Source organism: Paralichthys olivaceus, chromosome 2 (genome assembly GCF_024713975.1).
Source record: "Paralichthys olivaceus isolate ysfri-2021 chromosome 2, ASM2471397v2, whole genome shotgun sequence".
In the NCBI taxonomy this organism is placed as follows: domain Eukaryota; kingdom Metazoa; phylum Chordata; class Actinopteri; order Pleuronectiformes; family Paralichthyidae; genus Paralichthys; species Paralichthys olivaceus.
In genome coordinates this window covers 25,518,005-25,660,096 of record NC_091094.1, presented here as the reverse complement: position 1 = coordinate 25,660,096, position 142,092 = coordinate 25,518,005, and the positions used below count along the sequence as shown (strand labels likewise).

Genomic DNA, 142,092 nt, shown 5'->3' with positions numbered 1-142,092 from the left:
GTCACCCCCTTCGATTACAAAATTAAAAAACTTAATATATTGCTTCTTCATTCTTTATACTTCCCTTATCCCTCCCTTTAAGGACAAGTGCACCGCGCACAGTGTAGTGACATTTTGGTGAGGGCTGACTGCACCAGTCTCAGAGAGGAGGGAGGGAGGGATGCTGTCACAAGGTAAATTTCATTAAACCTATTTAAAGGGAAGGATAAAAGTGTAAAACTATATCTAGTTTTCCCGAAGCTAACGCAATAGGTACATCATTATAAGTAACTCCCACAAATAAAGAAACGTAGAGCAATGCAGACAGTCTGTGGTACTGTGAGCACATTGTTCCTTTGTTCAGGGTGGAGTTCAGCTCCAGTATCTGACAAAGGTTTATCATTCCCTCTGATGAGAATCTATATCTCGACAGATATAGGAGAATAAATAAAAAATATAAAAAGTAAATATATATACATATATATATATATATATATATATATATATATTGCACTTATATGTAGCACTTTGTAGTTTGGCACTGGTACTTACTTGATTCATGTTGTTCTGGGTTTGTTCCCTCATGGTTGAATACACTTATTGTCACTTGCTTTGGATAAAAGCATCAGCTAAATGAAATGTAATATAATGTAATAGCTTTCATAAACATACTCATCAGAATAGGTAAAATGATTTAGTCAGTCACTAAGACCCTTGTCCTCCTCAGAGACTGTAACATCCACACCCAGCTCCACAGGATCCTCTAAGAAAGGCGATGTTATGTTTCAAAGAAATTGATTGGTCGGTGGAGTGAGATTTTATATTGCTTGATCTCTTGTCTCCAACTTAACCTTAAAGAAGGTTAACCGTTCAGCGTGAGTTACCAAGGTGATTTACCCCTATACAAAGTGAATGACTTTCGTAGGACTGAAAACCCTGAAGTAAACCTAAAGTTACCCTGATAACCGCAAATCCTGCTTCATAGTTCAAGCCTGAGGAGCAGGAAAGACCTGAACACATAACCCACCAACGGTGAACATAACTATCAGGCCTCATTCTAGGTAAATAGCCTTAAAAGAAACAGAAATTACCACACAATGTGGAACTACCTATATTTCATGAAACAATCGTTATTATTGGTAGTGCTGGTACATTTAATTGGCTGACAAAATCTTCCCTGTTTTAGCGATGCACAGGAATTTTTCGGTGAACAGGACTGCTGCAACATTAGCATCTCTTCCACCTAACGTCTTGTAAGTACAGTTCTGTCAAAACCTGGGATTGAGCCAGGGATCAAACTGTGCTGTTTTGGCAGAATAAACTGCTGTTAAGGAGGTCATGTGGTGTGGATCACAGGAATATTTTGGTAAACATTTCAACATAATACGGCTGTTGCAATGTTACCATTTCCCGCATATGACTTCAAAGTCTTCTTGGCACAGGTCATTGGCTGCAGAAACCCTGCCCACTAGCTTTTTTCGGTTCAATAAACTTCTGTTAGGAGCCTACACAATGCAAAAGGAACTTTTTGGGAAACACAAATGGATGGCATAACTAATAATTTCTTCTCCCTACTGTCAAATTATGAGCTACCGGGATTGAACCAGGGACCTTAAGTATAACACTCTCCCATCTGAGCAATTTTGCAACAATCTTGTGTTCGGAAGGCTCTGTGTTGTGAAACAAAGTAAACTTTGGGAGACATCTTACAAACATAATTGAAGTGCTACACCATCTCTTACACATGACATTGAAGTGTTGTTGGTACAGGTCGTTGGCTGGAGAAGCTCTCCGAGCTGAGGTGTTTTGGCATAATAAACCTGCATCAGGGAGGCTGTGAAACACAGGAAATTTAGTGGAACAAAACATTATTTGAGTGCTGATATGTTAGTTTCTCTCACACCTGAAGTTGAAGCCTTTTTAGGAGAGAGCCCCAAACCTGCATTCAGGAGGCTACACGGTGCAAAATAGAGCAACTTTGTATAAAACACAACAGGACTTCATTAGAGTCTCTTCTGCCGAACGGGAAAGTCTTGTGATTAAAAATGATTAGAGGCCGAACCCCAAGATTGGACCAAAAATTATTAGATCTTCAGTCTAACACTCTGCCAACTGAGCTATTTCCACACAATAAAATTGTGTTAGGCTACACCATCTCTCACACATGATGTTAAAGTGTTGTTGGTACTGGTCCTCAGCAGGGAGAGTTTCTCCAGCCGAGGTATTTATTGTGTATTTCGACACAATAAACATGTATTAGGGAGGCTGCATGGTGGGAAACACTGGTCGTCTTCTAACCAGAAGGTTGGCGTTTCGACCCCAGTCTTCCCCGTCTGCATGTTGAAGTGAACTTGGGCAAGATACTGAACTGATACTGCCCCTCATAGAAAAAGCATGCTGCCCATAGATGTACTGTATGAACTTGTGTGCATGGGTGAATGGCAAAAAACTGTACTGTACAACATTACCATCTCCCGCACATGACCTTGAAGTCTTCTTGGCACAGGTCATTGGCTGCCAAAACCCATGATAAACTGCTGTTAGGGAGGCTACACGGTACGAAACACTATAACTTTTTGGGATACATAATAAGACTGCTTCATCATTAGGGTCTCTTGTTCCTAACATCGAAGTCTTGTGAGTATAAATTATTAGCGAAACCCGGGATTCAACCAGGGACCTTATGATCTTTAGTTTAATAATCTCCCAAGCTATTTCGGTGCAATACAATTGTGTTAAATGGGCTACGTGGTTCGAAACGCAAGACATTTTGACATTTTCCAAACATAATTGGAATTCCTGTTGAGGGAATTCAGCAGAATAAACCTGTATTTGGGAGGCTACACCGTGCAAAACACAGCAACTTTTTATTAAACACAACAGCACTGCTTGAACATTATGGTCTCTTCTTCCTAACGTCAAAGTCTTGTAATTACAACTTATGAGCTGCTGAAACACAGGAATGAACAAGGGACCATCACATCTTTAGTAAAACGCTTTCCCGATTGAGATATTTCAGCACAGTAAACCTGATGGGAGGCTTTATAATGAGAAACACAGGAAATTAAGGGGAACAACTCACAAAATGAAGCGAAATGTCTTTCGCCTGACATTGACCTCTTGTCGCACATTTAAGCTGAAAACCAGGATTGGACTAAAGGCCGTTAGATCTAAAGTCTAAAGATCTCCCAACTGTGCTATTTTAGCACAATAAACTACTGTTAAGAAGGTAATTTGGTGCAAAACACAGGACATTTTTGGCAAATATTTCAAGAAACATAATACTGTTTCCATCTCCCTCACATGATGTCAAAGTCTTCTTGGCACAGGTCTTACGCCAACAAAACCCTGCTAACTAAGCTATTTTAGCACAGTAAACATCTGATAATTAGGCTACATGGTGTGAAACACAGGAACTCTTTGGTAATTATAGGAATGCTGCAATGTTTGCATCCCTGCCGTCTGACATCCAAGTCTTGTTAGTGCAGGTCATTGTCTGCTGAAACCCTGCCACCTGAGCTATTTTGGCATAATAATCTGCTCTTAGGAAGGCTACACGGTGCAAAACACAGGAAGTTTATGGTAAACATTTCATAAAACATAATCATGGTTTGTGGATGAGAACATATTAAAGGGATACTCACCACTCTGCCGATGGAGGAGAGGGGGAGGTGTTTGAGTTTTTATTGTGTGCGCATGTGAACATGACTCCAGGCAGGCAGATAACGATGGACTTTTAGGCTAAAAACATGATGTAAATGATGCAGTTTCAAGTTGAATTTGAATGTCTGGGTTGATGGACACTTGGATGACACTAAACAAGTTTATTTTTTACCTTTGAAGAAGGAGTCACCTGTTACTTTAGTTGTATTGAATTTAGCTGCAACGCTGTTTACCCCTGAAAATCCAAAAGTGTTTTGTGGATTCAAACACTTCACCCACCCCCCCCATTTGCATAGTGGTGAGTAGATAATGAGTGAATTTTAATTTTTGGGTGAACTATCCCCCAGTGTCAAAACACCACAAACAGAATAGAGATCCACCTGCATCAGGTGGCTAGTGCACATAGATCTGACACTTCATTTGCCCACCACAAATGATCATTTATTAGCCTCGGATCTAAATGATGGGGTATTTGCTCATGCCATATACCTCTTCCTATACAAATTAGAAAATGCCAAATTGTATGTTGGTGAGATTTGCAGTCTTTTATTAAAACATTTAAAAATAGTGATTATGGCTCAAAGTACTGCATGTTTGTTGTTCAGATATAGGCCCATGTGTGTGATGGACAGCCAGTGGCCAGCCAATATGATCCTTGCCTTCTTAAGGCATCCTAGTTTTATGAAGGCCTAACAATAGCAACACTTGCACCCCCAGGATAATGAATTTTCTGCAGTCAGATCAATTGGTCAACAATGAGGATCTGCAACTACACAGTGCATACATCACATCTGAGATTGAAAATAGTGCAGATGAAGTGATGCACATGATATATACTGTGAAGTGCCATGTATTCATCTTTATGTTACTTCAGGAAATCGTGTTCAACCAATCAAACTAGCCTATCTGAAAATATAAGGTAATCCTGGGTCTGCGTATACATTTAATAAAGCCACGAGGACAGAAATCTTAGTTGATTCTTTTTCCATTTAGATTAGAGGGGATGTACTCTCATGTGATTCTCATTAGTCTTATGGTCAAGGAAGTTGGCAGAACTGTGTTGAGTGTATCTCTTAAAAGAAGTGCATAACCTTAATAACTGTTATATTCCAGGCTTTCCAGCTGTAATGCTCCCAGCCTGCATCTCATGCTGCAGTAGTATCCAGGTGAAACAGTAGAGGGCTGGTCTCAGTATCACAAACACCAGTCAGACCAATGAAATGCATGATGCTCTGTCATACATGCACAATGCATGTGCACGTTCTAACCAATAATTACAATGTGTCTCAGTGGGACCCTCACTGAATTGAATGTTTGCATCCAAACTGAGGCCCTCTTTTTGTTTTCTTAACAGTGCGGATTCAACCGAGCCTGCTGTCGGAGGCGGGCTACACTATGCTAAGAGTGCTCTAATAAGCACCCGACACATCCAATCCAAAAACAAGTCGTCGTTCAAATCGACCAATGGGAGCAGAGAGGCGCCGCGTTGCTCCTCTCAGGGCCCCGCGGGGGCGGTGCTTGCCGTTGAGGTCCCACCCCTCAAAGCCGCGCGTTTGGTTGCACACAGGCTGCAGTTTCAGTTTGTTTTATTCACCATTTTGTGTAGCTGAAGGTACAAAATTAAGAATATTTGCGTTTGGAGGACAAGCCGCTGTCGTCCTTTTTATTTTCAGGCGCTAGCTCGGACGGTGGAGTCGTGCGTCAGTCTCGCTCCCCTCGGTGTTTTGCAGAGCGGGAATCTATATTTCTTTCCCCCCCCTGTGCTTTTTTTCTTCTCCCCCCTTTCTTACATCCTTAACCTCTACAGTATTCCTGCAAAATGTCAAGACCCGTGAGGTAGGTGTGCTAAATGTGTCCTCTGCCTCTCCCGCACCTTAATATCGACACCGTGCTGCTGCACGCGTCGCAGTTAACGTGCACGCCTCGGCCGTGCTGTGTTTTATGAGCTGGGAATTTGTTTATTTCATGAAAAAATAATGGCACCGTGAGCGCGTGTGAGTGTGTGTGTGTGAGTGAGTGCGCTGCCGTGTGTGCAGCCTCCCTCTCTAACATGGATCCCAGTGGCGGGGACTGTTCGCCATGTCTCGTGGAGAAACGCGCCGTGTCGTGTCTCCAACGCAGTACATGGCTCCGGGATGTGCAGTGGTGGCTGCTGCGTAGGCCGAGCGGAAAATTAGTCGGTTTGATTTCAGCAGCTACGTTTTGCGGCTCCGCTTTAACCAGGCCTGCTGGTGGGGTTTCTCCCTCACACGGAGAATGAGAATATGGCCACCCCATTCATCCAGGGGGGAGCTCTGTAACGCTAGTGCTCCCCCACCTAAAGGGGAGAAAACCACCGGAGGGAGGTGGTGGTGGTGGTCGGCCTCGGGATTTGAGCGTGTTACCGCGCAGACTGGGCACGTCGTGCTCCAGCCTCCATTACGCCGCAGTTTAACCGTGTCTGTAGTTTTCTGGAGCGACGGAAATAAGAGAGGAGGAGAAGACGAGGGAGAGCGGATCTCGGTTTTCAGCAGTGAATTAACGCTGATGTCAGAGGAAGGCGGAGAACTACAAAAAAAGTCCCCCCCTCCGTGATTAAAACGCACGGGGCGTCTTCAGGCCATTTTAATCCAAATCAAAATGGCCTTTAACTTGATTAGAAGTGGATTTATACAGTCACATCTAACGTAAACGTGATCCTGGAAATCTCGCGATTGTTTGTGTCCGAAAGCCTCGTCCAAGTTGCAGGGCCCAGTTCTCCGTTCTTGAATTGAAATGCATTGTGTGGACTTGCATGTACATGGTGTGTGTAATATTACATACACGTGTTGTGTGTGTAATATTGTGAAATGAGATGTGAGTAATATATCAGAATTACAGTAAGGGTCACCAGCGTTACAGGAATGATGCGATTCTGAGTAAAAAATGATACCGCGATACCTACGTGCATGATGTGCAACAGTAATACCATGTTATCCTAACCTGTTACAGGGGAAGCCTGTTGAGTATTCATACTCTTTATTAAACTTTATTAATGTAAAAGTGCTCATTAACCTACGAATCCCACAAATGTTTGTATAGTTGCTTTCAAACATGCAATGAACTCCGCAGATCCACCATATTTTCTCCGGAGGACAATGCAAATGTCCAAGTAAGAGGCTTTGCAGTTTCTGCGGACCTTTTCCGCCTGGCCTCCAAGGATAAAGTCTGTAGAAATTTAAGAGATTTCGATTTGTGAACAGAGCAGGCGATGACACAGAAAGAGAACGAATATCTCCCCTTGCAAAGTGGTGTTATATGAAGAAGACACCGAAGAGAGTTTGTGGTGATGAGAGCTGATGCCGGAGTCTGTGTGTTGTTCATGTGATCTCCGGAGCAGACTTTATACGTCACTTCCTGCCTCTGTCTGCTGCACCCGGCTGCTCCCCCCTCTTGACTGAATAATGTGGAGGATTTGATGCATCTGTGCAGAGAACCTACTGCTGTGTTGTTCATGTGTGAAAGGAAAACTGTGGGTAAACTCCGTAGCCAGTTCTCAATTGCCGATTTCTTTGGCTGAACCTGTCCGAGCAGGAGAGAAAACTAACCGAGCCGGACCCAAACCCAACAGGCGTTCTACAGATTTTTTGCAGTTCTGAGTTTGTGTTTAGTAACACTGAGGGCAGAATATTATGTTTTAGAGAACTGTTTTGTATTTTGTGAAATTCCAAAGGAGATATGTAGAATTAAATGAATTTGATTTTATATCACAAATTTTACCTACGAATTTCACAAATGGAGGTTTTAACTCGCGCAATCATGAATTCAAGGAATCGCTGCAAAATTTAGGAATTTCTGCTGGTGAGTTTTAGGGTTTATCATTTACCTTGGGCTTTACAAGGTAGTATTCAGACAGACACTTGAAATGACACCTTCCCAAAGTTGTCTTAATTAGGGACACACTGATCGGACTTTTTTCCAGTACAGAATAGTACCTACAGTACCTAAAAGCTCTTGTCACATTCATTTCTTATTCAACAGCTTATATTGCACAGAAACTGATACATTTTAATCTAACCATTGTTATGTTATTCAGTCCCAACCAGGCTCTTCTAGAAATTTGAGGTCTATCTTTCGGCACAGTTTCAATGCTTATTTGTCAAATATGCCAACAATATAAATGTTTGCAGTACTTTCTGTAGTATACCCGTTTCAAAATAAAAGCACTCCAATGTTTCTGTTGACTGAATCCATTCATTCATTTGTTTGAATGGTTTTCTTGTGGAATGGCTTCATACTATATACTACTGGTATTTATTTGAGTACATAGGGCTACAACCGTGACGTGCAGCAGGTATGTGGCGCAACAGCAGCTGGTGTGGCTCGGGCGTTAGAGATCATTGCAGGTGATAGGTCAGTTTTGGTGGTGAGCTTTTAGTGTGTGTATGTACCTGGTGTATCTGGTGTGTGGAATTCACTCTGACAAAACTGGCCATACTAAACACCAGGGGTTGCTGTGACACTAAAAACTGAGTCTGCAAACCTTTTCTAACGGAATCAATGTAAAAGGGAGACAGTTAATTATGTTGTTAGATAAATAAAGTAACTTTTAATTTAGTTTGGTCCGGTTTGGCCTCTATCTGTATAGAAGAGAAGGTATCTGTGCCAATACTATGTTTAATGGATCCGATCGGGGTATCGCTTTATCATTTACTCCTGTGTCAACATTGTTTCCTCTAAATCACCTGAGTTCTGTATGAATGGCAGCGTATAGAAGAGCACTCTTCTCTTCTCACTTGGTCGACCATTTTGAACAAGTGCCACTGGTTTGGAACAGCTGTTTAAAGTTTTGAACCAGTCATGATGATTATCTCTACATGAACATGCACTTTGGTGCACAGTACAGCGAACCACCATCTAACGCCTCAACCGGCAGAGACATCTTGGCGCTTTGCTTCATGTCAGTGTGAGGGATGGTGTTTTCCAAACCAAACTTTCATTCTTATCAATCATTCTTTATACATTTTTGAACCATTATCTTTGGCATTTGAAGCATTCAAGAAACAAAATACATATAAATCTTTTTAAAATATCACAAAATTCACACTACCCAGTCTTTAACAAAAAGAAAAAAATGCAGGAGTTTCCACTGTAAAATTTTGCTATTAAAATTTTTAACCTGCTATTGCCTTGCTGTTCTGTACAATATAATAAGGAACAAGGGAACAGGACAATTGTAGGGGATTTATTTTGCAACACTTACTGTAAAAACATTTCAATTATTTCCTTATACAGCCGCTTTCAGACATGCACTGAACTCTGCAGATCCTCCGTATTTTCTCCGGAGGAGGTGCGTGTGAACGCGAACATCCTAGTGAGAGGCTCCATGCTTTCTGCTTTAGAAAGTGAGGAGAATTCCATGTGAGAACACAGCAGGGCATCCCCCCACTGGATTCCCCGTGAGGGGAGTGGGTGGACGGGTGTCTCTGCCTGCTGCACCCGACTGCTCCACCTCTCGTCTGATTAATGTGGATGATTTGTTACTCTTGTGAAAGCGTCTGTGCACAGAACCAGTACCGCTGCATTGTGCATGTGTGAAAGGCAAAGTGCAGGTAAAGTCCGGACCAGATTCTCTGGACTTTACCCGTAGGTCATGTCTGAAAATTGCCTAAAACTTTAGGTCAATATTTACATGATTAACAAGCCCGGCACGGTTGATTTTAGGGATGTCATTATTATTAATATTAGTATTATTATGTTGTTATTCGTCCTTGCCTGAGGACAACCTAAATAAAGAAGCAGTCCACATATTTTGGCCAGGATGGAAACACTAAATCAAGCACATCCTTCAAGGCACTGAGTGTGTAGGTTGTGTCCAACACTTCTATCACCTGATGCCAGTCACAGCCATAGACTTTAAATACAGATTGACTGCATATGTTCAATTCCTCCTACACAAAAATTAAGTTAAGATATCTTAAATACCAGTGCCACCATCTTGCGTATTTGACATCATTTGGAGTCATGCTTGACCAATCGTGGGTGGGTCTCAGTTGTCAATCATGATGTTTCACCCCATTTGTATTGCACTAAATTACTAATTAAAGCCAAACATATCAGAAACAAGAGCACTTGAACATAGATCAGTATGAAAGGAATTGCTAATATGACAGAAACCATCTTTAGACAAATGTTTTTAATATGTACTTTGACCCTGTAGTTTGGTCCATGTTTCATCCACTTACACGAACAAGGCAGGATTTATACTCCTACAGCAGCCAACCACTAGGGGATTGTGAAGAACATTTTGCCTTCACCTTTGTCTCTAAATATACAGTATATGGTCTAAACACATCAATTAACAGATGAACCCAGCTGCTCTGAACTTTTATCTTCATACCAAATAGATAGATATTGAATTGATCCTGAATGAGTCAAAATGAGTCAATGAGTACACTGTGAAATGTTGGGATCCCACATCCACAGAATTTTTTTTTTATTTTGAAATGGCATGTGAAACGATCAGCCCCCGTCCAGACAAGCTTTAGTTCCCTATCAGAAATAAGCTGTCACTACTAACATGCCTTAAAACGTTTCACGTGACCATTTGCATGTGCATGTAGCATTAGAAAGTGTAGAATTTATTTAACTGCACAAAAGCAGCAAGCAAACACAAGGTCAGCAACACAAATAATTCATTATCTATGTTGCCTTCATGAGTGGAAAGTTGAGAATGGCACCGTTTGTTTTCTTCTAGAAATGGGTTACGTGGTAGGAGTGTGACAAATCAGGGATGAAAACATCCTAACAGGAAGTGAACATGGATGTCTGACAAGAACAACTGGTCAATTAAGTGGCTCTGCATAACCTTTTGCTGCCCATGACCCATGATGAGACTCTGTGTCTTATATCGATCTCCCAAAGAATGATTTTACTGCCCACAGTCTGGTGACTCATTAAAATGGAAATGGTTGGAAAAATACTATCTTGCTCTCTCTGGTATTCTTGAAGTGTGAATGATGATGTGTGGAAAGCTTGGCATGCATGTCACTGGCTCGTGTTTGGGGCTTTTATTGCTGTGTGGGCCGGCTGTTGTAATCTAAGTATTTGTAAAGGTTTATGGCACTGTTGACCACTTCTTCTGTCCCTTTCCACCGCACACTGCACTGCTCCAGTGTGGTTTTTATCCACAGGTACTGTTTTCCATGCAGATCTTGCTGATGATTAGCAGTTGTTCAGTGTGAACACTGCACTGGATGCAATTGTGTTCAGAAGATGCATTTAAATTTATTTAACCCTCTGTTTACTTCGTAATCCTTATATGGTTTGTGTCTACAGGGTAATTTTCAAATACCTTCGACTTTCATTGAGAAGTAGGACATTTTTTTCACAGTGGATTTAACGTGAACAGTTGCTCAGGTCTGTGTCAGGTGCCAGGCAGATTTCTGTAGGTGTGTGTTACCTGAACTATAGTTGGCCATGTCATCTGAGGCTTCTCTCGTAACTTTGCCAAATTAGCTGTTGAAACGGAAGAAGGTGGATCAGTGTCCAGCTCAGTGCCCCAGCTGGAGGCTGTTTGTGGCCTCGCAAACCAAATAATACAAACCAAGCATTCAATATACAGCTGAAAAAATGCTCCCTGTTGAATTTACATCTTGGTAGCCTTTACCCCTGTCTTTTAGCATACATTAACGTGTCTAATAACAGACATGGTTAGTGAAGCTATTTTGTTAAAAATATAATCTAATGCACCATTTGTTCTTCTTCACAGGAACAGGAAAGTGGTGAACTACTCACAATTCAACGAGTCTGACGATGCAGGTAAGAGAGGTTTCATGTGTGTTGGTAATGTAGTGTGTGTATGCAGTAACTGCAGTGGGAACAACAGATAGAATCCTGATGATAATTAAATTCCTGGCAGAATAAAGCAATTAATCACTGTGAAAATCCTGTATCACTATACACTGGTCCTGATCATTGATTATCACCATTGCTGAATCCGTCCATAGATAATTAAGCTTTATCTCCAACAGTAGAAACAATACAGCAGAATCTCTTGGCAACTAAGACCTGCAACGTACTTGCTGTTTAAAGGGAAAGTTCACAGAGGAAAAAAAATCACCCATTATCTACTCACCACTATGGTGATGGAGGGGTGGGTGAAGCGTTTGAGTCCACAAAACCCTTTAGGATTTTCAGGGGTCAACAATGTTGCAGCCAAGGCGACCTCTTCAGATGTACTAAAACAATAAAAAAATTTAAAAAAACATTACATGCCTCCATACTGCTCGTTTGGTGTTATCCACGTGGCCGCAAGCCTCAACTTTTATGTTCAACGCTTTCTTAAACGAGTAAAATCTCTTTTCATAGCTATGCATTCATGACATAGCGGCTCTTGCTTACCAGAAACTAGTTGATGCCACTCTTGAACCAGTTTTTCTGGCCGAGAGCCAGTTCTTTGGCCGTAAAACACAAAAAACTGGTAGGACTGTGGAGGGAGCAAATCCAGAAAGGAGACTTTGACACAGTACAAACCCACCAGTGGCAGCGGCGGTAATCATTTTACTGTATTGGACCTGGGTGGAAACCCTGTATTCACACTTTTTGTTGGAACTTTTTTGAAACTAATTCGACAAACCTCCATGAATATTAAAGTATCTTATCTTAGCTTTATTGTCCATTTGTCTGTGTGAGAGTGTTACCTCCGCTCTCAGGCTGAAAGGGGGGAGATGAGAGAAGCTGCATGACATGGCAGATAAAAGGAACAGCTTTAGTAGTTCCTCAGATTTTTGGTTGCATGGGCTAGTCCAATAATGTATATGGAGAGGCAGTCTGAACAAGACCCAAGTCTCTAATCCAACCGGATTACTGGACAAATACTAATGCTTTTGAGGACCAGTAATGGGTCAAAACTTCACATTAGGCAAATAAAGTTTCACTGTGTCTTAGCATATCTATTGTGTCCAGTTTTATGCACGTCTCTGTAATGTAGTCGTCGTGTTGGTCACAGTTGTTCAACCACAATTCGTCACATAGACCCCCCCCCCTTTCAGTGACAATAGAGGACAATAGCGGATATCCCATAATCACCATTGCAAATCAAAGACATGTCTAGAGACTTGAACAAAAAACCATTTGTCTGTGAACTTGTCCTTGTTGGGTTCATGCGAGTGAAAGATGGAATCTTGTCCTTTCTCCATAGATGAGGAGTATGGTGATAATAAGCCGAAGAAGGTGCGCACAGCCCCTCGTGAGCCCAAGCACAAGCGCTCAAAGAACTCGCAGGATGACAGGTGAGTCCCTTATGGAGGCTGCTACAACTGTGTATAACAGTTTCATATAGTACATTTACTGCTGCGACACATTTGATAAATTGGCTGATTGTATACTTATGTTTTATTTACACACACACACACACACACACACAATCCATAGAACCCATTCACAAATGTTGCACAGATATAAATCAATCCTTTGCCATCTGTGGTCTAAGTATATCAACTCTTGTTGAGAGGAGCAGATGTGGCCGTGAGGATGCAGAGTACAGCAGCTCCTGTGTGAGCAGCCAGATGTCCTGAAACGTGTCGGACAGAGCGGGGCATGAAATGAGCTTCACTTTATTCATCATGGGTTCAACCTGTGATATACTACCTCTATAAAATCATTAACACTGGGTTGTGTGAATGCTAGAAACTGCTAGAAAGATGACATTATCTCCATTGGCATCTGGTAATGCTCATTGTACCAATAGTTACAGTCGCACTTCTCCATAGTTAATTCTCCATGAAAGAGGGGGGCTGCACTGACTCTTAACTTATGTGTTTGTAGTTTGTGTTTGCTCTTACTTTATTTTCTTTGGTTAAGTTATCCCAACTCTCTGACCCTAAAAATGTGGAGAATTGGCTAAGGAGTTGACCCACAGTTTTCCTTTCACACATGCATAACACAGCGGTTCTCTGCACAGATGCGTTCACAACAGCATCAAATGCGCTGCGTTATTAAAGCAACGGTGGAGCAGCCAGGTGCAGCAGACAGTGTAGATCACGTGATTTTCTTTACAACACACCACAAACTCTCTTGACATCTTCGTCTGTGTCTTCTATGTGTGTGACACCTCTTTTTCACCAGGAGATATTTGTTTTCTTGTTTGTTTGTTTTTTTTTTTTTATTGTGGTCTGTCGCACGTTCGAAGAATCATAACACAGTCACAATACACAGGAACTGCAGAGTTCAGTGCATGTCTGAAAGCAGCTATATTGTAGACAGTACAAAGTTGATCAATTTTACTCTCTTACTTTGACAACAACAAATGGACATGCCCGGAGTCAACTTGCCAATCTGTCTTCATATTATGCAGCATAAGTCCTCCCCATTATAAAGACTTCCTGAGTGATAATTGTGCGGTGTGTCGCACCTGACAGAACCAATATGAGGGAATTCATTTTGTTCAGTGTATTTGGGGAAAAAAACCCTGGGGGCACAAATCAACTATTGCATGTTATTGTTCCAGATAACTGCTGGTAAAATCTGTGCCTTGATCCTGGTCTCCAGGCTACACTTCCTCCAGTTACTAAGACTTTGATTTTGTCTATTCTTTGTTCCAGTGAGGAGTCTGATGAAAAGCTCTCTAAATCCAAAAATGATTCAGCAGGTAAGTGTGTTTGTTTTCTGATTTAGACGAGGAGGTTGGCTCAGGCACTCTGTGAAAACCACGGGGTTTTTATTAAGTGCTATACAAATACAGTTATTATTAATTGCAACTGATCAGCTCACTGACTTACCTGTTTCGCTGCTGCAGATGACTTTGGCAGCGAGGAAGAAGACAACGACTTTGGAGAGGAGGAGGATGAAGATGGAGGAAGCGACTATGAAGAAAAAAAAGGGAAAAAGGGAAAGAAAGCCAAGGTGGAGAAGCCCCCCAAGAGAGGGCCAAAGAGGAAACGGGCTACAGGTAACAATCCAGGTTATTCCTTCTACATAGTGACATGTTTTTTTTAAATTATGGATAAATTCTTTATTAAGAGAATTTGCGTTGATGCGCGTGCACATGCCCGGGTTATGGTTCATTGCAAATTTGCCGTCCATGCAGGTAGTCAGACCTCATAGTCTCAGCTGCAGTTGCAGCAGCAATGCAGTTCCTTCCCTCAAGCGAGAACTTATCTTTTACTCTTCAGTCTATGTGCCTTTCACTGGTAATCTATTGTGCGTCAGAGAAACTTTTGAGCACATCTATGTGCACCCCCGTTACCCCCATAAATTTAATAAGGAAAGGCTGCGAATCCAGATCCACCACAAGACACATCAATTTTCAAATTAAATCAAAACGAAATTTTTATTGCCCTGCAGGTGAAGAAATCGAATAATCTTTTGTCGATTAGACCTCCTTGTGATGTGATGATTTTTAGAGTGAGAGGCTGTGTGAAGTATAGGAATAAACACGCAGCCAGACACTGGTGGTGCTTGAATAGGATGAAGAGAATATAATGATGAGTGGCTCGACCAAGGCTCTGGATAGAAAGACTAGAGATGTATGGGATGGAGGAGAGTCGCAGTGAATCACTGACAGTGATAGAGAGAAGAATAGATTGAAAAATTGACAGTGGAAACATTGAAATTACAGCAGTTGCATTAAGTTCAATAACAACACATGATTAAAAGTCCACACTATCTTGACCATTTAAATGTTATAATTGAACTCCAGGCCAGAATTAGTTCAGATTTTAATAACATATACCTTTTAATGTCCATCTCTTTCAGCAACCTGCTTCAGGGGGTTTTAGTTTGATCAGCCTAAAGGGATGTAAAGTAGCTTTGAGTAGCACTGTTGATGTAGAGTAAAGTAAAAGTTGCATTGAATTCCGATTCGAGTCACATGGCTGTTCAAAGTGAGGATGCATTTAAAAAAAAAATCGTATCTCTATCTGATTTAGAGCCACATATGAAAGTGGCCACTTGGGCCCGTTGTGTGAACGTAGTGTTGGAGAAGCGTGTCCACAACCTGGTTGTCACACACAATTGACAACTATCAGAATACTTGTTAGAGTTCGGAATATTAAGCAATATCCTAAGTGTATGGATGGGGTATTGCAGCATTTTATCAAACCCAATTTATTTCAAATCCCTAAAGTGCAGTTCACACTACACAATTGTTTGCCTGATATACCAGTCGCAGACAAGTTTTGCAAGTGAACTACAAAATCCACTGATTGGCAATTGATTGGGAATCTTGACTTGCAATGTGTGAACTCCGATCAGATTTTCAACCTTGACAGAAAAATGAGGCCTGAGCTGCATTCTGTTCCTTACAACTGTTGTCCATTGAAGAGTTTCACCCCCTCCAGTTTGATGTATAATTCTGTGAGCGGGATGACACAGAAAGAGTTGGACGATTATTCAGACTCGCTCTGTCTTGTGTGTGTTTTTGTGATCTAAACGTAGTTTCGGGTCCCAGTGTTTCTCCTGGTGAAGGATTGTGTTGCGTGTGTGCGTTGTCAGTTGTGCAGAATGAACTCAAAACTACTGATCACGACACAGCAAGTCATTTAGTTTGAACTGCACAGCAATCAGACGACGTGTAGTGAGAACTTGGCTTAAGTGAATCTTTTTAAGTAGTTTGTTAGGTGGACAAAGATGTCAAATGTAAAGATGTACTGCATATACATTATACAGAGCTCATAAATGTTGATGGCATCTCATCTTTTGTGATTAATCTAGTGTCATTTTTCTGTCTGCACTCATCAGTGATAACAATTTAACACCCTTTTCTGAGTTTTTTTGTTATTTGGAGCATCAGAAAATTTTCTTGGATGCTTTTTAGGTGTTATCCCACCAAAGGCTCCTCCATCCTGTAATCACTACAGCCGCTTCCCTTCTCAGCTCTGGCAAACTTCCTGGTTGATGTAAAACACATTGCTGTTTTTGTGCAACACAGGAATGTCACCACAGACAGATAACCTGTGAAATACAGAGAGATTTACTAATATGTTCATTTATATGTACGAGTCACTATGGTCTGGCTCCTCTGGTAGTGATTAGAGTTAAGTCTAAGATGGCTTTCAGAAATGCACTGCACTCAAGAGATCCTCTGCAGCTTCTCCAGCAGAGTGCATTTGTGAATTTCTGCTGACTTTCTCTGCCTGTACCCTTGGTATAAAGTCTGCCGAAAGCCCTGGGGAGCCCTTTTGAGAACACAGCAGGGGTCCCACACAGGATTCATCATGAGTGAGTGGGGAGTTGGTGACGCTTCTAACACGCAACAGATGCCAAAACGAAAAAAAAACCTCAGGATGAAAGGCAGGACACTACACTTAGAAGACCCTGACAAAGATGTTAAGAGAGTTTGTGGCGATAAGAGCTGATGCCAGAGTCTGTGCTGTAAACAAAAATATGTGATCTCTGCAACAGAACTACGGCGTTACAGCCTGCTTCTGTCTATCCCACCACTCATCAATCGTGCGAAGGTTTTGTTGCTGTCGTTAACGTGTCTGAGTCGAAATTCTGTCAGAAGGAATTTCCATGAGTTACCTACAGACCTTCTCATGATGGTCCAAAAGAGAGAATTAAAGGAGTTGTAATGGAAAAATAACAACGGGGAACTTTTACAAAACAGTACAACATTGTGTGTGTTGTGCTTTGTAGATGACAGTGATGACGACAAGGAAGTGAGTCGAAAGCGCACAGTGCGCCAGGCGGCTTCCAAGGCAGTGTCCAAACAGAGGGAGATCCTGCTGGGGGACGGAGGCAGCGAGGATGAGGAGCATGAAGAACAAGAGGAACCTTACATGGACCGTATGTACTGCTGCAACAATTTATTCAAAAAGAATTGTACTTATAATTTAATACTTAATAAGGGTTACGTCAGGTATATAATTCCTGCTATTACAGGAACTTGTAATTAAATCAATTACCTCACTGTGTAGAAACTGATGGATATATGTCTCTGTGTGCAGCCGATGAGTCTGGCAGCGATGAGGACTTCATGGTGGAGGACGATGATGACAGTGACTATGGTCGCTCTAAGAAGAGAAGCAAGAAGGTGATTCGACGGGGACGGCCAGACAAGAAAGAGAAGAAAAGCCCCAAACCCCGACTAAAGGCCACAGGTGAGACTTCCAATAACAGCCAAAGAGAATCTATCTATGTATTTAGTTGGTCCTGGCTAAACTTCTTGACACAATCACACTTCAAGGCTCAGAGGTGCAGGATCGAATTGTTATCGTGTTAGTTTATTATTTTCTGGCAAATCTGCTCAAGTTGCCTTGAGCTTGGTCAAACTATAGGTCTGGTTGATACAAGTTTCAGTAGATCATCACCAGACCCACCTTGTTTTTACCCGTCTTAGATTTGAGGATATTCCTTTTAGCATCTCTTAAGATTTGAATCATGTTAAATGTGTCTAAAATTTGGACAGACCTAGGCTGTTTCCTCTTTTATGCTAATTACTCCCTCTGTAGAATAAAGACCTTGATCATCAATAGTGAGACTGGACACGATGTGATGATGACTAACTGTTCTGTGGTTCTTCCCTGCAGTGACACCCAGCCCAATCAAAGGAAAGGGGAAGGGGCGCCCCAGCGCCAAGGCCCTGGAGAAGAGCTCACCCAAAGAGGAGGAGGAGGAGGACCCCGAGAGTCCCCTGGAGGAGGAAGAGGAGGAGGTTGAGAAGAAAGAGACCTCCCCTGCCCCCAAAACGACAAAGGAGGCCGCAGGAGGAGAGGAGGAGGAGGAAGACGAAGAGGAGGAGGATGGCTCAGAAGAGGAGGCACCCTCTGGAGAAGACTAGAAGATGGTACCTGTTTGACGCCCATCCTCCACGTCTCTCTCTCCGTCTCTTTTTTGCTTTTTTCAGTTTTTTGTTGTTTTTTTCCTCCTGGTGGCCTGGCTCAATAGTTTGGACTTGGTGTGCTTTTTCTTGTTTGCCCCACCCCTACCCTGCACCCCAACTCAGAAATTGTGCTCATGTAATCATTTATTGACAGTCAGCCCCTCCCTCCCTCTGTGTTCATCAATTCTTTCCTGGGTTTTAGTTTTAAAAACTCAGTCTCTGAGTTTCTGCCTTTTGAAGAGCTCAGTGCTTGTGAGCATCCGTCCTGATTGTGAACTCACAAGTTCACCAGTGTTTCTTTTACCCCTCTTCTGGGATCATCTGTGACAACTGGCCACACTATATTTTCCCTGTTCACTTTACTGATATATCACTGGGAGTATTCAGAGTTCCCCAGTATCAGAAACTAGAGCGCTGTATTTAAAAAGTCCACACACACACACACACACACACACACACACACACACACACAGGGTTGAAGCCTTTACCCTCTCTGGTACTTGTGCTTTTAAACCAGGAGCATGTTTTAACAGGGCCACTTTAGTTAGTTCTTATTTTAAACCTTGAAAACTGTTCTCTCAGCATCTTTTAATTTTATTTTTAAAGAACCCAACCTCTTTCAGACTATATCCATGCCCTGACCTCTCGTGTGGCTGTGTGGAGAATGAAGCGCATTATTTTTAAAAGTATTTCTCTTGTAGCTACAGCTTCTTAGATCAAACAGATCGCAGCGTGTTAGTGGCAGAGTGATGGGTCACTGCTGAGTGTTTGCTACTAGACCATCTGACACTATAACACATTTCAAGCCAACATGTGTGTTTTTATGTACTTGTTTAACTTCGTATGCCTGTGGGGAACTTCCTGTACGAGGGTATGGCTTCTTTTGTTTCTCTTGGCCCATAGGCTTGTGTGAAACGGTTTCTGTTGTTACATGTTTGGCTTTCGAATGATGCTACTTGAAGCATCCCAGTCCCTTTTTCGAAACACATCATCCTCCCCTCCCCGCACGGCTGCAGCTTCTTCTCATTCAACCTGTTGTGCCAGGCACCCCTATATCTTTTTTGTTGTTTTTATTTTTAAGAAATGCAAGAAGAGATGTTTTTTTTGTTTTGTTTTTTTTTGTTCTTTGAGGGTTACAAAAATGAATGTTGTTTTTTCTCCTGTCGGTTCATTGTTCTAATTCTCTATTCAGATTTTTTTTGTAATGTTTGTTTTTTAAGAAAAGAAATAAAATGTATCTTGATTTTAAAGAAAAAAGTTGACCCTATCCAATCTGTTCTGCCTGATGGTTGGACCAGCCATCCTCCCTTTTCCACTCCTGTCCCTGCTCCTTTCTTTCTCCTGTGCCCTGCCTTACTGTTGGTATCCATGTCCATTTGTTTCCTAGAAGTTTTTGTTGCTCACGTTAGTGTTTCACATGCTGACATATTTCTAAAGAGTGGTACAGTACTGAGGCTCAGAAGGGTTGAAATGGTGAAGTGGGCAGTTCAGCATGTATCTGGCGTTCATTTGTCTATTAATGCCTTAATTTTCATTGAGTTGATTTTTTAGTAGTGGCTCTGATATCATCACTGGAGGCCTGAGAATGTAATCTGTCCTCGTGTTTTAGGTCTTTGCTACAAGCAGCAAATTAGGCTTAGAACAAGTCAACAATTTGTACGATCAGCATAACATCCAAAGCCATAAATGATCTCAAAACTAGTGAATCAGAGATCAGGTGCAGCACTTGTGAGATTGTCTTTTATTGCGAGTAGTGTTTGATGTCAAAGCAAAAAACAAAAAAAAAGAAAAAGTTACCTTAATGGTCTTGGGAACTAAACCTCATTTATTAGGCATTGGCCAGGAGTAATTGTGATTGGTCCCGAGGCTGCAACAGAAATCAGTCCTGGATGTGAACAGGACACACTCGAACCTAGTCCCTGGTTCAGAAGCACATTTGATTGTTTTATGACTGTCATTCAAAGGTTACTGTGTTTTTCTATATTCAGGTCCTAAATTGGCACCCAGTCCTTAATGTCATTTTAAGACAATTAGATACAAACAAGAAAATGCAAAAGTGGGAGAAAAAAACTTTGTTTATACCGATGTAAAGCTCGGAGAGCTCTGTTTGCAGTAGGATCAGACACTCTAGTTCACAGCAGTGAGGGCTTTGAGTGAGAGTCCTCGCCATCATCCCACTGGAGGCACATGGCATAAGGCTATGAATTTCTCCTTTCTCATCCATTCTACGACTTCTTCTGTTGTACTGTTTTTGATGTTTCTTTTCTATCTACCTTCCGTTGTACTGGCAATGTAAAAATGTACGCCAAGTTGTGATTCTTACAGAAGACCAAGTGGAGACGCTTTTTTTCAGTAGTGGATAAAGGAACGCTGAACTCTTGAATCTTTTGCATGTTGTGGAAAAAGTGGGAAGCGATGATGCAATGGCAATATTGTGGTCTTACAAAAAAAGTATTAACAACGATGATGTTTTGGTTTCCCAGCTTCTAATAAAGGCAACCTACTTTTTATACGGATTTAACTACTTGTTTTGTGACGTTGAGCTCTGTGTGCTGTACGGGTGGCGGCTGGGGAAGAACAATGAGCAAGAGGGTTTTGGTGTTAAATGATCTGCAGTACTCAGTGTCTGCCACTCAGTGGTGCTGCATGCACCAGCATGATGCAGTGTTTTTACATGCAGGATTCTGAGTTGATGAACAAACTGCAGACATACTGTTTATTTGCAAGACTTATTGCTAAGGAAAAAATATATAACAATCAGTGCTTCACATATGTCTGTGGCACCTTTCTGAAACTCTGAACCTCAACTTACAAATTTAAAAGGTTTAAGAAGAGAGAAAAAAACTGTATTTCATTGGTTAAACAAGAGGATGATGATCTGGGTCTTGAATTTTTCTTAATTTAAGTGCAACAAAATTACAATATTTACAACAATGATTAGAAGAAACAGTTTTTAGCAGAATGGAAAGGTGTGTCAATGTTTAATTTATTTATACAAATGAAAATGTCTGATGGAGATGAAAGGATTAGCAATGACAATTGAAATGGAGTTATTGCCAGTAGTAGAATATGTGAGTAGGCATATTGTATATCAAGCAGTCTCATATAGTCAATGATCCTCCACCACTATGATCCACCTCTATGATCACAATCCATCATCACTATCCATGATCAAGATCCACCATCAGCTGCCACCACCATCGCAATCCACCATCACGATCTCTGATTCGCCACCTAACCATGTGATGCTCCACATTCTCCACAACCCTCTATAATACACACCTTCCCAATTTGGCAGTCTATTCAAGTTGCAAATATTTCCCATCACTCCCTTTGCTTGCCCCGGTTGCATCAGTATTGGTGCTGGTTGGTTCAGCCCCCTCCACCACCCCAGCATCCAGCTGTAGGCTCAGACTGGGGGGTTACAAGTATTAGCTCATCACTCCCATTATATCTATGTAATCATATCTGGGGGAGGGATGAAGTTGGAGCCTGGAAGCCAAACACTTATTATGTTGTAGATATAGACATAAAGGCTGTAATAAAGATTTGTAACGTTGTACATCATAGTATAGTCTATACATCATGTAACAACACATCAATTCACATCAAAGTCTGTAGCACCAGCTCCAAGCTTGTCTGTAACCTCACTGTTTTTCACCAATAGGTCAAAAGTCAAAGTTCTGATATATTATTATACTTAGTATAATTGTTAACATCAGTGTGTTAGTTGTAGCTGGGTTAAGGTGGAGCTCTTTTTCATCCAGGTGAAGATTTTAGTTCAGTGTTTCCCAATAAGGCATCAGGTCCCTCCAAGGGTCATGTGATAAATCTGAAAAATGTTATTTGTATAACGCCATATCACAACATACATCATCTCAAGGCCACATGATAAGGTTGAGACCAATATTAAAGAAACAGTTGAAAAAAACTCCCTGGATGGAAATCGAGGGAGAACAGAGATGGAGTAAAGGGAGGAGAAGGGGAGTGAGGAGAGAGACCATGAGCATGTATGTAAGAATTGTCAGACTGGTTGTTATAATGACATTCAATAGAGAGAATACCTCTGCCAAGGCCAAACATTCCCACACATTACTGTTTAATTATTATAGTAGAAAAATAAAAGAAGAGATGAAGTGATCTGATAACCAAGATTTTTTTATTTGTCATGAAGTATAGTTGAAGAGAGTGAAAAAGAGTCCTGGCTCCATCCCTTAATCTGCATCCACAAACAAACTGAATGGTTTCTTCAGGCACCAGTTCTGCACCAAGTTTGTTTCTAATTGGTCCTGGAGATTTTGGGCAATGCTGCAAACAAACAGACCAGAGTTAATAATAATAGTGATACTTTTTGATGTGATAATTGTATATATTGATATATTATTATATATCAATACAAATATATTTGGGAACAGAACGCACATCGAATTAAAAATGTGGTGGGATAAACAAAATAGCAAAGAACGTTTGGAATTCTACAAAAATCTTCAAACCAAGCTTGTCAGGAATCCAGTGAAGTAGGAAAAGTGTAGGAAATAAAACAAATTCTCAAACTATCACAGGTTGGCTGTCACACCGCCATGAGATGGCATTTCCACCCACAGGTTCCACAGAAAACACGGTGGCTCACACACACACAAACACACGGCTGAGCTTTAGAGAGATGTTGTGATTTGACTGGGTGAGTTGCTGCTGGCACTTCTACCCCTCTGTTCCTCGAGGAGACACCAAAGAGCTTTTATGAGGCAAGTGAAGCAACTGAGTTGTGTATTAACATATTAATATGAAAAGTGTGTCTGAGAATGAATGTTATCATCTGACGAGTGACCAGTGTTGGTTATAATTACAGTCAGTTACGGAGTACACATTTTTTGGAAATGGCACGTTTTGGAATCAGTTATGTAATCCATTAAATGACAAAAAGTTTAATCTACTCTGAAAACTTCAGAATCACAAATTGAATATTTGGCATTTTACAAGCAAGCAATATTCCTGATTACATTAAGTGTGTTACCACTTCCTAATGTGTTTTATTTTTAATAAAAAAAAATTTACTTGGAAGTTCAAGATGATCTAATCACATGTTAAAGAAAAATAAAATAGATGTTTGATATACAAAATGTCAAAGGTCAACTTCACTGTGTATTCATAAGGTTCTGCAAAACATTTGAATGCAGTATGTAACACTTCTGCACATTGTTATCTTCTTCCAATGGGTTCTGTTTATTTTATGAATAAAAGGTGAATCTTTATTTTCCTCTCTCAGGCCTGAGACATTTACGGAACACCACCTGTTAGCGTTCACAGATCCAGGGCCGTGACTGCGGTTATGATGGTGGATCGGGAATCAGAGATTGCATCTGATCGTAGTGGTGGAACACGATTGAGGTGGCAGCTGATGGTGGATCCTGATGGCAGCAGTGGATCCTGATGATGGTGGATCCTGATCGTGGACTATGATTGCAACAACACTGCTTGATATACAATATGTCTACTCGGATACCATTACTGACAATAATTCCTCATTTCATTTACCTTCCATCCAACTGTTTACTGTAACCAGTGCTGCTCTTTTTTTCTGACATCCTCCATTACACACTGCATCTATTGCACTTCTGTCCGTCCTGGGAGAGGGATCCCTCACATGTGGCTCTCTCTGAGGTTTTTTTCCTCTGTTTAAAGGTTGTTTTTGGTAGTTTGTTCTTACTCTTGTTGAGGGTTACGGGCAGAGGATGTCACACCTTGTTAAGCCCTATGAAACAAATTGTGATTTGTGAATATGGGCTATACAAATAGAAATTTGATTTGATTTGATTTGTTGTGGAAGATTATACCAGTGAGCGTTTTGTCACGTACATCTTACCACTACATGTCTATGGTGCTTGGTAAGAAGACAAATTACTTTTAATTATTTGAACATCAAATGTAAAATAGTCTTAAAGATGCATTAGTATTATAATATATAATACATTCAGTCTGGAAAACAAAGTATGTCAGAACAAAATACTGCTGGGGTGTGTAAGTTCAATGTGCAAAACAACTGCTGTTAGTGAAATGGGACTCTGCTTTAAAATTCTTAACTTCAAATTCCTTTTTGTCTTACCACCTCTGAACCAAAGAAAATGAACATGTTTCCTCTTTCTGTCAGCTGTGGGTCCACTTGATCTGGATACCAATAACTGGTTTGGTCAGCGTTTCATGGCAATGCTGTTTTAGTCAAAGTTTTGCTTGGCCTGCAATCCTGCCACAGGCCTGGTGCCTGGCTGCACTGATGTGCCCCCAGAGCCTGGCTGCAAACTGTCCTCCAGACTGTGGCGGTGTGTCTGAGGGACATCAGTGGGCAGGTGAGTCAGCTGCTAGTGTACACCTTGGGAACGAGGTAAATCATTCACAGACGGAATGAGCTGCTGTCTCTATCAAAGACTTTGTTTGCTGTTAAATACTCAGCAAAGAATGGGGAGTGTAATGGCAAAATTGGCAATTCATGTGTGTCGTTTTTAAGGCAAGACATGTTTTTGTACATTTCAACATTAAAGCAATTCAAGTGCTCTACATAAAAAGATACAAAATGCATCTTGAGTTGTGTAACTATCACAGTGGCTGTGTGTTGGCTCCACAGGTCTGTCACACTGTGAGTGGCCCTGCTGTCAGACCTGTTCCCCAGCGAGGAGGAGAGCCGCCTTGCATTCTCCGCAAACTCCTCGATGATTAGGCTGGGAGGGTTTTTGGGGTGAGGCACATTTCAAGCTTTCTCCCTAACTGGTTCTGTCTCTCAGTTGTTTCACTTCATTCATTTTTGAATATGTATGTTCAAATGTTGAGCCATTGTGAGGAACATCCATTGTTGGATGGACGCCACTTGGCTTTGTCAGTTGACGAGCCTCAGAGGCTCTGTGGCGTGCAGCCTTGTGGCCTCTTGTCTTGACCTTGTTCTTGCTTCAGGACTGAGTGGTTCATTACTGAGTAGGTACAGCATTACTTTAAACACTGAGCACGGTGTGTAACTTTTCATTTTTAATAAGTCATTCTCATGGTGCAGTCATAACAAATATGAGGTACATTTTTCAGATTACATGCACAGTCAATGCAAAGACAGGAACGGGCTGAAAGACACAATAGTCCAAGTCATTTGCATGATGCGATGCGTCATAAAAGACAACCAGTGTTGAGAATGAAACTCATCAGAGACAGGTCTTGGGACCTATCTGAGCTACCAGGTCATCATACTGGTCCCTGGTCAGCCTCAGATAGCACTGGAAACAGCATTCATCCAAACACAGCTCCTGGAGAAGACCCTGAAATTCCTCTGGCCATCCGAAGGGTCCTGTGGATCCACATACGACTGCACTGGTTGAAAACACATCAATTGTAGTCTCCTCAACCAACAGTAGTGTTGTGACTCTTCACCAGAAAACAGGTGAATGTACGAGGTTGTGTTTACTCATGTTGCTCCCATGCTTACTGCGACTAAACAGAAAGGATCCCACGGCCAAACTGAAGTATGATACACGGATTTGTAGTTTACTTGTGTTAGCTAGCCAGAGGGGAAACCTGAGTAAACACAAAGAGGATACTGCAACTAACTTTCATTTTGGATCAATCTGTCAATGTTTTTTCCCCCATAAATCAATCTATTTGGTTGCAGATCACAGTAAATACGATAAAAGCTAAAATCATTTGATTTACTATCACAGGAAACAAAATTAACCATAAAATGTCCACATTTAAGAAGCAGGAACCTTTATGATAATGATAATATATTCCTATTTCTAAAATAATGTGTGTGGGACAGCTCGCAGTGATGAACCTAACGAGATGTATCACTTGAATCTGCAGCTCTCGTCAGCTTCATGGAGTGTTATAGTGCGTTACAGAACATTGTTCTGCTGCCCCACCCACAACTATGCTGTTTTGGTTCATTTTTACCTCCAGTAACAAAATCTCACGTGTGTTAGAAATGTCATCAACATTGCACTCGCTCACAGTGAATCCTCCAGAGGATCTCCTGCTTTGCTCTCACGTCGACTCGGTCGGACATTATCCAGAGTTTTTACCAGGGGGTTGGCCAGAGAAACTCCAGAGAAAGTCCAAAGGCTCTCACTATGACATTTGCATTCTCATATAAGTGGCTTTAAGATTACAGGTTGTGGATAAAGCAAAGCACAGAGACAATTTCTCAAGCTCAACTTTCTCCGTTCTCTGGCACAGACGTGAGCAAAATGAGAGCAATCGTTATAAATAAATCATGGATTTTTGAAGTAAGACATTTATAAAAGATGAAGAGGACTCTTTATTCATGGTCTTAAACTCTGCTTTCAGGTACTTGTCCCCTGCTGTGGACTGGAGGCAAGCACACACCTCTGTGCCTCTATCACTCAAACCAACAGGTAGGCTGCTTCAGCGCGATGATTACAACATCAGTCATTTATGTGCGAACAAACCTGAAGTCAGTTTTCTCACCAACAGTGTAGTTGCACCACGGCAGAGCAGCTGTTTACAAAACTGAAATCTGAGCGCTGAGTCATTCATTTTGATTCGTCTCTGTCACATCTGTCTGCATCTGTCAGTAGTTATGATGAAGAACAAATATATTGAACTTGTAGTTCACAAAAATCATGTTCCCTCTGTCTTGGACAGAGAAGTTTTGACATCTTTCCTTGACCTCATGATGTTTTCCATCAGGGTCAAGAAACAGTGGATAGCGGCTGACTTTTCGACTGCAGCCTTAGTCTTATGGAAGTCTGGAGAGACAGACCAGTTCCCCCTGCTTCTAGACTTCATGCTAAGCTCACTGCCTCCCAGATCATGTCTTTAGTATTTAATGTCCTCATCTAAATATCTCCATTTTACCAAGTCTCACTACTTACTAATCTTTCATTCTTCAAGGTGTTTCCACCTCATCCAATCCAACACTTTGTTTGCTCAGTGAAAGTGATGACCCAGAGTTTACTAAACCATCCTCCACTGTGATGTGGCCAGTCCTCATGCTGATGACCACACAGAGAAGCTGACTTCATCTGGGAGGAAGTAGGCTGTCCGTCCCAGAGATGTGTGTTTCAACGCAGCGATACTCTACAGTTCCCCAATCACTCAAATGACTGTGCTCTTTGGTTATTTACAGAAATAATGTGAAGACGATTCCAATATGTAAGCAAACCAAATATTTTGGTCCTTTTTAAAAGAAAACATGAATTCCTCTGCAGGGAGGATTAGCTTTTAAAAATGATTTTACTGCTGAATATATATACATTTATAGGCCTCACATTTCAAAAGAAGTCTAATCTGATCCCACGGTCTTTTGGAGTCATGGACAAAGTTCCTGTTGATCAGGTTTTAAGATTTACTAAAGGTTGAGCTCTTTGTAAGCCGTCAAATGCATTCACTTGACTGCTAAAATAACTTTAACAGCTAGAATCCAGGAAGTGTTGCCACGTTTGTAACTGTGCAGCTTTAAGCCAACAACAGCAGATATAAAATGTGTCTGTTGTATGCTTGAGGTTTTCCATTCAGTGCCAGTCACCTTTGGCAAAAAGTTCCGGAAAACAGTGTATAAGTAGTACAGCACTGACATGCTTTATCTGTGAGTATGTAGCTGCAGTTGTACTGTTTGAGGATCTGAGAAGACAGAAACAGACCATTCATTGTTGTGATTTATACCTCCAACAAGCAGAAACGTGAATCTGCTGCATGTCTGGAATCTAGTATCAACTACTTAATTCTCTCTCTCGTCTACATGCCATGCAACAATAAAGAAAAATAAATGGCAAGGTATTATTTGCTAAATATATGACTCAAAGACTCAAAGCATGCTATCACTTACAAAATAATCATTAGGCAACTAGGCATTTATATTCGATCATATTATTGGCCCAATTTCTACAAAGCTATATTCCCATTATTTCTTTGCAGACTTCTGTGTACTTTCCAGTATTTTATCCATGTACATTCCATAGAGTCCAAGCATGTTTTTGAATCTGGTCCATTTTGCTTTGGACCTTCCTTACTGAGTGAAACGACCTAGAGGTTATTTCAGCGGCCGCCATGATAAGACCGGTTCGAATTCTCTACATGATAAGGAAAGGGGCTTCAATGTTTACTAACTTATCTCCTTCATAGGAAACACTGGGAAGATCCAATCCCACAATTCACTGCAGCAGGAACATTTACAGCGACGCAAACTTGTAGTTGCACCTGGGCAGACCCACGGTCCAGTTGTCCCAGTGAACAATAAGCTAATTAAACATATACATGTAGTTCACAATGTCACAATGTTCACAACGACGTCATGTGTCCATCTTTATACACAGTCTATGTGAGACGATTCATCACATGATTATTGCAGCTGCACATGTTGTTGTAAGGCAACATTACGACTGATAAATCAGTATATTTCTCTTACGGCAGAGAAAAGTGTTCCCAGCAACAGCTTCCCTCTCCACTGGCAATATCATCAGGATATTTCTTGCTACTGATTGGTGCAGGGAAATCCAAATCATCACCAACCTGCCAGCCACCACACAAATCAATGTCTAACCCAATAAATGAATCAAAATGGGAATTCAGTGTGATCATCGGGGCAGAAGAATGCCTATAATGTTTTCTTCTGATCATTCGATCACCCATTTAAAATGCACGTTTTGTATCTCTTGGAGGTCCTGCTGGCAATATTCCTTGGCTCAGTGGTGCAGCTGGTGAACAGTGTGAGAGCGTGCATGGTCTCTGCTGCTTCAGCCTGCTGGAATCTCTCTGCTCCACCAGGGTCATCTACAGCCTCACTGACCTCCAGTCCCAACCATCTCTCCAGCAACCCTCAGAATATAAATCATATAACCTGTGATGTAGTGTGGAAGAAAAGCTTCCGAGGTGAACGAGACTGAGTCAGAGCTATTATTGCGGCATACATTGAATTTGACAACCCCCTGTGGATTAAGGATTAGGACTCCATGTGTAAGGCTAGTAATGAGATGCAAACGTTGTGCTTTTATCACTGTCAGAGTGATTTGCAGTCAAAACATGCAGAGAATCTATGTTCCTGTATAAAATGAGTTTGGTTTTCTGTACTCTCGTATAAGGAATGATAGGGAGTGATATCCTGCTGTGTACTGTTGCTAAGATACCACATCGGTGTCTTGACACTCCTCGTGTGCTGCATTATGCTGCAGTCTTCTCATCCATATGCTCTGTTTGGCTTCAGCAGGATCAGCTATAGTCAAGAGGCAAAAACTAAATAAGGCTTACAACCTAATAGACAAAGACAAATAAAATAAAACTTTGCAGCCAGTTGTTTACCTATGTGCTGGCTGTTTATCCATGATGTAGGTCAGTGATTAAGATATTGTAAAATTATCTCTCCACACCCTTTTCTCCTATTGTTCCACCTCTGGCACCGGATCGTGTCAATGTCCCAGAGACAATACCGACCTTTTATATCTCTCAGGTGAATGAATAGGCAGATTCAAGATTATCAAGCACATTCAAACATAAAGGTTGATCGGAAATACTGCAGTTGAGGGAAATGTGTGAAGTAACATTGGTGCTATTTTATACATTCACCTGATGGATGTAGCTCCCAGAGTGTGAGTGCTATTCTCCCAACACCTCCAACACCCTAACATGCAGAACTAGCACATGGGTTTGCTGCACTTCTTTACCTGATCTCCCACATTTTGTCTCATTGAGCAGATTTAACACTCAGTGCTTACTTGGCTCTGCTGAACCACCAGAGGGCCCCTTCCCACCACACACCATCAGCATCAAGACAAGGAGCTTTTTATGCTGTACAGGCTTCATCGTGGTTCTGGTAGTGAAGATAAAAAGTGTTCTCCATACGTACAAGATATTAGGATTGTTTGAATTCTGGTTTATTCTTCTTTCTCCAATGTTTAACATGGAGAGTGTCTTCTTTCTGTCTGATCTTAGCAGGAAGAACTTTCCACTGTGATATGGTTTAAACTTAAATGACAATTTTTTTAGCTGATGTGCCAATGAGCAATACAGTTCCTCCAGATGTGTACGCTCAGTGCTGGTGTGTGTGTGTATGTTTTTTTTTACAGATGGGTTTAAGCAGAGGTCAAATTTCCTGTGTGTAAAATATACTGGGACATCAAAGGATTCCCGTGTCCTGAGTTTGTTTCGGAGGAAATTAAAGAGAATTCTGGATGGAACCATCCGGAGGAGGTTTATGTGTGAACGCAAATGTTCGAGTGAGAGCCTCTGAAGTGTCTGCTGACTTTCTCCACCTGGGCCCCTAGTATGAAGTCAGCAGAATTTTCGGAGGAGCCGATGTGAGAAGGCAGCGAAGGCAGAGAAGAGGTCCTCTGCAGTATCCACTGCAAGTGAATGGGTGTGTTGATGACCTTTCCAACAAGCGACAGATGCAAAAATTAAAAAAAACGAAAAGAAAACAAATATCTGATGTGCTGTAAACAAAATTACAGGATCTTCACAGTGGAATCGATACGTTGCATCATGCGTCTGCCTGCTGCACCACCCCTCACCTGAACGCTAGGAGGTTTCTGTGTTGTGAACGTGCCTGTGTGGAGAATCTCCTGCTGCATTGTTAATGTGTGAAAGAAAGTCCAGACCTAATTCTCTGGATTTCCTCTGAGAAGACATGACCGAAAATGGCTTAAGTTACACTTGAACCTGAATGGAAACCATCCTTCTTCAATAACCATGTGTACTCCAAGAATAAACGTACATATGACCTGTAAACAGTGGAACAGGACCAGAAGAGATCTGGAGAAGATGATTACAATGCTTGAAACCTTTCGGCCATACATGTTCCATTTCATGCTGTTACCCTGACATCATTTGTCCCAGCACTAGTTTCCATATCAGAATGTTTTCCCTGTTGTCATTGGCAAGGGCAGAGTCTGTGATGGCCCTACATGCTCTTGTCTAACCTGAATGTCAGAAGCCAGGAACAAGGAATGTTTGTGTTGATAACTTTTCCACTGAGAGAAATACTTTCCATTGAAAGACTTAGCATTGAGAAGGGAATTTGCACAACTTAATATAATAAAGTTAAGAGGAGTAGTCTTCTTCCTACTAATTCCACAAGTGTCTGTCTCTCTGTATTTATATGCATATCCCTTGTGAAACGTTCATCTAATTGACTTTGCACTTAATACATCTAATGTAAATTGACTGAGGAAGTGCAGTGCTGAGTTTGGTGCGATGTGCATAAAACAATACATTTAATATGAATAAAAATTGAATAAACAGGCAAACAGCGCTCTGTAGCAGTCAGTGGGGGGCAGGGCTGTGTGATTTCAGTCTGTGGACTGAGTTTAACATTTCTTCTGCTTCCTCATCATGTGGTGGGCAACTGGATCAAACCGCAGGGCAAAATCAATGCCAGATCCTTTTGATAATATGATTATTTTTAATTCACCATATCAGACTGAGACACAAAAACACAGACGGACTGACCCTTGATGGTTGCTGATCTATAAAATGGCAACAACATTCATATAATCACTTCCTTTTTGGCAACTTTCTTTTTCTTCAGATTATAAGCACAACCTTCATGTTGTTTGAGTGGAATCGTAGAACTTTTATTTTGAAAAGTTGTGAGCTAGGGCTATGAAGATTGGTCGATAAACAGACTTCTGAAATAGTCAACATGCAATGTATGAAAAAATAACAGCAGTTAGGTAAATCAGTCAAACATCTACATACATCTAAGACACTCACATGAACAGTAATACAGCAAATTCAGTTTTCTTTTTACGAATAACATTTACCATAAAAAACTTCACTGCATATAAACCAGGTAGGATGAACACAGTCTGCACCATAGACAATTTATAAAAATCTCTCTAGAAAACATCCACACAAACAATAAAAGTGACAGCATATTGTACTGCTTGAGGAGGACTCACTATTGACAAGAAATAATTCTGAAGTAGCTCCAGAGCATCTACACAGACTGGAATGGAAATAGCAAAAAGTGGTTTGTTGTGTCTGCTCATGTCATGTGTGACCCTACCAACACCTTGCAGCCTGTTGCTTGTGGGTGTGTTTTTGCTCTCTCTCTCTCTCTCTCTCTCTCTCTCTCTCTCTCTCTCTCTCTCTCTCTCTCTCTCTCTCTGTCTCTGCACTCTGATTAGAGAGGTGGGGGCTGCAGAAGCAATGAAAAAGAGGGCACAGTTGCCTATGAGTAGGGGACACTGCTTAATTATCCGCTCCCAGCATGAATGAGGAGTGTTGGGGTTTGTTATTTTAGTTTTTTTTTTTAAGTTTTGAGCTGGAGATCTTCAATGATCCAGTTATCTGTTTCCTTTATTGTACAGTTAGACTTTTCTCTTAGGTAGTTCAGGGGCACAAGCTGGTCCAACCCACTTTGTTTCTTCTGTTACGTCTGAGTAGGATTTGTTTAAAAAATAAGACCTCATTATTTCTTATGGCACTTCCATTGTCTTGGTGTCCTCTGTAGTATGTTCCGGTCTCCAGTTGAGCCATTGTTTGTTTAGGGAGGCCGTAACAGTTCATTACAGAGGCTTTTGGGAAACTGTTGTCAGTCACAGCAGAGAAGACATCTGCAGCATGATCACTGATCTGAACTGTAACTGTAAAAGAATCAAGAGACACAGCTTCAATTAGTTAGTTTGTGTGAACTTCATCAATGCTTCATAAACTGACTTCAAATGCTCTTGGAATGTTGTAAAATTGAGTTTTAACTTAACAGAATATATAATAATAAATAAACTTGTAGTACATTGTACTTATTTAGCATTATACAAGTTGTATACAATTCCGCCTGTGAACATCTGTATGAGGAGGCCGCTGATTAAACTGATAATGAGTAATAATGTTTAAAAAATATATTTGAAATAACATAAAATATGGTTGTATAGGAGAAGTTCTAGATGTACATAAATACTGTACATGAATAAACATCATAGTGTGTTGCAAACTATTTTTTTTAATGTTTGTGTGATGTTTATGAATGTTGTGGGTCAGAGTTATGTTTTGGTTTGAAGTGTGTTATACTTGATACATTAACAGAGACTCTGGAAAAAACTGGTTTTGTAGTGACTGATTTACTTGATGATCATAAACACACACTAGAGCCTCTGTGTGTTGTTGTTGTGTTGTGTTCTGTTTTCACATGTAAAAAACATTTGCTGGCTGCAGTTGAGCGTCATTCACTTCATCATGGGACAATGACTGAGTCAACTTGAGGTGTGTTCCAGAGAGATCACATGATGTGAGCTGAACAAAACAGGTCTGATGAGTGATCTTTGAGGTTATTCAAATTATTGTGTAGATTTTACACATGGAGGAAGGAGGAAGCCTCCATGGGAATCAATCCTGTAAGTCTGAGTGGTTCTCTGCATGTGTGCTCAGCAGCAAACATCAGGCCTTGAGCAGCAGAAGTGCAGACTTCCTCCCCAGGCTCTCACATCTTTGAAGCCGTTCTGGTGGAGAGGCTGGGTGCTGCTTCGAATCACTTACTTGTTACATTAATAGGCGCCTCCATTATTTTGTCCACCCCCCGTGTGTACGCCATCAATAGGCCACATTGTATCCTGCACACTGTGATCCCCATAAACACATGGCACTCAGAATTTATCGAGCGGCAGCCAATCGGGGCGCGCCTATTAGGGCGAGCCTCCGCGGCGCACGGCCAATCAGACGCGCGGGACAGGACCCGTGCCTCCGAGTTGTGCAGCGATGCAGTCACGTGACGCTGGGAGAAGGAATGCCAACATGGACCCGTGGCAAGGACGGGATGTGTGAGCGTGCTACGACAATAACACGACGGAGGAGAAAGGAAAGGCCGAAATACAGCGAGCGATCGACGGCGCTGCGTTCCCCCGCCGAGCCGCGCACGGTAGGTCGAGCCAAATGTCCGGGATCCTCCTGCTCCGATCGTGCGGAGAGACGGCGGAGGAGTATAAATAGATCATGTTTTATGACCCAGCCGAACTTGAGGCTCGTGGATTCCTGTGCAGGCGCAGTTGCGTTCAGGCGCATCGCCTCGTTGTCGACCGCGCCTCCTTCACGGACGCGGTTTAGTGTGTTTCCACGGGCCGATGCGTTTCTCACGGGGACTTTTTCCCTCGCCGTATGTTTCTGGGCGCGTCAGTGCGGGGCCGCGGTTGTGCAGCGCCTGCTCCGAGCACTGTGTGGAGTGCGAGGCCCTGCTGCAACATGTGCCTGGCGGTCTGACAGCAGAAACAAACAGCCTTTACATAAGCTCGTGGAGATGATCTTACCAGTGGGAGCGGACTGTGTTTGGACTCTGGTGTCATATTCGGGGTCCGGGGACCCGGTAGAGGACGCAGAAACACCCACAGGGGTCTGCTAGCTATTTAAAGTTGAACTTCTAACTTTATCTGTATCTATCTGTCTATCTATCTATCTGTATATACAGTATATGTCTATCTGTCTATCTATCGTACCAAACATGCTAATAATTGGGGTGCTAAGATTAAAATTATATCAATATCTAAATTTAAGATCAGCTGTTTTAAGTTTAACTTTTTACATTCTGTATTTATAGTAGTAACAGACAAGTCTTAATAATTTGGGCCCTGAGATTAATCTGACCTTAGTACTAGTGGCCCATATCAATATCTAATTTAAGACATTTGTCATAATAGTTTGAGTTGTGTAAAACGGTGCATAATTCCATAATATGCCGTGTTTGAGCAAATCATCACAGACTTTTGTAAATTATTTCTGAGCATAAACAACCTGGAAGTGGCAGCGTGGCTCTGAAAGGGCCCAACACAGGTTAATATGTCGTGGCTGGTTGGTCATTAATCTCTGGTCTAGTTTGTCTAGAAGTGTCCCTGTTCAGAAAGTTCTCCTGATATGTTCATACAGGTGAATGAATTTAAGTGTATCACATATAAAGACACCGATTTATGATATGAGCATTAAAAGGTTGATGATGCTAAAGTACACAACTGAGGATATGTACCTGACATCCGCTGGTGGTTGGCAACTTGTCGTCAAACTTGTGCAGAAGACCCTCAAACATTTTCACCATTATGTGATATGTTTTCAAATGATTTTAAATAAATCATTTATTGTTAATGAACTTACAGCAGAGGCGTGTCATAATGGTATCAACATATTGTGTTATTGTTTAGTACTCAGCACTTTGAATGCAATATCTCCTCATACTTTCTGCTGGATAATAAAGTCCTGTCTTGATGTTGCCTGTGCAGGTTTTTGTGATTCTGCGTCTGGGTCAAGTTTCCTCAACATCCTCTCCTCTGTGTTTGGCCTGCATCAATGGTGTCTCTCAGCAGCAGAACGCTGAGTCTGGAGAATGACCTGTTCAGGGACAGCAGCAGCAGTAGCAGCAGCAGCCTGTTCTCCCTCGGCCTGGGAGACGGCGCCTGCAGCGAGGGAGCCAGCTTGGCTTCCTGTGACAGCCCCGAGGCAGGGGACTTGGGGGCCATGCACAGCCCCAGCCTTGGAGAGGACGAAGATGAGGAGGAGGAGGAAGATGACGATGATGGCACGCGCCTGCATATTTTTCTAGAGGCAGCAGAAGAAGAGGAACCTGCGAGTCAAGAGCCTAAGCTACCAGAATTCCCTTACAACCCCTCTTCCCCATTCTCCCCGACCCTGGAGGACATAGAAGAGTTCTTGAGGGAAAAGATGGAGGTGGTGAAAGAGGGGTTAATGGCCCCAAAAGAGGAGGCCTCCCCTCTCCCATGCAGCTCCAGTGACTCTCCATCTTCCACAACACCCCCGGCCTCCTCTTCAGACACTTGCAGTGACAGAGGGATAAGTGCCTCACCTCACAATGAGCGAAACAGCTCCAGCCCTGGCCCAGCTGACCCTTCCCCTTCTGCCCAAGTAGCCCCCTCACCATCCAACTTAACCCCCTCCATGCTCCTGGGTGCTCCACTGGTTCTCCAGCTCCAGCCCCTGCCTCTGGCCCAGCCTCAGACCCAAGCAGCCTCTCCCCCCGCAGCCCAAAACAGCATTTGGCTCACTCATCTCATCATGGGGCTCCAGGGTGCCACAGGACAAAATGTCACCCTGCTGGCCCCCCAGGTGCCCTCCACCCCCACCACTATTTTATCACTAAACAGTGGCGATACCAAGTCAGCTGACCAGAAGTATGTGAAGATCGCCCCTCTTCCCTTCACAATGAGGACTGTAGAGATTATGGGTGTGACTGGGGTTGGGGCCCAGGGCAGTGGCCTGTTGAAGGCCATGGCCCCTCGGGTGAGCAGAGTGCCGCCTACAGAGAGGGTCCATAAGTGCACCCACCCAGGCTGTGGGAAGATGTACACCAAGAGCAGCCACCTGAAGGCTCATTTCCGCCGGCACACAGGAGAGAAGCCCTACACGTGTAGCTGGCCCGAGTGTGGCTGGAGGTATGTGACATAATATGAACTCTATTGTTTAACAGTTAATACTAAGTTTAAGGTAAGACTTTTTGGCATCTAGGAGCATGCAGGAGAATCTATGATGGCCTTCAGGTAACATAAAAACAAGAAAGGTCCTCCAGAGCTAGTGTATGGTTTGACTATTCTGAGCCACTGTAGAAACACGATGGATGTACACATAAAGGTTTCATTCTAGGAAAACTAAAACTTGTTGATTTTAAGCTATGAAAAATAATAATGTTGATCATAATTTCTTTTCTGTTAATAAATCCACTGGAACGTTTAAGGAATATAATGAGTTATAGATTTTCCCAATGGTTGATGTAAGGGGCTGCATTTATGGGTTGTGTTGTTTCAGGTACCAGTGAAATTATGTTACCAAGAAATCAATTTTGAGTAACAGACAAGGATTTTCACAAAGATAAAACCCAGCTAGAGGGGAAAAGTAGTCCCACTAATGCCATTTTTCCATCATGTGGAGATGGCCTGCCCGATTGTAAACATGTAATTAATCATTCAGTGAAAATGCAGTTAATGGTTATTTTAAGGGAGGACATATATTATTCCCATGTCTTAGGCAGCCCATTGGTGCTGCTTTCAGACATGCACTGAACTCCAGAGAATCTCCAGATCCCGGAAAGGCAGCATGTGAGAATGCAAATGTCCGAGTGAGAGGCTCTGGACCTTCTCTGGAGTTCCCCCTGCCAGCCCCTAAGTTAAAACTCTGGAGAATGTCAGAATGAGCCGATGTAAGAACACAGGAGGAGATCCTGCCAGGACAGGCACAAAACAAAAAAAAACGGAATACATTTCTCAGGAAAATAGCTGTACCACACATGAAGACACTTGATAACTTTTTGGCCTCTAACCAGTACGTTGGCGGTCTGCTTACAGAGGTGTCCTTGGGCAAGAAGCTGAACTCTGAATGGCCCCCTCATAAAAAAGTGCTGCCCATAGATGCACTCTACTGTAAGCGCCATATAAATACAGACCATTTACCATTTGGTGATCAAGGCCGACACCGGTGCCGACGTCCTTCAAACTAAAACAAGTGATCTTCGCAGCAGAATTAATACATTACATCCTGCCTGCTGCACCCCCCCTCACCTGAACGCTCCAGAGATTTTATGTGAACGCATCTGAGTGGAGAATCTCCTGCTGCATTGTGCATGTGTGAAAGACAAACTCTGGAGAAAGTCCGGACCCAACTCTTTTGACATCCTTCGGAGTTCATGTCTTAAACGGCTTTACACAACTTACCTCATGGAAAATGACTGAATGACAGAATAGTCATAAATGCAAACCATGGATAAAATTCTGCATTACACTCACCTGGGATTAATATAGACTCAGTTCAGTTTAGCCAACGATCACTCAACATAAGCTCTGTTTAAAATCTCTGCAGCGTTCAGTTGCATTAAGTGGCTGTGATGAGTGGTGAATGGAGATTTCCAACCATCATTATGGATTTGCTGTCAGCTGGACCTTACTCATCCATCATTGCACCGTGAGACTCTTGTCTCATTCTGTTTCATATTGAGGGGCATTTGTCAGCCCTGTTTAGTGCATGAAAAATGAAACATGAAAGTAAATAGAAATAGAAATGGGTCACAACATGGTCATTCAGGGGATTTTCTAAAAACGATGGACGTCCTTTTGAAGTTTGATTATTTCTCGTATCCCCATCCACATCAAATGTTTTGCAGCTTAGGTTTCCTTTATAAGGGGTTACAACATTTATATGACCATATTTATGCAAACAATTTGACATATCTGTATAAAAGTAAGTACAAACTTATTTAAATGCTATAAAACCCTGAACATAAACAGCTTAACACAAACATATTAAAATAAATATAAGTTATGTATCATTTCCCCATAGACGTGAGTTGCAAGTCCAATAAATGTAAAGAGTGTCCATATTCCGTATAAAGTCTTAATAAGATGACCTCGAGCTGCAGTACAGCTCCTTGTTAGTTTCAATTCCATTGTTCATCTATTGCTTCCATTAGTCATGTCCACAGTTCTATAAACATTTCCCTCTTTAGCCTTAACGACAGTCATATATTATTATAAATATTTCTTAGATTTATTTACCACTCAGCATAGGTGGTGGACGTACTTTTCATTTTCTTTTGAGACTCTTTTCCTTACACCACCCATCTGCTCTTGTGTCGACAGGTTCTCCCGATCTGACGAACTCTCCCGTCACCGTCGCTCTCACTCCGGCATCAAGCCCTACGAGTGCTCGCTGTGTGAAAAAAAGTTTGCACGCAGCGACCACTTATCCAAACACACGAAGGTCCACCGCGGCTCCAGGCCCAGCAGGATTATCAGAGCCACCGTGTGATACCTTCAGCTGGCCGAAACCCTGCACCCTCCCACCCTGTCCGCCCAGGCTGGCTTATGACCATGGTGGGGTTCGGGTCTCCCTCAGGACTTTTGGTGCTTTACGAGCAGAACTTTTCAGAATAATCTCGAGAGCTGGTTGCTGTTTTCCCCCTCAATGTTTCGGCGTTTTCCTCTGCTCCCTGCTGTTTACTTTTCACTTGTTCTGTCTGAGCAGCTCATCTTATACTGAGCTAACAGCCACCTCAGGAAAAGTGGATTTCCTGGCCTTCCAACACACACACAGACACAAGATATAGCAGGAGGCCCCCTTTTGCAACCTCTGCTCGCACTACTGTTCCTGCTTCCAAACCACCAGGTGCTGTTGAGAGTAGGGTGGTGTTGTAACAGTAACAGGAGCGTCTGTAACTATATTATCTCCTTCCTGTGTTTGCATTCGCCCGTCAGTCTTGAAGCCAAACTTCAGGGTCCACACGGATGAAGCTTCCCAATATTTTTGTGTATTGTTAAAGTGAAACATCGTCTTAAGCATCAGATTCTGGCCTTGTTTGAATCATAAGGCCTCTGATAGACGCTATTAATGAGCGTGACAGTCATCCCTGTGGGGTGAAATTGTGACGAAAGCAGTAGAAGACTCTTCTAAGTATTAGATTTTCAGAGTTGCAGTTCACTCTGAATGAACAGTGTGACTCTTGATATTAAGAGTAAAAGCTGAGACATTGATTCAGTCATACTTAACTTGTGGCTGTGCTCACAGAAGAATTCCCCCTAAATTCTGAGTTTTTAAAAATCCAAACCTGGCCTTTACTCATCCAACCACAATGCTTCCTGTTTTGACCCTTTGTATGCCTTTGCTCAGTCCCAGTATGCCCTACTTTCTATCAATGCCTTTGTCCATATCTCAAAACCTCACCTGATCCTACTGTTTAAAATGTTACCATATGACTGCTCTTATTGAACTGTGATTCTGTGCTGAGGGTTGCCAAACCAGATATTCCAGTTGGGCCCTGTGAGAGCATGAATAATGACACCTTTGCTGCGTGACAGTTTATAAGCTGTTTGTTCTAAGAAAATTTCTTGGAAATCATTGTGCAGCCGACTTATGTGGCCTATGAGCTACTCAGCCTGTATGTTGAACTTTGGCTCCATGTATCAAAAGTGCTCGATGGTTCAAAAAGTGCTGCTCTTTCTTACTTACAGTAGCAGTTACTGTAAACACTTTTTTTTCTGTTGGTTATAGCAACAAGGAAAAACTAATGGTTTAAACAGCTTGAAAAGTTGCTAACATCTATCCAATCATGTGTATTAGCATATACTCAATATAATGTGTACTGAACATTAAGTACAATGTGTACAGCTTGTAGCCTTTATATTATATAGATGTTTTTTTTTATCAAAGATGATTTTCAATCAGTGCATTAAGCTATTCAGTGGTGTTTCTGGAGAGGTGTCTGGTCTGTTTTGTGAGTTTGATTGTAGCGTGATCAATCTGTAATCAATCTGATCCATCGACTTGTCAGACTGATTATGGTGTGGGATCTGGAGTCCCACTCTTCCCCATTCTCTAGCCATTAAGCCGAATCTGCTGGTCTCAAGTGCACTTGTGTTTGTGGAAATAGAGGAATGGTCGTCATGCTCTTATGGAAGTTCCATTAAAATGTATCAGAACCCTTAAAATGCCAAAAAACAGGAAAGCGTATTTTCTCTGGAAGGGTAGACTCCACTGTGTTGTGCAGACACTATTATCATGTGTTCTTTAAACTCAACACTTTGGCTCTTGTTCACCTGCCAGTGTTTCACACACAGACAGAATAACCGAAAGCTTACCTAACCTTTCTGTAACTATAACTTACGACTACAGACTGCTAGCCAATGGCAATCTTACCTTAGCTTGAACAACATCTGTGCTTTTGGATGAACTAAAAACAAGTACAGCACTTTTGCATGTGGCAGTGCACTGTCTTCTACAGCGAGCACCCATCCTCATGTCTTTTTTTATTATGGACACACTACGCTTCATTCTTTTCAAACAACAATGCTTAGTAATATAGAAACCTGCTCAGAGTAGACAGACGGTCAGACGTGTTTATCTGTCTGAACCAGGGTGCTCTTTGTGTCTGAGCCTCCCCAGGCTGCATCTACTGACCTACATCGAGACCTGAATTCCCTCATCATGCAATTCTCTCTGTTTCTGTCTCAGTCCTTCCTGTGTATCTGTTGTTGTTGGGTTTTTTTTGAATACCAGAAATGCTATTTTCCTATTTGCAGAAATAAATAACAAACAATAAAATGCTGTATCTTTTGTTATTAAAATGTTATGCTCATTTGAATGGTGCCGATGTTACAGATCTGTTATTCAAAGACAGCAATATTAGCATTTGTAATGAAGTTAATGCTGGGGTTGTACACACAAATCTAACACTCACAAAAATGATGAGAAAAGTGTAGTACGGTTAAGTAAACACAATTTGCAATGCTAATTGGACTTCACACTGCACATTTACTCAGGTAGTCAGCTTAAAGCACATTGCAGTTGTCAATCTTATCTCCAGCAGCAAACAGCAACACATTGAATTCATTAGTATTGATAAACTTATGAAGACTTTTCAGCCAAAAATACATTTCCTCTCAACACTACAGAATGTTTTACCATCTTTTAGCCAATTGTTTTGGCTCCATGGCTGGGTGGTTGATAATTTTGGTTCATTGTCACCACTGTCATCAGTGTTTTGTTGGGTTTTTTTGTACCTTACACAGAAAAGTGAGGCGGAATAAGATTTTAACTTAACTGCCTTTGTACAAGTGGCTCAAATTCGCGACTACCTGGTGAACATAGTGTAGCATTTAGCCAGATGAAGCCAGATGCTTTTCTCAGGAGTTTGTGGAGACCAGCCGATGCAAAAAGACAATACACACTGGGACTATATCGGTTTTACACCAAAATGAGTGGGTATTCACAGGTTCTTTAAACACAGGTAAACACACTAAAACAGACCACTGTCTCCTGTCCCATTGTCAGAAGTGGAGTTTGCTACTGTGTTTTTTTTCCCTCTGTGTGTCATGTCAGGCATCACAAGCGCACTCAAAACTGAGGCCCTCTCTCACCTAGCTGTCCCTCCAAATTAGTGTGTTCACCCTGGTGTCATGTTTCCATCTCTGCTGATCACAGTTGAAGCTGATAAAAACCTGTGACTACTGTAGAGTCATTTGACCCCGGAGAGAATGCAGCTCCATTCCCACCGCAGACAATCGCCAGATGTTAGTGGGTGTTAGTGGCTGGTGGAAAAGGGGCTTTAGTGAAGAGTGGACTAAGCTGGGCAGAATCACAAATGAATGAATTGTCTGTATGACTTTACACTTCAAAACCTCTCCGAGATATTGCACTGTTTACTTCACAACATTTATTTGAACGTGAAAGTTAATGTGACTTGTAAATGTTTGCCTTTTTTCAAATTAAGTTAACGGAGCAACATAACATCATTGAGTATTTACAACATATATTTGGAGTCATGTCCCTGGTGAGGCAACAGCTGAGCCCAGTATTGGTTTGTAACAGCTACTTTGAAATATATACATGGTCTTTAGCCAGTAAGTAGTGTTCTCAAGCTACAGCAGCTGCCGACTCTCTCTGTTGTTTGGTGTTTGTACACTGCCATACACCAAATGAGATTGATGAACCACAGCAGAAGATTTATTGGCTGTAAAACCACAACAATGAGCTAAAAGCGGCTTGTCCGACCTGAGGGGAAGTGCAGCATCAGGTGACTCGAGTGGCGTCTTTTACATTGCATGGAGTCATCATACCTGTTGTTCTTGTACACATATTGATCATTGCAGGTTTGACATTTAGAAACTACTTGATGAGTCTATCCTGCATTCTCGACCTTACTCTACTTCAACCTACCACACCTTTAAAAATGGTGCTCCCTCGTACTGGCATTAAAAATACACCCAATCAAATATATAGTAAAACAGCAAAATGATGGAGAACAACAATCAGTATTAAGCTTTTATAGAACACACATGAACTGTGTTGTCATGGCAGACCAGCCTGCTCTCATTAAAGACTCTACTAATTTGCCCAGTGACTGTCTCAGTGAAACGATACCAATCTGAATTTCCTGCAGTGAGCAGCAGCAGAGATTACAGCACAGAGTGGGTGGCAGGATAACCAAATCAAGGCCGTTCCACTGAGGCTCTGGATAAATTCATGCTGCCGGCTTTCTAACACTGATCTGACGACTGCAGTAACATCTCTTTGTTCAATAGTTAGCAGAGGAAGCTGCAGCTTTAGCTCTGTGCGTATCAGGAATTTCTGGCTGTTGATGCTTTCCAGTCGTGTTTGGCTGAGGTGGGAGCACCCAGAGGAAGCCGGGACCAGCTTCAAAGCAGTTGTCTCCTTTCCTGCTCTGTCCTTTCACACTGTCGCTACTCTGGGATCACGCAGTCTGAAAAAGCTGCTCATCTGATTCCTGATGTGCAAATTCCGGGTATCTGGGGCCAGAATCATTGGACAGAAGGGGGTTTCCTTTCAGAAATGAAATATGGCTGCAGGCTATAATGTAATAAGAGAAGCTGGCTAACAATTGTTTGTGACCAGAGGTTACTGTAGGACAGAGCCTTGTACTGTCTTTAAATTGGAACAATGCTGCATTATAAAAGCTGCAGATTCATACTAATGAGTAACTGTGACAAAATAACTTCCTTCTCAAGGAAGTTTTTAAAATACTCTTCTAATGGATAACTTAAAGCACTTACTTCAACAATGAATAAGAAACTCATTTTGAGAATTCACAGGAGGTTTTTCTCCCTCCCACATTTTTTTTATTTCCATCATTCCACTTTTCCTGTGGCCTATAGTTGGAAACTGATTTCAAGCTGCCTGAGAAAAGTTTAAATCTGCACTGATCAGTACTTTCACATTAGTAATAGATAAAACAACAAGAATCCTTGTTTTGATAAACCTAGTCGGTTTGCATTCTTCAGATCCTCTCAGCTTTGCAAAACAGCAGACAGACAGATATGTAATCGGAAGGTGGTTCTAAACAAGGAAGAGCTGTAGAATTAGATATCAGTACAAGTATTAGATGATAGATGTTCTATTAAGTTGTACAAAGCAGCTCCACTTGCAACCACAATCCAGAAATGAACCTTTAACATACGAGAAAGCTGCCATCTTGCATCAAAGAGGTTACTTAGAACCAGAGTTAGCACAGTAGCAACCGAGGGATGGAGCCACACTATCGAGGTCCCGCCAATGAGGTCGTTCAACCAATCCTGAGTTTGTCTCAGCTGTCAATCATGACATTTCACCTTTTTTATACCATCTAATAACTAATCAAAACCAAACTTTCTAGAACAATGAACAGTTGAACATACATCATTATGATAAGAATCCTTAAAATGACAGAAACCATCTTTGAGACATACTATACTATGAGTTTTTAGTTTGGTTCACATCCCATCCACTAACATATTATGACCTATACTGCAGCCAGCAACCAGGGGGCGATCAAGACACTCTGGCTTCACATTTGGGAGCTGTCACATTAATCAACTAATGGTTGCAACTCTAGTCCATATGATGTGTATGTCAGTGAGAACCATCTCATGAAGTGATAAAATAATTAATAAAAAGAGTCTTCTGTTGCCTGGGAGAACATCAAATTCTCCATTACAATGATTGATTTTTTGTTATTTTTTTGTGTAATTGAAAAAAAGGGCTAAAAAATAATGGACAAAAGCACAATTCAACTGGAATCTATCAATGTGCATTTTTAAAAATGCACAGTAAATCTATGTAAAATGTAAACACATGACAAACCTGGAGAAAGTTTGAATCCATAGTAGAATCTTCCTAGGCTGTGATGACTCATGCAATCAGCAGATCAATCACTCTATATACATATACTGTATATACATTTATATAAATTTATATATAAAGATACATACTTATAACCACATACTGGCCAAATTAACATGCACAAATGAAAGTTTAATCAGCGTTATTAAAACATGGTTAAGCTCAGATGAGTTCAGCATCATGTTTACTCTCTGTTCACTCCAATGACTGTGTACAAGTTGGACTGAAGTTTGCTGTGATTCAGTTGATGGTGTGACATCCTTATGATATGCTGCCACTTGGTGGTGAATCTGAAATATACATTCAATGTCAACTGAGAAAGAAGACAATTCTCTATGTTGCTAATAACTCTCTATCTTAAGGGAAAATCAGTAAAATTGTGTTTATAATGTTGTATGATTCCAACATATTTGTGTACATTTATTGAGCTACTTGCAAAGACTATAAAAAGAGATGGCATTTAGTGAAAAGGTCAGAAATGTCACAAGGAGCAACATTAAACGTTCCTGTAAAGAATAAAGGTTAAGAGTTAAGAAGTTAATCCTGTGATGCTGGGAGCGAATTTATTTATTTTATAGGTGAGTCTTAACCATTTTACACAAAAAATATAGCAGACATACAGGTTTATTAAACACAGAATAACCAATAAGTTGCCACAATCGAAGATGGAATTAATTAATATCTACACTGCAGTCATTTCAACTGAGACTTAATGTTGCTTGTGATCTTTCACACTGACGATAAGGATGTTGTGGTTTTTTGGGTTATTTTTTTTGTCCAGTGTGAAAGTGTGTCTCTGCTGACCATCACTCAGGGTAAACAAGACTTTCATTTATATTGTTAAGATACATTTGTAAAGCTTTTTACAATTTCATTATACAAATCCTCTTTTTCAAATATTCTTTAATTCAATAACATTGTTATTTTAATCATGTGACTTCTAAAACTGCCAGATGTATTTCGGTACATGACCCTATTCCATGAAATACGAATTAAATAAAATGGGTATGCAGTTGACGCACGTGATAGACATAGGGTAGCTTTCTTGTGGCCCAGTGCATGCAGGGATAGATAAATCATAAACAGAGTGAGGCAGAAATAAATATCGCGTGATCTCAGTCATCAACATGATTTTCATACATTAACTGTGCTTCTGAAACAGAAATGAAGTAAGAAGCTCCTTGTTTAATATTGACACCAAATCCAATTACTGGAAATTGTATCCACTCATCTTTTATTAACTGAAATAACATGACTTCACACAACTGTCAGAGTAAAAATAGACTCTAATAAATTGTACTTTCAGTCGAACAGTTTTGTTAAATGGGCTTTGATCTGCTGATGGGCGGTAAAATCACAGTGTAGATTTATATTTAAACTGGACGCTCAGTTCAGATGTTGTGGAAACACGTGATAAACCACACGTGTTTACTGGAGCAATACACAAGTCCACGTTACAGGTTAGACACGTCACACGTTTGTGTGTCTTTATTTCTGTTTTGTAAAGCAAAAGTCCCAACAACATGAAAAACCTGACAGCCAGAGACACAAGACAGGAAGTGACCTCAATGTTTAATGACGCGTTTAGGGCTGTAGGGAGAGTCGGAATTTTGAAAACATATACCACAGAGAGGTGTTACAAGTTACGAGTTTCTGAGGTGAATTGTCAAACATCATGCTAACTACATCATCGAACAAAACACTGGATGTTGAGTAAACTGCTTACATATACTATTACAGTATTACTATCAATACATTGTTCAAAATATGATTAAAGCTATACTTTATCTTGTTGTCACAGTTTATAATAATAATTATTATTATTACTGTTATTATTATAAGTAGTAGTAGTACCAGCAGCAGTAATAACAAATTGTACTCCTACTTCTAATAATAGTAATAATAATAATACAGCAACAGCTACCAGCTCGCAGAATCACACATGTCTGATTATGTCATATATGACATAATACTGTATCGCACTTGTAGGCGACACTGTCGTCCAATGTGAGATGTACGAGCAGCAATGAACGCAGCATAATTTCCTGTACAGAGGATATATCGTCGGTTCGAGCCAAAGCCAGTTAAATGTATTTTACGTCCAGGTATTTGCTTGACACTCGCTTAGAAACTTGTTTCCCGAGCCATGCCGGAGTAACAGGCTTTTCAGACATGTTTGGGGGATATCTGGACGCGGCTCGACGACTTGGAAATCCAGCGGGCTCTGCGAGCGAGGTACTGTTAGCACACAAGCTAAAGTGGAGCTAGCCGAGCGCTAACTTACAGTAGCTCCTGGCGCCGCTCTTAATGTCGCTGCGTTGATTTGTTTGTCGACTGTCACACAGACGGGGACGCGTCAGCTCCACCCCGAGCCGCTGTCAGCAACCGGGAATGGACTGTTGGCACATGCCGACGATACCGAAACTAACAGTATCCATCAACAAGTGGTCTTTTTTATCTGCTGTGTGTGTGTGTGTGTGTGTGTGTGTGTGTGTGTGAAACTGGCTATCAGATAGTTCCAACCACTCTCTCCAGCCTGAGAGTTTACTGTGCTTGAATAACTCATGACTGATGGGAGCGAGCTGACGTTATCTCATCGCTCCGTAGATAACGTTTGCTAATGTCAGACTTTATATAACATCCATCGGTAATCTTTTCCCCTGGCAGCAGATCTCACACTGTCCCATTTTCCCTCCATATCTCTGGTTTTAACATGATTAGGACAGATTGTGTGTTTGTGTGTGTGTGTGTGGGGGGGGGGGTCTTCAACCCAGCAGGTCAGGGCAGATTTACTCTTCCTCATAAGAAGCTTACACACACACACACACACACACACACACACACACACACACACACACACACACACACACACACATGTCGACAGATTCTGACAGGGAATCACAGTCGGTCTGTAGTATACAATTTGAAAACAGCAACAGAGAGAAGATGAACCAGGAATCCTGTGTGTGTGTGTGTGTGTGTGTGTTTGTCATTTTGCTGACAACAACTTTTGAGGCTTTAAAACATGCAACATGTGAGTAGCTTAATAACTGCAGTGGGAATGAGACGGAGAGATACTTTATTGATCCCGAGGGAAATTTAAGCAAGCTTTGTGTCCCATGTGAGGCCCGTTTTGGAAACATGGTGCACAAACAACCCCATTTCCACATTTGCATTGTATTTGAATGTGTTATTGAGAGCGAGATCTCTAAAGTGTGATCTAATGGTCTTTAAAAATAGAAAGGAATTACTGTGGATGACAGAAAGGCTGTATATCTAATTGGAGTCTCAGGGCCTGTCAGTTTTTGCATTCACAAGCATGTACAGAAAACTGAACTGGAACATAAGCGCCTCAGCAGAACCTCTGCCATGTGGGAGGCAGCCGTACATAGATGATGATTGGTGCTGTTGGATAGCTTGGGTCATAACAAGTCCTCAAGCTGCTGCATGGCAGTTTCTGTCACAGTGCAAAGCTACCACCGCACTGACAGCTGACAACCACAGTTGTCTAAAGAGAAAGTGTAACCGACACTCCACCTGGAAGAATGGTGCAACCACAAGGTGTGTCATTCATGATTATAAATCTACATGTCTGAAGTGCATCCAGCCAGTGCATACTTGGTGCAATCCAAGTTGATACCTTGAAATTAACTTACCACATCAGAGTGCTTAACAGTTCCCTCGGGGAAATGCTGCAGAAAAAACTGTCGACGCTACGTCTCTTTCTTAGCTGTTAATTGCAGTATTTATCTGCACTCTCGGTTATATGCTGTTATTTTAGCTCAAATAAGTCTTGTTACATTAGGTCTTAGTTGCCCTCGTGAAACTCTTGGCTTTGAAGAGGTATTTCATTAAGGTGTTTCGTAAGAAGTCCCCTCTCTTTTTCCTCCTTTCAAGAACAAGACACAGGTGTAAGGGACACAAAACAGCTACAGAAGCAGTGAGAGACATCTGTACTTTGTTGGTTTTGACTAAGTATTGAAAGTTTCATTTAATTTCTGGTCAGATTCCGAATTGTTGCTCTGTGCTCGATTAATCTTTGGCTGCACATGTAGGCAGCTGTAGCATTATCAAATGCAGAACTGTTAAACAACTGTTGGCAAAGGCAACAAGGTCAGCAGTAATTGTAATCTGTTCCCCATGTTGCATTCACCAGTGGTAGTCGAGGCAGATGCTCTGTCAAAAGGGTCATGTGATAGTGACGAATCAGAAATGGATACATCATGATTGTTGGTACAGAAATAGAGATATTATATTGGCACTGGTAAAAACAATTCAAAAACACACCAAGCCCATGTACCCCCCAAAAATGATGAAACACCACCAGATCTGAACACCTCTGAGGGGAAGTATATTTCCTCCTTTTTCAACTCAACAGCTGCAGAGACACAGCAGGACAAGGAGGGCTGAAGCTGTTCTCAGCTCTACTCTGTAAGATACATATACAGTAGTCATGCTGTGGTTGATGATTTTATAATATCCACCCACATTATAAATGCAGCTTTCCCTGCCCTCACTTATGTGCTTACTCTCATTGTCAATCGCAGCATGAACACTCCCATCTATCGTCTTTCTTTATCTGCAGCAACTCTTGACTGGTGAAAAGGGGAGCCCCTCACTTTCCTTCTGAACAACATGTAATTATGTGACCCTTTCATTAATCACCAGCTGAGGTGACACAGGCAGGAGGGAGTGTAATATTTACACTTTTAGTTTGACCTTCAAGAGTTTCCAAAACTGTAAAAGGAATAGTTCACACAAATATTAAAATTCAATCATTACCTACTCACCACTATGCCAGTGGAGGAGTGGGTGAAGTGTTTGAGTCCACAAAACACTTTATGAGATTCAGTGGTAAACAGCGTTGCAGCCAAATCCAATACAATTGAAGTAAATGGTGACTTTTTGCCTTGTTTTGTGAAAATTACGAATCTGCAATCGACAACATGTGGAGCACAGAGAGTGGAATGTAAACAAATATCAACAGTTAACATGAACACCAGCTAAAATAGAACACCTGGACTCACCAATGTAAATCATGTTGGTGAAGCTTCAGGGTTAGGGTTAGGGTTAACTAGTCCAGCAGGTAGTCTTTATTTGCCATGGCCCAATTCCTGCAGGTCTGTTCTGCAGTTTCTGATAGAAAACTGCAACTACCATAACCACAGGCCAAGCAAGGAGCCCATTCCACACATGCGGGTTTAGAACAGGCACTAGTTATTACAATAATAATTAGATATTACAATAAGGAACTCGTGCATTAGTTATTACAATATATAAAAGTTATGGCACAGGTATGCATTGCCCCTTTAATGCTTTTCATTTCAGATTGAAGCTGGGTGTAATAACCCTGAGAGTTTGCAGAGCTCACAAAACATATGCCTGAAGAATTTAATGTTGTTCCACTTCTGACAGGTCCAGCAAATAAATGAGGCAGATGTCAATAAAACAGGTTTCTGTTCGTGCCCACAAAGAGCTGAGAGGAGGTCTAATCCAAAGTGAAAACACCTGTGTGGGTGTACCTCCAGTGTGCATGGCCTTTAATCTGTGCGTAGGATGTCATGGTGGAAAAGCTGCACAGACTGCAGCCGAGCCCCTCAACAGCATCAAAGAAAGTGCCAGATGTGGCCTTGTACCTTAGCTGAAAAAATAATACAGTCAAACACAGGCATAAGACAAAAGTCAGCTTCTTTTGAACTACTTTGTTCACAAGTCAGTGTGTTGTCAGCAACCCACAAGCAAATGCCAGAATGCCGAAATATGGTTTACTGTTTTAATTAAGCATAATGAAAGCACCTCTGAAAAAATAATTCACCAGGATTTGTGTGGAGGTGTTTTGTTGTCAGGGTTTTAGACAAAGACTGACTACAATAATAGGTTATTTAGTCTGTAAACTTATGTTTGGGTTGTAATGTCCATTATTATGTTGGTTGTGACATTTGTAGGAGCTGCAGTCATCATGTTACAGTTAGGAAAAAATGTGATTAGGGCTACAACAAACAATTGTACTGATAATTCTACCAATCATTTTCTGTATTGACTAATACATCGTAGAATCTCACATCATAAAATAGCCCATCACAATTTACCAAAGACCTTGATGACACCCTTAAAACTCTTAATAACACAATGACATTCAGTTTATTATCACTGAAGACAACCAGAAAACACCCACATTTTGAGTCTGTAACCAGCAATTATAAAAGTGTATTTATTTTTGCCCTTTTTTCTTAAAAGACTGTTAAATCAATATTAAAATGTGTTGATTATTTTAGGTCTAATATGATTGTAACATTACACCTATAATATTGGCACTGTATGTCAGCTTTAAAGTCCTTGCCTGATATTGTGTGAATGACTTTACTTTGTGTAATTTTCTTATATTTGAAATGAATGGTTTGGTAAATGGTTTGTATTTATATAGCGCTTTTCTAGTCTTGATGGCGCTTGAAGCGCTTTACACTACAGTTTACCATTCACCCATTCACATTCATACAGTGCATCTATTAGCACTTCAGTGTTAAGCATCTTGCCCAAGGACACTTTGGCATGTAGATGGGAAGACTGGGGATTGAGCGGCCGACCTTCTGGTTGGAGGACGACCGCTCTACCCCTCAGCCACAGCTGCCCCAATTATTGGCTTAATGTGAGAAATTTGACATAATGTCTAGATATGGTCATGAATTGAACAAGAATAGGGCCACACTTACAGGTTCAGTGTGTAGGATTTAGTGTTGAATTTGCATGTTGCAGCTGAATACCCCTCACCTCACCCTCTCCTTCCTAACATGAAAAATACCCATGGTAGCCTTCAATTTTCCTGAAAACTCAAAACGTGTTTATTTTGTCCAGTCTGGACTAATGTTAAAAAAACATTATAGGGTAAAGAAACAACAATTCGTACAATTTAGGTGAAACACACTAGTGAAAACATCACTAGGATTATTTTATATAAAATTTCTGCCAATAGATCCCTTTCACCTAAATTTTACACACGGGACCTTTTAGCAGATATGCTGCTATACTCACCCTGAACTGTGTGGACAGGATCACTATTCTTTTCTGCCCACTGGCTCACCAAGGGACAAAGAACGTAGAAACTTACCTACCACTTTAGGCATTAGAATTTCCCCTGAAGGGAAAGGCATGGAAGGTGTTTGGCTTTATCCAGCTGTTAATAAAACCACTCTACAGTTTATTCAACAGGATGTTTGGTGACATTTTCACCCTGAAATGTGGGAAACATGTGAGGGATTTTTATAATAGATGGTGCACCTGGCCTTGTAAAACAGCCTCTTATTCCATGGCTATTAAATAACCATTTACAGCAATTACACCCGATTTCTGTTGAAACTCTGTTTTTTCAACAGATCTGATGGTTTGTGTAGGTATTTTTTTGCTTTTTAAAATAAATCGTAAAGATGACTGTTTATTATTTGCATTGGTCCTGAAGATAAAATATGACACTCTTTGTAATCTTTATAGCAGAATGATATTAAGACTGATACCTACATTTATCATCTATCTGTGTGCTGCTGTGTATGCAAATGCTCAGTGTTGGAGCATTCAACCGTTCTTTGGTTGACTGATCAAAGCAGGCAAATCAGAGCAAAGTGGTGAAAACGAGAACTAAATTACAACACTTCATCATAACTTAATTGTCAGAATGAAGTGACTCATGGCAGTGTGTTCATATAAAGCTGATATTTCCCAGAAGCTTGTGTAATTCAGTATTGTTGTGCTGTGAGCAGCAATTTCTTGTTTTATGAGCCTAATGATTTTTCTCCTCTTTCAAAGTGAGAGACATGGACAACTCTGTCACCCTGTGGCAGTTCCTACTCCAGCTCCTATTGGATTCCAGTAATGACCAACTCATCTGCTGGACCAATGAGGAAGGCGAGTTCAAGCTGCTGCAGGCTGAGGAGGTTGCACGGCTGTGGGGTGCTCGAAAGAACAAGCCTAACATGAACTATGACAAACTGAGCAGGGCCCTCAGATACTACTACGACAAGGTAAACACACATCAACTCCTCTCTTCTGCAGTGGTTCTAGTTGGCTTAGAGCAGCTGCCTCATATTTCATGTGGCAGCTCAGTCTTTTGGCCTTTAGATTTTGGGCCTGATCTACTAATGTTTGCACGTGTAAAAACGTGTGCAAACTTGATTTCACTTGCAAAAAAACATGCAAGCCTTTCAACCTGAGTGCGTAAAATATTGGGAGGAGTAGATGCAAATACTATAATTAAACACACACATTGTGAATTACAAAGCCTGAAAATAATTGCGGTGATTGTAAATGCATCTATATTCGATACGTTTGAAAGGTAGGTGCTAATCTGCACAGCGTTGCACACCGATGGCTGCAGTCATTGTGGTGAGGAGGTGATGGCGTGGAAGACGTTTTTTTTTCAGAAAGTCAACTGCACCTGCTGCTCAATATTGGTCAGAGGCATCTCTTCAACCAGCCCCCCCACCTGTTTTATTAGCCAAGGTTTTATTATGTGCAATTTTTTCTTTTGGTGTTGTTCTTCTTCTTCTGCCATCTTCTCTTAATTTAATCATTTTTTCTTTTGTTTCATCCACAGCATTAACTTTCTCGCAGATAATCTGCCATATCGCGTTTCTTTGAGTTATATTAATATTTCTTTGCTGTAGCTCATCAACATGTTTGTTAGCCTCTTCCACTAACACGCATTGCGCATATATTCGGATTGTTCGAACCTATGTGTTTTTTTAAAACAAATATTCGAATATCATTTTGGAGCAATTTTGACAGCCCTACTCTGCTCTCCCTAATGCTCCATTGCAGAAACCAGTAACGCAAGCAAAACCTTTGCACCTGTTATCATTTACACAATTATTTTTAGTAGATCACCCACAAAATGCCCACCAACCAAACTGGCAATCTATTATAATGCACACGCAATTTAGCACTCTTTATTTGGGATCTTTGTAGATTAGGCCCTTTGTCAGGTAACTAGAACAGTTCCTATACTATCGCCACTTGCTACATATCCTCAAATAAAAACTGAAAACAGCTGGGTCTCTGCCAGGGGCACGGTCGACATAAACAAACAAAGGTTGGCCCTCAAATACAGGCCAGGAAAAAAACAAGGGTGGATAAACTGTTATGTCTGTATGTGCCTGCGGCAGTTAAGCATTATTGACATTTCTACCACATTTCTATGGCAATGAATCTTATTTTACAAACTTATTGAGGATTCAAAAGTCTTTCCTCTGGCCCTAGAAGTTGGAAGATTTAAAACAGGTTGTGTGAATTAACAGAAGTTGAGAATGAATCACAGTTTCTTCTTTATTGCCCTTATTATGAGTTAAGAATAACAAAATTACATGGTTGCTGGTTCAAAATCTAGAAATGATGATAAAAGATTAATTTTGATGCTCATTAGTTGGCTACCTTTGTTTCTAAATCTTATGGAAAAAGTCAGAATGGTTTATTTGTTTAGTATTGTTATTGATTCTGGTTTCATTATTTCTTCTAGGTTTTCTTTTTATAAATAGCTGTCTTGTAAGCCTGTTTAAGGGTGGGCACATAATGTGTAAAATAAATAATGAAAATCAATCAATCTACCAATTTCAATCATTTCAGTAAATAACCCTCCTAAATGTAACCCTTAAAGGGATTGTTCACCCAAAAATGTAGATTCACTCATGATCTACTCACCAGTATGCCGATGGAGGGTTGGTAAAGTGTTTGAATCCACAAAAAACATAAAATGACTCCATACTGCTCCTCTGGTGTTCGTCAGCTCTGACATTCAATTTCGACTCGAAACGGCGTAATTTACACCATGTTACACTAGGCCTAAGTGTCTGCTGTGATCCAAGCACGAATGCTGCTCCAGAGGAAGATATCAGAGGGCATTTAGGCTAAAAACATGTAAATGTTCTCATTTCAAGTCGAATTTGAACACTTGGGTGACCCCACGTGAGCAGTATATTGGATTTGGCTACAATGTTGTTTACCCCTGAAACTCTAAAAGTGTTTTGTGGACTCAAACACTTCACCCACCTGCTCCATCGACATAATGGTGAGCAGATAATGAGTGAATTTTCATCTTTGGTTGAACTAGGCCTTTAAAGGTACAGTGTGTAGAATTTTGTGATCGGGTGTTGAAATTGTATGTTGCAGCTGAACACCCCTCACCTCACCCTCTCCTTCCAAACATGAAAAAGAACCTGTGGTAGCCTTAAATTGTCATAAAAACTCAAAAGGTATTTAGTTTGTCCAGTCTGGACTAATGTAAATTATTTGAATATAAAGAGCCTTTTCTTGGGTAAAGACAACTACATAATAGTTCCTTTTCACCTAAATCTTACACACAGATGTGTTATCCAGAACAGCAAAGTAATATTTCCCGGGTTCAGTCTCTTTAGATAGATGATATTGCCATAGCCAACTTGCAGTAACATACAATTTACGTTGTTCTACTATAAAAGCCCTTTAAAAAAAGTTACGGGTGTGTATCCAATAAAATGCTTGAGGGCTTTTTAATTTAAAAAAATTAAAGGAAGTGTTGTTTATATTGACAGGATATTACAGTAACTGATGGGGCAAGTGGTAGCTGATCAAAAGGAGGTCTGACCAATTATTCTCATCAAACAGAAGGAATTAAAATGACCTTCCTCTAATACAAATCTACCTTGTGGTAAATAAAGGAAATGTCCAACCATTAGTCAACTGTAGCCTGAGCTCTACATCGTCATTCCCACAAACAACCAGAATGGTTCAGGTTCATTGCTTAGTGACATGTGTAGAGAGGGAGAGTGCTGTCTGTCTCTCAGTCTGCTTGTGGTTTGGCAGAAGTACCGCCTAACCCTGTGGGCGTTCTGGGCAGGGCTGCTTTGGTATGTGTGGCTGCAGCATTAGTGGCTGCTGTTTTGGTACAGACAGGAAGGACAGCGCTGTCCCACCCGTAACACTTTTCTGTGGTCTCCCCTTTTCTATTTTACTTGTAGTGCTTCTTGGGTAGACACATACTACATGAGGGAAAGTCTTGTTTCTGCTCTTGCTGTGTGCTTGCTTTCACATCATTCTTTAAATGATGCACTCCTTTTTTCATTTTTTATATCTATCTAGTAAGTCTGTCTGTATGTAGAATGCACATCTTGCGAACAGTTCATCTTATTGGTTTCACAGTTGGCATATGTATTGTAAATTGCCCAAGAAAATGCAGTACTGATTTTGGTGCGATTAGGAAAGTCTTCCTTCCTCGTCGTCTTCCTTGGATAAACTACAACAGTGGTTGGCAACAGTGTCAAACCAGGGTTCAAATTCGCAACCATGTCATTTTCACAACCATATAGGACTGACATTCACAGATCTCTGTCATTGCAGCAAAATTCATAGAATCACTTCCTTTTTGGCAAGTTATCATAAAGGTAAAAGCACAGCATTCCTTTTGTTTCTCTATTGTGCTTTACTGAGTGGAATTACAGAACGTTTTATTTTGAAAAGTTGTAAAAGTGGGTCTGACGATTATGTTGATTGATTAATAGACCTCTGAAATAGTGGACATGCAATGCATGAAACCAGTAACAGTATGAACAGTAATCATTCAGTTTCATTCTATGAAAACCTTTGACTATAAAATCTTAACTGCAAATAAACGAGGTAGAAAGAATGTAGAAGTTTTCTAACTTGCAACATAGACCACAACATAAAAACAATAAAAAAGTGACAGTATATTGTAGAACTGTTTCAGTAGGACTCACTAATGACCATCATTCTGATGTAATTTTGCAGCATTAATTAAGCCCATTCCACTAACATATATTCTGACATGTGTTTTCTGTTTCTTGCAGAACATCATAAAGAAAGTGAATGGTCAGAAGTTTGTCTATCGCTTTGTGTCCTATCCTGAAATCCTGAAAGGAGATGTGTCTACCCGACCAGATAGTGGGGATGTGGGTGTTGGGGGCATTTCACCCTTAACAAGAAGGGACAGCACCCTACAGGAGGGGGAGCTTGTTGACAGAGCCAAGGTAGGAGGTAACACAGGGGCTCTGGGCTCAAGCACCAAGCAGTCAAACCGTAACGACTACATCCACTCTGGCCTGTACACGTCCTTCACACTCAACTCGCTACAAAATGGACGCCAGCTTTTCAAGTCCATCAAAATGGAGAACCCAGCAGAGAAGATGGCAGACAAGAGGGGTCTCACCGCCACAGCCCAGAGCCAGCCACAACAGCCAACTGCTTTGCCATCAGTCATCAAGTTTGGAAACACCCCTCCAAAACCAGCACTAGCACCGCCTCCTCAGGTTGCCATAGAGCCAACCATTTTGTCCAACCACTTCAATCCTCTGCAAGCTCCGCCCCGGAAGGTTGAAGAAATCAGCACACACTCCTCCCTGCCACCCCAATCTGTCTACTCATTTGAACACATCCGCCCATCAGAACCAACGTTCAGCTTATCAGAGCTGACGTCTGCCAGCCCATCACCAAGCTTAGTGCCTGACTCCTCTCATGAACTGGTGATTGACAGCGACATCGAGTCTGGATCATCTCAGCCCGCAGATGCTCAGGCACCAGAGCTGAGAGACGCTCAGACACATGAGAAGGCAAATATACATAAAAACACATCACACACAATAATTAATTGTCCTTGAGACAATATTTTCTGTCAGCTTCTCACATGATCCAACACCAAAAGTTCAAAAAACTGTGTGCGCTCTGCAACTTTTCACATTTGAATCTGATTTCCTTACCTTCCAATGTCAGTTAAATCTAAACATACATGAATGATAAAGCCAAATAAACTCCCAATAAATAATAGCTAAGTCTGTAAATCACCATCAATTATTTTTTCCACGTAGAAGCAACAGAAACAAACAAAACACTGACTCATTATCACCTTTTTATTTACTCAACTTTTAGCTCTTTGTTTGTCTCCACCAACTCCTGTGAAAGATATACTCACCAACTAGCCAATCATGTGGCAGCAGTTCAGTGTATATAATTGGTGGAGCTTCAATTAATAAATAATTAATGAAGCATCAGAATGATAAAAAATGTGATCTCAGTGACTTTGACATGATTGTTGTCATTGTTGAATGTCAATAACTCAAAAAAACCCAGTGAGTAGTAGATCTGCAGGCAGAAACACCTTGTTGATTAGTGTAGAGAAGGATCAGAGAGGTTGGCGCTGACGGTAGCTGAAAGGCTACTGTAACTCATACAACCACCTCTATGGTGAGCATAGAAGCATCTCACAATGAACCACTTGACCAATCTTAAGGTGATTGGGTTACAACAGCATCAATTTGGAGCCAATTGAAACAGCAACAAACAATATTTTTAGTGCAGTCAGCAGATAGACAGACAGTGTACCAGACTCTGTCTTCCACTGCCATACACTGTTTACAGTTTGACTAGTTTCTTTGTAACATGAGTTGAAATTTTTTAACAAAAACACTAACAACAATTTTAGGTCCAAACAAGATTTTGGCTTATTTCTATTACCAGCTATTTGCATATAATTGCAGATAAATTAAAAAGTAGATCGTGACACATTTTGGTCAATGTGTTCCACCTCTTTTGCTGATGTGATTGGTCAAACTAGAAACCCAGAGCAGAAGGATTCCTGCCCCATATTCTTGTCTCTCCTCCACAAACTCTGCATATTCACAAACAGAACTATTATGGTTGACTGTTTTTTTAACGTATAAAATGTGTACACTGCCTAAAACACATACTTTTCTTATGTATATCCACAGATATTTTAGAGTATGACAAGTATCTCTCTGTGTCCAGCAGGTGGACAGCAGCATCGCTCTGTCTGGAGATGAGATCAGTTTTGTGGATGCTGAAACCAGTTCATCCTCAGTGAGCAGCTCTACAACACTCAGCACTCAGAGCTTAGCAAAGACACGCAAGCCGCCGAAAATCCTGCAGATCAGCCCACCTGCTCTGCTGGTCACCACATCTGACTTCTCCCCCATGAACCTTTGCAGCCCCTCACTACCTACTGCCTCTCTCACACCAGCAATGCTACAGGTGAGTGGGGTCTTTTTCCTGAGGTTTTGAAGAGAATTTTACTTGAGGTTACACTTAAACAAAAACCAAACACAGCAGCAAGAAAATGAAATAGTTGGACAGTTGGGTAAAGTGATCAGACTGTTAAAAACATTAAAACATTTCATGATACCAGTTTGCAAGAGTGATGTGTGTGAAGACGGCACTTGAAAGCAACAGCAGAAAAGTCAATGTGTCAACTCACGCGAATATGAATGAACTTGACAGAAGATTGAAATGCTGATTTGGTGAGCATTTCATTTCAGGCTCATGAGGGAGAGAATCACGTTAGCGCCACAAAACCTGTCTCGACTAGATTGAATATGTTGATAATAAAGAAATTGTGTAATGTGTGTATAATTCTGTAGCTGAAAGCATGTAGCACCAAGCTACATGCTTTCAGCTACAGAAGTAAGACAATCAAATGGCCCAATTTCTTTCTGCCACAGCATGTAAAAACTTTTTCTGTCAACATGGCAGCATCCATTCCACAGAGCACCTGCTGTCGAGCAGTAGCCTGAATCATTTGTGAGAAGCACAACATATTGTCTGCAGTCCTGACTGTGGCTCACTGCAATGTAAAGTCCTGCAATCTTTATGGAAGCAGCACAGACATCAAAAATGTCCCGTTTATAATGCTACATCACTCATTTAAAAACAACTAAAATAAAATGAAATATTTTGAGTGTTAATTGAAATATACAAATTGGGGTTTCATGTGCTCTACATATATAATTATTTCTGCATCTTTGAGATCTTATGTTAAAATATACTCACGTCCTTGTGTGAATGATTGTGGCATCATTTTTGTCATGTGACTGTTTGTGTCACATTACACATGGCTTCTTAGCTGAGATCACAGAATTGTGTCTTTACAGATTCGGCAAATAGAAAAGAATTCAGTGATTTTTAATGAAATATCATAATTTCAAGCTTAGACTAAACAGTGGGGCATCCTCTTACTTCATAACTTTTTTGATGTCTTATAGCATAGTTTGCTTTGACTGTACTGTTTGAATGATATGAGGTGTCCTCTTTTTTATTTAATTTCCTGACACCTTAAAATTATCATGCCATTAGACGATCATTGAATGTCCAGAAACAGCTGCAGAGCTGCATATAAAAAGTTTGTTTTACCAGATTTTTTAACAAATAATTTATTTAACAAAGCTCAGTGTTAACTGCTGAAGTGTTTACCATGCAATTATGTGCATCTCCTTGTATTGTGGTGAAGCGGTTAGACCTCTTACTTAGTAGAGTAAACTTAGACTGTAGGTAAATAGAAAAACATCAAACAGTAAATTAAACAGTCAAGAATAGGTTTTGCATAGAGAACAGCATTTAGTGTTTGTGACCAGTAGGTGGCAGCAGAGCTGCATTTATCCTTTGATGCTTTGCTGTTTGGTCTAGTTTTGTTGTTTAATTTAATCCTGCTGATGCTGTTTATAGACACATGACTATTAGCTACTGTGCAAATGTCTACGTCTATTAGATCTGCTGATTCCGATAGTGTTGTATATTATTCTGTCTGTTTGCAGTAGGTCAGTGCAGCTTCAGTCATGGGATCCACAGCTCAGAGAGCCAGGAGTTCCACTGTGATTTCTCTTCTTCGTCAGTGACTGACTGAAAGTAGTGTCTCTTGGTCATATAGGAGGAGGCTGTTGAGTTGGTTTCTTGATGATCAAAACAAATTCATGTTGATAAAAGTTTTTACTAGCGTGTCAATTACTCTTGTGTTCAGTATCTTCAAATTTGACCCAGTTAGTGACATTATGATTCGTTTAAGAATTCCACTAAAACCTAGAATATACATATATAAGTGATTACAGACCTAGTGCAATTAAATGTGACGGGTGAGAAAACTAATATTTATTCAAAGGCCTGTGATGTACTTTGTTGTACTGATCACATGCAATCATCTGTGTATGCGTGTGTGTGTGTACATTTGCATGTAATGCATCATTAAAATCAAATATGCGCTTAAACAAGCTGTATAGGCCATTGTGTAGAGGTACAATCTCATATGTATAGTATCCTGTTGTTCACAGGTTGTTTTTACCTTATATAGGTGGAATGGTCTGCTCATTATAGATTAGTGATTGATGTTCCTTTCTGTTATGACTGACACCAAACTAGATGATTTTTAATTAAAGTAGCACATCATCAGAAAATTGGATGTTACTAACATTGCTATAAGAAGGGATAGTTATGTGGATCCATTTGATTTGTGGTCTTCAGAAACTACTTGCAAAAGGTTCCTCTGTCACTGACGGAGGTCATAGAGCACGTGAATTAATGCGATCTTTCACACAAGATGTATGGACTTGAACATGTAGTTTGTTATCTGCAAAGATTACCTCTATCCCCTGAACTCTAAATGGTTTACTGGCTCTCCAAGAGCTGTAAGTGGGCTCAACACCACCACATGTATTTAAGTGTCTGAACAAATGACAGTTGTAGACAGTGATTCTTGGGAACCAGGGTTATAATGGTGTTGATACTTCTCATAGATGCTAGAGCCCAAGGGATACTGGGATTTTGTGGCCTATAGTTACCAAGTAAAACGTATTAACAATATTAAGACGATTCGTAAGCAAATGTAAATTGTTCACATTGTAATGAAAGTGACATGAGTCTTTCTTGTATGTCTTCCTCCTCAGACTCCCACTCTGTTGCTGACTCCCAGTCCTCTGCTGTCCAACATCCACTTCTGGAGCACGCTCAGTCCTGTCGCTCCACTCAGCCCAGCCACACGGCGCCAGGGAGGCCACCTGTTCCAGTTTCCGTCGGTCCTCACCCCCCAGTTCCAGATCCCTGTACACAGCACAGATGGGACCAACACGCCTGGCCCCATTTCACCAGACCCTCAAAAGACATAGAGTGCAGCCGCCCACAGCATCACCATGTTTGGACCCAGACAGTAAGACTCTCCCCACCCCACCACCCCAGAGCTCCATCTCCTGCTCCCACATCCAGGACATTAATGTGGGAGCTCTGTCATTGCCATTCCCCCTCACACTGGTGCTTGAAAGTTCACTACAATCTGCTGTGTTGAGGGAGAAGCTGAGGAGTCCAGTCTTCTAGTCCAGTTTTTTCATGGCATTTAGCATTTACACCCTGAGGATGACGTACTGCACTCACACACTGATGCCGCTGCTCTGTGCGCACTTACATAGTATTTTTGTCTGGCTTTTTGGGATCCTCAGTCACGGCAGTTCAAAGGATGGAGGAATTTCCATGGCAACTGTGCATGTGGATCAGACCCTCGGCAGCCACAATCTGCCTCACACTTGGACCACAAGACAAGTGAAATTGCAGATATCTCAACCTTTCCTTTAGAGCTCCCTTCTTATCTTGTGCAACAGTTACTGCCAAAAAAGACTCCTTCTTTTTATTGTTATCGGTTCCCAATCAAATATCTCCTCTACTGACAGACTCTGCTCCTTTTTGTTGCGCTGTCCTTATACTCATGTAACTCGCATGTGTTTCTGCAGCTCTTTAATCTTCTACCTGAACTTCAGTGTCAAGCATTGCCTTCAGCTGCTCTGCGTTGCTATAGCCATATCCAACGGGACTTTTACCTTGACTGTCTTATTGTGACGTGTGGCCATAATCCGAGCCGAAACCTTGAATCACGCCTCTATGTAACTGTTCTAGTGTGTGTGTATGTAGTAGAATAGCCATGAAAGCCAGTGCGCTTTCAATGACACAAAGTGAAGCCATAACCCTTTCTGAGCATCGACCCTGCAATTAGAAACTCACAAACCATGAACGTCTTACTGCTCTGATGTTGCCTTTTTAACCTAACCATTAATTGTTAAAGGCAGACATAATTCAGTAGTTTCAAATTTTTAGAAATACAATTGAGAGTTAAATAAGAAGATTGATTAACAGCTCTCATGTTTGACCAGGAGACATGTAGCTTCCTTGGCTTAGCACAAAAGCTGGAAATGGGTAAATGGCTAGCTGAGCTTAGTCTGAGGGTAACAAAACCTCTTAAACCCACCAATAAACACTATTATTTGTGTATTTTAATACAAATATGTGTGTACATTTTTTATTGGGAGGCAGTTGGGTGGTGACTGCGTCGGAGTTTGCCTGGCAGCTACAAATTCTTTAATATTTACAAAATCCCAAGTGAAAAAACAACATGCTGGCTCCAGCTATATAGCTACTTCTAGACAGACATGAGAGAGGTTTCCACCTTCTTATCTAATTTGTGGTAATAATGCATGTTCAGTGTATTTATGTGCTGCTAATAGATGCACTGTATGAATGTGTGTGTGAATGGGTCAATGGCAGTGGTCAACAAGACTAGAAAAGTGCTATGTAAATACAGACCATTTACCTGCATGTCTGTTGTGGAAGTGACTGCAGAAAGAACTGTTCCTCGTGAATGAAAATCACAGCAGACCTTGGAAACTTGTTCGTCAGTTTCAGTGTCACTTTCCTTTATTCTTGTAAATGACAGGCTTTGACGTTTTATTGCTTGCAGTGTTAGTGCAGCTACTGAAACCCAGACTAAACCCTACTCATCTTAGTACCTAGACTCTTTCACTTTAACAAATCTGAAATACATTGACCTTTAATCACGGCAATGTAGAAACACTCCAGAACTTTCAAGTACCTTCCTGTCCCCTAAATCTTTCTTGTCTAGTTGATTAGCCATGAAAGGTCTGCACCTGTTTTCTACTTTGAAGCCATAAGTCTGAGACACAGACTCGCCAGGTAGATCCCAACTTTCTATGCTATTAAACATGGATATTGTACATCACGCTTGTTTACACAATACATACAACACACCAGTGTGTGTTTACCCAAGTGTCACTTTCTAACCCAGGGATGGATGACCAATGAATCTTGTGGGGGGGGACTTTGCTCACTTTTACTTAACCTACAGACATTATCCTCCCCCCAACCTGCCGCCCATCATTGATACATGGTGCCTTACCACAGCCAAGCTCAAGTTTCTCTCCCCAAAGTGGAGGAGTACAGATTTAACGGTATACGACAGCGCTCCTGTTTGTTTTTATGCCATATCTTTGAGTAGACCAAACCAGAGGCCAGAGAAAGTTTGGAGTAAAACTTCACAGGGATGTTGAGTGTGTGTGAGCTCACTGCTACATTGTCTGCTGCAATGCTCTTAAGGTTGCATCACTCGACATACAGACGGCAGCGTGGGTTAATATGCACAGCACCTAAAACTGAACCTGGACAAACTTTCCGACCTGCTATTAAGCGTTTTTGATAACAGATCTACTCAGAATATATGTATATACATATATATATACATACAGTATATAGAGGGATAAAAACCTGTATCATTTCGTGTAATCTTTTATTTTCCTGTAACACCAATAGAATTTTAAGATTAATTTCTATTTTTGTATTGGCCAGATAGTTAGATGTCTGCTATTTTGGTTTCTCTGTGCATGTGTTTTTCAATATGTTGTTTTCCTCTTGTGGAGGTGGGCAGCGGTGGCCCTGTGGTTGGCTTTTTTTTTTTTTTTTAAAGGAAATCAAAGCCTTATGGGGAGATATCTAAATCTATGTTTTTATATGTGAAGTGTTTTGATATAGTGTTGATATTGTACATGCAGATGTTGTGATGAAACGTTTGCACTTAAAAATGTAGGGGTTCCTGTAGTATTGGATTCTGTGGCTTTTCTATGACTCAGATTTGATGACATGTTAACGTTTGCTTATTGAAAAATGTATATATTCCCAAAGGGAGGATACATTTATGCACTTAAGATTTTATACCACAAAACAAGAGTTCAATCTAATCTTCTACAGCACATATGATGTAGTTTACCTCACCTTCATTGTAATTTGGCAGTACCACACAATATTTATTTATTTGAATTTATATTTGAGCCCAAAGATTTGGTCGCTTATATTACACTTTTGCAATAAGAACTAAACAATTGAGGGAAAATAACCCTGAAGCCCATTTAAAACTTTCCCCCATCAAGATGTGTCATCAGCGTATTTGTTCGTTTGTATTTTCTGATGGTGTTTTTCCTTCAGCTTATCTTGAATTGTAAAATCTTGTTTTAAAAAAAAGAAATGACATTGTTCCTGCTTTGTTTTGTCCAGTTCTCTATTTGTTTGAAGCTTTTTTCAAATGTTTACAAGCTACTTGTCTTAAGTGGCGTATTGATGTGTGACACGTTAAGAGGAAGTGTTTATGATGGAAGAGATACGTGAGACCAGTAATAAAAGATCTCTAACTGACCACATTTACTCCATTCTGTCATTACCCTGTGTGTGTGTGCGTGCGTGCGTGCGCGTTTTTGAGGTTTCTCTGTATCTTATTAGACTCCAGACACAACCTGGAGCTTATATAGATCAATACTCAATTTGTGATCATATCATTACATTTACATAAGTTATAAACTACATTATTATGACATTGCATTATTATAATAACAAACTGGTCCACCACCAAGAACCCACAGCACTGCTGCTTACTGACCCAAGTCATGTTTTAACAGTAGGAACACATTCACCTCCACAATCAATCTTAATCTTCATTTCATTCACACTGAAAAAGTGAATAATCATTAAAGTGTCTTTTGCATCGAGCTGCAGCAGAGTTATAATGTATTGCAAGAAATGATTGTGCCAAAAATGAATTCAGCTATTGCACATCCATAGAGCTGCTGTTTGATCATCAGGCTTGAAAGTAGAAGTCTCTGTCTTTAGTTTAAAAAGTGTTCCGCTGGAGGAGGACAGGATGCAGCTCTGCGTCCTGGCTCAAGGGAGAAATGAGGGGAGGCCAGTTTCCCTGAGACGGTTCTCCCTCTTTGTTGTCCACACCGTGTCCCCTGGTCCCTGACGGAGCCTCAGATCACGAGCCTGCCGTCTGTGGCTTCTCTGTCATGTCCATGTTTGCAGAGGATTCTGAGAGAAAAAACAGTGTTGATCAGTTGAATACTGACATCATGCAGTCTGCTGCTGATGGAGTTCAACCACAAGCCAAACATTCTGAGGCTGGTTGCACCAACCAAACTTAAGACTAGGAAGAAGCAGTCACTTTGGATCAGAGGTATGTACAGCTGTATTATCACAAACACCATGACACCAGTATGGACATATTAGTTTAGCTGATATATTGAATTAATAAAGCTACTCAATACAATAAAATGAAGGTTATGTTAAATATGTATTGTCTTATTTAAACTTACATTTTCTACGATGTGTTCTAACAAATGCTTATCAGAAGAGAAGTTTTGATTTGTGAAATTTATGAGAAAGTCACATTTACCAAATATTCCAGTCCATCTATAATTGTATCATGAGCTGCTAACTGCTACACAACCAGTGAGTTCTTGTTTACAGTTCCAATGAATCTGGATTCTTGTGAAGAGTGAAATATATTATAAAGCTTTAAATGTCCTGGGAGCAGATTGGTCTTCTCATGATAGTGTATTCAAACCAACTCCATTCTGAAAAGATACCTGCAGAACTGATCGTATGGTTAATATTTAACTATGTATGAAGCCACATCATGATGCACATTTAAGCTTTAGTTTCGGTTAAACTATTTCTGGTTCCTGTTTTTAATAAAATAAGTCACACAAGAGCAGGTTAGCCTAAAAGAAAAATAAACTCAAAGAAATCAGACTTCCTCCTTTCAGAAAATAAACTATTTTCTGACCCCATAAATGTAATGTAATGTAATTGCCACCGCTCTGCATAATGATCTTGTCTCTGTGGTTTTTCAAAAACCAGTGACCTCCATCACACACAAGTGGTGTTATTACCTCTGCCATGGAGGTTATGTTTTCATTGTTGTTTCTTTTTTCGCAAAAACTACTTAACAGAGTTTCTTGAAACGTGAGGGTGGGACATGGGTCAGGGAAGAACAGATGAACTTTTGGCACAGATCCAAACAAAGGCTGGACTATGGAATTTTCTTTCAATGGCTATAACGTTGCGACATAGGGAGTTTTTTTTTACATTTTCACTGAATTCCCAAGGACTAATGCTGGCTGGAAAAATCAGGCATATTTTAAGGGACCTTGACAGTTGTTTGTGCTCTTTTTTGCATTCGTGGCAATATTCTTCCTTAATCTTTGTTTCTATTTTGAAAATATCATATATAGTTTATGTGTGTGGTGGTTGTACACAGTGTCCACATTCACTAACATGAACTAGCAGCACTCTGCCCCCAACTGAGTTACAAACCAGAGACCTTAAAGAGCTTCAGTTTCTCCTAACTGGACAACCTTGATGGCCATGATCACAACATTTCAATGTTTAAAACTCTTAATGGATGTTGATATCTTTACCTCGCACTTCCATCTTTATATAGTACCATTAAAGGTGCCTTCCTCTGTCATAAAATGTCATTGTGTTTACTTGTTGTGATTCATAGCTCTGGGATCAACTTCAGCCATGTCACTCCAAAAGCACAGAGCAGTTAACTACAGAGCCTGATGAGATACAATGGGTTTGGGCGCCGTACAATGGCTGCCCTGCTCTCCCTCTGTAATGCATGTGTTGTGTGTGTGTGTGATCTGAGGGAGAGCAAGGTAAATTTCAATTGTGTGTAACTTAAAACTAATCTTAACGAGGAGAGAAAAGATCCAACACACTTTCCCTGATTACGACACTGACGAAAGAGCAAAGAAGCAGAGACAACACTCCACCCATCACATCTTACAACGCCGCTATAATAGTCTCTTTTAATTACCTTTCACACCCTTTTCCTCTTTGAGTACACAGACCTGTCTTGCTTATGTTGCTGCTGCTGCTGCTGTGTCTGTGATCCACTGTGTACCTGCTTTGGTTTGGCCTGTCACTTCTTTATTTCTTTATTTCACAGTCAAAAGAAATAACATACGCTACTTTCTCCTGCTGCAACGTGACACCATTTATAACAGGAACACATGTACAGCTTCTGAAGCCTTTACTCAAAGTGCCGAGAGTTGTCGGAGTGTCAGTCCTCAGGTGTGTGTTTACCTGCGCTGCAGTTTCTGTAGATGGACTGGACATAGATGAGCAGCAGGAAAAAGCAGAAGCTGAGGAAGGAGGATATTGTAGCACACAACAGGAATGCGTAGCTGCCATGACTGTGGATTATCTGAAGTAAGAGGGACACATGCACACATGCACATACAGAGAGTGAGGTTTTAACCGTAAAGAGTAACGTGGCTACAGAATACAGGTTTCTCACGGCAGTGCATTGTTCTGAATACTGCTGATACAATTTTACAATGATGTTAGAACTGAGGTCCACACCAGGCTTTCTTGTATTTATTGTTATCAAATATGCATTAGTGGCATAGAAACCTATTCCACAGTAATGATGGAGCATTGTGTTGAATGTCGTCATTACTGGGAACAATAGGACATGTGTTCACACAGAGTCCTGAGAGACTTCTTACCGATCCTACAAGCAGCTGCAGCACCATCTCTCCTGTGCTGGCGCTGGTCACCAGGACAGTTGTGGCACAACCTGTGACACACAAGAGACAAAGAGACAAAGTGTGTTCGGTTATAGAGGACTGAAAACAATGTAGTCACCGGTAAATAATAACTAAATCAAACATAAATGCTAAAATAAATAAAAAATAATAACATATTTTAAATAATGAAATAAAACTCAAATACATAAAAGTGTAATGTAGTCATAATAAATAATCAGATCACGGGTTGGGGGTGAGTTGCTGCCCCAAGTGAAGGAGTTGAAGTATCTGGTGAAGAAGGAGCCACAAGGCAAAGCCCTCAATTTAGCAGTGCATCGACGTGCCCACCCTCACATGTGGTCACGAGCTCTGGGTAGTGACCGAAAAAACGAGGTTGAACAAGATTGCTCAGCCGTAGAGTTAGGGTGTAGCGTTTAAACATCAGGAGGGAGCACGGACAAGAACGCCGCTCCTTCATGTTGAAAGGGGACAGTTGAGGTGGTTCAGGCATCTGGTTAGGATGCCTCCTGGGGGCCTTCCTTTAGAGGTTTACAGGGCACACCCAACCGGGAGGAGAACCCGGGGGATGGAACAGAACTCATCAGAGAGACTAGAGATCCCATTTGGCCTTGACACACCTTCAGAGCCACCAGTAAGAGCTGGAGAGTGTGGTTAGGGAGAGGGATGTCTGGGACAACCCAACCCTTGGCCAGATAGCTCTGTGACCCGAGCTCAGATAAGCGGTGACAGTAGATAAATAAATGTTTTAAATTAATGATTTATTTTTCTTTCTTTCTTTCTTTCTTATTTTCAGAGCATATTTGTCAAGCAATTTCAACTTCCATTGATAGAAGTACATTTAGATGTGTGTTAATTAAGCATTTTAAGCCCTATACTGCATATACAGCATGTGACTTCTGAGATGAGTTGATACTGATATGTTGAGTGTACTTGTGTATCTGTCTGTTTTTTACCTTTGTAGTCCAATATGTCCTCTGTAAAAGCAAGCATGGAGGGAAACACGCTGCTAATGCACAGTCCCAACAAACAAGTACCGATGAAGAGAAACACACAGCTTGTGTAGAAGATCATCAACAGGCACTGCACCAGTATGACTCCCACCTGCAAGATGAACAGAGAGACTGAGAGTGAGACAATGCCCACGAACAAAAAGTCTGTGCATTCACAAAACTCTATTTCTTTTGATATTCTCTTTAAATACTGACAACCCTAGAGAACAAGGTCATATATCAAGGACAGCTCACCAGCTGCCAAAACCCAGGATTGAATCAGGGTCCTTCAGCTCTTCAGCCTAACACTCTCCCAACGGAGCTTTTTCAGCATGTGAAACTGAAGTGATATGGAGATTACACTGTGCGAAACACAGGACGTCTTGAGCAAAGATATCTCGATACTTAAAGGCACAACAGTAATGTTGGCATCACTTCTGCTAAATTTGAGAAACACATCTGATTGGCTGCCGAAACCAAGAAGTAAACGAGGGATCTTGAGCTCTTCCATTCAACGCTCTCCAAACTGAGCTATTTTAGCGTGCGATACTGCAGTTCTGGAGGCTACACTGTGTAGATATGGTTTCCACAACAGGCACAACAGAGCACTTTCTATTTTATATCTGTATATCAAGGAATGTCTAAACCAAGGATTGAACCAAGGACCTTTAGTTTAACTCTGCCAACTAAGCTATTTCTGTATGCTAAACTGTGGTGATGGAGGCTACATGGGCCCAATCACAAAAACCTGTTAGTAAACATTTCAGAAGAAAGGGGAGGTACGTACTGTATTTCATTTGAAATACTGTTTGGCTACTTATAAAGCACCTTCCTCTACTTTGTACTTATTGGACCTAAAAGCAACGTGAGAGAGACAAGGATGAAGTGTGTCCCCCTCCTTTTTGTCTGGCTGTTGCAGCCACAGCAGAAGGAGCCACGTGGTACATGTAAGGATAACTGTCCTTGATAGTATGAACACTCTGTTTATGAAAAGGTTTTGTTTTCTCTTTCTGCCTATTGTACTTGAGGTTGTTGATACAGGAGAATTGCCCTTGCTGTCCTTTGCAGCTAAGGGCCACCATGTAATGTGGTGGCCATCGAGTGAAAAGCATCTAAACATCTACTAAAATTAAGACATTTCAGAAACAACTTTCCACAAACTTTACAGGGCTTATCTCATTTCATTAAGGTCTGATTGGAAATGTGTCCACGAGCTGCCGAAACCCAGAACTGAACCCAGAATATATCACAAAACTTCTGAAATGTTAGCACTGCTTCTGTTGAAATTGACAAAGACAACAAATTGGCTGCAGAAACCCATGAAGGAACCAGGCTACTTTAAATCTTCACTTTGACGCTCTCTAAACTGAACTATTTCAGGAGGCTAATCTGCAGGTGCACAACACAGAAACTTAGATTTTCGATAAGACAAAAACTTAAAATGATATCACAAGAACCGATTTACTACGTGTACCTTGTCTCTGAACTGACAAGTGTCCAAAAGAAGGAGCCAGACTTAGCCAGACTCACAGTGTGTGTGGGGAGGGGGTTGGCATTAGTCTAGATATGGTCTCCACATGTTGGCTAGTTGCTTGATATTTTGATAATAAAATAAAAAAGTCTATTTTGTTGCCTAGTTAACAGAAGCACATCCAGTTCATCTCTGCGCCGCAAGAGATATATGATTACGCCACTTCTGCAGACTGGACAGTTTACACTACACAATGTCGCAAATACTGTAAATCTCAAATATGTATTTATTATTTGACAGCTTTAGTTTAATTAAAGTTTTGTTCAAAATTAAGATATTAGACAAAAGATGATATAACAAGCTATTAAAACACATTGTTTCAGACTAAACCAGTGCGTTTCAAACTGTTTCTACTACTGAAAAAGCAATTTAGTTTTTTCAAATGTCTGAGTTGAGCTCTCAAATGCTTTAATCATCAAAAAACACACCACAAATCAAAGAGAAAAACAAGCTCTCACAATATCTTATGTGCCTGTGTATAAAACTGTTTGAAATGTATTTTACTCTAGCTCCATCTGAGGCTTAAACAACTGCTTTAGTATTAACGATCTAATGATGTAGAACTTAATAAAGTAATATAATAATCAGTCAAATGAGTTCTTTTACTTTAAAACTTTGACTACAGTTAACAATCCTGTATCTGACAGTCTCAGGAGAGTTCAAATCTATATTTCAGACCAGAAACCAAAGAAAATGGTGCAAAAACCTTTTTGAGATTGAATGTGCCCCTGAAAAAATAAGTCATGTGACCGGTTACATACACTGGGTCAGTGTAAACAGGAAGCAGAATGTCTACTCTGCAATTGGTGGCTTTGTTATATAAAGTTCTCCGAATTACGCAAAGTAACCAGAGAATTGTTCTTGCTTGGACTGAGGGTTAGGGAAGGTAATCATACCTCACTTTAAAAAGACCCAATCAGGAACAGACCTGAACTAAAGTTGTCCTGTTGTAAAGTCTTGAAAATCTCTGGATAAGTGTAGATGCCAGGTATGAATCTAGTAAAGTTGGCACACTGAAACAAAAACATATAAATCCTGACAAAGCCACAGAGCTCCACTTGGGATTGGATCAGGATCATCTAAGATGTTACCCCCAGGTGTGACTGGGTCCTTAGAGTGCTGAAGATGTCAAAGCAGTTTAGTTTGGTCTTTAGTTCCAGATGTTTTACTCTATACCTACTGTACTTAGACAATAATCTGTCAGAAATGCAATTTATTTTTGTTCATATTTTTGTTCATTCCTCCATTTTCTTCTATAATCCAGTCAGGTTTGATGTCTGCCTGTTGAATTTTTTTCTCACTGGACTGTAATTTCCAGTCTTGATTTCAAGTTTGATTTGTGCTTTCGATGTGCGCTCGTACCAGACTGAAGGTGAGCAGCTTGGGTGCTGTGAATCTGTAGGACAGGTAGATGAAAACCAGTCTTCCTGCTGTGATGGAGGCCCAAAATACACTGTCCAGGCAGCCAGCAGTCTTATGACCCATCAGCAGAGGAGGGGAGATGGCGTAGGTGTAGATGAAACCAGCGTATGAGCCCTGCAAGCCAAGAAACACAGATCATTTATACAGAGAGGTCAACAAAGAAAATTGGATTGGCAGATTTAGTTGATTGGGTCAATGCCAAAATCATCCAAAAATTCAAAGAATAGCAACAGACTGTTGTTTGATGTGAAATTCTGCAGCAAACATTTTGTGTCATGTCCTGTCTCTTTCCAGCTCAACACGACTCTGTGCCTCAACCAAATGCAGCATTTCCAGCAGGGGAGAATGTAACTGATGGACAATTTCCTGTTGTGTGTCTGTGAAAGGCCAACTCCACACAATGTCTCGACTTAATTCTCAGGACATTGTCTGGAGTTCACATGTGAAAATGGTCAGACTGAGTTCTGACTTTAAAAAGTGTTATTTGTGACACAAGCTGTAGCATTTAGTCTTATGTGAGCGACTTCATAGCTACAGTAACCTTTCCATTGTTTCTGCCCCATGTCTCACAGTTCTCATGCACCCCCCCTGCAGCCTCAGTTTAATGTGTGTAATGTTGGCCTTAAAACTCACTACGATCCCATCGGTGAGGAAGAGGATGGCTCCGCCCAGAGCATGTATGACGAAGAAAGTAGCAGGGCGACCCCGGAGTTTAGCAGGGTTGCAGCAACCAAACCAACGCACGTGTTCTGGGGGAACAGGGATACTGAGAGATTTGTAACTTCATTTGAATAGTATGGTAACAAGCACACACACAAATACATACATCCTTTACCTTCACCACTGTCCTGGGTGGGGACTCTTGCTAGCGAGTCCTTATCCAGCAGCGGTGGACTGGTGTTGAAGCACGGCAGCAATCTCTCGTGGTACATGAGAGCGAGCACTGCTGCAGGGACAGGGAGCTGGCAGAACACACAGAGAATCTTTTGTTAAGTAACTGAGCAGTCAACACTTCCTGTCAGTTGATTCTGTTTGTGAACCTCCTCTCATACTAGTTGAGTCCACGCGGTCTCATCCTGCTCTCTGTTTGGAGCAGCTCCAGTTGAAAAAGAACAGGACAGCTCTGCCTCTGGAGACTTACACACTGTTGCAGGTTTATATGGTTTTTACAGCATTATTACTCTATTATCAACAAATCACTGTAGAACCAGTAGCATGTTGCTGTGCAACTGCAAAGCATCATGGGAAAAAGAATCATTGGTGGGTGAACTCTACAGAACCTATACAGTAATATAAGTAGGAACATTCGAACAGGCAGAAAAAATAATTTGACTCAGTTAACAATTCATTTTACATTATTTCTAACAGAGATTTTCAATTTGTGTTCTTACATAGACGGAGGAGAACATCCTCCAATGATGATGAGAATAATGTTCTTCTGAGGACACCGGCTTTTCTCCACACTATTTTGTTGCAAGAGCTCACTGACAAGGTTCTTCACTTTCTTCAGCGTTTGACTTCAGCAAGTTAACCAAGATCAACATTTATTTAATTTATCAGTTCTTATTTACCTGTGACTTAAAGCATGCACGTGAGAGGGAAGTAGAAGCACTCAACACTGTAGATGGAAAAATGATTATCATGGTGAGACTGTTTGTCGTCTTTGTAACATGTAACTGCCTCATAACAACTCTGTGTGTTCACCTGTTTGCAGAGGAGGCACCACAGACGAACGGAGCAAGGTCAAGTGTTCAGCCTATTCTGACTGCATGCGTGAGGTATTTGACTATTTTCAAACAAATTGTGTGTTTTCGGAAAAACTTACAGCCCTAGAAGAAGAGACTCTGGGCTTAATGTAGTGTTATCTTTCCTCTTACACAAATCACGCAGCTACATGACACGGCTTCAACTGGCTCAACAAAAGTCTCTGTCATCATCAACAAGCATTAGACCATTGAGTCAATATATTAGACAGAATCAAATACACTAGTATGCATCGTATATAAGTCCTGGTCAACATCACTCGTGTCTCATGTAGTAGTGTCCTGAACTCACATTGATAAGAGCCATGATCCAGAAAGCATAGGACACCCTGGTGATGACGACACCCTCAGTGTACAGAGGATACTGGGAGATGTTGTGCGGTGTCGTTGCATGGCCGGAGAGACTGTTGCGGAGGTGCTGAAGGTCCGATGATGAGGAAGAGTTGGAGGTCAGGTTGGCCACAAGAACGCAGTTGTCATCTGCCAGGAACGGATCAGCCACCAGGGGACTGACAAGTGCTCCCAGGCCTATGAAGAAATGCAAAGCCTGTGGAGAGAGACGCCAAGATCCAAGTATTGACTTAAAGGGCTGCCCAAATGTTTTTGTATTGGTCCCAATACAATACAGTCACAGTACCATATTCAGCCTCAATTGAAAATATAGCCCAGAACGGAGACAAACACACAGGCGTTCACACCCGTCCTCTCCCCTCCCCCGCCTCCTCTGACCTGCAGGAAGACGGCTGAATCCTTCTCATACAGCTTCACCAGCTGCCAGTTGGCGATGGTGTCAATCACCCCCATGGCTTTGCCAGCAAACGCCATGGTGATGGCCAACAGCACCACGTGGTGACATAGCGGTATGATGGCAAACACGAACGAGATGATGAGCGTGCAGGACAGGAGAGCGGTCAGAGAGGACAGCAATCTGGAGGAGACAACAGCCACGGCTTTAAACATCATATTCAGACGATACAGACTAAAAACAGACTCAGTGCAAATATATGGTATTTCTTTTTAAATGACTCCATACTCATCATTTTCTAGACCTTTACTTTGGAACCATGTTGTATTGAAGTGACTCAGCTCAGTCCAGACTGATTTCAGCCTTTTTCTTGTTATTGCAGTAAAGTCACCTTGATGCTCTGCTGCTGCTCTAACTTTTATTTACCTGCCTCAATTCACCACAATGTTATCTTCACCTTGTATTCCCCATTCTTTCCTGCCAACTTTCCAACTTTAACCTTGTCCTACATAACTTTTAGTTTGTTCAAAACACTGATCAGTCTGTGATGAAGGCTTATAAAACAGACTAGTCAGTAATCATCACAGGATAAAGATCCATGGTAAGCATGTGAAAATAATGAACTGAGGTATTATGTAATGTTTTCATGTTGTGTAACCTCTTTGTAGTTCCCCCAGTCGGACATGTCCAGTGTCACAAACAGAAACTGAGGTGTTTTGCAAATAATTCTTCCCAAGATTTTAAAAACAATAAGTACATATTGATGGTTCTTTACGTGCTGACAACCAGAAGTTTATTTCTGGTCACTGCATTGCAAAGAAAAAATGTTGCATCAACATCTACTTTCAAACTGAAGAAGAAGAAGAATGATAATATATTTTATTTATAGGCGCCTTTCACAGTACTCAGGGTCACCTCGCAAGGCAGAGATAAAAACAAAACACATTTTATGGATGGAAAAGATCAATAAGATCGATAAAGAAAATAGAACAAGAACAAGAAGAACAGGGAGAACAAGAACAAGAAATGAGCATGGTCAACAGGGTTTTCATCACTGACAAATGGAGCTGATAAAAACCTGTTTCTAAAGCAGTTGAACTGGAAGCGAATACAGATGTGTCCATTTGCATTGCAAGAGCCAGATGTTAGTGGGTGTGAGGAATGTGCTTAAGAGACACATGATACCGAACCACATCATTCCGATCTTCAAATAATGTTTTTGGGAGTTTTAATCAACTATTCTAAAACTTGCATTGTCATATTCAACTCCCAGCTTATGCTTATTTAGCTGGGAGTTGAATAAGACATTTGAAGAAGAAAGCATCAACCCGTCTGTGAAATAGAGTTTTTTTTAAATCATGTCCCCCATCCACCTCACACACTCACATTTACACCTCAGGTTGAGTGGCTGCTCAGTGTGTGAGGTTCAGCACAGACCTGAAACAACTGTTTGCATTTTGAATGTTACATATTTGATAGTCAAATCAAGAACTCAGTCTGACTGTCACAGGGTAAAACCTCAATGATGAATGATGCGGTCAATATAATGTTCAACGTTCGTACACTTTAATTCTTCAGCCGCAAAGGCAGGACTGTCGACTCAAGACAGATGAAATTTAATTCAATTCACAGAAATATTTGTGAGGACATGACCTTGATGTGCTGAATGGAGGCAAATCAGACACAGTGTGAGAGTACACTACAATTTTAACTCAGGTTGTAGAAATAAATCAGATACTAAGTGATACTTAAGGGTCTTTGCAACCAAAAGCAAATTTTGTATGCGAGGCAAATGACCAGGGAAAGGCTTTTGAGAGGTCAGTAAAGTTCCTGTTTCAACAACATTGAAGTATTAAACAGTTACAAACGTTAACCTGTCTGCGGCACTCGTTATCATTATCCGTTTATCCTTATTTGCAATTAGCTGACAGCCACATTAGCCATCTGTTTAGTTATCAACAATTGTTTGTGTCTGAAAAGTGTTGTGTTTCTCTTAAAATCCCAGATTGAAGCCGAGAAAAGTCAACCAGCGACAGAAACTTTGATGTTAATGTTAGTTTTTATTGTTCTAATCTTTAATTTAAAAAAAGTATCAAGCATTTTCCTGGGTATCGAGTGTGAAATTCTAGTATCGGACAACTCTACTCAGGTATAAACACAGAAACATAAGTAATGATACCAGTGTTTCAAGTGTTGTTGTGAATATGTTTCGTTTTGTACCATTTGCCCTGTTCACCATGACTTTATGATAGAAAACAACATGGTGTGTGGAGCATCATCCCATCACTGCTCCCCAACCACACTCACGTTTTCTTGAAGAGTCCCCCCACGCTGGCGCCCACCAGCAGGAAGAACTGCTGGGAGAAGAAGACCCAGGTGATCTGCTGCAGGGTGGACTGGGTCTGACACCTCAGGTCCAGGATCGTGGGTCCCAGGAAGGCGATGCACAGGCCGAAGCTGAAGAACACGCTCCAGTAGGTGAGAGTGTGCCTCCAGTGACGTTTAAACAGCGAGCAGATGCGCTCGTCCAGCAGCTTCATGTCGGTCCTGAGAGGAGCTGCACACACACACACACACACACACTGACTCATTCACACTGAGACCAAGGGAAACAACCAGCGGAGGAAGTCACTCACACCGACACTGTCCAGTTGTGCCAGTTATCTCCTGCTGACGCGGACGTGGCGCTGATTGGTTGATGTCCCCGAGGTCCCGCCCTGTTTCGGATCTGTTTCTGAACATCAATTTCAATATCATATCAGCAGAGAGTGTTTATGTGAAATAACACGAGATTACCAGGTTGCTCGATATTTATCTTTATGTTTATTACACATTGTATAATGTTATAATGTAGTAATTTATACACAAGCAATTATTATTGTACAATTGCAAGTCAAAAACCTTGGGATTTACAAACTGGATGAGTTGGCTCCCCTGAGCTTGATGGCAAGGCCTTTAATGTTGCAGAGGAATGTTATGAGTTTGAGAATTTTAAATGTGCAGGAAACGAATGAACGCATGTTTCCATTTATCAAAATTATTCTACCATCATTTTAGGTTTGTAAGTAAGTAAAATGAAACTGTTTTATCCGTGTTTATTTAGTCAGGGATGTTGCTTTAGAACTACAATAAAAGGTCCTGTTTGTATTTTAAATTGGTATCTCTCATCATTTCCTGTCACTCAGCTCTGTGCAACATTTTGTCTAATAAGAGGCAGTAACACCTTTTAAAATCCTGTATTTAAGTGAAGTAGCCAGTGGTGATAAACCCCCAGTGTGTTTCAGTGTGGAGTATCAACGACCCTTCTGAGGCCTGCATCTGTCTATAGGAAATCAATTAGGCATTAGCCCACTGATATGAAAGCATTCTGCTGTCAGTCCACTGTGCTGCATTTGTGCGTATGCGTCATCAAAGTCAAACACACTGGTGTTTTTTAATGCATCGCCAACAGTAGAGATGAATATAAAAAAAATTGAAAAGATTGTCATATTTTTAAAGTCTTATTTTTTATTTGCTTTGTGTGTGTAGGTGAGGAAATATTTTAGTGTTCATTGCTTGATTAAATTGTCATTAAATATTCACTTTCTAAGGGGTTGAGCTGAGTTTTTTTAAAGGTCTAAAATCGAACCTTTAAAGACATGTATTGTTTGAAGTTGCTAAAATCTTATCAATTTTACTGTCATTCTGTTTTCATTTGTCTCATATATTTTCACAGGAACAGTTTGATATTGAGGATATCATATATTTATAAATGTATTGCTGTATTTGAGACCATGTATAACATCCTTGTGATTGTGTTCCCTTTCCCAGCACTCTTTTTTTAATTTATCATCATATGTATTCATCATATAGTTAGATTTATAATAGTTTTAGTCAAATGCAATAAAATGGAATGAGGTTAATTCAGTTACTTGCGTTGTTGCAGTTGGGGCAACCACAAGTCTCTGTCTTTTAAAAGTAAACAGAGCTGAACTCAAACGTCTGGTGATTAAAATGCAGTTGTCAAATAGCCCCATCTTCTGTTCATCCAGGTAATTGTACATTTGCGTTTGCACTGTATCCTTCAACAATCATATCATCTAATAATGTTAAAATGAACTATGTAAGAAGAAGACTTTGAACAGGTGGGTGTTCCATAATTTTAATAGCTCATATATTGATTCATTAATCAATTATTCAATCAATTTTGTGCCTGTTGGCAGTCACAGTACATTCAATTTCTCATTTTAGAACAGTGTAGACAAATCACACAAAATATCACATCTTTTACAAAATCTAAACTTATCTTTTATAAAACATTTAGACATAATCTGCAGTTTTTTAAATTTCATTTTAAATACAGGGTTCTATTTTTTTTAATACAGCATAAAACTCACTGAGAAAGATGAAAACAGCTGTTAAAATACATATATATTATTTCTTTGTCATTACAGTATTTAAAATAGCTTCATTTACCACAACTATAACACAAAGTAATACTTCTGCCACTGAGGGAAGGAAGGGGGAGGTTTGGAAGTGTAACATCCACAGAGCGTCCCTCTGAAGTCCCTGCAGCTTCGCCCCTGAATTTCCCTCTTCTTGTTTCCGTCACTTTTAATTGAGCTGACTAACAGGTGATCAGAGGGTTGGATGGTCACAACATTATTCTTCAATCAGCGTCATTCACGTTTAGAGGTAGGATAACTTTCAGCAACAATTCAATTTTCATTGGCATTTGTCTCTTCACTCAAACAAACATAACACCCCCCCGACCTGCACATGCTGCTGGATTGCTTTTGGGGTTAAGCGCTTGGTTTAAGGCCCCCGAACACACCCTGCTTTTGAGGCTCAAACCAACAACTCCCTTGCCCCTTTAGCCTCTTAAGATCCCACTATATTGCTGTTAAAAAGACCCCTCACTATGCCGCCATTGCTTGTTAAAACTGAACCAAACAAAGCCTGCTTACTGCCACCCAGGTTGAGATAGCATGTCAGAGTTCTGTAATCAGAGGACATGTTCCCCAATGCTGGCTCTCATCTTTACACAGATTATATTCAGTGACAACCTTCCCTGCCAGATAAAAGGTGGAACAGCGATGTCCAACTTTTCTGCCTTAAAAAGGATGTGTAAAAAGGGCTCCTGATCACTAGCTCCTTTATCTCTGGCTTGCCTGAACAGTCTCAAACGTCATTCATCACAAAATGTGTAAATCAAATAACCCTGGAATGCTAAATCAAAGCCGACTGCTGTCAACTTGCTGCAGATTTCATAAAGACATTTTTACCTCTAATCGGAAAGGCTTCCTCACTTCAGACTGACTGTTGAGAGCCAAGGAATCAAACCTCATAGAGTCGTTCGCACAATTGACCTTGACACATGTAATAGTCAAGCTCTTGGGATAGTTTGGGCAATTTCCTCTGTGCGTGTACACTGTCCATAACACGTAGCGTGGACATACTTGCATCACCTGCATTCTATTCTTGGGTACTGTGGAAATCTCCACAGCAGTACACAGGTGCTCTAGAAGAATAAAACAGGGGAAGCAGGATGTGATGGTTCTCAGTTGAAACTCTTTTAGTACAGCTATGTTTTGGAAGAAGTGATAGGGTCAGGACTACAAATCATCACTGGCGATACAGCGGTCGGCACACCACAATGCTTGGAATATTTGGAGGCTTGTCTCAGGTCTGAAATGATGTAATTGCAGAGTTTTGTACATATGCACATTTGCGGAGCCCAGGGTTAGAAGCAGGCAAACATGTGTAGTCTCTACTCAAAAGCTTTCACAATGGTGCACTTGGTTGTACGACAGAACACTGATAAAAGTTGCAGGAGTTGCTTGTCAGATCATCTTTAGTTTCAGGAAACTGTTGGATGTAGCCTGCTTAATTCTGTTGTTGGAAAGGTGTAGGTGCGGGGGTTTCAAGTTTTGTGGGACAAGCTGATAAGCAAGTGTACAGACTCTTTGGGCCAATTGACCAGGATGTGAAAGTTGATGCTTTATCATAAGGTCCAGATGAACAGTGTTTGAAACTTCCTCTCCCACACCTTTCCACAATTTTCCAAAAACCCATGGTTTCACACACACTAATTTCAGTAAGTGTTGTGAAGCTGGGAAAGTTAGCAGGGTTGGAACTTCTCTTTCCAGCTATCATTTGTTAATTCTCTCAGCTATTTCTTGATGTGAGAGACTGATAATAGAGTTGCACTCATATGTTCACAACACTCCCAGGAGGAGAGACTGTCAAGTAGAAGTTTGTTATCTCTACACTTAAACAATTCATCAGACCTTGCCTCTATCAATGCTGTTCATCTTATTATCCCAGTTTTGTGTCACTCACAAAAACTACTAACCCCTTTGGCCTCTGATGTGATCAGATAATAGGTTATAGAAAATAATAATTTATTAGTATAACCCGGCCCTTTCAGACCTTTACTGTCAGACTTGTAGGAGTTTTTACAGTCTCATAAGTGAAGATATAAATGGATCTTCAACTGCCTTTGAAGGAACCTTGAACCATCCTTGACCCCTCTATCGCTCAAGTCTAGTTCAACATACATGGCATCCTCCACTGCTCTTCTAAACCATCTGCATTGTCTGACCATGCTCGCACATCTCTGAGTGTCCATTATCCTTTGAGAGCTGACTTAAAAGAGTTGGCCCTCCAAAAACACTTTTTTCAAGGTGCGTACAACCAAACAGTGGTTTTATACTTTGGAAGGGTTCAGTATGTCTTAATTTTATTTCTTATAGGATTATTTTACGCTATCTGAAATATTTTTGGTAATTTTCTAAGACTGATAGTCTAGGAAGCAAGACTTTCTCTTAAGGTCCCTTTTTTCATTCTTCACACAACTACTTTGCCTTTTTTTCAAGTGCAGCACCTTTGAGGAGAGCCTGTCCTCCATTATCTCCATGTGATTACCTCATTTAGCCCATTTCTGTGACAGCAGACTCTTTACCCACCTCAAGTGTGGCTCTTAAGAAAGTTGTAAACACTTTTCAGATGATGTCATATGACACAACAGTAATGAATGAGTTTGTTTCAGGCATACTGCCCACAAATCAGTCACAATTAAGGAAGATGAAAGGCAACAAGTCTTCTACATCAAGTCCTGTTGCTTTTCACTTAAAATCTCTGGAGCCTCTAAGCAGCATGTCTCACAGATACTGGGGATGGAATCATCATTATATACAAAGGAAATATTCTGTCACCATTTATCCTACTTTACCAAATTATGGAAATATATTTGGTCCACGTAACTTAATCTCGAGAAAAAAGTAAATCAATTATGGAGACGTTTTTATATGCAACTTCTTATCAATAAGTCTACCAATCTAAAAGCACAGCACAACTTAATGACTGGAAGAATAATGGTGATAGGAAGCCACTACTGAACTCCACACAACCTGTCTATATCTCTTTCATATTGCACAGTTAATTTGACAGACATCCTTAATCTCACCCCACAGGTCATTTATGTGGCCCCAACCATATCATAGGCACTGGACCCCTCCCCTCAGCATCTCCTTGTCTGCAGGAACTCAGCAGCACTGGACACGGAGTGAGAGGATGGAGACAGAGTTAGGTAAAATTAAGTGTAGCTCAGCAACATGCCCCCATCACTTTTGTTACTGCAGATCACTAACCTCTGGGCTCAATCCCAATCACTGCTATAAGAACGTATTTAGGAGGACATACTTTTACCAGTGTACTAATCTAAGTTTAAGGGTTTCATACACTATGGGCTAATATTTTCAAACCACAGTAGGTAAGAAAGACACTAAGGGAAGGGAGCAGGCTTCAGAGGACACTTCTGGTTTGTGCAAATAGGAGACTAAGAAATACATACACTCGCAATGAGTTATTTACAGACACAGAGCAAATGCCTCCTAACACACTGGATGCACTAGATCAAATAGAGATTCTTCACAAGCCAATATATCATGCACAGTTTACTAAGGCAACTTCAAGAACTGAAGTAAAAGTCAGCTGTTAACACTGCATGGAACAAACCCCACGATGCGCTGAAACATGGAGTCACTGTAGCAAGGCAAATCTGCTTTATAATCATGATGGAGTCCGATGAACAGTGTGTTGCTACGATTTCAATGTCCAGATTATTTGTGTATTTCAAGGCTGTCAGGTCACATGACACCCCGAGCTGCAATACTGGGGCATCTTCTGACCTGGAACTAATCAATTCATCACAGATAAGTCTGATTAAACTCAAATAACGTCAGTTTATGAGCCAGCTTACATATTCAGTTAGCTAACCATCATTACCTTCCCCACACATTTTGGATTAGCATACAAGGTGGACCTCTCCTGTGGTTTCTTTTTGAGGTTGAAATCCTCATGATAACATTTTGCTTAATTTGTCTTAATGTGCGAATCCTTACACACTCTGAGTTTGTTATTTAGCAAAACACTAATAGCACCCAGGGCTGTAGCTACAAGGACCATTTTCTTCAAGTGACAGGATGTTTTAAGCTTATTCTGTATAAGTTAATCAATAGCTAATTAGCTTATTAACTAACAAACTAATTCAAGCATTTTTAAATTGAACGTGTCCATTTGACAAAGTTCAGGCCAAAATAATATTTTTCCCTACCAGAATTTCTCTTGGAAAAGGCTTTGAAACACCTTTTTGACAACAAATACAATACGATTGACATAAAGCAAATCTGTAAAGTTAATGAATAAAACATAAAAGATAAAACAGACACATTTGGGGCTGCATAAATAGCAAAATGAATGCTAATCATTGGATGCTAAATAAAAAATCAGAGTGTACCGTTAAGCTACATGTTTGTGTTTTGGTGTAGACATAAGCCAAAACATAATTACGACAAAACAATTTAAAAAAGGAAGTGACCTCAGTAGATTTTACACAAAACTGAAGCCACTTCCATCCACATCACAACCCTCCCTGTGATGTTCAGGCAATACTTCTTTACACTGACAGTTAGATGATGGTTCCAGATGTGGTCGCTACCATGGCTGGCCAGAACACCGGGTGAGTGCTGAATAGAAATGATACATGTAAGTCCTATGTGAAGAAGTTTTATTTATTGGACTGTTTTTTTCTTGAAATGTGTGCGTATCAGCAAGATGGCTAAATCTCTGCTGCCCCTGGTGCAACTAAGAAATGGCATTTTAATGTAGCTGATTGTGCAAATGTTTGCAAATGTATGTGTGTGTGTTTGTGTGTCTCAGCTCAGTCATTTCAAGTGCAGTACAAATTACAGTTATTTCCAGAGACCCTGTGTGTCTCCACGGTCAGCTGCCATGGAAATGAGTGAGTGCACATATGAGTTTGTGTGTATGTGCATGTGTGCGCGTGTGTATGTAACTGAGGCATGCTTGTGAATGTGAGGAGCGGTGTTGGCCTTAGTGCTGTGGTCTGTAAAGGCTGCTCCTCCTTAATGTGCGTCTCTCGTCCTCATATGTGGGACCTCTAGAAGATGCTTTGTCTTCGGTTTTTTCCTCGAGCTGAAGAGAGACAAAGTGAGAACACATTTATTCTTCACTTGTAATTATTCACAGTCTATAGTCTATAGACACAGTCTATTAACAGGGAAGCAACAACTCCATCTTTTCCCTGAATGCATCATCCTTTTAACCTTAATAAACTTGATGCTTCTAAGTTGATACTCAGGTGAATTTAAAGTCATAGTGAGACTTAAACAAGCTTATCAGAGTGTATACTAGTGACAGTAATTAGGTTGAATATGAAGAAAACCCCTTGGTTATTTGAGGTGAGTTTTTTCAGTCCCTCTGAGACTCATTGTTCTGGTTTTTTATTTGTGTCACAATAAACAAACTCAGCATGCCGGCTTCTTGCACAGCATTGCTAATTAGCAAAGTACGTTAACAGACTGTTGAGCATTTCAGATGTTGTGGTCAAGAGTAAAACACAGATGAGTTTAATTCTCTTTCATTACAAATAGTTAAGGAAACTCACATTATAAGAGAGAATCCATCCTTATTATTATTGTTATACTTTGTCAGTCTAATGCGTTTACAAAACTAAACATTAAGAGAATATAAGGTAAAACTAATCTTTTATATTAACAGGTTTAAGGTGTGGAACTATTATAACGCGTAATTTGAACTGTCCATTATGCAAACAAAATGATTGGCTGCCGGTAACTATGACTTGTCCACAGCTTATAGTAAATTCATATCATGTCACCTGTGGAGGCCACTTACTTAAAGGCTGAAACACAGAGCTGCGGTGGCCTGGGTCCTTCTGGAGCTGCACCTCTCTGAGGGAAAACACCGAGGCAGCTAAAACAAAGAGGAGGAGAGGAGCACTGATCAAATCTGTGGCCTCTGATTTGTTTGAAAGGATCTGAAGCAACACTTCGCTCTTACGATACAATTCATGATGAGGTTCTAACTTTACATGCATCCTTGTAAGACAAACACACTAATGTGATGACTATTGTGTGAAGTTGAAAACCAAAATCTGTTACATGTTCATTCAAATCTTTTTGTGCGTTCAACGGTTTCAACTTTGTTTTTCAGAACAATCTGCTACTCACAGACAGTTGCAGAGAACTGTGAATCTAATTACTCCTATCAGGCCTTTATAGTGTGTGTACAGTGTATGTATGTGTGTGTGTGTGTGTGTGTGTGTGTGTGTGTGTGTGTGTGTCTTACTGTCTGCCAAATTGTGTATGTTATCCCCTAGAGTCAGGAAGTAGGGGTGTCGCAGAGAAGCTTCAGATGAGATTCTGCTCCTGGTGTTGTACTGCAATCATAGCACAAAAGTAGCCGATTAGACCAACCCTGAGATCCCTGCTCAGATCTGACAAAATCCTGGTGTGTCAATGTCATTGTGTTTTTGTCTCATACCATCAACAGAGCAGACAACAGGTCAATCCCTTCTGTGTCCAACCTGGTGGAGACAAAGAAAAGAGCTCAGTTTACACATATTATGACTGTTCAGAGGACAGTTACTTTGATGCTGGTGAAAAAATGAAAATAATGAGGAGATACATATATTAATGTGTGTTATGTACGTATGAGAAAATAAGGTTTAGTTATGTAAGCAATACTAACTTTTTATTGGTAGGCTAAATGTAACAGAGAACAAATAATACTATTCCCATCGCTGCAATAGAATTAAATTTATTATCCATCAGAGTGTTTTCTTTAGCTCATAAAAACATAAAAACACATTACAAGTGATATGAGAGCAAAAAGTATAAAACACAACAAAATACAAATAGCACCTCTCAGATTTCAGTTGTGTTAACATAAGATGGGACATTTTTTACATTTCTACTTCTGCCACCTAGAGTTTTCTCAGTTTCTAAGATCATAGACTAAATTGAAAACAGTTGGTTAATGTAAGTAGATGAGGCCACTTGGCAGCAAACACCTGGGGCCAAAGGGAGTTCACCATACCCAGAATATGTTTTAATTATCCGGCTTCACTTAACCTAACTCTAATAACCTGGACTATGAAGATGGTTATCAACTGTCTCAGTCAACGCTGGGTTTTCTTATCGAGCTACGAGCACGTTCATGTGACAGAGGTGGAGTTTTTCTGAGCAACACAGTCACAAATAAAGCTCTCAATATTTTTCTGATACAAGAAAAAAGTTTGCACCTTGTTAAGCCCTATGAGACAAATAGTAATTAGTGAATATGGGCTATACAAATAAAATTTGATTTGAAATCGATGATTGATTGATTGAAATGCTGACATCTGGCTGTAGAGTTGGTAAATGCAAGTGAAATTCTATGAAATGTAAATGAACCAGAAAGAAAAGAACCAGTAGAAAAGACTTTTGATCTTTAGGTAAAAGGCTAAAGTTAAACTGTAAATAAGTGGAGGAATTTGATTGAGTTTATTAATGATGAAAATTTGATGGATGAATAAAAAAAGGTAACACAATGTCAGACTGTTCGTGTTGGCAAAGCAGAGAGAAGTGAAGTCAGTTTGACTAAAATGTTCTCTTATAATTAAGGGAAAAAGTGAATAGGTTTTAGGTTTTATTGTTCCTCATGCTATTCTGATCTGAAATGATAAAACAGTATTTCAACTCTGTCAAGTTTTAAGTCAGGAATCAAAGATTCTTGGACTAAGATGAAGCTGTAATAATTGTGTTGTAAAGTTTGTAAGAAGCTTTGTTTTAAAACCACAATGAACACATGAAAAGTCTGGACCAGCAAAACGATTATTCTGAAATCGTCTCACATTTATTGTTTCTTTATGCAGCCTTAACTCTTTTGTCCCTGTCAGGACCCTGTAGATGGATGACTCTGGTTTCATTCATTTGATGTTGACAGGTTTTTATCTCTCATCTCAAACTCAAACTAGCAGTTCAACATAAGTTACCATGGTGATTTACCACAAGGCTAAAAACTCTGAGGTAAACCTCACGTTAGCTCACAAGTCTAGCAGGCCCTGTTATTAAATTCTGCTTTGTACAAATATATTTTTTGTCCTTTTGACATTAATCTTCATAACTTTTACTCCTGAAATAAGCCTGAACTTGAACTCACCACTCAGCTAAACAGACAAAGAAATGTTGGGATACCTGGGTACGTGGTTGATGAGAGCTTGAGGTCTGTACTGAGGAAAGAGGTAGGACCTGAACTCATCATTACCGGTGATACCAGGCCAAGTCTCTTCTGTTGGAGTGCCTGAAAGTTAAGCAGTAAAGGAACTGTGCAGTCATCTTCTCACAGGATACTGTCACATCATATATTACTTTTTATCTGGCCTGGAAAGATGCTGGTATATCCTGTTGCTCTCTTACCTATGAGTCTAAATATGAGATGTAGCTCCTCCTTCACAGTGGCACCAGGAAACATGGGACGGCCTGTCGCCATCTCATACAGGATACAGCCCACTCCCCTGGAAGAGGACGGAGAAGATAAAGTCACGTGTAGGTGAGATCCTGTTCAACAAACAGGTATGGTGTGAGTGGCTCTTTCTTTCCATCCAGGATGGTGCATTGAAGAGGTGTCCTGTGGTCTGATCAGACGATATGTGAGCTCATAAAAGCCTGTCGTGTTGCTCGAGAGGTACAGTCATCTCTCCATGGCGAACCACGACTGAGCAAACGCATGCACATGGAAGGTGAACGCAGCTGAATTACTCTCTATTGTGTGACTGTGCTTCATGTCTCTGCTAATAACTTGGAAGATTGAAATAGATGTGCAGGATTCACAGAAAGCCTGCACTATCCTCACGCTGTTAGATCACAAGGTAACAGTATCACTCAGAGCCAGGGCTGGAACGAGCGTGTTGAGGACCCCATGTGCTCCGTGTTGCCTTAAAGATTGAAGCATGTCAGCTCTGTTCAGATCAAATGCTGGTTAAGGCCACATGACACGTGAGCAGAAATATTAGTGGTGGGTGGATCAAGGCCTCAAGCATTTATGCTAACAATAGTTAATCTCATTTTCAGCATTGACATTAGCAGCATGGGGATCAATGCCTAAACAAACTGTTCTCTCTCATGTCACATTAAGATTGCTGTGTGTCGTTTTTGCTCCTCTGTTGCTTCTGTGTGCAGCAACCACCTTATTTATTATTTACCTTTTTTACACATGTGGTTAAGTAATTAACAGGACTTGGGAGGTAGAGGGGGTTGTCCACAGTAGGACGTTGGTTCAATTCCCAGCTCCTCCAGTCTGTATTCCACAGTGTCCTTAGGCAAAACACTGAATACAAATTTCCCCTGACAGCACTGACAGCACTGTATGAATGTGTGAGCGTGACTTGTGTCATAAATAGCTTTGAAAGATCAGACTAGAAAAGTGCTACAAAAATGCAATTCATTTACCTTTACCTGATCCCGATTGGCTTTAAATTCCAAGAATCATGTCTTGGTTGTACAATGCTTCAAATACTAAGTTTCGAATACAAAAATGCTGAGTAAAATAGATAAATGAAAATGTATAACTGAATAAAGCCATCATTTAATACTTCTCCCAAAAAACCCAAAGAGATTGTCAGTGTGGCCAGTTTCTATCCGTTGGTATTTTGCACCCACCTGGTGTTGGTTTTCTCACCTTCTGAGTTGCTAAGGATTTTGCTTCTGGCTTAATATTTTCAATTTTTCCTTAGTACGTTTTATGAGGCTCATTGTTCGAAATGTTCAAATTACGGTGGTATTTTATATTTTGTGTATTTTAAGCAAATCACACACACACACTTCTCTTTGAAATACTCAGCAGGAACTGCTCAACATTCAGTCATGTGGGTTTAATCTAAGATAGAGAGATCTACTAAATGAAAGTGCTCAAATTTCGTAAAGTACTTTACATACGTTAAATAAAAACAAGGGACGTTGAAACTTTCTGGTTGTATCCTACTAATAAGGACGGGACGAGCTGGTGACACAGATCATGGAAAGCCTCTGTAGACCAGACCGTCTCTTTTTGGTTCTCCCTTCATGGTCCACCTCGAAGACCACCTTATTGGTGGGCCACTTAGATTCTGAATTGAGACACAGCTTATGTATGGTCTAGTAAACCGAGGGGGTCAAGTGCAACCTAGACAACTGATAATCAGTGTCCTACTCACCACATGTCAATGGGTGTGGAGTATTCTGTAGATCCCAGCAGCACGTCAGGGGGCCTGTACCACAGAGTGACCACCTCATTGGAGTAGGTCTTAGTGGGGACAGACTTGGCCCTGGCCAGACCTGACAACACAAGAAGGTTGTGAGACCTGAGTGACAGCAGTTTTCATCAGACTACTTTTACAAACTTTAATTTTGACATTTGACAAAGATCATGATGCAATAAGTGTGATATAGTGTATCAGAGCATTAATATCCTCATATCATCTTCTGACATCAACATATTGTGAAGTCATAATGAGTCCGACAAATCCCTGAATAAAAATAGTCCCTCTATCTGCTTATTGCTGTGTTGAGTTAAAAATATTGAAAAAGAGTAATGGACCTCCAGTGGGCTTGTCTACCCACTTCCAGTAAAACATGTAGCCAGATCAGAGAGAGGGGCATAGTTGCTAGGATACAGGAAGCAAAGGTGCTAAAGTAATGAAGACTTACAAAATGAGAGTTAAAATATAACTGGACAATGATTGTGTAAAAATTAGCTTTTACTACCGAAGTCAGCCAGTTTGAGTTCGCCCTTATCGTTGATGAGCAGGTTCTGAGGCTTCAGGTCTCTGTGGAGGATTTTCCTCTTGTGGCAGTAGGACAGACCACGCATCAGCTGGAACATGAAGATCTGTAGGAACACAGTGAAGATCAAAACTTAGACTTCATTCTTACTACATGTTTATAATGGAATACAATGGTGGTTCTAGCTTGTAGGGCAACCTGGATGATCCCATATCCATAACAACCATGAATTACACATAAGACATACAATCATACATAATACAAAAATTAAGTAGAAAGACAAAAACAACTTTAGAATATACATATAAATACATTAAATTAAATTGCACAAATCCTATATCACACAAATAGAGCAACACACTTATAAAAAGAGAAGCTGGTTAATATACTATTGCACGTCAAAGAAGAAACACACACACTAAACTGCACCACTGATCCCATCTAAATCCTGACTGCATCATTAATATAAAATCATTTTCATTGGTTGATACTGATCCCAGACTGACTTATATCAGGCTTCTGCCCATGTCGCCAATATCTAAATCTGCCAGTAATGGAAACGTACTACTATGGCCACCTTAGCTGGGAGTAAACCTGAGATGTATGACTTTTATCAACCTTAAGAGAAATCAACAGAACATCTGCCCACATCCCTATTCACCATCCTGTTCCCTGAGGGCCTGACACTAACTAAACATATTCACATTCTCATAATAGACGAGTTACTTTTACACTTCAGCTGCGCTGCCCTCTGAGGATAAGCAGTCTTGATGTTTGGCATATTTCCCCATTGTGGGACACAAAACATGATTATCTTGTCTTTTTTAGGGTAAGTGCAGACATTTAACAAAATCATAGAATAAAAATGTAATAATTACATCCCTGATACTTTCTGCTTTTGTAAAAAGTCATTTCTGAATCCTAAAAGACTCCTCTAACCATCAATGTGAACAAAAATCCTCCTGGTGTGTTAAAAAAAAAGATTGAGAACGTTTTTTTCCAAAGATGCACTTCTTTTTTTTAACCCAAACAAAGATGGTGGCCAGAAATAACAAGTCCTCTTGCTCAAACTGTTGTATTGGCAGATGTTATTAACATAAAATAAGTATTCTATTTTTTTATTGTTATTATTTTTTAAAGAGCAAGGGCATGCCTACTAGAATAAACTGATTATAATTGTCTTTATTTTGCAGTACACTGATTATTCCTTGAATCCATGATGGTTAGAAGAGAGTCTGAACAGTCTGAAAATACCTTCAGAGCTTCATCGAAGACCCTCTGGCTTTTTTAAAGCTCACCAATTAATTTTTAAAGTGAATGATGTGGTGCATTCTTATGTGTCAGCACAAATGTAACCCAGTACATGTCCCTGTCTGTCTTTGGTGTGTGGTTGGTGGTGTCGCTGACATCTGATGCAACAGTGGATGAGTCACTTGAAGCTCACCTTGACGTTGTGCATGCTCATGAGATTCCCGCAGTTGTCCAAGTACTGTTTAAGGTCACTGTCCTGGAAGACAAAGTACTTACAGTATTCACCTTCATATTCTTATCTACATTCCACTTTCGTATTTGAGGTCAACACTTTCAGCACTTACAAGATACTCAAACACCAGCGTGAGGCAGCGGTCGGTGTGGATGATGTCATGCAGCGTGACGATGTTGGCGTGCTTCAGGTTCTTCAGTAGAGACACTGTTCAGACAAAGGAAGGAGACAATGCACCTCCAGTAAAACAACAATACTGGTTACTACAACAAAACAAAGTGTCAACACCTCAAAGCTGTTTCAACAATAGCTTCGCCATGATTTAATGTTCAAATTTTGTTCCAGTGTCAGTTGTCAGGAACTAAATCTTGAGGTCAGTAAACCACTCTGCTGTGCCTTTAGAACATCTGTACTTTAAACTCTGTAGTGCACATATCTCCACCAAGGCCCAAGAGTCCTCGCAAATTAAATCAAGCTGCACAAAAATTTTATTAGTATCCATGAATTAACCCCTGTGAAATAAGTGAAAATGTCAAAAACACAATCTCACAATGTTGATAATAAAGAAAAATTCGGAATTGTTAAGTTTATTCCAAACCACACCGAAATGGCTTCTTTCCTGAATGCATCCTTCCACCAGGTCTTGTGATAATCTATCCAGTAGTTTTTGCATGATCTTGCTCAAAATCTCAAACCAGTAACATGCATTGTTCTTTTAAATTAAATGAATGAAAATTGAGTTTTGTGAAAGAAAAGTTCTGAGAAATGTAGTCAAGTCAAATCCTTCTTGTAGTGGTTGGTCCTAAAATAGAATTATTATCTACTTGAGTGCAGGACACGTGGCCCTCAACCTTGACTGAAGAATTGAGTGTTTGTGTGTGCATATGTATATGTGTGTGTGTGTGTGAGTGAGTGAGTGCGTGTGTGTTTGTTCACATGTGTGTACCCTCTCTGATAGCAGTGCATGGTGCTCCCTCCTCGTGCTCCAGTCGAATCTCCTTCAACGCCACCAAGTTCTCTGTTAATTTGCTTCGCCCTTTGAACACTGTGGCGTACGTCCCCTAAACACACACACACACACACACACACACATCTCTAGGTGACATTCTGATAACACTATATATGAAAGAACCCTTGCAGATAAGCCTTTTACTATTAATAGCAACAGAATAATGAAGTTAATATGATTAGAATCTGTTTATCGTCGCTGCCTGTTTACTTTCTCATCATCGTCTTTAAAGTAGCACATAAACAAAAAGCTTACCACATAATTAATTGCAGCTGACTGAATAAGGTTAGATGTTTTAAGCAACGCTATCACCCACAAGCAGCATCACACTACTTTAATGACTTAAATGTAAAGCAAGCATTTTAAACAGCTGCTGATATAAACTATTTAAATACATATTCATTTCATCAGGAGCATATTGTCTTACATTATGCTTCATATACACATGATACAGGATATTCTAATAATTGTTGATTAATACTGGCTGAAATGAGATGTTTCTTTCCCTCTGCTGTTATCAGCTGCTGAGCCTCGTGACTGAGTATAATTCAAGCAGGTTCCATCACTAATCATTCTATGCTCCTCAAGGCAACAATCGTTCTCACATAAATGGTTTTGTATTTATCATCTATATCTTGCAACTTAAATGCCTCGTTCGTCCAAACATTGTGACCCTGCAGGCAGCAACACATCCAAGCACATGGTGTAAATGCAGATTTAATACTGTCTTCAGTGTTCAGCTGCAGGAGCTACAGCAGGAAACTGGACATGTGTTTACTGCAGTTTGTCTTGTTCAAGCATATAAACAAAGCTACTTTGTTGTTCCCGGTTCAACAGGCTCTTGCATGCCCTGAGAGCTTTGACTCACAGCCATCTGAGAAGTATGATGAAAACTCACAGACAACTTGTGGTCAGTGCGGTTGACCTAATACATCTGGGAGATGGTTTATTCCTGTTTGATAAAGTTCACTTCAGCTTTGAGTTACTGCTGAGTGGCAGCAGGGGTGGGTGTAGTGGTGAAGCTTTAATCCCTCACTGGACTCAGAGCCTGGAAGATGTTAAAAGGTGAATGTGTGAGTAATTGGGAGGGACGTACCTCACCCAATTTGCCGAGCTTCACGTATGTCTCCAGTTTCCCAAAGCCTATATCAGACTAAAGAAAAAAGGAAGAGCCAAATTAGTCTTTCACTATTTACTCCTTTGACTGCAGAGTTTATACATGAATCAAGTACATTGCTTTTAAATGGTCAACTGGATAAAATATCAAAGAAAATAAGGGACCTTTGAAAAGAGAAGAAGAGTCACAAAGAAGAAATATGCTCTGAACTGAGACATTGATGGGCTGAAGAGGAATCTCTCAAACAGAAACAAGTCAACAGGGTTACTAAATGAGATTTATAAGAGCAATCAATAAAACATTTATTACAGTGGTCCATGACCATTGTCAAGGTTCAACAGTTCATAGGCTGATATCGTGGATGGATGGAGAGAGAGATAGTGTGTAGTAATTTAAAGCACTAACCAGTGAAGCGCGTCGAGACATGCGACTGAGAGGTTTGCAGAGCGGTGAGTTCTCACTCTCCAGCTGCAGTTTCTGCAGAAACTCTGGAGGCAGGCGGATGTCCATGGGCAGGGACATGCGCTTACTGACATCCTGCAGGAAGACAGCAGAGTTCACAACATATATTACTCCTGTCTGTCTGTTCTGGACACACGCATTATGAACATAGACTGTTGATATGTCCAAGGTCCTTTTTAGGCTCACCCAATCTCAGATGGGATTGGCTCCAGCCCACCTGTGATCCTCAAAGGATGAGTGGATAGTATAGATAATGGATGGATGGACATTTTAGTTACATCATCACTTTAGCCAATCTAGTATTCAAACCTCATTTCATATGGCCATTAGCTACAGTGAGCTAGTTACAGTAAGTTAACCTGTGTATGTGTTGTAAATATATTGTTCCCAATGGTTCATAATCATGAGATTTAAAAAGGAAAGTTGGCAAAATGTAATTTAAGATTTTTGTTTTAGATGTATTTAGATGTAACACTGAAGCTGCACAAAGAGGACAAAGGGGTTCTGAGTGGCAGCTACTCTCCATATAGCATTAATGAATCATTCATCAAGGCTTTTGAAATCAATTACAAACCATTGTTGACAACCTTGGGAGTTGGGTTTTTGAGAAAAAAAACATTCGGTGTACATCCTTGACTGTCTTGTTCTGCCAATTTAAAAAGCCTCTATCTTTGAATCATCAGATACAGACAGTCTGAAAAGCGGCCTTCTGAAAAAGAGCTGCGGCTCCAGACCAGAATCCATGTATTCACCAGTTACTAACATAAACAACTGCAGACCTGATTCTTATCATTATGAACCCTTTCATGGCTGTGTCTGGCCTGACGTGATTCATTTTTCACAAACAGGTAGTGATTCTCATCTCCAAATGAGTAATGACATTACCGCCAATAAACATCATATTACTCACATACACTTTTGAGAGATATGTTAATTCCTAATGTTGGCTTGACACAAACAACAGAGAATGAGCTTGATTTTTCTTAAGGACGGACAAATAAATGTCAACAAATCATATGAACACATTGTGTCTTTTTTGTTTGCAAGACTATTTATGGACAACATGTGAAACCTTTGCTGCAAATATTTTTCAGTGGAAATAACATTAGTCTGCTTGAATCGTCAGTAGATATCATGAGACGACATCACATACAAGTTTGCATATTTACGTCATTACATTTGAGCTATTTAAATATATAATATGTAAATAAAATATATAATAAAATGTGAAAGTAAAATATATCCAAGCTTAACTGACTCTACTTTTGCCAATAGCTAGTTTAACCTACGATTTTAACCGAATATAATCTTATCAACACCAGTATACTAACTTAAAAGCACTCTTTTATTAAAGCATCTATTAACAGCTAATTGGTCGATTGAACTCTCACGATTCTCCACATGTCATAAGAGTTATTCACTGTTTCCTTTTAGCTTGATAGGCAGCTACAGGATGGCAGGATGTCAAGCCAATAAGTTAATTGATTGCATTTTCCTGAACAACTTGCTCAACAAATCTAGGCTTGCTCTGTAAAGGTTGCCCTGTTGAATTAGCTTAAAATGTAGCTAAGAGGAATTTTCACACCCTGACAACCATGAACATGTCATTATCAATGGCTTCATGATCTATGAAGCAATAATCATCCACAATTTGCTAGAAACCCTTTTTTCACAAATACCTACACATATGAATCCACACTGTTCAGCTCGCAGCCCTCTCACTGTCACACCATTATTTTTGTCTTCACAGCACAGAGTCCTTCCTGAGAGCTCCTCTCTCACTCTGGCATCGCCTCGCTTGCATGTCTGGTACGAGTTGTGCGGGGTATGAGAAAGATTTAGAGTGAATCACCCGAGCTCCACAGGGACATTTTCTGAAAAGGTGGAACCGTGAACTCTCACATTTCCAATAAAAATGATAGGGCTGCGGGGACAGTAAAAGGCCTCTTGGTTGACTCATCTCATTAAGCTGCTGGAAATGGAGAAATTACTCCTGGGGAAGAGTATAAAGAGGAGAACAAACTACCTGTGTCCCTGTTGACAACAATGTCAGACGAACATGTAATGCTTTTAATGTGCACATGGACCTGTACGCTTTCCTGTAAGTGCTTAATCGGCAGCACAGACATTTCTGTGGAAGGAAAGCTTGTCAGTGTGTGACTGCAACATGACAACACACCAAAGTGAACCTTTAAATTAACCTGTGCTCTCCCACAGCTGCTCTGAGAGACCAAGTACTCACCTCCATGGAGAAACGTCTGTGCTGGGCGTTGCTGTTGTAGTGGAGAGGGGAGGGAGACTGAGCTCCTGGTGTGGTGGGTTCAGGGCTCATGGGACTGGCATCATGAGACGGAGGACCCAGTCTATCTGGAGTCAGACCTGACCAAGAAAAAAAATCCGTACATGAACAGATGGGTTTTGAATGAATAGCCAATGGTGTTGGGCCGACAGCTGCAGTGCTCATCCGAGTATATTCTGCTGGGGTTGGAACACCATTCACCATCGCATATGATTCATATTATGCTTGGGCCACTGTTATGTTTCTCAACTCATTTATTTAGGTTATTCTGACAGAGAGTGTTCAGCGACTCTTATCTAATCAGAGCACTGACATTTCAATTTCAGATACAAGCATCCCTCTCATTAAATACAACCAGCTGCAGAGCTATAGTCAAATATTACTAAAAACGGCATCATTCACACCATGTTTTTAGCCTAAATGTCCTTTAATTTCCTGCTCTGGAGCCGAGTGGATCACAGAAAACATTTTAGGCTAAAAATGGTGTAAATGACAGCAAGTCCAACTTGAATGTCAGGGCTTATGGACACTTGGATGACATCACAGGAGCAGAATGGAGGCATTTTATGTTTTTTCGGTCACCATATGAATTTGGCTGCAAGGCTATTTACCCCTGAAACTTCAAAGTGTTTTGTGGACTCAAACACTTCACCCACCCCTCCATCGGCATAATATTGAGTAAATGAGTGCATTTTCACTTTCTCTTTAAGCTAAGGAGCTGCTGGTTCCAGCTTTGCAGACATAAGAGTTGTATCAATGTTCTCTCATTACCCTCGATAAGAAAGCAGATACGTGTCTTTCCCAAACTGTTGAATTATTTGCAATGTGAAATTTGTCATCAGACCTATCCCAATTTTAAGCAGCAACGGCAAGCAGCTCTTTTTACGAAGAGTTTGTGAAGACTAAAACAGACTTTAGAGGAAAGTGACTGTTGCAACAGTGAAGATTATGAAAAACTCAACTTCTCGGAAAAAGTTGTGTAACCGTCACATATATTAGTGAAATAATATAAGCACACATTAGCCAACAAATGCAGAAGCAAACATGTCAGACAGCGTAGTTGGAATAATGGACTCTGATCGTTATACAGCGCTGTACGTGGTGCGTGTTTGATGCCTGCTCGGTGTCTTTTGAGAGCTACCCTGCTGTGAGTTTTGAGCCACAGTTTGATCTCCAGTTTCAATGGCGAGTGTTGACTGCCTCACTGGTAAGGCAGGCATAGGGTGTTAAGTGGACATGTGTCTCTATTTTACGGGCAGCTTCCTGATGTGTGTGTTATAACCGGTCCCTCCTGGGTTGAAGCATTAAGCGCTTTAACTCCTCGTTTCCATGGGGATAATGGCTGACAAGGGATGCAGACCCTGAGTCACACACTGTATATATCTCTTTAAAGCCTCCCCCTCAACACACACACACACACATACACAAATTAATACACAGATAAATCAATTTTACTCCTTAGCCTATGGCCTCTCTCATTGGAAATTCAGTAGTGTAAACAAACACACAATACCTTCATATAAAGACAAGTGAATCAATTATAGAGGTTGTTCTCTGCAGAGCTTGACAATTTGAAAATCCTTGGATGAGTTTAACAAGGCAGGACCGCTCCTGACAGGCCACTTTGTGTCGGATTGATTGACAGTCTAAATGGGCTGGAGGGATGAAATGACAACCTGTTTGCTAGTCATTTGTATATCAGAGCTACAGCGCTTCTTTGATCTCCCGATGCTAATTAGGGTCAGTGAAGGCGACACTGATATGAGCACACACACACATGCACGCACACTGTGACACTGCGCTTGATTGCTGTGAGATATGGATGGATGTCTGCTACAGATCTTGTTCGGGAAAGGACAATCCAATATGGTGCACCACGTGATGTTTTGTAGCATTTTCATCTGAAATCATGCATACAGGGAGAGAGAGGGAGAGAATGGCTGCAGGATGACCGTGAAAATGTGTTGGGGAATAAGCTTTAGAATTAACATCCACACTGAGTTTAAGATCCTTTTCATATTCACAGTGTTACTCACATTTACATTCAATCTACACAGCCAGTCAACACATCAAGCAGCTTAAGGTTGTGCCTTTCTCAAGGACAGAGCCACAGTTTCCAAACACATTGCTAACTAATAATGCTAACTGCTCTGTGTGGCTGTACTGAGGCCCAGTGGAGCTTTATGCTAAATAAAACAGCATGCTAATATGATCACAATGAAAATTTTAACAGGTTTAATGTTGCCATCTTAGTTTAGCATGTCCGCATGCTAATATTTGCTGCTAAGCACTTCACACAAAGTATAAACAATACTGATGGGCATAATTTGGAACATTTAGAACATTTCATAATTTGACATGAAACTGGTACTTAAGCAAAAGTTAAGGTCTCTGAGGTTATCACATGTGAACATGAATGTCTGAACCAGATTTCACAACAATCAATCAAATAGTTGCGGAGACATTTCACTCAAAACCACAAATGTTGACCATATGATGTGCTTGATGACGAATCCCCACAACTAGTCAGATTCATTGGGACCATGTCTGTGTCAAATTTAACAACCTAACCAATGGTTTTTGAGTTGTTTCAGTCTGTACCAAAGTGGTGCTCTCATCAAAGCTAAAACATAGAGAGGATGCAACTGTTTCCCAGAGTCAGACAAACAGCTATATTTGCAATTCTCCTGCTACTACACCTACTGCATATCTTATTAATTTAGAAAGTAAGACAAATGTTCATGGACAAATCATTACCAGTACAAGGAACACAAATGAGACAATGGTAACTTAATGTTAACTAATTAGCTTTTACAAATATTTGCAAATGGGACAAAGCCTCTGCAACAACCAGGACAAATAGGCCCACCAGTGCACCATCACAGGGCTCGTTCAGTGGTTCATTAAAAAAGCCATAAGGTTATGAAAGTTTCTAGCAGCCCTGCCAGTCTTTTAACTGGCCCTCTTTGTGTGCTCGACATTTGGGATGCAGATTGGTCCCAGTGGATACATCTCGGGCTGAACTTCTTTGCCAGTGTGGCCATGAACTCTTCACCATTGGAAAGCCTCACTGATGTTAACATAGCTCTCAGGTTAGATGAGGAAGTCTTATAGGAATAGCAGCTAACTGTGCTATTCCTATTGAAGCGAATGGCAGTTTGCCTTGGATAACAGCCAGTCAACATAACCACCATAAGTAAATTGCAACATCTTGCGAATAAAGGCTTTGTGACCGTGTGTGTGTGTGTGTGTGAGAGAGAGAGAGATAGAGTGTTTAATTTCAAGACATCTGATGATGTGAATAATCAGATAAAAAGCACTCACTCTCTATCTCTCTATTCATCCATCCATCCCTTATTTGTCATTTGTCATTCATTTCTTGCAGCACATTGTATGCATAGACGCTGTTTTTTTTCCGACTCTGATTGAGACAAAGCTCTCATCAGAGCACTTATGTGTCACAATGGCTCAGTGATTACTCCCAACACTGCATTATCACGTTCAACACAACAGCTCTAAATGGACTAAATATACAGAAAATGAACAGTGGGATTTTGCCCAATGTGAAAACTTGGAGGTTAGTCATGCAGTGAGTTGTGGCTACCCTTCATGACACAAACACACACGCACAGTTACTTTTGGAGCTCTTCATATGAACACAGTATTACATCACTCTAGAGAAATTTAATATATCTGGCTAGACTAACAGTAATGGAATTGTGTGTGTATGTTTTGTATGTGCTCATTTTGTGTGTACATGCATCCTCAGGGGATGCTAATGAGTTCACTGTGCTCAAATGAGCTGAGACTGATTGGCAGGCTTTGTGTTTGTCAGCTTGATGCAGCTGCTATTATTTTGAACAATATCAGAGATAACAGAAGAGCTGAAACTCATGATCCCGACCTGTATATTTTATAAGATTTGTATGCACAGTTATGGACATAACCTCATCTATCATCATTGGGACTAAGCATTATTGCTAAGTCTACCCTTGGTTAATCAAGTTTATGAAATATCGGTCATATCAGCGTGCCTGATATTCATTCAATTCATCCAAAGGTAATCATACTACAGAGGTTTGTTACCAGCACTGACCACTGACCAACCGCTTGAAGACTTTTGTATAAGAAAAACACATGTCACTTATGGATATATTTATGCCAGCTCATTATTCAGAATCACCCAAAGATCTTGTCCTCCTCTTCACTCATCAAACTAGAATTACTGCAGCCTGTCTACACAAACTCGTTTTCAATATTTAATATGAAGTCAATGTCACCTTAGGACTTATGGTTAATTTTAAAGAATTCCCCTTAATGTTCCTGAGAAATCACACCCACAAGGCAAAACATCACAGTGACTTTGACCTTTGATATTTAACCACCAAATTCTAATCAGGTCATGTACGATGATGTACAATGCAGATGAAATGCAGTCAAGGTTTCTTGATGTATAACATACACAGGAACATAAGGTCAATGTGACCTTGACCTTTGACCCTCTAATCAATTAAACTCTCAGTCCAAGTGATAATTTATGCAGAATCTGGAGAAATTCCCTTAAGTTGAACTTAAAATATTTTCAAGAGGTCCAAAGAGTGTTTTGGGAGGTCACAGTGACATTTAAACTTAAACTTCCTTTATTGATCCCACAAGGGGAAATTCTTTTTACACTCATGTTTTCATTTTATACATGCATTAACCCACAATCCCACACACACACAGAGGGCTCAAAGCACATTTTGGAGAGATATGGTAGAGTGATGGGCAGCCCCAGGAAAAGCACCCTATGAGCAATCGGGGGGTACGGTGCCTTGCTCAAGGGGACCTCAGCAGTGCCCAGGAGGTGAACTGACACCTCTCCAGCTACCAGTCCACCTTCCATGCTTATGGTCCATGCTGGACTTGAACCTGCCACCCTCCGGTTCCCAAGCCAAATCCTTATGGACTGAGCTACTGCTGCCCCGAAAAGAAAAACATGTGTGATGATGCGGACAAAGGATCTGTCTTCAACACATCAGCTGCACAACTGTCACGTAATTGAGAACTATCTGAACATCATCACTGACCCTGACGTGATTTGAACACGCAGCCTTCTGATCTGGAGTCAGACGCGCTACCGTTGCGCCACAAGGTCACATGTGGTCAAATGATGTGTAAACATTTGTCATGCCAAACAAGGAATACTGGATCTATGGCCGGGTTCAAAAAAAAAAAAAAAGCTCTGAATATTTAACCTTTAAGTACCAAATTCTAATCAGGTCATTCTTGAGTCCAAGCGAATGTTTGTATACTTAAAGAGATTCTCCAAAAGCTTTTTGGAATATCACGTTCATGAGAATGGGAAGGACAAACGGTTGGACGGCCGGACAACCAAAAAGCATAAATCCTCTGGCCACAGGCTGTTGCCGGTGCTCAGCCATAAAAATTAAATTTACAATTTTTTAAAGACAATTCTATAGACTCAAACAGGAGCTGCAGCTCTACGAAAGCCCTGGTTCTGCTGCTATTTTAAGAAGTCTGTGGGAGATTGGATGCCTGGCTGAAACATGTTGACATGTGATAGTGAGGTAAGTTGTCGTGTAGCCTAAACTACAGTGTAGGTGGTTGATGTCCTTATTTCTAGAGCTAAAGTCAAGGAAGATGTCCTTCCGGAAAAAAAAACAAAAAACTGTTGCTGCATGAAAGCACATACAACAAACACAACAGTTATAAGAATATACTGATGTATGGTCTAACTGTGTGAGAAACATGTCCACTAAATGCTACTAAATTCTTCTGATCATATAACCAAGACCACAAGCATGTGCCTTGTATGTTGTTCATTCACCATTCTACTGTTGTTAAATATAGTGCTTCATTTATTCATTCAAGACCAAATTTAATCGACCAGTGGCACCATTCCTTTAAACATGATAACCTCTGGAACCTACGCTAAAATACAATCTCTAAAATTATGAGCTATATGTTGTGTATAACTCTGAGGGGGCGTGACATAATCCTTCAGCCTCAGGGAGGATGGAGGGTGCAAGATGGAAAAGAGAGGTGAGCGGAAAACGCTTTTAAAGGAGCATAAACATGAAACGTCCGCAGTGAGGGGTCAACCTCTGTACGGCATTGTGTCTTCTTCCGTCTCAGTTGTTTATCTTTGTTTGTCCTCTCCCTTCATCGGTCTGTCTGACTGTGTGATTGTGTCTGTCAGGTTACCTCTGTCCTGACCTTCAGGAGCAGACGGTAATGCAGGCAGATGTACTCAGGGGGCCTTAAACCACACAGCCAGCTGCTTCTCTCTCTGGCAGCTGAATTACAGACTCACTGAGGTGCACTCTGTGTTCACACAGCAGACACAAGCTTCAGTTAGAAGCTGATGACTTAACTCAAGTGTTATTGTAAGGATAACGCCGTCTGTTTACAGGACATCATGGTTACTTTGGGATGCGTGTGCACTTGATTTTGGATTAACCTCTGATCATCTCAAGTAGCATTGTAACCCATGTTTGCATATTTTAGTGGCAATTAAACATAAAGCTGCACATGTAAAGTTAATTTTCCACCTTAGAGCAAAACACTTCCATTTATAAGAGGCAATATGAGCTTGAAGGTGTATACAATGTGCTTACATCATTGTTATTGCATCTCTACACTCAAACTCTGCATAATAAAGCAGAGCCACTTGAAATGCTAATTCTGAATGTATTTCTCTACTTTGCCTTATCTATCCCCACTTATCCAACAATAACCCTCATTTCCCCCTGGAAGCCTGCTGATCCTCTGCGACTGAGCGCTGGTAGCGGTACCAGCCGTTGCCGGAAAAACCCTGGCTAATCTGTGAGGGTCTGCTACAGACACGGAAGCAAGGAGGGCTTTTGTATTTGGTATTAAAATGCAGAATGGAATTGCAGAATGTGCTCTATTATTAGACATGACCTATTCATATAACACAGAGACCAAAAGACACCAGGAAATGGACAAGCTCAGGGGGCAGGACTTTGAATGTGTTTAATTACCCAGTGGTTTATAGGTTATAAAAGGGTTTTTCCAGCCAATGTGGACACCCGGTCAGAAATTAAAAAACGGATTTTTTCGATTTGGGGGAAGTGGAAGGTTCTGTATAATGGATTTCTTGCAACAGTTTTGGTGTTCATTTACAGAGCGATATGCAACATGCGTGTGGTGTTTCCAGATAAAGAGCTAAACAATGAGCTGAAACTTGAAACTTATCTCCACCATCTCCTGAAGGAAATATCAATGTAGCTGTTAAATGCTTCACCGTGTCAAGCAGCTAGTCAATAAATTAGCTGCAGCTGGAATCACAATTGAAGAAGATAGCAGAGAGAGAGTATTTTAATACATTAGAGTTGTTGGACATTAAACTAAAAGAATTACTGAAGGAGCTAAGATGCTTGATACAGCTGAGAGGAGCAGTAGGGTTGAGTGATGACTCTCTGTGGGTTCATCAGACCTGTGCACCATATCTGAGGACTGTATCTGAGGATGGATGGATGGATGAATAGATCTTTACAATTATAAAAAGCTGACACATGTGGCGGAATGACACCTTAAGTGAGGGTATATATAGGGGTTCTTACCCTGAATATGCTGAATGTTGAGCTGGTTGATCTGCTCAGTGAATTCATTCTCCTCAATGGTCTCGGTGCGAGGAACAGATAGAGAGAAACGCCTCTTAAAGTTCTTCATCTTGTTCATGTTGCTGATGAGCAGACCCTGGGGGGAGAAAGAAACATAGAGAATGACTTTTACCAACAATATACAATCAATCCTCCACTCCATCAATAAATGCAGCTGACTGTTCAATGATTCTCTTGAAGAAAAGTTTAATGGTCCGATATCTGAACCATAAGGCTGAACAATAAATTAAAATTACAGAGAGATATGAGGATGTTTTTTAAATGCAAACCAATCCAGAAATAGATATTATTGTGTAAAGAACATAAAGTACAGCCCCAATCAAAGAAACCATGTAAACATTCCCTGCTTGCGCAGTTTGTGCAGCGTGTGTTGGATCTTTCTGTGCAGCTTCACTGACGACAGTCATCTGATAATGAGGCAGAAAGCAGCAGGAATGCAGCTGATCAACAGAGTCCCTGCCTCAGTAGCAACCACAGCCACCCCTTCGACTTAGTTTTCACTTTCCTTGTATTTTTCTCTCATCTTTTCATTCTCTTCTTTTTCCCTGCTCTGTGTGATCCAGAGACTGGTGTCATGGGGTCTCCTCGATTTCTTTAGTGTTATGGATATCTGCATGTGTGTGTCTGCTCATTATTGTTAAAGAAGAGATGTCTGCCATGGGCTCAATTACAGCGAGACTCCAACCTGTTATTTTTAGGCCTCAATAGCCCTATTAGTAAGATATTTCTGTCAGGAATCAGGAACATGCAATGCACATGCATGCATGAATTCATGAAAACAAATGCACACAAATGAAATTAAAAAACACACACTAAGAGCTTGAGTGCTAGAACTGTAGGCAAATAAAGAAAACCCAGCAAGTGCAGCAAGATCAATTCCTTTTTCGACATTTTGTCAATAAACTGCTTCCAGACTTGCGCTGAACTCCAGATAATCTCCTGACATTATCCAGAGGGGCTACATGTAAATGTTTAAAAGAGAGGCTTCTGGAGTTTCTCTGGCAAGCAGCCTTGTAAGAACTCTATGTGATGTTCGATGAGCTCATGCGAGAACAGCAGGAGATCCTTCATCGGATTAACTATTAGCCAGTGGCTATGTTGAACTCTGGAGAAAGTCCAGACTAAATTGCAAGGACACCCTCTGGAGTTCATGTCTGAAAACGGCTTTAGTTTGGAGTACAAGTTCAGTAACATTAAATCTGAGAAGTGTATCAATTTAGCAGTCTTGGTTAGGTTGGATCCAAAGTTGTTCAATGAAAATTTGGCAAGAGCATATTTCAACTAACCAGTCGACCAAGAGACTACAACCCCACTGAGTGCAACCAGATCGATAATCTAATTATAATCTAATAATCCACTCCGATTTTCTCCATGCCATGAAGCACATTCAGAGTCTGCACATTAATGTGGTTTCAATATGCAGCCTATTTCTGCTTATATACATCATTGTTGAAGGTAGAACAAAAAAGAATGACTGAAAAAATTATGAGGAGGTATTTTTGTGCTTCACGCTGCTCAGTCACAAGTGGTGGGTGGAAAATGTTCAGTACCCCAAAGAGGAAACTGGCTGTTAGCTCAGAGTGGAAAACCTGCTATTTACATACTGCTTGCTTTTTTTTACACAGAGATAGGTTAAAAGATAAATGTCTGTTCTAAGGTAAGACAGACATTTGCAATGTTAACACTTTGGTAATCAGAGTTTATGTGTGAGGAAGCTAAAGTAGGCAGCAGACTCAGGAAACCAGGTGAAGATGCACCAATTTGTTTTCCTTGTAAGAGTTAAGAGGATAATAATAAGTTGTGCCTTATAATCCTGTGTGGCTTGAATACTTGTGAAGTCTTTAATTTACACAGATGGAGCTCAGACAGTTTCCTGTATGCACCCAATTTGCTGTAATATACATTATATCTGATATATTTTAATGGTAAACATTAGGATTTTCACACAAGCTGATGTTACTTATGAACTATCCAAACTGAGGGAGCTGTTGTGCTCATGCTGTGCTATGCTTTTGACATACAAACTGTGGCAAGCAGTAAAGAAGTTCTGGAAATGTGTGAATAAGACATTTACCTCTAACCAGAAATTAAGCTGTTTTCTATTTCTGATTCTTTAATTTCTACATAGTGAAAATGTCCATAGATCAGCCAACATGAGGGTTCACTGATTGTGAAACCACATTAAGGCACAAATGCAGTAATGCCATTTCCAATAATAATGACACAGCCCCTTCAACACAGTATACCCAATTGCATGGGTTCAAAACTAATTAGACACTTGTCGGCTTATAGTCTCTTGGGCGTATGTGCTGCACTAAAATCACCATTTCGATTGAGGTGGATTTGTCCGTCGATATGAGGAGCGAAGAGGTGAAGTAAAGAAAAGGGTAAAGAGGCTCAAAAACCTCTCAGAGAAAGCAGGTGCACACAGAGAATCTAGGAAATGGTAGACTGAGGACTTGTCTTGTGGGAGATCTGCATGATGAAGAAACCCTTGTTATGACTGCAAAGAACGCTCTCTAACGTGTAGGCAGATGTGGTTCCTTGTCGTTAGTTCCTCTCCTTGACATTTATATTTCTGACGGAGGCTGGCAGAATGAATTTAGAGGTAAACAGGAGCATTCTGTGCTGAGATTCAGTGAAAAGACAGAATATGAAAATGGATGACTTGTCTCCACTTCCTCCCACCCTTCAGATATGAAGCCAAAATAACCTGAATATGAACGCTGCTAACTTGTGCATTGGGATCCAGACTCTGCGCAGTGGCAATACGGGGGCGGAGAGGTTTAACTTAATTATACACCAATCATGTGTCAGTCTCAGCTGTCAATCATGATGTTCAACACAATTTCTTTAGGCTTGGACAAACATCAGTGTAATAAGAACTCCCAAAACTGACCGAAGCATCTTTGAGAAAAAAATCTTTTGACGTGTACTTTTTTTAGTCTGGTGTATGTCCCATCCCTGGACATGGAGAAGGTTGGATTTATGACCTTTAACATTTGGTTTCACTTTTTTGGAGCAGTAATGTTATCCACCTGTATATACAATCTATGCCACAGTAGCAGGACACTTGCTGCAATGGCCAAAGCATCAAAAGAGCCTTTGAGGGTGAGGAGGTGGAATATTCTCGACTGGACGAGTCTGTCCCCTGAGCTCAGTCAAATTGAGCTGCATTCTTCTTGGTGAAGCAGCGGATCAGTGCTGATGTCTCTGGGATCAAGTGCATCAACTGCAAAGGATTTCCACTCAAAAATAAAAATATATGGAAATTATTCCAATTCTTGTTTATCTGTCCAGTTACTTTTGAACCGCTCATCCTTGGGCATTATGCATTAAAAGGTCTTCATCTCCCACTCATGCAAATCTGCTCTGATTAAAGCTAATACTTGGCACTCTTTTTTAATATTTGTATTTCAAAGTGAATGTGCTGAAGCTCAGAGCCAGAAAAAAAAGAAATGAGTCACTGTCCATATACTTAAAGTCTGAACAGTAAAGAGGTGTAAGATAGTCCAGAGTTTAATGAAAACAACAGAGGCTTTCTCAGAACAAGAGAGGTGTGGGTGGCAGCCATAAATTGAACAATGAGCGGAGGAGAGGAGGCAGCTCAAAAAGTGACAGTAAGTAAGTAATCCCCAGATCAGAGCCGGGAAAAGGGAAGATTTCTCATTATAAACACGGGGAGCCTTTAGAAATCAATCAAAGTCTCAGTAGCTCAAAGGAGCCAATGTTAAAATCCGGAATGTCAAACCTGTCAATATCAAAGCCATTTTCAATGAGCAGTAAAAGCAGCAACACAGACCCTTTATATTTTGAGAGCTAGAAAAGACTTTTGGCTCAGTCACAACTTTATCACTGTCATCATCGCAAGAGTTAAGACAGACTTCTTCAAACACATGATATCTTAGCACAATAATTCACTGCAGGGAGGCAGGAGCTCACTGTGGTTGTTCCCACAGTGATTCTGGCTGATAGGATCACGGCGGCCAAAATACACAAGAAAAAAAAAAACTACAGCTATCAGATACTAAGCACATTCAGATGGAGAGGAAAAAAGTGTCTTTCTTTGCAGAGATAAATGCAGGTGGCTGCAGGGCTGATGGGTTTGCGGTCCTGGCTGATGCTGTTTTCCTGAAAGAATGTGTGAGGTGGTATTTGTGGAGGCTGACTTCCTATATACTGTCCTGCAGGTCTACACTGTGAAACAGGAAGTGCCTCCACTTGTTTTCATACAGGAGGTGAATAAAACTAATTGTATACTATAGTTGATGCTGTGCTCTAAACAAGAGGTGTAATCCACTCAGGCAAGCTGGCATTGGTGTTAAAACAACAGTACAAAGAGCTCTTTGTCTCAGGAGCTGAATAACAGTTCTATTTTCCTTTACTCTGTTGTTATCTTTTCAATGTGGAGGACGTGTTTGTTTCTGTGATGAGAAGTTCATACCTCTATCCCTGCATCTTTTAACTGATGATAAATGTAGGTGGTTTTTTTTTAAGTGTTCTTACCAGTCACTGTATATATAGATGGACGAAACCAGAGCTGGATCTAAATTGGGGCCACAATTCACACAGCGGGGCCAATTATATGTACAGCATACATGCACAGTTCCTGATTCCTAGTTCACTAGAAATCACTAGCTCTATAGCTTTAAGCACAGCCACAGAATATTGAATATATTTTGAAAAAGGTTCTTTATTTAAGCAAATTGTGTTCTTCAAAAAACCTTAAAAATTCTTAACACATCATCATTTTTAGTGTTAACATTGTTAATGAGTCGCTATTATTAAAAAAGACTATCTTCAAACTTACATACTGCTCAGTCAAGAATTAGCAAGAGAAAATGTGCAGAAAACATCAAGCTCAGCTATGCTGTAAAACAGAAAACTGCATTTGTCTTAAAACCACTCTCAAGTACGACTCAGGCCCCGATATTCATATCAAAGAGCTGTTGATAGAAATTGCATTGTTTGCAAATGTCAAACTATGATTTTGTAAAGCACATGTTTGATCATTTTTATTCTTCTTCTTCTGATTGTTATTATTTTAATTATATTATGTTCTTACAAAGAGTTCTGTTCTTTTCATGGCAGCTTAAAACCACATCTCAATCTAATTGTGGCACTCGACACAAAGCCAGGGGATCAAGGTTAGTAGGATACAAGGGCCATGACTTTCTACACCACATTTACTCTGGAGCAAAGTGACAGACTGAACCTCTGACCAAGCATTTGCATTATTAAAGCTCTTAGCTTGTTGATCTGTATGGAAGTGAACAGATATATAGGTTAACACACGCATTGTTAGCTCCAAACAATCCTCCATTTGCAAGGTACCTGCACATGAATTCAGCACAACCCAATTGTCTTGAGACTGAGACTAAACAAAATAAGAACCTTAGTTGCTAATAAAGCCAACCATGACTGTATGCAAAACAAAGGGTCAGTGCTAATCATATAAACTTTAATTTCACCAACAATGAATAAAGGACAAATGGGACAATGTAAAGAAAAGTACAAACTAAGAAGTAATCTTTGTAAAAAAAAAAAAAAGGTACTGAAACAAAGAACAATAAACAAAAAGATGGTTAAGAAGAATGAAAAATAAGCGTCATGCTGAGTTTCAAGGTTGCTTATCTTTGAGTGACAAGGTTGAAATGAATCAAAGCTTCTGTGAAATGTTAAAAAACCAATATGAAAGTGTTTTCTGCAACCTTGGAAGAGTCCAGGGCCCATACGCACATCTACAATCATTTCATTACCATCCATGCTCCCTGTTTACACTTCAGACCAACCCTATAACTCTGAGCTTAGTCCATAGTACAGAATCTTTCTTCTACCATGGCTCTGTTCACTTTGTTGTGTTACCAAACCTGTAAATCATGGCTGAATATTGTGGAAGTACGACAATGTAAAAGTAGAGTTTGAGCTGTGGTTGAGTGAGTCATGAGTCAAGCAGATGATTTGATTTGTTGCTTATTTGCATCAGCAATGACATAAGTTCCCACTCCCTGTTGGTAGTCTCCATCCCACTGTGTACAAACTGAGAGCACAGCATCACATGCTCACTTTGACCTGGAAGTGAAGGATCCTCCTGACCTAAACCATTGTCAAGACTATTACAATTAAACCCTGGAGGGTTTTATAATCCACACATGGAGACGAATAACAGCACTAGCTATTTTATCTTAAAAAATCTAAATGAGTTGACACAGTTCTTAAGCCAATATGGCAAAGTAATATGAAAGTAGTGTATTCATACTGTGTGGAATTGTGTTAGCCTCTATTTCTTTGGCAATGATTTTGTGGCTAATTGTCACTTGTGAGTAGTACAACACCGTTATATATCTAAAGAACATGATACAATGTGGTTAGGTTGTTTTGGTTGATTTAAAAAACTAAATATAATACATAATAATCAACAATTATTATTTTTAATCATTATTATTCTGCACAAAAATGTATTTTTTGTGTGAATGCTAAGAATACGTCTGAAATAGTCACAGGTTGTTGCCAAGCGTTTCTAAATTAGGAAGAGTATTTTCAATGTTTGTAAATGATTTTGAAAAAGCTTTTTCAAGCTTGTGTGGACTTTGTATCTACTTAATGTGGAAAAGATGCAACTCTAATGTCCGAATATGTGTGTGTCTCTTGTTCCAGTTTGTTGAGACAAAACATCTGTTTGGTAACTGAGACTGCAGCCTCAACAGAATGTGAGCACATGATTGGGATTTGCCCACTCAAATCTAATTCTCCCCTCAGAGAATCAGCACCTCTGCAATCTCAAATATTAGAATCATTTGATCATTTGTCGTCAATATGCTTCCTATGAAATGTTCCCCTCTGCCCAAACAACACAGTGTTTGTGATTGGGCAGCAGTGTGTGAGGATGTGAGATGTCTTGTGTCTCGCCCAGGAGAGAGTCTCCACAGGTCAACACCTCATCTCTTTTTTTATACTTCTTATTTCCAGCGTGATATTCTCTTCCTGGCATCTGCTGTCGTCTGCACTTGTTCCCTCTTGTCTCTTGACTGAGCTAAAATATGAACCATTTCTTTTCTGAACGGGACATGGAAAAATACAACAGCTCCACTCTGACAGGGAGCCTCTTTTTATTCACTCAGCTCCCTCATTTGCCTTCTTTTACAACTTAAACGGACAAATGGGCAGTGTGTGTGTGTGTGTCTGTGTGTGTGTGTGCGCAGGACTGGTGGTGTGCTTCATTTATCTTCTAAACAACAGACGTCTGTCTGGACAAGGGTACAGTTTTAGGGTCTGGATCTTTGCAGAGTTTCTGGCATCACTCACTAAGCGGCTCTGTCAAAGGAAGGAAGTTGTGTGACACTGTCTGACACACACAAACACACACAGACACACACCGCTCCGGATGAGGTGCCAGCAAATCTCAGTTTGCCTGTAGCTCTGATCCTCCCTCGACACAAACACACTTCATGTTGCCACGGCGCCCACTCTCCTCTCCACTTTATTTTCCTGCTCCTCTTTGATGTCTGTTCGTCTTTCTCTCCCCCTCCTCCATCTCATGCATCTTCATGAAGGTTAATTCTGATATAACAATTATTTCTAATACATTTTAGCTGACAAATCTACAGTTGACTGTGAGGCATTCATGTGAGCAATATAACAGATGGGATCACAGTCTTCTGATGCAATGAAATTGTAAATAACTTTACTCAGTACGACAGTGATTGCTTCCCTATCAACAAAAAATCTAAGATGAAGGCACAAATTAGACTTGAAAAAGGCCAGAGAAGCAGCTGTGGACCTGAACGCAGGGAGGACTGTCACTGCACCACGAGCCAGAACACAAAGCTCATGTCCACTGTGTAATTGGGGAGATCTGAGGCTTTTAGAAAGATTGTCCTCACAACAGAAATAATCATTTATTGCTTGTTCAAAGCCCTAAAGTGATTACCCGACATCACAATGGTATTGGTGCAGCAAAACCTCTTTAGTTTCCTGTTTTTTTTTAAATCACTGATTGTCTCCAAATATTTGCAAAGTAGTTTTTGTTGAAATTAATCATTTTAGTAAAATTTGTAACAGATTTGGACGCCCCCAACTAATCGCAATGTCTGCATTTCCAATGTTGTGTCCTATGCATCAGTTACTGTATAAATGACTAAACCAAGTCAGACATGAGATGAACACATTCCCACCACATCATGTACATTCTCATGCACTCTAAAAAGCGGGTTAGTATGAACATTTATACATTTATGGTAACAGTGAATACATCCCTGTGAATTGTAGTGACCGAAGAAACAGTAAGAGGACAAGCTGGTGAAATACTAGAGATCTGACACTAGAAGGTAAGGAACTAGTCTGTCATATATTTGCACGTTCCATTTTTAAGCTGTTCTACTCGGTTGCACTGTAGGGCCTGTTTACATTTCATGTGTGTGGGTGTGTGTGTGCGCTGCACTAATGTGAATGTAAATATTACTTTCGGGCTTCTTTGGTGGTGGGTCAGCTATCCCTTGAAACACTTTCTGGAGCTGCACCTTTATTTCGTTGTATGTTGTAAAATTACAATAAAGTTTCTATTCATTCACAAGAGCTCCCCAAACTTCTTTCTCTTTTCTACACTTGCATGCTCAAAATCTGTCTGTCTGTATTTGGTTTGCATATCTCGAGAACCGTTCATCTTATTGGCTTCACACTTGGCACATGTATTGTTAAGGGACTTTTTTAATACAATCGAGAAGAGTTTGTTAGAGCACAAAAACCGCCTAAACTACCCCAGACATCATGTCTGTCTTTAGTGTTAATTTACACTTTGAGGACATATACAACTGTTCATTCAGCAAATACTAATAAAAGCATCTTAATTTATTTGAATATACCTTTATACATGTTTGCTTAATTTTTGGTACGTGTATATTTTGGATGAATGTTTGTTTTAGTTGGCTCCTGCCTAGGTTGGGTAGATGGATAGATGGATGGATTTTTTATTTTATTTTGGTACACCTATGTGAATGCAGTCACATACTGACCGGGGAGGCTACACAGCCTTCATCCAAAAGATACAGCCAAGAAACATCCTGAACACAGCAAATTACCAAAATAATGATCTTTATTACCAAAATAAAAAGATTCAGAATGAGGGCAGGGTTACTTGAGTATTGGTCGTTTTTTTTAAAAACAATTCTGCACAGCATACCTTCAAATATCCCATCCCCTCAAAGGTCATCACTGTAAATACATGACCTGCCCAGTGCAAACAAAAATTGTCCTTTTGGCCAGTGACCAAATCCACTGGAGCAGCTGAATGATAGCTGCCTCAGGGGGGGGTTGACGAGGATTCAGTTGGATTCAGCAAAAAGCCATATGTCATTGGTCTCATGACCCGAAAGTAAAATACACAAATCCCCTGATGCATTCTCATGTAGAGAGGGCCAGCTGATGGAAAAGATGCAGGGCTTGTTAGATGGGCTTCAAGATTTTCTACAGGTCAGTGGACACAGCCCTCAGAGAATATGACACACAGTCCACCTATGAGGCATACAGCAAAAGGCATGGAGATACACGAGTGTGACTCACACTGGGGGTTGAGTGCACAAATGCTCACGCTCAGATTCAAAACCTCAGGCAAATATTTTGTGACGCTCTTTCATTTTTTCTCCCACCCAGTTTGTTGGAATGGAATGAATGAATGAAAGAATGAATGAATGAATGAATGAATGACCATGGGAGGCCATGGAAAAGCATCTCTGGCACAGATGGAGCAGACCATTAGCAAGCTAATGTGGGGACCACAGCTTCATCCGTATGCCGTGTTTGTCCAGTGAAACCTGCCATGGTGGTTTTCTGTTCCTGACAGCCGCACAGGCTGCCAACACAAGCTGTGACCTCTGAGAGGGTCAGGATGGAGGAGGCATAGACAGAAAAATAAATGAGAGAAAGGTGAACGTCAGAGCACAGAGCACTGTCTGCCATTTGAAACATCATCCGAGACAAGAGATACAGAGGGAGAAAACACACTTATAGGTTCAGTGTGTAGCTACATCAGTGGTGAAATTGCATACCTCGTGAGAACTAAAGCCCAGTCCCAAATGAGACAATGCTCATTTTCTGAGGTCCTGGTTATGGATTGAGGTAATATGTGAATTGTGGTTAGGTTAAGTTTGGGTTAGGCATGTCATAGTTAAGGTTAGGGATAAGGTTAGGGTTCAGAGAGAGAGAGAGAGTAAGGAGAGAGAACCACATCTGCAGAGTTGGTCTATGTAATGCAAATAATCAGTTACATTTTCTATAGTGACCATTTATCTAGAAAAGGTGTTGACTGGGGGTTCTTTGATGCTTATTGATTTGAATGAAGGGAGATCCAAAGAGGTCCAGGTAAATTCCAATGGTTGTTTTTTTGATAAATGAATGTGACTTGTAGTTTTGTAAAATAAATTAATCGAGGCAAAAAAGCTTAAGTGTACAAAGCAGCAGTGAGGCCTGTCCACAGCAAACAAAGGCAAGCACACACTCAAACAGCAAGGTCAAAAAGCTGTGTGCTTCCAGTCAGCCACACCTCCACTAGGTCACTCTCCTATTTATGGCTCCATATAAAAAAAGAGACATAGAAAACTGGAAACTTAACATGTTTCTCTGGATTTCTAACAAGTTAAGAATTTGGACTGAAGAGGCTGAAAATATTGTCTTCCATGACTGTATCATTCAAAATAAGTAATCCCATTTATATATACTATAGGTGGGAATAATTATACTAATCTAAAAGGATGGTTCACCATTGCAAAGTGTATTTTGTGACTTCAATGAAGTACACAGAGCAGTGAGTCAGGAGGCCGGAGACTTCTCAGCTAATCAACGTTACAGTGATTAACTGCGCAACAGCTGCATCTGCAAGACACAGTCAAACAAGCTAGCATTGGCATCATGGGATTGATATTTGACTTTTTTATCCTGAGTAATAAAGAACAATTGTTGTATATTTACAGCTTTCCCTCAGAGTTTGTGTCTCTACTAATGGTGAATTTCAAGTGAAGACTGAACCTTCAAAACAACAGTGAGATCTGTGCACTGCTAGGATTGGATGAAGCAGCCTCTGCTAGCCAATCAGACGTGCTTTTATCCCACCCTCTCACATACTCTACAATAAACAAACATATTGGTTTGTTTCATTTCTCAAATTTTCTATCCAACCATATAATAATGGATCATCAGACAAATGACTCCAAAAATGACAAATAAATACATTTATTTAAATGTTTCTATTTTTTATTTTTGAAGATTGAACTGATAACCATTACATGGACCTGTGTTATTTGTGTATGTGTGTGTGATTGGTCATATGCTCTAAAACTGACCTTGGGCCTGGGGCTACATCACTGTCTGCTCCAGTAGTTCATATGGACTGAAAAACAACTAAGCTTGTAGACACAGACAACACACACACATTTTCCCCTAAAGAAATGAATGGTGCTGCTAGTGCTGCTTCACAGAAACCAGAGTGGCTAAAACAGAATTACTGTTAAACAGCTGCTGTGTTTATTCTGTAATGAAGCTAATCTAATTTTAGCTGCCATTATCCAGCCAAGTTCTTACAACAATAAGACACACACTATAATGGAGACTGATACAACAGTGTAGTGGGAACTACAATGCTAAATGCAAACCTCATGTATCCTGATCATACAGTCTATGATCTGAACATAATTCTTAATTATATCACCTATATTACAAATGTGAGATTATAATTTTCTGTTTTCAGATATAAAGTTTCCCAACTTTGAGTCGGTATTTGGACTAGATGAACATGTAGAAATCTACATTAACTGTTAGTCTGGCCACATGAAGTCCTGTGTCTGGCCACCTGATAAATAGTCACTTTACTTTAAGCTCAGTTGTGGCTCCTCAATCACCTCAGGGAAATATCTGGCTTTTGTAGCTGCTTTAAGCTCCACTGTGTTTACATACTTGCAGTCAATCCAGCTGTTTAATACTGGGCCGGTAGTGTACAGCGAGTTCAGAGCTTTTTTTTTGTTGAAGAAAGTTTTAATAGAGTGGAGTTGTTGCACCAGGAATCCAAAGCACTAAGTGGAAACAACCCTGTGTGTTTCTTTGAAACTGAGTTAAACTACAGAGTGGGGTGATAATCCCACACCTTTCACATAATACATAAGTGATTTACATCAGATATTGGTTTTAAAAAATATTCATTACTTAGACTTATCTTAGCAAAGCACTTATCTTCATCAGTCTTCTGAAAGGGGTCATTTGTTTATCAGACGGTATTTTATTTGAGGACTATTTGTACAAACTGAAGAACCATGAAACCAGAGAATTGGCTGAGTCTGATCATATCTGTGTTTATTCCACATCCAGCTCACAGTCAGATTATATCCACATGAACTTTAAACAGAGCCTGAAGAGAGACTCCCTAACAACAGTCTTGTTGCCTTGAACAACACTGTCTTACTTGATGGGAAGTTGGGATAAACTAACTGCAATTTTAAATTCCTCTTCTTTACTGAGTATGAAACTTGGCTTAAGCCCTGATTGTTTTAGGAGATAGAGGCAACCCAAAGGTGGTCCTACCCCCACAGGGGTAATCAATTCTGCCACTTCTCTGTGCAGAAGACAAGTTGAGAGAAAAGTCTGGTCTAGACAGATAGTGAAGCAACCTTGAGCTTGGGATTCAGTAGGAAAAATCTAGCATTCTCTTGCTTGACATCTTGATGGAATGTTACACAAGGCGAGTGGTTACAAATATATTGTCACATTCTCATCTCCTCTTTATCGCTGGGCTAAAGCTGCAATAAAATGACCTTTTGTTTCCTCCCCATCCTTTCTTGGAGTCGGGTCTCACTAGACAACAATCACTGCCTTATTTGCTCTGTTATTTGGTTTATACATCACGCTTGCCATCTCTCTGCGTGAATACTTGACTTTTTCTTCATTTTGTTTATCCCACATTGTCCTTAGGCCTCATCCAACTCATGTCTTCATAAATGTTTTTTCTCATAATGAAGACGTCACTAGGAGCAAAACTGACAGTAGCATTGACAGCAACAATAAAGCCCTCTGTCTTCCCTTCTGTTGCCGTCTACATGTCACCCTCTGCCCCTGTGTGAACAGAGGGCCTAGTGTATCCAGGGGCTGTGAGTGAATAACAACACCACTGGGGTCAACATCAGACTGGCCTGTTGTATCACAGGTTATCACAGTTTGTGCAACAGGCCCCTCGTGTCGTTTGGGCTGTTTTGTTTGTGCATTCATACCATATTAATTTATAAGAACGAAGAATATAACAAAAAAAACACAGATAGCCGAACTGGTAACACTTATGATTTTGCTCTTTCTTGTTCTAAATGACACAAAACAACAATAATAACGGTTTTGAGAACTAATTCCCTTCTGTACTGACCTATTTGTTTTAGTTTAACTCAAATTAGATTTTGCAGACACTAAGCAGCCCATTAAAAAAACTCCCAGCCCACAAACATAATGATTTTTTGAATATTTATGGAACCTATTAACCACCTGTATTTTTAAGGAATTGTCATGTACTTGATTTTTTAGTGTATCAGATATAAAAATGCTGCAAATTTGCTTATAATACTATGAAGATAATTGTATTTCTCTGGATGGTTATCACAATGGTGATTGTTGTATCTTTTTCACAAAAAAGGCTTTATGTTCATAAAGACAGTGTAAAGCAATTTAAAATATCTTTTCTGAGTTTGTCACACCACAGAGCAATGTGTTATCAACCACCCAAGCAAAAAAAGCTTAAAGAAAATCACCAAGTATATAAATAACTACAACAAGCACATCAACTGTCCCCTTTCATCATGAAGGAGCAGCAGTTCTACTCCGAGCTACCTCTGGATGTTTGAACTCCTCACCCTATTCTATCTGTAAGGCTGAGCCCTGGCACCCAATGGAGAATCCTAATTTCGACCTATTGTTTTCACGACCTTGTTCTTTCGGTCACCAACCAAAGCTTGTGACGAAAGGTGAGGGTATCATTGTAGACTGACCAGTAAATCAAAAGATTCGCCTTATGGCTCAGCTACTTCTTTACAACAAAATGGCCAGACAGTCCAGTACAATGTCCACGTAACTCCTGACACCGCACCAACCGCCTGTCCACATGTGACATGCATGAACTAAGTGAAGATGTCTGAGGGTCACCATCGAGCTGTTCAGATGTGTTACCCCACGCAATGTGAGGCCTGACTAGGTCTCTGCTGATTATTTAGCAAAATTTACTTTCAGAACAAGGAAAAGAAGGGTTAGAGTGGAGTAAAAAAGCTTCTTGGGTAAAGTGAGGGAAGAAAGAACAGAGAAACAAAGAGGAAGAGTCAGGAACTGACAAGAGAAGGAGAGTGGAGATAGCAACAACGCAGACAGTTATCATCCTCAGACAGGCTCGGTCTAATGGATATCTGTTTGTTGTGACAGAAAACATGAAATTACTGCAGCAAGACCAAAAGGGCACAGTGAAGAATTACACTGACAGGGAGCCAGAGCTTTCTAGACTGCAGCTTACAAAAACCTGCGAGACACCGAACCTTAATGAGGTGTCATTTTCACTTCCCTCCCTGCAAACACCAAATTCTATTAGTGTCAATGTTACCAAGGGCATGTATTGGGTTTAGCAGGCAGACTGTGTGTGTGCTACTCCTGATGATAACAACACCTGCTAACACCCTGAAACTTATTGCAGAAGCTATATTGGTGCTTTAGTGGCATCCATGCACTGTGCCTCAGTCTTTCTCCCCTGATATGGAGGAGACACATCTGGATGGTACTTATAGGATAGCATATGAAGACGGCTTTGTACAATCCGTCAGCATCCAAAGAATGATGGCATGAAAGAATCCAGGTCCAGGCACTCAAAATGGTTTGAAAAATGTAAAAGGCCTTGATTTAAATGGGCTTGATTGATTTTGCATTTACTCCTGCATTAAATGACAGGTCTTTGTGATGAAAAGAAGACACCCAGGTGAACGTGTTAATTTGACAAGACAGCAAGGTGAGAGAGTTTTGATGAACACTTCAAGCACTTTACAGAGCTTTTTTTTTTTTTGCCATTCACCTATTCACACACACATTCATACAGTGCATCTATGGGCAGCACTTTTTCCATGAGAACAGCAAACCCGTCAGGAGCAGTTTGGTGGTTCAGTATCTTGCCCAAAGACATATGGAATGGGGAAGACTGGGATCGAACTGCTCGCCCACGCTCTGAGCCACAGTGTTTTTGAAGTCGAACGTGACACACCGGGAAAAAGAAAACAGATACTTCTCTACTGGTATTGGGAAACAGTTGAAGATCTTTTTTTTTTTGCGAGTTTAACCGTGTCTAAAAAACCTGCAGTTTTTGGTGTGTCTATTTTCAAGTGTGTTGAAAAAATGTTCTTTTTAGAGAGAAAAGAGTCCAGTGATGAAGATCAACTGGTTGACTCAGCTCACTCATGTGTTTCTAGTTAACATGTCTTTCTCCACTAAACAATACAAACCATGAACATTAACTTAGATGCACGTGTTTTATTTCTAAGTTTAATGGCATAAAAGCGCTTTAGTGTTTTAGATGTTTACATCGGTCAGATCTCGTCATGTCACATTATGTGTGATTATTCTAATGTGCATGCTGTTGGGACTTTTCCCTCAGGTTTTGGCTCATGGCCGCACTCCTGACAGGAGATGCACTGACTCAGAGCTTACGTCACACCACTCGCACAAAGCAAACACATACAAGTCCCAAGGTGGGTACTGCCTGTGTCAGTGTGCGAGCGGGCGTCTAATAACCCATCACAGCTACGGCACTGGACTAACAACTAGGGAGGATGAAGCAAGCAATTATTTAAAGCGCCTAAACACCACTGAGCGGGGCAGTTAAATGTGAGCCTGCTGGCCACCCTCCTGCCCAGACAAACAAATCCTGGACTTCAGGGTGTCATCACACAGCTTCGCTCCACCAGGCAGGGCCTGTCACATTTGTGTTGGTCCAGTGTTCCCGCTAGGCTGCAAAATTCTACTATATGAAGCATTGGCTGCCTAAGATAGTGTGGATAGCTTAAAAAAAGCTGGATAGCTTGGCTTTGAATGTACCACCCACCCCCCGATGAAAATCTTTTAAAGCGTAAAGGATGATGTTGAGGAAAAACATGATTTTCTTTTGTCAGATAATGTGACCCTGGCAGGATTAGGGGCGCATGAAGGAGCGTGCTGCTGCTGCTCATCCACACCAAGACATAATTTGACTATTTTTTGGTGCTGTAGCTGAAACCTGTCATATAGTGAATGCATCAGTTGGGACTTCTTGTGATACTCTGTCTCTATGAGTTGTGCATGGAGAATAATTATATAATCTCTAAATAAAGTTTGTAAGATGAGTTTGAAGGCTCTGAAACCAAGTATGTGGACCTTTGATATGAGGCAATGTTGTTATATATTTAAATGATGATTTCTCAAAGGAATACAAAGATACCACCTAAAGCACCATGAGAAGACCACATTAGTACAAGCCCATGTTTTGTTTACTCCAAGCATTCTCATGTTTATAACGTGGTGCATATTCCTGCTACTGTTTCACTGATCAATGGCTGTTCTTGGTAAAGTGCAAAGAAGTGTACTGTCTACAGTGCCAGCACAGGCATGGTGCACACAGGTGGGCAGATCAGTAAGTGACTGTAGGCCTGCCAATCATTTCATTGACACCAAATACAATTCTTGATCCTATTAATTACAGTCATGCGAAGGCCACAGACATCGGCTACAATTTTATTTATTGTTAGCTATCGGGATGTGTGCTGGTGTGTTATTTTGGGTGAGTTGTGTGCGTGTTAACAAGCAGCTGCTGTGGTTATTAATTTATGAATTTATCAGTATGTACTGTACTTGCTTCACAGTTTATTCAACTCTGTACTGACCAATGAACATAAATATATTGTTCTGCTGTTAGTAAAGAGCTGAAGGCAATGGACCCTCATACAACCGACAATTGTGTTTGTTGTTTTCTCAAAACTACAAGAGGAGTAACACAACCTCACCTTGAAATTCTGTCATATCCAGATAACATTTGCTCACAAAGCTGCTAAATAATCTCTTTGCACAAAAACCCTAGAGCAACGACAGCCTACAATGGAAGTGATCTTTGTGCTGTTTAGGAAACCTCCAGCGCCAGAACACTTTACGCACATGACGGGTTGTGTTTAACAAATGATGCTTGCCTGTTGAAGCATTTAACCTCTCAGTGTTTCATCCCAGTGGCCAGTTGATCGACTGCTAAAATGCGAACCGCCTTTCATTTGGTGTGTTTGACCAAACGGTTGCACGTGTTTGTTCATCTGTGAGTGGTGTTTAGCGCCGGTGACAGGGCTATTGTTGAATATGTTTGGCTCCATCTTCACATTGCCATGGCTGAGTGGGCCCGGGGCTGTGTGATGAATCAGGGACTCGGTAATAAGCTGATTATGTAAACATTACTATTGTGCCTCTGCTGCAGCATGCTAAGGCAAAAATGTTGCTACTATGGACACTGATTAAACAGTATTCACAGAGGCACGGAGCTACCTGTTCAAAATAGCACTATTCTCATGATAGGCAGGTATACAGAGACTCTGTGCAAGCGTTACTTGTTATGACTGATAAACAACATTGTTCGATCCATTCATTACATCTTCATTCTAGTGTTTTTATTTTGTAAAGGCAAGAAAACAATTGGGCAGCACCAAGCATGCACTGCTGAATATTACTGATACAGAGCTCTGGTCACACGGTGTCAGCAGGTTGAGAAGCTACAGCCCACACGTGACACACCATGCTTAATTGTGGTGGTTATATCACCATTAGACAATTGCCTTACTAGACAGTGTAAGAATCTGCCAACGTGATCATAAATCAAATTATATAGTTGCATTGAGAACAATGGAATTACTTCAATGCTGTAACATGGAAAATAAAAATAACATGGCTGATGAGCCACAGTGATGCTTTTGAAGACCCTTCAACATAATTATGATGATGACATTTAGAACACTTATTCAGACTGTGATGTGTTCAACATGAACCAAAGTCTAACTACCACTACAGCAGCCTAATGTCTGCCTTATTCATCAACACATGACAGTGATATGGAAAAGGGAACCAGGTTTGTGTACACACACACACACACACACACACACATACACGCGCACACAGGCACGCACGCATGCACAATCACACCAGACATCCAATTACACCTGCAGGCCCTCATAGATAAACAGTGCTGTGTGTGCAGTGGATGGACTTGTGTGTATTTGCATGGCCCTTCCTGCAATACTACAATTCCAGTGTCGGTTTACATGTGAGTACTAATGCATGAGGCTGACCATCGAGCAGAGAGGTGGAGTGGAGTGAGTGCGGGGGTTTCACATGTCCTCGAGTTCTTATTGAATTGGCGATCAGAAAACAGAAGCCACAGTTATGAACATCTTTTCACATCATGTTTCCTCACATCAGTACCTGTTGTACTTACTGTACATTATGTAATGACCAGTCTTGTTACAGAGGGGAAATAGTATTACACGTTCATTCTCAATTTCATTCTGCAGCTTACAGCAATATGATCATTATGATTTTCATGTAGTCCACATAAAGATCACCATCAATGAATCTCAGAAGAGAGGAACAACTAATGTGGCGAGTAAGCAGACCCCAGTGGAGCACAGAACGACTCCGAGAGATGGTCAGTAAGCTAATGATGAACAAATCTCTTATACTGTACAGCACAGACCTCTCTCTTCCTCCCCTGACCCCTGACCTCTGCTGTCAGGTTGATATGACTTAATGAAAAATGTGAGTGGATGTGGCTGCAGCAGAGCTACTTACAGAGGAGCAGAGGTCATCCGCACTCACACACAGGAGGGCTGGATGAGGAGGAGACGCAGCCGGGGAGCAGACTCCTGCCTCTGTGCTACCCTGCCTTCCCAGGTGTCACTCACACACACACATTAATCCACAAGATGCACGCAGCTCTATCACAGTGATGGACAGACAGCTCAGCAGGGAGATGTGGGAAATGGACCAACCTGTCCACAAGTCCTTCTGACAGCTCACGCTTCCACGCTCCCTACGTCCGCCACGCCGAGCACTGCGAGCCACCTCACTGACCAGATAACTGGAAAGACTAGATTGAGACTCAGTAACACAGTGGGGACAGCTCAGGAGAGGAGAGAGTGCTGCTCTGAAGGCTTTTATAATCAGCCTGGGGCTCCACCCCCATCAGTCTCCGGCTGTGGCCCTCCCTCGTTGGTATGGCAACAGCCAATCACCGCGCAGCATAACACGAGCCTCCTCCTCTACGTCCTCCTCCTCCTCAGTCAGCCTCTGGTGTTGACAGTCACACATCAGCATGAGCTATGGAGGCATGTGTGTACATTTGTGTATGTGACAGAATTTTTTTAATGTTTTTGTGCGTATGAGTTTAAAATCATGTGTGTGTGCATTTGTGCATCTTAAGCCCATGCGACTCTGCATGTGCAGATATAACCATGTGTGTGCATGCATGTGTGTTAATGTGGGTGTGTGCTTTTTTTTTCTTGCATGTGTAAGGGTGCACATGCCCTTTACAAGTGCTAGTGTTTTAGCGGCAATGTGTGTGTTTCCTTTAAGTAGCTGTGCAGCATTTCTCCATCAGCTGTGTATTTATACCTGGTGCGATATTAGTGTTCCTGTTACTCATTTCATCAGCACTAATTAAGTACAACGATTTGATCGTTAAAAAACAAATAGATGGGCTACTGATAGTATGAAATACATAAGGAGTTGTGTGTCTGCAATAAATGCTGCATGCTGTAAATATCCTGGAATTTAAGTGCACTAAAAGGTCTTTCATAGCATGCACTGTACATTGTAAGTATAACATATCTCAGTATAAAATTTTATGCCTGTCTGTGTAACTCTCACCTCCGCCAGGTGCAAAAGACTGTGAGGTCGGCAGTTCTAAGACCAGAAAACGTGGGGTTTTTCACACTGAGGGCCTGATCTACTAAGATCCCAAATAAAGAGTGCTTAATTGCGTGTTCATTATAACAGATTGCACGTTTGGTTGGTGGCTGTTTTTCGGGTGATTTACTAAAAATAATTGTGTCAATGATAACAGGTGCAAACATGGTAGAGGCAGTAATATGTAAATGAGTGTTTTGCGTGGGTTACTGGTTTCCACCACGGAGCATTAGGGAGAGCAGAGTGACTGCAAGCACAAAGTGAAATTTTATGCGGAGGTGTTAGTGGAAGAGGCTTTGTAAATCAAAATGTGTGTGTTAAATTAAAGTATTTGCATCTCCTCCCAATATTTTACGCACTCGAGTACAAACGCCCGATATTGCATATTCATTAAAGCAAACATACTAAATGGACAGCGTGTTTTTTTGTGGGTGAAATCAAGTTAGTACACATTTTTACACGCGCAAACCTTGAGTAGATCAGGACCTCAGCTGGGAAAATAACTTATTATTATTTCTGTATTATTGTGGTAATATGAAGACTTTTCACTTGCTGGGAGATGGCAGACAAGGCACTAACAGTCACAGTGTAGAAATGTGACGATAGACAGGTAATGTATATCCACGGTATATTCGGTATATACGGTATATTCACATTACATAAAGTAACATATCAGTTATCCAACATTTCCATCAGTAAATGATAAAGATTGTCTGAATGTTTTGTTTCATAAGGTTTGGTTTTATTCTGTAAAAATAAAAGACTTCCTAACTCTGCTGTTTTAACTAATGGCCCTTTTAAATGTCAGTGGTTGTTTTATTGATGCTCTATTGATCAGTCATGAACCATTACTCCTCTATGGGCTTGTCAGGCTGTAGATAACTTGCTGTGGGTTTTTTTATGCTTTAGTTGATTGTGTATTCACATTTTCAGCTTCAAAATGAATGGTTCACAAAGAAAATAAAATCCTACATACTTAAGAGTTCCTCTGACTTTTCCTCTAACGCCACCATGTGGTTAACATTTGCAGTTCAGTGAACATAACCACAGCTGTGTTGCACAAATTCGTGGTCTCCAGAGGATGAATCATAATAACTTTGATCCCTGAAATTTCATGTATTAAAAATATATATTATATTTAAATTATATATATAATATGTAATGACATTGCCATCTACCCCAGCTGTATTGAAATACTGAAGAGAACATTTAGCTCAGTCCCACAGACCATGCATTATTGAGTATTTTAATAGCTGCAGGAACATCTTTTTTCTTCTGAATATGGCGGCACTGAATCAAATAAAAACTAGCTATATGCTCCAATATAAACCCCAACCCACCCTGCAGTTACAGAAATACTATGGATAAAAAATGTTTTCAACTTCACTCAATCAATCGTAGCTCTGTAATCTTACGCTGTACATCAGGGTAATATAAAGATAAATGTATTGGTATGTATTTATGTTGTGGTTATTGACAATTATATTATTCACTCTGCTTTGCGCTTCCTCTTCAATGAAACATTTGAATAAATATGTAATCCCTGATGCCAATTGTGACTGTTACATCATCAGCTCGGTAAAGGAGTATAGTTTTGAAACACAATAGAATGAAACTTTTTTGTTGACTTTGTTATAATTTGTGTAAAGTTAATCTTGCTTGTTTGTGTATCTTCTTATTTTGATGGGTTGTTTATGTTTGTATACTGACACTATAGTTAATTTGGGTAGTTAAAGGTACAGTGTGTAGAATTTTGTGATATCTAGTGTTGAAACTGCATGTTGCAGCTGAACACCCCTCACCTCACCCTCTCCTTCCAAACATGAAACAGAACCTGTGATGAACTTCAGTTGTCATAAAAACTCAAAAGGTGTTTAGTTTGTCCAGTCTGGACTAATGTAAAAAACATGGCGGCCTCCGTAGAGAGGGTCCCCTCGATGTAAATATAAAGTATTTAAATATAAAGGGTCTTTTCTGGGGTAAAGAAAACTACAATTCATACAATTTAGATGAAACAAACTAGTGAAAACATCATGAGGATTATTCTACATTACATTTCTAGATCCCTTTCACCTACATCTTACACACTGGACCTTTAATGTTGTATGCTTGATTAGAATTCTCCCTGTGTGCCTATCTGGACTAGTCCACCTGTGTATATATACCCCCTGTGTGTCATTTGTAAAGGAGGTCTGTTAGTTATGTTGAAATTGTATAGTTGAAATTGTATAGTTGTCTAATTGTTTAGTTGACCTCTCTAAATTCAGGCAGTGATCTTGTAGTTTATTTTCTATTTTTGTAAATTGTATAGATTTAGTTGTTTGTTATCTGAACTGAATTTTTCCAATTGTATTAAAAAGGGAAATTCCTTTCGACACCTTTGTCCTTTGCCTTTCTGCCTGGTCCCTAACACCCATCACTATCAAGAACACACTGTAGATAATAATCAAGGCAGACATTGATGGAAGGGACCTGCCAACATGGTAACAGCTGTATTTCCAAACACATTACACATGATGCAGCATGAATACAGATAAGTGCAGTGTCTGCTCTGTCACCTATTTTTCAATCTGCTCATCTTTCAGGAATCCCCACCATGAGCACAAGTACATGCAACCTTTAAAGACACCTACACACAGTGACTATACACAGACAGGCCGGGAGGCAATAATAATTACAGCCGCACACATTTTCGGATGGAAAATAACTGATCATTATAAATCTGAACTACCTGTTCCACTTTCAACCCCCCACAGAGCTGTGTCTCTCTGACTAGACCTTTCATCTCGATCTGGATAATTCAAATGGACTTAAATGTTTTGTTAAATATAAACTGTGACAGCCGACTGCCATACGATTAATGTAGCTCTCATTCCCAAACTTTAAATAGAATGCTCTGGTAATGTTGTCACAAGTTTCAACTAGCAAGTGAGCCAGAGGTGGAAACAACCAGATTGAGGGATGGCTTCTGACTCTTATCAACCAACTACTGTATGTTGCAAAGCAAACTCTCCCTCTGTTTCTCCAATGAAATGAAACATGTGCTAATACTTGCATTTCATTTTGAAACATTTGAAAAAGGGATTGCTGTTCCACTGAAACCCACAGTTAAACTGTGCTCAGTCTACACATGCACAGATGATCCTCCAGCATTAATGTGCAGCAGAGAGCTGTGTGATGAGGAAACAAATATCACTGGATAGGAAAGGGTGTGTGTGACTTTCAGGTGTATTATGTGATATAATCAGAAGGACATTTTTGACTCAGTAACAAATGATCATAACTACATATTTGAAAAATAGCAGTACAATAAAATAAAAATATCTAGGTATCAAAAATGCTTTATCTTTTAGTATGAGTGGGTATAATAACAGTATTACTCAAATTGAAGTTCTGAATACTTCTTCAACTACATAAGATGTGAAATGTTCAAATATGTATTGTTATCATTATGTATGATGTCATTATGTTGTATTGATGATGAAATACATAACAACTTGTTAGCGACTCAAAACTCAGTCGCATATATTTCCACTGAGTTAGAAAAGACGCTTACATCTGAGACCCTCACTTTCACTGGTTTTAGTTCCTCCTTCATTGGTAGACATTTTGACAAAAGGTAGCTCAAGAATGAACTTTGCTGCAAACTTTTTGAACAACATTTAAAGATGGAGAACGTATATAGAACATATATGCAAAGAGTTTGTGATGTGAGGACATGTATGTTCTACTGCACACACAAAGACATAAATACACGTTGTTAATACAGAACAGTCAACAGGGCATAGTCAAGCAGCCTCAAAAAGGTTTTTTGTCTGATTACATTGCCCTTGTCGTCTCAGTACAAGTCTCTCTCTTGCACACACACACACACACACACACACACACACACACACACACACACACACACACACACACACACACACACACACACACATACACACACAAACAGAGGGATGTGGTGTAGCATGCACTATTACAGAAAATAAAAATCTACTCTGGGAGCTGCTGGCACCAAGGGGACTGTTCTCATATTTGTTGAGTAAACATGGAGCTCTCTCTCTCTCTCCCTCACAGTTGCAGGCATGGAGGTGATAAATGTCACATCACCTGTGCTGTGTTTTCAAAGACAAATGAAGTAAACTCGATAAAAATGGCCTGTCCTCACAACTTCAGAGGACGTTTTGAGGCTCGAGAATTGACTTTTAAATTTAGGTTAGGGTTGCATGGGGCGAGCACTGTTTTACTTCTATACTTCACTTGGTGCATAAATCTGTCATTGGGTTGGGATTATTTAATATTATATATGTGCCCACCTGTCTGAAAATCTAGTGCACAATGCACAATGTATGTAAAGTTATATAAGGACAGCTTTCTCTGCCAGTCGATTGACAAGACAACAACCTGTGTGTGGCTTAGACCAATAAAAAAAAATTGTAACCTTTGTCCTAAGAGACGTCTGACTGACTTAACTGTGGTAAGATTGTCTCCATAGATTGTAAACAATACATGTTACTTGAACCCTACAGTATGTCCTATTTGTGTCTGCATTGATTGAGTCGTTCGGATCCATTTCCAGCACAATAATTCAGCTGAAGTGTTTTTGCCACGGTGTTTGACTTCATGGTGAGAGTTAACACAGCATAGATAACTATGTTTGGAAGTAAGTCAAGTCGGATGATGCCTCCCAAATAAAATAATGATCCAAATCCCAGCCACACAGTGAGGCATACAGCTTATCATTGTAATCAATCATTGGTATTGGATCAATACCCAGTATCAGCCAGGACCCAAAGCCCATCTATCAGTATGGACATTGGGACTGATGCAAATCTTGTTTCATTGAACATGGGCTTCCATCTCCCTGTCCTCCATATTGTGGTAACAAATATCCTTTATCCTATAACTCATATCATCTATATCATCAACATGACAAAATCATTACCGTAAATATTGTTCCCACAACACATCTTTCATATTCTCACGACACCACACTAGAAGAAATCTAGCAAGAAAAAGTAATGTGTGTCAGATCAAAATTCAGACTATACGCAGCTCCACTAGATCATCCTTCCCTATAAGAATCATATAATCTACAATAAAACATACTCTCTGAATTTTCTATTTATTGATGAGAGTCATTTGTGTGTAAACCTTCACATACATTTTACAGTGATTAATGTTTGGTAGATGTTTGAGTGGAGGGGAACTGATTGACAACAGTCCATAGTCTCAGTCTTATAAAGATAATGTAGAGATTGTATTTTGAGCTGAGGATGAAGCCACGTTGAGAACTAAATGTGTCATAATTATAGTTGATGGGTCACAAACTAATATACAACAGGGACTCTGATCTCCACTAAGAGTTGTTAGATTATCAGGGTAAGTTACCACGGTAACTGACATGGATAACAAGATCTCAGTTTGTGCAAAGGAAAACCCAGAGTCTCCTTCATCTTATTGTACTGTAAAGTGCTTTGAATAGAAAGGTGCCTGTCCCTCAGCCTCTCCTCATCCACAACACAGGCAGCAGCAAAGCTTTTGGGTGATGGAGAATTTAGACATTTAATCTTCTTGATGATTGTAGATTATTTTCCCCTCAGTCAAAAGGATTCAGGATTCAACACATAATCATAAATTGTTTAAAGTGGAGAATCATTCCGGGCTAAAGATGAATTATTTGGGCTCCAATCCTGTGCAGACAGTTTTACCTACAACATGAATCAACGGTTTTGTGCAGTGTCTGAACAACAGTTGAGATCTGAAAAACAGGCATAATCTATATCAGGCTTTAACTTAACAACAACACTTAGCAGAATCAATGTATCGATGGTTTTGGTCTTTTCATAGGATTTGAAGAATATGGATTATCACCAGCCATTTTCTTTAAACTCTCTCCATTGCTAACACTATAAATCACATACACAAGAACAATAAAAAAGCCTTTTCATTAATTAACAGCAAAGAACATAGTATTCCCATGTCTTTGCTGCTGTATAGGCACACTGTGTACCTTTTGTGTACATGTGGTTGTTTCCAGTGGAACCTATTACACAACCGTCTCCATGAGACTACAGAGACAGCACACACAGGGGCCGGCACACATGCTACCCTCCATCACATGAAGCTCTCATGCTGCCAGGATCACTGGGGTCGTCTCATTCAGCCAAACAAGATTTTGCCTGCAGTGAAACAGATGGAGGAGTTCCCCCTTCAGACTGAGAGACGGAGTGCTGCAGAATAGCTCTGCTCTCAGCAGGAGCATAAATACACCTCCTCCTGGCTTCCAGCCCTGCTGAGACCTCCATTCTCTCTCTCTCAACAGCTGCACCACTCCAGTACACACAGCGCAGACATCTTCAGTAATAGGGGCTCTTTTCTGTGGTGAATTTAAAGCTGTGAAGATCCAGACTACTTCTTGAGCAGTTGTACATTCATCCTCTGTATTTCTTACTGCCATTAAACAAAACACCCTGCATAACTGAACTCACATAAAAATAATCAAATCAAAGGGACAGATTTGTTTATCTAGTAGATTATCATCTTTAGAGCCTCATGCTAACTCCTGTCAGGCATTATAAGATATTGTAGGTCAGAGGATCTTACTTATGGACGGGATCCGCCTCATCTGAGATTAAGAGCATTTTCCTTGATGTCAGAAAAAATTATTTTCATTAAACATGATTCTAAACACATGTCACATATAGGGGATGAAGCTGCGGTAGCGAGTTTGTGACAATACACATGCTCAACCAACCATTGACAGTCAGTGACGGCCATAAATCATGACGTTTAACACCCTTACCGTATACAATATATTAAAACCAAACTTTTCAGAAACATTTGCACTTGAAAAAATACTTGTGTTAAGAACTAGGTAAAATGAAAGGAAACAATTTTGATTAAAATAAATTTGACGTGTACTTATTGTAAGTCGCTTTGGATAAAAGCATCAACTAAATGAAATGTAATGTAACGTACTTTAGTTTGGCCCATGTTCAATCCACTATCATGGATGAGGCTGGTTTTAATAAATATACTGCAGCTAGCCACCAGAGGGCGATTGAGACCCAATGGCTCCACTTTTAGGAAGCTGTCATGCTTGGCCACCTTTATATATAGTTTATGGTCTGAACTTACAGCTACCAGCACTTCAATAGAAATTAAGCGGTTACTGGCTACCATGCAAGGTGTCATGGTTTATGAGACTATTTCATTTGCAGCTCGATGTTAATGTTGCTGAGATAGCAAGTTTCTTCCGTCTGTCGAACAGTGTGTGTGTTTGTGTGTGTGTGTCTGTGTGTGTGTGTGTGTGTGTGCAGGAATCAACATCATCCCTGGAAATATCCAGTATGAGCCAGTTTACCTCACAGGAGTTCTGCCACATGTTATGCTGCTGTGTAGAGGAAATTCATTCCTAAAGACTGGAAACTGTCTGAACACCAGAATCACAGGAAACCAGGCAGCCCCCATCTGTCCAGCAGCAACCGAATATCCCTCAAAGATTCCTGGACTAACACTCAAACATGCAAAGGGTTCATTGTTTTATGAGTCAGCAGACTTTTTATCACAGCAGACAAATGGACTTTTCATGGCAGGAAAAGTTCAGGTGAGAAAACTTACATTAAGGACGGCTCATTTGCACAATTCCAGCACCATGGAAGTAAATTCCCTGTAGTGAATAAGGTTTTTTAATGTTATTAGTTGCATCACTGTACAGCAATGTGCGTTTATGTCAAATTTAGTTCTTTGTTCAACTTGAAAGGAACAGTAAACCAGTTTGTAAGTGTGTTTGTGTGTGTGTGTTTGTGTGTGTGTGTGTGTGTGTGTGTGTGTGTGTGTGTGTGTGTGTGTACACCAAGTCCATTTTCATAATGAATAATGCAGTCCTGGCTTTAGAGACCCGGTGATGAAAGGACAACTGCTGAGCATCGAGGTTCAGACAGATGGCTGCAAAGACAGAAAGAACAAAGAGTGGTTAATTTATAGTTATGAGGCTGCTCTGATTTGGATTCACTGCTGTTCACGGTTATATTATATGTCAACAGTTGCATTACACCGTGTTCGTCAGCAGATGATACTGAACAAGTTGTTTGACGGCAGTGGTGTCAGCCCCTGTGAAATCCAGACAGATGGACACTTGAGCAAAAAGAGAAAGACAGATGAGAGAGATGAGAGAGGCAAGCACAACTCACAGCCACGCTGGCTTCTTTGGGTTATTGCCTAAGACTATACTGACAAGGTTTCTTAGCAGTATAATAAGTTCTTGAAGTATCACCAAACAGGAGATAACACTTAAAGGGATTCTGTATGAAAACCTTGTAGGTACTTCACACAGCTTGTCTTGGAAAACGTAATTTCTTATGTGATAATGTAACGACTGACCCTGTCAAGGACTCCCTGCTGCTCCGACCTTTATAGTAGGTATTGCATTTGCATGTTAATTTCTGAGGACATGCACAACCTATGCACCAAACTTACACAGAATACGCAAAGCAGCAAACTTGGATCTGCATAGTTAACAGAAATATTCTGACCCCAAGGGAGTCAACATAAAACCAGGTATGTTTAGTACAAATCAAATTATCAATTAAAGATTAAAAATTGAATTAGTAGTACAAGTGAATTAACTCAAGGGGGAACAGGACGAGTGGGAGTGGAATTGTTTTTAACTAAAATAGAACTCTCGCAAAACAGAGCAGAAATTATTTAACTATATATTTAAAATAAAAATGAAACAAAAGTCAGAAATCTCCCTAAAAACCAAACAACAAGAAAACAGCAACCCTGCTCCTAGTGTTTCTAGACTGTTTTTCTTTTAACCTTTGCAAAATCAGTCATTGAACTAATATCTGTCGAGTACCAAGGAAAGATTTTCTAAATCACAACAACAGTCTCACAGAATATAATTCCTAACCTGAAAGCACCCAAATAAAGCAGCCGACAGGATGTGAGGATCTCAGAATAAAGGGATCCAGCTCTTAAAGTCGGAGTCTTGTTGGATCATCATGATGGGAGTGCAGAACTGGAGGCAGCCCCAATCAGCCCTGAAATCAGAAGGCTTGAACCACACCTCGGAGCAAAATCGTCCAAACATTGAACATTGAAGGGCCAACAGCTCCTAAAGACATAACAAGGTAGAAAAAATCAGACGGTTTGTTGGGAAGGAGCAGACAGACGAGCAGTTGGCTGCTGCTACAGCAGTCAACCAGAGGCACGGAGTGACAATGAGGTGAAATGAGTTTTCACCCTCAGTACAGTGATTAGCACCTGCTTTTCAAACGTACTAAATATAGACACAGTCACAACCACTGCAATTATTTTCAGGCTGTGTAAATCAAAATGAGTGTGCTAAATTAAAGGAGGCCCCATATTGCCTATTCATTAAGGCAAACATACTAACTGGACAGCGCGTGTGTTATTCTGCACACAATGAACAGGTCGCCAGTCCATTGGGCCAACATACAGAGATAAAATACCATTCACATCTATGGTCGATTTAGCGTCTCCAATTAACCTGAACCGAATCTGCAGACACAACAGTGCTAACCACCGCACCACTGTAATGCCTGAACGTGTTTGTGACAATCTAAACTAACAGGTAACTTACAGGCTGAGCATTTCAGTGTGAAAAGGCTGATTCTCCTTTAAAGAACATAAGATTGTCATGTATTGCTGTTATTTAATTACTTTACAGGTTCAGTTCACAAGAATGGTGTTGAAAAGAATTTGCACCCTCATTTTCATTTTCTTTTGTCGGTGCAGAGTATTTATGAAGTGCAGCTTCAGACAGAAGGCTGGAGTGTTCCTGTGCAGCAGTAATAGACTGTGTTCTTTCTTCAGGGCTTTAACCCGTCCAGGAAATCTGACATTAATTAGACAAGCTGGCACTAATTACCCAGCATCCACTGGTGGGAGCAGGAGTTCTCTGGCGGGCTACTTTTGACTCGGGGCCTTCATGAGCAGGTGCCTGCCGCAGCCTGATGGTGGGAGGGAGCACAGATTGAAAGAAACACTGGGCAAGAGGCAGATTTACCAGGGGGGATGAGAGAGTTATAGAGGGGGATGAAGACAGAGTGTAAGGGAGGCAGAGAAAGGAAATGAAGTCCTGTTGTCATGAGAAGAATGGCCATTACGTAATAAAAAGAAATTATAAAAACTTTGTAGAGATCTGAGCCACCTGAGCATCAAAACCCATTTAGTTTACATCCATGTTTGCTGCTGGCGGTGTTCATCTTCCCTTCTGTTGGTGCAGTGCTGCATGTTACTGGCACCTGTGGTTGGATCAGTGTGTTAAACCATTAAAAGGAATGTGTGTCGTGTCAAAAACAACACAGGTAAACATCAATTGTCTTCCTGACGAATACATATGCCAATAACAGACATGTGGGAACTTTTCATGAGACATTTTTGACATTTTTAAAGACCAGATAATTAAAGTAGAAAATAGTCAGTAGTTTAATTAAAAGTGAAAAGCTATTCGTTGCCCTGTGTAAGAAATCTTGCCTCTGCATGTTTGACTTTTTAAAAAAATTGTGATTTTGTGCTTGAGGACACACTATTTCTTGTGCTTTAAAGCAACACGATGTAACTTTTAAAGACCAACAGCGCCCTCTGCTGCCAAATGCTCCCCTTTTGGGCAATTACTGTAAATGATTTTCATGTCGAGAAAAAAAACAATTCCTTGAGTGGAGCTCACGCTAATTTTAAAGCTGCCATTTTAAGTTAAGAAACAGTTGCATAGCGTTGCTTTAAAAAGTCCAGAGTTTGTGGCCTGCTCCATCAGTGAACTGCAGTCAGCCTATTCTTTTACATCAGAAGTGAGAGAGTTACAGAGCAAGTACATACAAATGTCATCAAAAGTCACAATGATGTGGACATGAAACAAACGTCCCTGTACTGAAGTTAACACACAAATCAAGCCCTTTGCTATTTGAACGACAAAACAAATTTCACATTTGTTTCAGAGGTGACGTTTTCATCTTGCTCTGAAGAACATTATGTATATTAAAACATCTAAAGAGTTATTAAACTCAAATTCCAATATTCATTGATGTGTAAGGTTTTTGAAGAGAACCATTTTCATACATTTCAAGGATTTTTGATGGATCATGAGTACTCCTAGTGAACACTTCTCTCAGGCAGTCCTCTGTCAGGGTGCAGGTTGGACCTCATTGTCAGGTCCTCAGTGAGGACAGTTAAATGTCTGTTCCTCAAAATCAATCTTTCAGTTCATATCTCTGCCAGATTAATCAATACACTGATGTAGCACCAGTTTGACAACATTATACGTTTATGATTTCTATCTATAGTGCAACACAGGCTTTATGGAATAGAATGCTGAATGGCAATTATAACACAAGTGGTAGGAAATGGAGCTTTTAACAAATTAAATGTTTGTTTTTCTAATCAACTTCTGAGTAGCTGCTAATTCCATTTCCCATCACATGTTTCATCTTGTATACTCACCAGAGTGTGTGTGTATGTGTGTGTGTGTGTTAGTGCATGATGTGTGTGTTGCCAGGTCTATTTTTGCATGCAGCTCCAGCATCCCTGCATCTATAGTGTAGTTAACCTCCGCCCACAGCATCTCTTTTAAGGTTGTTTTTTTCCCTCCTCTTTCTGCTCTCAGCTCCTGCCAGCTCTACACTCATCTCCACTTGTCTGCACTTGTCCCCTAGCTGGCGAGTGCAGTGTAGAGGAAAAGTGAGGAGGGGGGGGGGGATCACAAACAGATGTCCCTGAAAAAACAAGTATGATGCAAGTGATAGCACCTAAAAAAAGTGATGAATACTTAATGGGCTGTCACTCATTTCTTAATTTCTTGAGGGATTCATCTTCAGGTGGATGTGCTTTTAAATAAGCTTTGACGGTGAATGTTATGGAATTAGCATACTTTGTCCAAGGGCATCAGAACAGGTGCAATAGATAAGAAATGACTCTAGCCCTTTAAATATCACCAAGTTATGAAGTTAATACTACTTGCCTTTAATTTTTCCCCCTAAAATACATGTAATGAATTAAGAGATTTAAAATACAAAACATGTGTCACTGTATTTAGTTACAGTTAAAATTCAAATATGTGGTAATAGGAATACATTCAAATTATTTAAATACAGAATCTTATCAGTGTAAAAACAAAACATGCAAACCTGCCAGATTCTAGCAAGAATGCTAATTAACATCTGTAGTCCCTGGACAGGTAACAAACTAAAACAACACAAGCAACAACACACAGAACCAAATATATACATCACACGAGTAAAAGAGGACAAAACCCAGCCTGCAATGTATCCAATCAGAAGTGATCACAGCTCAGGTTTGTCTTAAGCCGTAAAGGTGAGCGCTCCCTTATTGCAAGAGGAAGGTCATTCCAATATTTACTCCCCTTAACTGAAACAGGGTTAGTTGGAGGGTCAATTTTGAAATGCATTTCAGTACAGATTACAGAATACATGCACTTAAATGAAATTTGTAGGGTATTCTGTTAATACTCCGAGTGAGGAATGTCATTTCAACATACATGTTGATTGGCAGGCCTATCCCTACTAAAAAATGTTTTTCTAGGGGCAACAATGCTAAATACTGCTAAATTACAACACAAACTTTCCTCAGTAAAATGTGCCATGTCTATGGGCCGGACCTGTTTTTAAAAAGAGGATTGCTGCTTTATTTTAAATGGAACCTTTATCAGCATTGAGATGCATTTAAAACTCAAAAGTGTATATTTTTTCAATTATATCTACCAGAAACAAGTTCAGAGAACCTGTTGAATCTGAAAAATATCAAGATGTAAACATAGTCAGCAATGATTGGCAGAGTTTGGACGGGCGGAGCCACAGGTCCATTTAAATGGAGTGTTTATCTGTGGATGCAGGATCAGCAGTGATGTGCTCCACTGCCTCAGTGTTGGGCAGGTCCTTGACGGAGGTCATCCAGCAGCCAGTGACTCTATTAACAGCACAAATTACACACTCAATGCTTTTCTAGGAACAGAAGTTGACAGAGCCACGTTAAGCAACGACTGAGGATAAGTAAAGAGACGAGTCTGTGAATTGACCATGAGCTGCTGAACATGTTGGGTGCTTCGTTTCTGAATCCCCCACATGGTTGCATTAAATTGTATTTATTGGTGTTCAGCTCCAGGCATTGTGTGGGATTAATGTGATATAAAAACATGATAATTTCCTTGGCAACGTGGGTTTGGTAGTCACATCACAGTGTTTTATTAAAACAACAACTCTTGTATAAAAGTAACTTTTGTATTTTCAGCCTCCACATGAGGTCAATCCAAAAGGCTTTATGTAAGAATGTTCCACATGTATATAAACAGTCCGGTGATAAAGTGTATAAAAAGCTATTAACATCAGGGATTGTGTTCTAAAGCAAACAGAGATCAAACATAAATAATAGCTTCCATAGGAATGATATGCTCTCTTGTGTGTGAAGACAAACAAACACTCATCAGCAGAGCATTTCAATTTCTCATAACAACAAATACAGCATAACACTACAGGAAATGTACTTAACTGCTTTCTGAGAGTTAGATGAGAAGATGTCTGACATCTCTAGCATAAGCCATAGCCAGCCGAGCTTATGTGCCAGACTATTAGTGGTGCAAGCCAAGACGTCATTCAGGTAAGTGAAATAGATAAATACATTTATTTTCCAAAATATTCGATATTCCCTTAAAGTTTAGAATATTATTAATATTCACAATATTTAAAGACGGATGAGAAGATTGTTGAAAATTATTGAAAAAACATTTTCCTGGATATAACAGAAGATAGTATACAACAGTAAGACATTTTTTTAAATGAAGCTCAGGAATGTGTATTTTATTTAATCTCAGACTAAACAACTGCATATCTAAAACCATCTCAGACTTGTTTTCAAGGTCTGACCGATGCAATAGTGCAGTTTGCAAACTATCGTAGAAACTCGACGATTGTACTTCACCATGTGTTCTCTTTATAATCCCATAGAACTTTAGAATATACAACTTAAGTGAACTAAAAATGTTAATATTGTTTACTACACAATTCTGAACTGCAATTAAGGTCTTCACAGGCATTGTACCCAGTAATGCTTGAGAGAAATGTGATGTTGTAGTTAAGCCACTGGGTGGTAGTCAGGATTCACCTGTGAGAGAGCGTCCTCAGACGGAGATGAGTCTTTACTCCACCGATTTTAAATGGGCCTGCAGCACGTTTGCAGGCAGCTCTGGAGCTCCTGTGAAGACGTTTACTTTGAACACAAAAGTGTGGGAAGAAAACAGATCATGAAAAAAGCTGTTGGCACCTTGAAGCCTGTTTGCTGAGAAGGGAAGATTTGAAGATTTCTCTGCATTCGGTGTCCTCCCAAATCCAGTCGTGCTTCTCTAGCAGACATAACAGGCTGAATAAGAAGTGAGGAGCAGCAGCGGCAGCAGCAGCAGAGTGCTGTCGGCTGCACAGCTCCTGCATGCACATGCTGGAACATGAGGCACTGATCAAACAGGGCAGCAGACGCATACATTTCAAACTGTTTGAAGGAAGCTGTGTTAGCACAGAATTTTAACAGTGTGTTTTAAAAATGCATCTTCACTCATTCCTATGCCAGTATGGCATTACAGTGCACCAGAGAAAAAAAACAAGAGGCAGATAACTTAATTTAAATGGAGTATTTCTAGTATATACTCAGAAACTGTACGGACAGAGGGAACAATTACTGTTGCTTGCATACCTGTGTGTCTGTTTTGTTTGTGTACACACGTGATTAACATTGAACGTTGTATTTCATTGTTTCACCAGTGTTTTCATGTCACAAAAGTATTGAAAGTACTCAAGTAGAAAAATGACTAGGAACTAGTAAAGTAAGGTACAATACAACTAGAATATTTCCCCCTGGAATCTGAATTATAATGTTTTCTATCTATATTAAGTAATATAAATGCCTTAAATATTGGAAATATGTATATAGTACAAATGCCTCTAATTTAGACTTAAGTACAGTACTCAGTAATTGTACAAAGTAGCCTTCCTCCCTGGACCCTAACCCCTCCAAACACACTCCATAGGCCAGCTCTGAGACAGTTAAAGGATGATAGAGATGATGGGACCAATACAAACAAAATGTCAGCAGCCGTTTTGATTTAATCATACAATCTAGAGTGTTTCTATCTTTTCCAGGCAGCACAGGATCAGATTAACACAGTTTCTCACATTTTGAGAGGATCCTCAGGCACTGAAGTCAGTCCAAGTTTTTTCCTGTGGCACATTTCATACACAAGGAAACATGATGTGCTTAACATAAAGTGACAACACAACTGTAACACAATCATAGAAGGGCAAGTGTTGGAAATGAATCTCCGACAGCAAGTGTTCAAACGTTTTTTTTTTTAAACGACAGAAAAAGGCAAAAATAAAAACATAGAACATATACACACATTTACATTACATAGTGCAAAGACCAGTGGGACAGTATCAGATTTACATCCCCACATGAGTATAGCTGCAATAAACACACACACACGTACACACACACACACACACACATACACACAAGTTTTTAACCTGCTTTAGTTGTGCTAGATTTGCTGGAGGAATACAAACAAAAGGCAGAGTTAACACAAGGATTGGTTAAAAGACCCCTGCCTGTGGACTAAAGAGCTCTTGCCTGGTTTGTATCTAATTAACATGTCTCTTGTGGTGCAAGGCCATTTCTATACACTTTGTATATAAGTGGTAAAAGTGTAAAATACCTGGAGCCAGTGTGGAGATCTGAGAACAGGTGTAATGTGTTTAAGACTTTTTAGTTCCAGCAGGAACCTGTTCAGCCGCTTTTTGAATGGACCATAATTGCTTCACAGCTGGTTTTGTGAGGCCGGTGAATAGACCATTACAGTTGTTTAATCTACAAGTTATCAATGTATTATTTCAGAAGCCTCTTGGTTTTGAAGTGAGAAGTGATGGTAAAGGCTGATCATGTGCGATGATTGATATTGTTCTTAAAATTAACATCGCTGTCCATTCACCCAGATTCCTGACTTCACTTTTGCCCTCTAGAGAGAAAACAGAAATGAGCTGTAATTTTCTGTCTCTGCGCTAAAGATGAGCATCTCTGCTTTGTCTTTGTTCAGTTTTAAAATGTTCTCTATATCATCAATACCAAGAGTTAGCAAATGCATGAGATCTAGGTCATCAGGAAAATAGGATAGGCACTCCTGTGAAATTTATTTTTTGTTTCTATATATCATGTGTGAGTGGGAGCATGTAGAGATTAGGTAATAGTGGTCCCAGAATTGAACCTTGGGGCACTCCAGTTGTTATTGAGATGAGAAAATGTATCTTTTCAAGTGTTTTGCAAAACAAATTAGAGTTCGGCCAATAAATAGCAATAATTGATGAATATCCTTGTTCTTATGATCACATTGTAGATATCTGTTCACATCTTTTAACAGTAAGTACGCTGGCTATCAAAGTCTGCACACAGCCATGATGGAGTTAGCCTTTTCAGATACCAACTCACACAGTGGCTGAGGCCCTCTCACAAGCGCATTAACGGAAAACACAAATGCAAAAACCACACAACGGAAGCACACAAAGTGTGAGAGAAAGTCATGAGTGTATAAATGAAGTGAGCTGCCATTTGAGGTGTTGTGGTACAGGCACATGGAGCATCCAGAAAGGAAGAACGCATCTGTACAGTGACAACACAAATAGACAAGCTTCTCATTTCATGCGGCAACTGACTTATCCTGGTTTTAACTTGACTGCAGAAACTCTGCTTGCTGCATGGTCAACAGCCATTGCCATTCATTCCCATTGTGGTTGTATTCATACAATATAAAAATAGCAAAGCAAAGTAACAAAAGGAGCAGGTAAATACCTCATTAAATATTCCATGAAGAACATCAAATACTGACTGTGTGTACATGAGGGAATCAAGTCCTTCTCTAACACTTGTATCTTCCCCTCACACCCTCTTTAACTTTATCTAAGACAAACAACAAAGAAATGTTCTCTGCTTCTACTTCCTATATCTGCTTCTCTTATAACCTCTCTATCATGCAAAATAATATCTCATATTTTGTTGTTTCAGGTCCAATGTTGAAGTAGATAATGTCTGGTAAATAAGAACTGTTTATTTGGGTGAATAAACTCTGAATATTATCTGAATACTGAAGGACTCATAGTCCACAGAAAGATTATCATCCTAATATAATTCTGTAGTGTAAGAAAATAAGTAAACATGTTGATTGTATTGTTTAAAACAGCAAATATAACAGTTTTCTCTTCATTAAATCAACGACTAGATATCGTCATGAAAATGCTACACATTCAGTTTTCTTTACAGTTCCGAGGTCTTGGGAACTGAAAACTTTGATTTTATAACCCGCCCACTCACCTCACAGTCTCTGACAAACAGACACACACAACAATAACACGCACACACACACACAGAACAGAGCCCCCGAGGGGAACGACAGGATGCTGGAGAACACGACATTTGCAACTGGAGCAGACATAGTTCACCCGCCAGGATTTTCACCAAATCCTTCAATTGAATTTCTCCCTCCCACGAGGGGAGGATGCTACTTCCTTTCCAGCTCAATATCCCTGAGCAAACACTTGCGTCAGCTCTTTGTGTTTGTCAATACATTTATGACTATGAATATTTTAAAGACAAAATTCAGTTTGCTTTCTGAAACCTTCGTCACTTTGAGGGAGAACCAGTGTTCTGAATTCATTCAAACACTTCATTTAGTGCCACGTAATTATGCAGCATGTTGAGATAAGAATATCTTTCTTTAATGCCAACAGGTGGGTTATTGATACAAAAATCTTTTTCCAACTTATAGAAAAACGTTTCAATATCAACCAGCTACAGCCGGGTGAAACAACCATTTATTATTTTAATAACACCTTCTTCCTTTCCTCCAGTATCACTGACTGAAAGAAGTATTGTGTTAAGACATTTACTTTAAGGATTTTCCAAAAGCCTTATTAAAATTTAGCCTTTAAGCGTTTGTGTGATTGAGTTTCTGTCCGAGCTTTTTATTCTTTGAGTGAAAATAAATCCACAGTCAGTCTGAATTCTC

General features: G+C 40.4%; 5 protein-coding genes and 1 non-coding gene across 8 annotated transcripts; 3 read left to right on the top strand and 3 right to left on the bottom strand.

Moving 5' to 3' along the window:
- The first annotated feature begins 5,165 nt into the window (after positions 1–5,165).
- Positions 5,166–19,681, top strand: nucks1a (nuclear casein kinase and cyclin-dependent kinase substrate 1a). The gene is made up of 8 exons (XM_020086787.2): positions 5,166–5,478; positions 11,372–11,421; positions 12,803–12,893; positions 14,205–14,251; positions 14,399–14,551; positions 17,239–17,388; positions 17,550–17,702; positions 18,132–19,681. The coding sequence occupies exons 1-8, from the start codon at positions 5,462–5,464 to the stop codon at positions 18,380–18,382; spliced, it is 912 nt and encodes a 303-aa protein (XP_019942346.1). The 5' UTR covers positions 5,166–5,461; the 3' UTR covers positions 18,383–19,681.
- A 14,429-nt stretch (positions 19,682–34,110) lies between these two features.
- LOC109628860 (Krueppel-like factor 15) lies at positions 34,111–41,433 on the top strand. Its single transcript, XM_020086282.2, has 3 exons — positions 34,111–34,265; positions 35,611–36,777; positions 38,971–41,433. Exons 2-3 carry the CDS (start codon positions 35,678–35,680, stop codon positions 39,137–39,139), a joined length of 1,269 nt encoding a protein of 422 aa, XP_019941841.1. The 5' UTR covers positions 34,111–34,265; positions 35,611–35,677; the 3' UTR covers positions 39,140–41,433.
- Positions 41,434–47,008: 5,575 nt separating this feature from the next.
- elk4 (ETS transcription factor ELK4) lies at positions 47,009–65,276 on the top strand. Of its 2 annotated transcripts, none has more exons than XM_020086334.2 (5): positions 47,009–47,236; positions 52,799–53,013; positions 56,827–57,585; positions 58,781–59,020; positions 61,699–65,276. In XM_020086334.2, the coding sequence occupies exons 2-5, from the start codon at positions 52,807–52,809 to the stop codon at positions 61,915–61,917; spliced, it is 1,425 nt and encodes a 474-aa protein (XP_019941893.1). In that variant the 5' UTR covers positions 47,009–47,236; positions 52,799–52,806; the 3' UTR covers positions 61,918–65,276. The 2 variants fall into 2 exon arrangements, with proteins under 2 accessions (XP_019941893.1, XP_069369433.1); XM_069513332.1 differs by having other exon boundaries at positions 58,778–59,020.
- Positions 65,277–65,400: 124 nt separating this feature from the next.
- On the bottom strand, positions 65,401–77,754 carry mfsd4aa (major facilitator superfamily domain containing 4Aa). The gene is made up of 10 exons (XM_020086402.2): positions 77,233–77,754; positions 74,910–75,108; positions 74,473–74,727; positions 73,253–73,379; positions 73,051–73,166; positions 72,358–72,531; positions 69,429–69,576; positions 68,434–68,504; positions 68,009–68,129; positions 65,401–65,944 (listed from the first exon to the last, which is right to left on the bottom strand). The coding sequence occupies exons 1-10, from the start codon at positions 77,514–77,516 to the stop codon at positions 65,892–65,894; spliced, it is 1,548 nt and encodes a 515-aa protein (XP_019941961.2). The 5' UTR covers positions 77,517–77,754; the 3' UTR covers positions 65,401–65,891.
- Positions 77,755–79,052: 1,298 nt separating this feature from the next.
- On the bottom strand, positions 79,053–123,241 carry cdk18 (cyclin dependent kinase 18). Of its 2 annotated transcripts, none has more exons than XM_069513312.1 (16): positions 123,095–123,241; positions 103,989–104,124; positions 96,343–96,479; positions 94,044–94,175; positions 93,618–93,674; positions 92,459–92,573; positions 91,625–91,719; positions 91,474–91,536; positions 90,012–90,135; positions 89,462–89,582; positions 87,687–87,784; positions 87,465–87,570; positions 85,771–85,813; positions 85,576–85,666; positions 85,123–85,200; positions 79,053–84,402 (listed from the first exon to the last, which is right to left on the bottom strand). In XM_069513312.1, exons 2-16 carry the CDS (start codon positions 104,104–104,106, stop codon positions 84,368–84,370), a joined length of 1,413 nt encoding a protein of 470 aa, XP_069369413.1. In that variant the 5' UTR covers positions 104,107–104,124; positions 123,095–123,241; the 3' UTR covers positions 79,053–84,367. The 2 variants fall into 2 exon arrangements, with proteins under 2 accessions (XP_069369413.1, XP_069369406.1); XM_069513305.1 differs by having other exon boundaries at positions 122,895–123,240.
- trnaw-cca (transfer RNA tryptophan (anticodon CCA)) lies at positions 101,465–101,536 on the bottom strand. Its single transcript has one exon. It is a non-coding gene; the product is annotated as a tRNA-Trp (tRNA).
- Positions 123,242–142,092: the final 18,851 nt, after the last annotated feature.

Excerpts from the sequence above, each read along its gene's own strand:
- nucks1a (XM_020086787.2), top strand. Across the intron at positions 12,894-14,204 it reads AAGAACTCGCAGGATGACAG|TGAGGAGTCTGATGAAAAGC; the intron begins GTGAGTCCCTTA and ends TCTTTGTTCCAG. Across the intron at positions 14,552-17,238 it reads AAAGAGGAAACGGGCTACAG|ATGACAGTGATGACGACAAG; the intron begins GTAACAATCCAG and ends TGTGCTTTGTAG.
- LOC109628860 (XM_020086282.2), top strand. The coding sequence starts at position 35,678 with ATGGTGTCTCTCAGCAGCAGAACGCTGAGTCTGGAGAATGACCTGTTC. Across the intron at positions 36,778-38,970 it reads TGGCCCGAGTGTGGCTGGAG|GTTCTCCCGATCTGACGAAC; the intron begins GTATGTGACATA and ends TTGTGTCGACAG.
- elk4 (XM_069513332.1), top strand. The coding sequence starts at position 52,807 with ATGGACAACTCTGTCACCCTGTGGCAGTTCCTACTCCAGCTCCTATTG. Across the intron at positions 53,014-56,826 it reads TCAGATACTACTACGACAAG|AACATCATAAAGAAAGTGAA; the intron begins GTAAACACACAT and ends TGTTTCTTGCAG. Across the intron at positions 57,586-58,777 it reads ACGCTCAGACACATGAGAAG|CAGGTGGACAGCAGCATCGC; the intron begins GCAAATATACAT and ends CTCTGTGTCCAG.
- mfsd4aa (XM_020086402.2), bottom strand. The coding sequence starts at position 77,516 with ATGAGTCAGTGTGTGTGTGTGTGTGTGTGTGCAGCTCCTCTCAGGACC. Across the intron at positions 73,380-74,472 it reads GGATCATGGCTCTTATCAAT|CTCCCTGTCCCTGCAGCAGT; the intron begins GTGAGTTCAGGA and ends GTGTTCTGCCAG. Across the intron at positions 69,577-72,357 it reads AGCTGCTCACCTTCAGTCTG|GTGGGAGTCATACTGGTGCA; the intron begins GTACGAGCGCAC and ends TTCATCTTGCAG.
- cdk18 (XM_069513312.1), bottom strand. The coding sequence starts at position 104,106 with ATGAACAAGATGAAGAACTTTAAGAGGCGTTTCTCTCTATCTGTTCCT. Across the intron at positions 90,136-91,473 it reads TGAGCATGCACAACGTCAAG|ATCTTCATGTTCCAGCTGAT; the intron begins GTGAGCTTCAAG and ends GTGTTCCTACAG. Across the intron at positions 84,403-85,122 it reads CTCTGTGTTTCAGCCTTTAA|CTCGAGGAAAAAACCGAAGA; the intron begins GTAAGTGGCCTC and ends GTCTCTCTTCAG.